Consider the following 144,179-nt stretch of genomic DNA (forward strand, 5'->3'; position numbering starts at 1 on the left):
CTTGCTTGCTTTGCACAATTCCCTATTGGTCTATACTCATACAGATAGTTTTAATGTTACACCTATTACAGTCAATAGGTTGGCTGTGGCCAGAATCTATATAGTGAATAGAAAGTGGCAGCACAGGGAGAGTTAGTAGAAGTGGTCACAGACAGTTAATCTTCTAAGCAGCAAATTGACTAAACTAAGCTCTGAAGTTCCATAGAACTGGAATCTGTACTTCAAGTGTTGATATAAAAATAATTGAGGAGATTTGTGGCGTGCACCAGATTTTATTATGTGCTTTAGATAGTTTTATAATACCCTCAACAGTTCTGAGAAGTGTCTAGCAAAAAGGAACTTGGCAAAGCAGAGTTTTAAAATGTGTAAATATGTGTCATCAGTTTTATTTAAAATACTTATGTAATGAGGTGGCATAATTTGGGGAATAGTGTCAAATATGCCTTGCAACTTGCTCCAACTTCATCATGACACGTGCGCCATTTTAATGCATTTGATGCAATTTACAAACCAGTGATAACTCTATAGTCTAATAATTTAGATTTTTAGTTCTGGTGAGCAAAACAACTGTAAAAAGTGTTCTTGTTGTTATGATGCATAGAATGTTTGTAGTACAAGGAATGTTTTACCTAGGAAAGAATAATATCCCCCCATTGTCCCCACAGCCAATATAGAAACTGCAGGGTCAACATTGCAGGAGTTTAGAAATGGCATGCCAAACCTTCCAACTTGCTCCTCATCAGAGGCGTAACTTGAAGCTCCCAGGCCCCGATGCAAAACTTGTAACAGGGCCCCCAATTATAATGCTTTACTCATAGTACTGGGTTCCCTATATAGAGAAGAGAGGCCTTATGCGCCCCCTAAGGCTCCTAGGCCCCATTGCAACCGCTTCCCCTGCATCCTCTATAGTTATGCCCCTGCTCCTCATCCATTAATTAGCATACTGTAATGAAGTTTGCCTTATACAAGGAGAAAATTGAAGCCTGGTTAGATCTGTGTAAGCATTTAACTCATATTCGTACAATGACATATGAAAAGCTTTACAACCTGACCCCTTTATACTCACATGTACTTTAATTTCCTCTCTTCATAAAGCCTTCTTTTCTCTTCTCCACTTGTCTGCTCTTTACATTCTTGCCACCAAGACTCTTCATTTGGATAATCCTTTCTGTAGAATTCAATAGTTCAAGATATTAGATTTTTTCCTACTCTGTAGACCTTTCAGAAACTGCCTAAAACAGAACTCTTAATATGGGATACACCATACGTTTCCCTGTCTAACTCCTCGTTAGATAAATTGGTCCTTCCTTCTGTATTAGCTGCCCAAATCCACAACAACCATCTCCACAAATTCTATCTGTCACGGCAGGCTGGCCGCAAATAAGGATCAAGATCGGGTTGACATGACATCGTCAGATCTGGCCTACTTGATCCTCAGATGGCACATACTCACTGTAATTTTGGCAATTGGCGCTTGATGGCGACACTTCTCTGATAGTATAAGGATAGATTGGTTGACTGGGAAGTGGGCATTCTAGCCAGAACATCAGCTTTAGTTTCTGTATATTTATTCCTGCTCCTCCACACATAGGACGCTGTTATACTCTCATTCTGAAGATGTTACTGGTCCTGTTGGTGGTTTCCTGTCCTGACCTGTGTCCCTGCTAATACAATTGGAGTGTTTGTGCATCTAAATCTATGTACTCTTTTGTTTTAATATTAGTTGACTGCCATCTAACCTGTCACAAACTAGGAAAAGATATTATCGGCCCAGGTTCATGACGTGGGGTTGCCCTCATCAAAGCGAGTGCTCTGCTAGTAGGTAAGGTCTTTCCATATTTTAGGGCTTAGGGTTAGATTCCCCATCTTCCCCCTTTTATATTTTTGTGTTATCTGCATTTATACTGTGAGTGTATACTCATCCTTTTTAGGACGCAACAAATACGTCCAGGTTGGACACAACATTATCTATTGCTACCTCAAGTGGTATGGCACTAATAAAGCCATAGCTTGGATGTCAAATTGTAGTCAAAGAATGAGCACATAAAGCACTTCAGACAAGCTAATAGACCAAAGCTCCTGTTTGTAGGATGTTACCGTATATTTACAAGTTAAATAAATGTTTAAAGACATCAAAAGAATAATACAGTACACCCCAAAACATTAGTGGACAATACAAGGATCTCTCCCTTGATCTGTTAATACCCAGGACTGCGACGGTAACAAGAGGGCATCCTCTATGTCTAGAGGAAAGAAGGTTTAATCACCTACATAGAAGGGGGTTCTTGACTGTAAGAGCAGTGAAACTATGGAGCTCTTTGCCTTAAGATGTGGTGATGGCAAAATCAATGGAGGGGTTTAAAGGTGGACTAGACATCATTTTGGAGTGCTACAACATTGTAGGATATAGACATTAAATAACCAGAGGGGTTGTTGATCCGAGTCTTGGAGTCAAGTAGGAACTTTTAAGTGTTGATCCAGTGATTATTCTGACTGCCATTACGGTGTCAGGAAAAAAATTTTCCTCCAAAATAGGGTAAATTGGCTTGTGACTCATTGGGAGTTTTTTGCCTTCCTCAGGATCAACCGGGGGTGGGGGGTGGAAACAGGCTGACCTTTGTCTTTTTTCAGCCTTGCATACTATGTTACTACCCTGTTTTCCTGAAAATAAGACATAGCATGATTTTCCAGAATTTTTGAGGATGCAAAATGATTTTTCAGGCTTTTTGAGGATGCTTGAAATATAAGCCCTACTCCAAAATTAAGCCCTGCTAACAGTTAATTTAAAAAGTCAATTTAAATAGTGTCCAGGCAGCTATACATGTAAAAAAGTTAAACCTTTTTGAACAGAAATTAATATAAGACACTGCCTTATTTTCGGGGAAACATGGTATGTAAAACATGGAGGATTAAATGGGCTCATTTGAGTAGTATTATAAGTGAGATTGATACCTCCATGTTTTTTTAATGTTATTGAAATTCACTTGTAACTAAACACGTTCTAAACAAGCACCATTGGGACTTGTTTCGAAACTGCTTACATTTGATAATCAAGTAGCATACTATTAAATTGCATTTTTATTAGGTAAAAATCTGTACATAAAGCATAAATGACTAAAGTTCAACTCACCAGTTTTCCAGTAACTACTGGCTTTGCTCCTAAATGGGATATTTATGATACTCCATGAAAATTCTCCCTAGACATTCTATAACATTTGGCCAAATGATGACTTTATGTGTTAGGCATTTCTCTTGGCCCTCTTCAGTCTTTAGATTACACGCAAGTTCCAAAATGCTCTCTCTGATCCCATGACCATTTCATACAGAAGGAAATCTACCGTTCCTTCCAACTAACTGTGCAGTATCAGAATGTCATCAATATCTCAACTTGATGGTTGATGTAAAGCAAAATGGTTATGGACCAAAATGTGATAATGCTGTGAGACGTTATAACTGTAGCGTTTCCATAAATATGTGGCTCATTGCTAAATGCAAATAATATAAACATGTGGAAATATGTTTGCAATTGAAATTACTGTAATAGTGGGTTGGCAATCACTGAAAGGTACTGAGAGTCATACTGGAAAGTTAAATAAGGTCATCTTTACCTTTTCATCAAATTCATCTAACTTTATGAATCATTTTTGGCTGCTATGCAATGTGGGAAATAATTCACTTTGGTGGGCATGTTTCATTGTTACATTTTACAAAATGTCTTATATATTGTGTATATTGTTTTATGTGGTAATCAATTAGAAGAGCCCTGATGAGGAGACTCCGTGATGGAGATGAAGAAATCCTCTGCCACAGCTGCGACGGGGGATCGCTGTCTTCTCTGTATGTTGTCAATGGGGCCACCGCCGTTGCTGCTGCTGGCCCCTTTGACCACAAGGTGAAACCCCTGGATGTGAGAGCATCCAGGAGTTTAACATTCAAGGAATCCCATGCTGCAGCTGTCACAGCCGCAGCAGGGGATAGCGATGGCACCGCACTTTATGTGCGAATTTTGAATGCACCCAAGTGCGATTTTTAGAAGATACCGCCCGCTTTGGTCATGCAAATTTTTGACAGATGTATTTTGCATTTGTTTCATGCAAAAAAATGCACCAAAAAAACCCAAAAAACGCCCATCTGACTTAGCCCTAAGTGTTTAGTGATAAAGCTGCCTTCCACCTTTCCAGCACAGTTAATGTAACATCAAAATATGGGGAGGGGAAACCTCACATGCCTACGTGGAGCGTAGTAGCGACTTCCCCAAGGTGAATGTTTAGTGCTATAACGTGTACAGCCCCAGGAAATAATTGTACCTGGAGATGCTACAGATATGGCTTCTGATGCAGATGGAACATGAAATCCCAGGTTTCATCTTTCAACAAGTCGAGGCACCCATACCCCCCCACACACCTTTCATTTCACAATGAAGTTAGAATTGGGCTCAATAGGCTATTACCAAACAGATGGATTGGCCATGCAGGTCATGTGAACTTCTTTCTTGGCTTCCACGTTCCTTGGACCTCGCGCCTTGTGATTTCTTTTTTCTGGTGGAGCATTAAGATAGTCTACAGTCACCCTTACCACCCACCATACATGATCTGCATGAGTAGGAATCATAGAAGCCATTGTATCAGTCAATCATGATACACTACAATGTGACAGGAACTTGACTATAGGCTTGATATCTCTCGAAAGACAAAGGGGGCTCACATTGATCGCCTCTGATGTGGAAAACATTTTTGATGTGTGCACAAAACTTTTGAGTTTCTGTTTCCATTGATATCAAACTTATGTATCTGAGTGTCATTAAACGTGAGTTATTTGTGTTTCAAATCATGATAATCATTTGTAATAACCCCATAGAGTGCCTGAGACATTGGCATTGGTCTGAGCTTTCCAGAGCAAAGAATCTGTGATACTGGTTTTGCAGTGAGCGGTGAAATTCAGAAACTGTTTACAAAAATAGTAACCAGAAATGTAAAAATCCATTGTAAATACATTAAATAGATTATTTGTAGTAAATAGTCAGTTGGTTACAGCATGTGTAAATGTGTTACAAACTAAAAGTAAAAAGACTACAAAACATAATCTGATTGTATTAGTATAGTTCATGTATACAAATAGTGTGGAGTGGAAGGACAACACACTTCTTGATGCTGCATTTATAACCATTGATTTCTATGAAGAAAAATCTTTAAAAGTCACACAGCTGTTTGAAAAATGAGCAATTACTAATGAGGCAATTACTACTAGTGGTACATGAAAATGACATTACTGCTTAAAGGTTAAGTATCATTCTAAGTGTCATAGAAATGTTGCACTACACTTCTTCAACCTACATTACAACATCTTATAACTTCCTGAGCAACGAGGTACAATTTGTTCTTCCAGAAGTCAAATAGTGCCCACTTCAATAGGCGATGAGAAGAATCATTGTGGTTGGCCATGGCTCTTTTTCTGCATGAGTTCCCATAGAATGTCAAAAATGTGTGATCAAAAGGCACAAAAACCTGCCACACAAAGTGTGTTAAGGAAGCCTAATATCGCCTTTCATCTGCTTTTTGTTTAACTTCAGTTATTTAATTTTTAACCTTAATTACATTTCTGGAAAAACCAAGTTAAAGTTCAATTTGTGTGGCTATTGTAAAGAAACTCATTGGGACATCAGTCACCATTTTCCCCATGTACTTAGTCATCAGTCACTAGCACAACAGTATTTTTCCAAGTCAGTCTTTAGCCTTTTAGTCTTTTCCGGTATCCCACACTTGAATGTTGGAGTTTTCACCATTCAGGCTTTGCTTTTCCAACTGAGTAAATGGTGTATGAAGCCATCACTATGTACTGTATATCAGGCAGGGATACCTACGTTGACTAGTTTGCTACTAGAACATCCATGCATAGCTTATGTTCTCTCCTTTTCCAGTAATTTAACAAGTGGAGGACGCGTTAATTAAAATATAAGCAAATGTGACTATAAAGGAAGTATTTCCTGGAATGTGAAGTAAACAACACTGAGGAAATACCTGACCCAGAAGTGAATGCTGCTAACTGAAGTAAGCATTTCCTGATTCCTGACTATGAATGGGCACACTCGGTGATCACAATTCCCATGATGTTAGACTGTAATAAATGACCAACACATGGAACTAAATTCTTAAGAGCTTATTAGTATAGAAGCTGTTGTAAAATTTCCATAAACAATTACAAAGCCTCCAAATATAATTCCACTCTCAGCCATTTTCAATATGTATTAGTAATGTGTAAATAAGTTCTATAATGGACATACAATAGAAATACTGTATCAATTAAGCTATAGAAGGCACATTTTGTTCTACATGTTTCACATTACCACCTTATTGTAAGACTGGTTTACACCAGAACTTGGAGTTTCTCTTCTCTTGTTCCATCATGGGAGTAGGAAAATGGAATCCCTGCCTGAATAGATCCATCTTATGAATAAATTGAACAGCGCCGAATGGATTCCATTGACTATAATGGGGTCTGTCCCTTTTCCGTCATTCCCTCTGGCATTTTCACAGTTGAAATAGTGCATGATTCTGTGCTATTTTTACCAAGATTTTATGCTGAATCTGTGCATATGTGAACATAGCCTAACATGAATAGGATTATATATACACACCAACAAACTTAAAAGGGAAAGTCATCCCCAGCAACTTTTGGCGAGCAGACCCTCCCTACAAGCAAGGCAATCGTCCTTACAAGAATGGCCGTACTTCTCATACGCAAGGGCCTAGTCTGTTCCTAGATGGAAAGAAGAACAGAACAAGACAGATATAAGATAATCCACATAAGTACTCAACACACATGGGCATGCAACACAACAAACAAGACCTGGACTCAGGCACCTATACACTAACAGACAGACCAGACCAGGCATCTGATGACCTGCAGACAGAGGCAAGTGCAATAACTCCAAGAGTTAGTACATATCAAGAGATGAAGAAGGATACATTCAGACCAGACCAAGCATCTGATGACCTACAGACAGAGGCACTTCAGACTTCCACACACCTATGGATGGAAAAACTACACCAAACAAAATATGGATTCCAATCTGCATCCAAGCAAACACCAACAGAACACAGAGTCTAGCCACAATACCAAGCAACAGACTACACACATCTAACACAACATGTAGCTAGACTAACACACCAAACTGGATCCAGATCCAGGATCGGTGTTACTAGGTTATACTCACACCATGGCTGATTGGACAACCATGGGACACACCTCTTTGTCGACCAATCAGTCCATACTCCATAGGAATTACAGCAGAGTGGAGAGGAAGATCTTGCCGAGGTATTCCAAACAGTTAAACTCTAAAGGCCTTTTTGCAGTGACAGGTAAGAGGCAAACAGCTCAAGGTATAGGTACATGCACTAGGCTGATGTAAGAATGCCACTCCGGTTCCACTACTTGTTACAGATAGGATACTGTAACAAAGGGCATATATACATACCATAAAAGTAGCCCATGCAGCCCATCTGAGGTCCATATCACTGTGAGCTTTTTGAACCTACATAGGACCCATCTTTCAACAGGTTATCCAAATCAAGGGCATAGCTATAGACTATGCAGGACAGTAGTTGCATTTGGGTGCCTGTGGGGAGGCCAAAGGCACCAGTAATATAATAAGGTACCAGTAATATTTTTAGTTCTCAGTAGTTCACCCTACCATACACATCTGATAGCTGTCAGCCAAGTGAGCATTCAGTGGACAACTATATATGAACCACCCTTTTGACACACATGCTAGCTCACAGCTTCACAGAGTGGGTATATGTTTTGTATGTACCGATGGAAGAAAGCTGCTGCCTGACATCTGCTGTCATGAGGCGACTAAGTTGGGCCAACCTATATTTAAAGGGGCTTTCTGGGATTAGGATATTAATGACCCATATAAGGATAGGTCATCAATATCTGATTAGTGAGGGGTGTGCCACACAGATAAGCTGGCAATCGAGTGAGCACTGTCGCTTCTTCTCATGGTAGTGCGATCATGTTAATTCGTCCTGTGGTATTTCAACAGTTCAGTCCCATTCAAGTATATGGGATTGAGCTGCTATATGAGGCACAGCTGCTATGAAATGTATAGCACTATGCCTGGTATGCAGTAAAGAGTCTGCAATGCTTCAAATAGCTGATTTGCAGGGGTCATAGGCAGGGGGTTTCCACTGATCGGATATTGATTACCTATCCTGAGGATATCAGATGTGATCAAGACCGCTTGTCGCTGGAAACGCGTATTCTGTGCTATGTGATGTCCTGTCTATAAAGGAAATAAAGCATATTTTGTACATAGAGCTGACACTTTCTCGTGTTTGATGTCTACAATTGCCGCTCAGAACTTACGGCTGAGTCTAATGCTCTATACATATATGCACGTGTGACCCTGGATTTTCCCGTTAGAGGAGGTGAGCAGACTACTTTTTTTCTTTTTACGCTATTCTGAAGATAGGTCATCCATCCAGCTGGTGATGGTATTATATGAACCAGATATAGTACGGCCCTTCTCTGCTATATGTCTTCATGTTTCTAGCATCTACTAACCAACTTAAACTTGACATTTCCATTTCAGTTTGTGGTCATATCAGTATGCTCGCTGCCTTGGGGTTTTATTTTACTCCAGTATTTCCTTCACTCCCTATATTCAAGCACTTTCCCGCTCATGTCACCTGCACCTCAGAACATACCATATCGGAATCTGCGCTCTCCGGACTGTGGAAGCATCAAAAACTCTTATTGCTGCCCTGATCCACCCTTGGCTTGATTACTACAACTAGCTACTGACTGGGCCTCCACCCTGTGCCACTCACTGCACTGCTGACTCCACCTTGTGCCAGTCACTACACTGATGTCTCGACCTTGTGCCAGTCACTACACTGATGCTTCCATGCTATGCCAGTCCCTACATTGATGCCTTCACCTTGTGCCAGTCGCTACACTGATGCCTCCACCCTGTGCCAGTCACCACACTAATGCCTCCACCTTGTGCCAGTCACTACACTGATGCCTCCACCCTGTGCCAGTCACCACACTGATGCCTCCACCCTGTGCCAGTCGCTACACTGATGCCTCCATGCTATGCCAGTCACTACACTGATGCCTTCACCCTGTGTCAGTCACTACACTGGTTGCCAATTAAATATAGAATACAATTTAAACTCAGCTCTGCCTACCACTCTATCCTTAGTTCTCTACTTTGTTAATGAGCTCACAAAAGTTCACCTTTATTCTGAAACTCCCACTTCATTTGCAAGACTTTTCCAGAGCAGCACCAGTTCTCTGGAATGCACTACACCAGACAGTCAGATTCATTTCCAATGCCCACAGTTTTAAGCATTCTGTAAAAACACATCTCTTTAGGTATAGAAAGAGTAAATTCAGTCGATAATCATCCCGTTGACACAAGACCACTAACAGCACACTGAGCAAAATATCGCTCACCTGCCGGAGCCCCTTGGTTTTTAGCAGAACTAAAAACCCAGCGACTATCAGCTTGTGTAAACAGGAGCCACTCAATTTTTGAGCAATTACTGTTTACTGTGAATGAAGACGCCTGCAAGTCATCCCATGTAAAGGTATCCTAAGTCTTTGCCATTTATCCTGCTTCTACACTCCTCCTTGGAAACCTGACCCCCTTCTTCCCACTGTAGCCCCTGCACCCTAATACACTTTATATCAGCTGTTGTCCGTCTCATACAGCTTTATGTACATATGTATAGTACCATATTCTTTATAGAAAAATGTCTGGACCATTGCATGGAGCAAACACTTGTACCTCTTGCGCCCTCCCTACTTCCTTATAGTCTGCAAGCTCTTGTGAGCAGGACCCTTGATCCTATTGTTAGACTGACAATGTAATACTGTATGCTATGTCTATTTTGTACATGTTCCTTCTGACTTGTAAGGTGCTGCGGACTATGTTGGTGCTATATAAATTATTATTTCCATGTACACCACCGGTCTGATCACTTACATCATGGCAGATCCTGTAGATCTACCAAAGTTATAAACTGTAACATATTTGGGATTTTTTTCCAGGCAAGAACAGGCATGGCAACACAAAAATCCTACTTTATCTGCACTTCTTTTGAAGTATCATATTTTTCTAAAGATCCTTTTCCAAAGACGTTTAAAATTCCATTTAGAGGCTTATTATGCCATAATTTAGTCACATTGCATAATTTGATATGTTGTAAATTGAAATCATTCTTGTTTGCAGCTCGAAATTGCCAATTTCTCTTGATAGTCAACTCAAATGTGAATTTTATCTAGCAATAATATTAGCTGTAAACTATACGGTTATTTGTGAGGCGTCGTTTTCACCATGTTGAAGTTATTATGCCATCTAGTGGTGATTATCTTGCATTACACACGAGTAATATCTACAATATTTCATTGGAACAAATAGAATGTAGCCCTTATATTCACAACTAGCGGAATTACCCGGCTTGGCACAGGTCTGGTTCATGTAACTGCTTGTTGTTTGTGTGTGTGTGGTTAAAAACTTTGCTTGCTACTGATATGAAGCCAACATAATAAAGATAATAAAGTACACTGCATTCACAGTGAGTAAAGGAAAATGGCTAGATTAGTGTGTGCAGAAATTTGACGTCTCAGCAGTGACTTCCCAAAGAGATTTTAATTTAAAGGGTTGTCCAGTTACTGAACAGACCCACTTCAATAGGACTGCCTGTAGTTAAATAAAAAAAAGTGAACTATACTTACTCCAACATGGCCGCTTGGCATCCAGTGCTACAGTCCCGCTGTGGCCCCAGTGATAGCTACAACAGATGATGTCACAGGAAATCAGGGGGCTGCAGTGTCGCCACTCACTCTTGTGTCATTGCTACTCACATCCAGAGTGCCAGGAGTTCAGGAATGTGATGCTGCAGCCTCTCATTGGCTGCAGTGGTCACATGATTTCCTGTGACATCATCTGCTGCAGCAATCACAGGGACCACAGTGGGTCTGCAGTGCTGGATCCAGGCAACCATAGAGGGGTAAGTGTAGTTCATTTTATTATTTTAATACAGGGGGTCCTATTGAAGCACGGTTGTCCAAGAACTGGACAAACCCTTTTAATATTTGCATTTGTATTCTGATTTATTGCAAATATGTAGAGAATGATAGGTCTGAGAGAACTGACACCCGGTCTAAAACCTTCCAAAGTACCTGATTCACCTATGTGGACAATTTGTTACTGATTGGTCCAGTGGTTTTGCCTTGTATAAAGAACAGACAACAGTAAGATAATGTAATATATGACTTCTGTGGTCATAAATTGGAGTGGAAGAATGTACTGAAAATAAGGTCTGAATGGAGCCCTAGAGACTATCAGCTATTATGCAGTTATGCAGAAATAAGACCAACATTTTAGCTCACTTGTAGCTAATAAGAGACATAACACTTACAAGGTTCTGATATAACTGTGGGTGTTGATGTAATATGAAAGCTGATAGAACCTCATAATATGTATTGCCCAAATTACATGGCCTATACAAGTAGAGCTTTGTTCACACTGCCAGAAGAGCCCATTACATCAGGTTTCCGTTACTCTCTAAAAGAAAAAATAGTTTAGTCAGCTGCACAATTTTTTCCTATAAAAAGGTAAAAAACCTCATTGAGCTTTTATAAGTAAGTGGGATCCAACCAAATCTCCATTCTGTTGTTAAACCATATGCTGTTGCCTTACGGACAACTTTGGAAGCTCCAGCGACAAATTTGTATTACTTTTGTAAAGATATCAGGTCTCTCATTCAGAGAATTACATTTTAGTAGATCACAATAGAGATATTCTTTACAGTTGTCTGGTTTGGCAACTCTTTACCACATAACAAGTCTTAAAAAATCATAGTTGACCCGCACTGCATGGGCGCCTCCTGACCAGCCAGGACATTCACGTTACATTATGTCTATTTAATGTACATGTAGGGGGGGGTACCCCTTTTGCGTTGTCTGTACCATCGTGTTTTAAGTACAGGTGCTCCCCGACTTGCGAACAGGTTCCGTTCCGGGAGCCCGTTCGCAAGTCCGTTTTGTTCGCAAGTCGAACAAATGGTAGTATGGAGGGGATCGCGGGTGGATCCCGCTCCATACAACGTCGGGAGCAGGCTGTTCTTACAGCGGGCACCCGGCGGCAGCAGTTCCGACGTGCCACGCCGCTTGTCAGAACTGTTAACACTTTAAATACCGCTCTGACAGCGGTATTTAAAGTGTTAACAGTTCTGACGAGCGGCGCAGCTCGTCAGAACTGCTGCCGCCGGGTGCCCCCGCTGTAAGAAACAGCCTGCACCCGACGTTCAGGGGGCCCGTACAGCGTCCCACGATGAGATCGTGGGACGCTGTGTGGTTGCTAGGCAGCCGGGGACTCCTGAAAGGCCCCAGGGCTGCCTATGCAGAGTGCCTATCAAGCGCACGGCTTGCTAGGCGCTCTGCATAGACAGCCCTGGGGCCTTTCAGAAGGCCCCCGGCTGCCCAGCAACCGCGATCTGACCGGACAGGCTTCTATCAGGCTTGATAGAAGCTTGTCCGGTCCCTGCACAGCATGATGTAATGCCATAGCATTACATCATACTGTGCTGTACAGATAGTTCGTATCTAGCGAAATTCGTAACTCGAATGTTCGCAAGTCGGGGACTATCTGTAATGTGTTGAAACTAAAAAAAAAATCTTGATATTTGCTTAGCGCCAACATATTCCGCAGCGCTTTCAGGCAATTTTGTATTACTTTCCACCAACCTGGGTACTCATTTTATCAACCTCGGAAGGATGGAAGGCTGAGTCAACCTTGAGCCAGCTACCTGAACCATGCGGGGATTGAATTCACAACCTTCAGGTCGTGAGCAAGGGCTTAGGACTGCGTTTCTGCACCACATGAGTTTATATTCTGTGCCTATACCATTAAGGGGGGTCGAATGGGATGAAAGGTAGTTTACCCAGAAGTTCTCTTCTGGCGCCAGTGCGGCACTGTAGTCTATCATGCTTGTAAACTGGTCTCCAAACCCACCAAGGGTTCAGTGGCAAACTGCTAAATGCCACTGCTGAGAATTTCATTCTCCATTCATTTTCAAGATAGGAGACCCAAGAATCAAGTTTAAGAGGTACTCTGTGCCAAGTTTGCTTTCTTCAGAACCGCTTACCCGAGCCTGGGAGAATGCAGTACTCCTCTTTTGATCTCCTAGCAAACTGTATGAACTCTTGCACCGACCAAGAGTTATTAAAGTTCAGTTATAAGCAGCATAATGTGGCGTGGCACTGATAATTATTCAACCTCATGGAGGCTTAGGGACGCTTTGCCTAACAGCATTATCCCAAACTGAGGGTTGATGGATGCCTTATGCATTCCGACTCAATGGCAATGGCATGTCAAGAACTGAAGGCCAGTAATGGGACATTCCCAGATGTATGGCTGATGGCAGGTAAGATTTCTACTAAAGCTCCCCCTGATGCATGCCAGACTACTGTAGTAGCCTTCCTTTCAAACCAGTAACCACATACAGATAAGCCATAACTTTAGCTCTTGTTGATAGGTAGAGCCTGAAAAGAAGAGAACTCTAATCTAACATTCATAAACCCTAAGAAAGGGTATGGATAATGATTGTCTAGGGCATTGCAAAGATTAAAGTACCTGTGTCATGTGTTCCTGGAAAAAGTAACCGCAAATAAATTACAGGTTTGATAGATCACCATGAGCAGGGGTGTAGCTAGGGGTAGGAAAGAAGAGGGGGTGGTGGGGGTACCAGCCTAGCAGTTTAACCCCCTACAGTTTACCCAGAACTGAGCTGATTCTGCAGAAAAGGGACATTACAGTTTAGCATAAACTGTGCTTGTTTTAATTTAAATAGCTGTACCGTGTTTCCCCAAAAATAAGACATGGTCTTATATTTATTTTTGCCTCAATAGAAGCACAGTGTCTTATTTTTGGGGGGTGACTTATAATACTTACCTAGCAGCTGGCGTTCGGGTCACTGTCGCTGGTTTCTGTCGCTGCTGCAGGCTTCTGTGTCCTCCGGCACGCTGACAGGGCAGTTCTTCCTGGTAGTGGGGCTTTAATACGCCGCATCCAGCAAGCTAATGCTCTAAATTGGTTAATCGAGTGCCATGTCAGCTAATAAGAGCCGGTGCTCAAATAACCAATTACAGCCATTCATTGAATGACATCAATGGACCCGAACGCTGGCTGCTAGGTGAGTATTTGAGTATTGCTTTTTTTTCTTTACATATAGTGTAGCTAGGGCTTATTTTCAGGGGAGGGCTTATATTTAACCCCCCACCCCTTCAAAAAATCAGTGTAGACCTTATTATCGGGAAAACACGGCAACTCCAATTCTATTAGTGCTTGCTGACACAAAAAGCATGTCTGTAGCACTTTTAGAATAGGAGGTACAGCTATTTGAAGTAGAGTTGGGAATACTGAATGTATTGCTGACATGTCTGTGTGCAGAGCTGAGAGGGGTTAGTGCTGGATGATCGGAGGTGCCCCCGGGAAGGAGTGACAGGAACATTTCTTAATATCATAACCTCCTTCCTTATCAATCAGAGAACATATTTGCTCTCTGTCACAGATAGTGGTGTTTTTTTTCACAGAAAAGAGGTGAAAATATGTGCATTTGCTCACCTAACCACTTTTCTATGCCGTTTAACCCCTCAGATGTCACATTTACTGCTGACATCGGCAACTAAACATTTTTACAGAAAAAAAAAATTACAACTTTTTCCCCCTTACATGATGATTTACATATTGAAAGATAAAAAAGAACAAAACAAACTACCCATAATTGCTATTGCCACATATGTAACAACACATTTTATAAAATATAACACTTATCCGACATGGTTAATTCTGTTTAAAAAGAAAACTAAAAAAAAACAATTTGAAAGTTTTCTGTTCATCTCACTTCCCCTGAACAAGAATGAAAAGTAATGAAAAAATCATTTACACCTGAAATGACTCAGATTAAAAACTACAAGTCATCCTGCCAAAAACAAGCCCACATACAGCTCTACAAGCCACAGATGGCTGCTCACTGAGGGAAGATCCAGGAGCATTTGTTTTTAAAAGGATGTTCAGTCTATTGTATCAAAATAAAAAGATATACTAACTTTCCCCGGTCTTCCTCCGGTGCTGTTCACTGGCGCACGGTCTCTTTTGGCCATCATTTCTTGGTGAAGAGTGCTGATGGCACCGACAGCAAGTTATGTGACTGTTGTAGCTAAAAGCCGAAAGAAGAGAACTAGTGACTGACTGCAGTAATCACATGGCCCTGGTGATGGTTGCATCCAGAAGTATAGACTTAAGTTTCATGGGGGGCCAAACTGCTTCTTTGCCCTAGGTCAGTGATGGCGAACCTTTTACAGACCGAGTGCCCAAACTGCAACCCAAAACCCACTTATTTATTGCAAAGTGCCAACCCATCAGGGGGCAGGGCTTATCACGACATATGATTTTACCCTGTCATTCTAAAAAGGACAGGGCCACTTCAAAATAGACAGCGAGCAGATTTTAACTGCTTTTTGGAGAATGTCTCCAGCGGAAAATACTGTGGAATGTCTCCAGCGGAAAATACTGTGGAAAATTCTGCAGCATTTCCACATCCAAAAAGCAGTCAAAATCTGCATGCTGTCTGTTTTGAAACAGCCCTGCTCATTTCCGCCACATGTAAACATACCCCAGTGGTAATAGTGCCTCCCCCCCAGCGGTAATAGTGACATCCCACAGCGGCCCCCCAGCAGAAATAATAGAGACACCCCCCTAGCAGTAATAATAGTGACATACCCCAGCGGACCCCCAGCAGTAATAAGAGTGACATACCCCAGCGGACCCCCAGCAGTAATAATCCCCCCCAGCGGTCCCCCAACAGTACTAATGCCCCCCCCTAGTGGTCCCCCAGCAGTAATAATGCCCCCCCAGCGGTTCCCCGAGCAGTCATAATACCCCCCCAGCAGTCACAATGCCACCCCCAGCAGTCCCCAGCAATAACAATGCCCCCCTTCCCCCAAGCGGTTCTCCCAGTAGTAAAAATGCCCCCCAGTCGTTCCCCCAGCAGTCATAATGCCCCTTCAGCAGTTCTACCGGCAGTCATAATGCCTCCCCTTCCCCCCCCCCCCAGCGATTCTCCCAGCAGTCATCATGCCTCCCCTCCCCCCCAGCGATTTTCCCAGCAGTCATCATGCCTCAACTCCCCCCCAGCGATTCTCCCAGCAGTCATCATGCCTCCCCTCCCCAGCGATTCTCCCAGCAGTCATAATGCCCGCCCCCAGCCCCACATACCTACCCCTCCTCCTCGTGAGAGTGCCGTTCCTCCCTGCCTGATCCCAGTGTGCTGTTAGATGCCTCCTCCCCCTGCTCTTGCGGAACCAAGTAGGAGACGTCGGGGGGACAGGGGAGGAGGATCCTGGCTGCACACTGACTCACAGTGTGCGCCGGGATCAGCACAGATAGCAGCGCTGAGTGAATGTCGGCAGGGAAGCCGCGGCCCCTGCAGGCATTCACGAATGTGGTGAGCGGCCGATGGTGACGCGTGCCAGCAGGGAGGGCACTGCGTGCCGCCTCTGGCACGCGTGCCATAGGTTCGCCACCACTGCCCTAGGTGAAGGAATGTTTCGCTACACCTCTACCATAAGTAAAGGTCCATTTACAAATCATGACTTTTCAAGAATCTAATTGATATTTCTATTAGTACAATCTTTGCTACTCAGCAGGGAGTAAAATGTCATCATGTCTGAGCCGTGCATTAGGAGACAAGGCCCCATAATAAAATAACATTGATGTGCATTTATGTGGCTAGAAAGGCCGTTCACATTTCATTGTATCATATTTTTCATTTTAGCATTTATTACACCTAAGCAGCTAGATTCTTTTCAGCGAACTCCTAATGAGAATGAAAATAATGTTGGACAAATTAGTGTAAGGACACAGAATATCCTTCTGCGTAAATCTGGAGCTTCATTGCTACTTCATTGAGGATAATGACCTTGGCTTCCCCTTCCTTTCCATCTCAAAACAAGTCAATATCTGGTTTTGTTATATGAGCAGTTAATGGGTTTCAGAAGTCAATACATTGCTTGTTTGAAAGTGACTGATGCTGCAAACCTTGTAATTAAAATGGTAACAAGGAATCTAACCCCGAGAATAAAGAAAAAGAGCCGGAGTCGAGTGTTTCATACAGTGATTACTCCTACTCTATAGTTGGCCTTAACCGCTAAGTATTGCCCTTCCACTAAGCCTATTAACCAACGTCCAGTCACATGTAATAACGTAGAGACATAATTATTGGGGGTTTAGGATTTATGACCAAATAAACATGATTTCCTTTTGCAATACTGTGAACACCCAGCAATACCCAACCAACTCAATTGTTAAAAGCGACCGAATAAAAGGGTTCTCCACATGTAAGGGTGCGGGCAGACGAGCGTAGGCGTATTTACGTTCGCACGAGCGCAACGTATAATCGCCCGAGCGATCGTTTTTCACCGATCACGACCAGAGCTAGAAAGCGTATTTTCGTTTGTTCCTACTTTGCAAACGGTCTTTTCGGCGATCGAATATGCGTTGGCGCGTATTTCGGTCGCATATGTTCCGTTTTTTTTCGAATTGCCGTTTTTACGCGCCGTAAAATCGCCCATGTGAACGAATACATTCGAAACCATTGCCTCAGATGGTCACGTATATACGTTTGGTCGCAAAAACGCGCCGTTTATGCGCTCGTCTGCCCGCACCCTAAAGATCACGCATCAGCCCTAATCATATGCCCATGTTAACAAATACTAGCATTTCCCATGAAATAATGATAGTGCTTCATCATCTTTTCTTAGACCTGAGCATTATGCCATCCCTCTGTCAATCCTCCTGGAAAATAGGAATACATTGACAACTGGGTGTTAACATTCTCCTTCTGAAAAGGACATGTTACACTTGACAAATTCCAATGAAGTCTTTGCCTAGACGAAGCAGGGCAAAATGTGTGTTGGGGCGTTGGGTTTAGGTCTCTTTCACACGGGTGACAGCGATATCGCCACAAGAAAATCGCAGCAATATCGCATTGGTGTTCTGTGCGATATCGCTGCTTTTTCTTGCGGCGATATCGCGATTTTTTTGTCGCTACAAACCAGAAGATGCTTTATATTTTAGATTCTTCCAAGTTTCCCCTTTTGCTTTGATGACAGATTTGCACATTCTTGGCATACTCTCAATCCGTTTCATGAGGTAGTTACCTAAAATGGTTTTCAATTAACAGATATGCCTTGTGGAATTTTTTTGCCTTCTTAACCCTTTCCAATCTAGTGTTGACCCTTGTCCGATATTAAGATTTCCGTGCATAGCTCTGATGGTAGACAAGGGCCAACGTGTTTCTAACAGTATACAGGACAGTGCTGTTAGAAACAGGAGGCTGTTCTGCATATGTATGTTACAGTATGAAGGACAGAGCTCCGATGTTGGAGGGTGTTCTGCATATGTATGTTACAGTATGCAGGACAGCTCTCCATTGGAGTGTAACATACATATGTAGAGCACCCTCCGACATTGGAGCTCTGTCCTTCATACTGTAGCATCCATATACAGAACAGCCTCTGACATGGAAGTGCTGTCCTGCATACTGTTAGAGACGTGTCGACTCTCAACCCCACCAATGGAGTTATGTAGGGAAACCTTCATTTCAGATGAGGACCAACACTGTATCAGAAAGGTTTAATTTTCAAAATTTGCTAATAAAATCATCATCGTAGTTCATTTCTATGTTTTTCTATTGAGTAATTCCAAGGAATCCATGATTCGCTTTCCCATCCAAAATGAATAAGAGCTGGGCAGTTGGAAATGCGATTGGAAAGGGTTAATATGTTTGAGACCATCAGTTATATTATGCAAAGGTCGGGTTGCCGATCAAGTGCAGTCATGAAAACCATCAAAATTGGTTCTCATGAGGATCACCCCAGGAAAGGAAGACCCAAAGTTACCTCTGTGCAGAGGATAAGTTCCCAGCCTCCACTTTTCCTTCCATACATCTGATGTTGTATGTCAGCTGAATTTTCACTCAATCCTAGGTTTAAAAGTTTAATTGGTCCTTTTTTTCTATTGGCAAGCAGCTCGGTAGAATTAAGACATTCCGCAGTTCACAATTCATTCTAGTGCACAGAGACCTAGGCAGAGCCTTAGAGGTATGAGCTCTGTAAAGTACTTGGAAACGTTGGCAAGTAATGCATGTAACAGTTAGTTACTTTTTATTAAAAACGGCAAAGAAACATTTGTAATCATTTTGTGCACAACCAGCAGGCCTAATGATTTACTGGATTAAATGCTCAGAAGTAAAAGCAGCACTGAATAGTACCATCATTGTGACACACTGAAGCTGTTTGGCAGGCAGCAGGGTTCTGTGATTTTCAGCAAAGTATTTGCAAGGAAGCTAGATTAATTCGCATTAAGGAAACTCTCTGCCCGGCCAGTTATAGAATTCTTGCATGATATTTATTTAATGAATGTAACAGGCATAGAGCCTATAAATGAATGTAGGAAGTTTCATATAGCACAGATATCCACTGTCTACATACCCGGGTGCAGAGCCCATTTGTTATGTACTATATGCCCACAGGAGTAGGAGGGGCAAACAGTGACCGTATGCCCATGAAGAACTAGATAGAGCACCAAGTGGTTAAGTAACCAAAACTCACTCTTAATAAAACCCAAGTCACATAGGCTGCTTTCAGATGAGCATATTTTTCTACATATTTGGTCTAATGTAAATCCATATATCTATTCACAGGGTCTTTTTTTCCGCAGCTATGTTTTAAAAACATATCATGCTCTACTTTTTTCCCTCTGTATTTACACTCATTGGTATTTTTTTTTTAATTTTCTTTATTTATATATTTTCAGAGTCAAATACAGTTTCACATTGTCAGAAACAGCATGTGGATCCTGTTACAATTGTCTTAACTCTTATCAACTGACATGGCTGTAGCAGGTTTTTTGCTTAATCAATGTGGAAATTACCCAAATAAGAAAACTTAAATTGAATTACCTATTTAACCTAACTGTCCAAATCACTTGGAAATTGTCCACTGGCTCCCATAAACCTCAGAGGGGGGGGGGGGGAGAGTGCAAATGGGGGGAAGAGGGGGGCAAGGGTAGGGCAGGAGACACATAGGGAGCAACACAGGCAAAAAAAAAAGCAAAAAAACAGGAAAAAAAAAACACATTCCCTGACAGATGAGGTAAGAAAGACCTAAGAATGATGGGATGAGGGCTCAGAATTGTGCATTGGGTGCAGGGTCCAACAAGCTCATGAGGCACATAGGTTCTTGTACTCCTCTGAATTTTGAAACTCAGTCCAATGATACCATCTTTTTGAGAACTTGTCCTGTGTGTGTTTGATGGAAGCTGTAAGGTCCTCCATCTCCATGATCTCACGAAACCACATTGAAATAGAGGGAGGTGATGATTGTCGCCACAGATTTGGGATACATGTCCTTGCTGCGTCAACCAGATGTCTCACCACAGAACGCTTATAGGAGTACAAGGGAATCTCGCTAAGATGTAGGAGAAAAAATGCAGGTAAATTTGGAAGTGCATATTCCGTAGATTTGGAGGAGATACGCCATACCTCGGACCAGCGGTTATCATTTTATGCAATTGGGAGGGAATCGTGTACAAACGTGAGAGGATCTTGAAACCTGTTTCCTGGGTCTTACTTGAAATGGAGGATTTATGTGTGAAGGTGTAGATTTTATTTAGTTTTTCTGGTGTAAACGATGTTGCCAAGTCCCTTTCCCATGCGAGAACATATGATGGTGGTGAAGTCTCAGTGTCCAAAAATAGAATCTTATACATGTGAGAGAGGGTGTGTCGAGAGGGGCCCGTCCCACTACAGAGTTGTTCAAATGGAGTTTTTGCTCTAGAGAATCCCAGGCCAGTGGGTAGAGAGAGGAGAAAGTGTTTGATTTGGAGGATTTGCCAGTATGTCAGTGGTGTGGGTTCTGTGATATTTGCTAGTGGGTCTACCGATAGCCAATGTCCCTCTGATATAAAATGGGTTGCTCTGCATCTCCCACTCCGGATCCAAAGGCTTGGCCCACCTACCTCTAAGCTAGTCGGAAAAGCTGGATTCCCCAAAATGGGAAATAGTGCTGAAGGCCTGGGTGAAATGCCCTTGTTTGGAAAGACTCGTGTGAGGACCTTAAGCGTAGGACCAATTGTAGGGTGCGAAGTGGCCTCTGGAGGGATGTCCCCCTGTATCCAGGGTAGGGCTGTCAGGGGTACGGAGGAGAATATCTGTTCCAAAGAAACCCATTGCTTAAACTCTGTGTGTCTATACCAGTCAACCACACGCAGTAAATGAGAGGCTTGATGATAGGCCACCATGTCTGGTAGGCTTAGGCCCCCCTCTTTGGTTCTCGACAAGGCAGAATGAGCTATACGGAGAGGCTTGTCTGTCCAGACAAATCTTGAGAGTAGTGAATATAAATGTCGGAAAAATAACATGGGGATGTGAATCGGCAAGGCTTGGAGAATGTACAAAATTCTGGACAAGATATTCATCTTTATTATTGAGCATCTACCAAACCAGGAGAAAAGGCCTTTAGTCCAAATTGTCAGATACTTTTTGATGTTATTTAATAGGCTTGGGTAGTTGGCTGCGTAGAGGTTGGAGATGTCTGCAGTAAGGTAGATCCCCAAATACTTGATGTTGTCACTGGCCCACCGAAAGGAGAAACAGTCTTTTAGTTCAGAAAATAGGGAGTGTGATAAGGATATGTTGAGTGCAGCAGACTTTTGATAATTAATCTTGAAATTTGATAGCGTGCCATATATGCGGAGTTCATTTAAAAGGTTTGGGAGGAAAATGCAGGGGGTTGAAAGGAAGAACAGTAGGTCGTCTGCATATGTGGCTACCTTGTGCGTAGAGCCCCCTAACTGAACGCCTCTAATGTTCGTATTGGCAAGAATATAGACGAGGAGAGGCTCCAGACACAAGACAAAAAGAAGAGGGGAGAGGGGGCACCCCTGTCGTGTACCATTGGAGTGGAAAACTGCCCGTTTGCTTTGACCGCCGCTGAAGGGGAGGAGTATAGACTAGAGATCCAGCACATCATGTTCTGGCCCAGTCCCAAATGCCCGAGGGTTTCTTGCAGAAAATCCCAGTTAATCCTGTCAAAGGCTTTGTCTGCATCTGTGGACAGGAGGCATATTCGAATGGAAGGAAAGGAAGGAAAGAAGAAGGAAAGAAAGAAGGAAAGAGAAAAGAAAAAAAAAAGGAAGGGGGGGGGGAACAAATAACAAGTAACTCAAGCACTAATATACAGCTCTCTCAGAACTATAGTGTTGGCAGTCCCTTTAGTGGGACAAGTTCTGCCGAACAGTTGGAGCGCACCCACCACTCCCCCTCAAGTGGGGAAGACGCCTGCGCCCCTAAAAAATAAGAGACAGCGGGGGAGGAAAAAAAAACTAGTAACTGCCCGCGAGACGACCAATCTGGGATGCGCTTTCCATCAGCAGCTAGACCACCCCGAAAGGCACCCCCAGCCCACCGCGCAGCGACAATGGTCATTATGTAACTTTATGGGAAACCATTAACTAAGTATCAGCAGGAACAGAATGCTAGCAGCCTATAAAACCTGTAAAGCAGGGACATGAGCAGAGTCCCTTTAGTCTGGATCAGCCACGTGGGGGGTCGGGTAGTGGGCGTGCTCCATCTCGTCCCTCTCGGCGTTTTCTCCTCCTTCTAGGTCCCCTGTATGGCTGTTGAGGATGCTCATTCCCAGGCAGAGAGGGTAGGGTTAGCCAGCCTAGAATGTCAGGGATCGGGCGGTTGAGCATCTCGCAGAAAGCCGGTATCTCTTCGGGTGTCTGAGCTCTCTCAAGTTTCCTCTGTGCCGGACTTGAAGGCGAAATGGGAACCCCCAGCTGTATGCGATCTCTCAGCAATGGAGCTCTTCCATCAGTGGGGTGGAGGGCCCGTCGTTTTGCCAGTGTGATTCTGGATAAGTCCGGCAATATTTGAAGCCGTGCCCCCTCATATTGTATGTCTCGTCGCTCATGGTCTCCTCTCATTATGGCTTCCTTCAGTTGGAATTTGTGAATTCTGCACACTATAACGCGCGGTCTGTTAGGGTCCCTAGACCGTGGTCCAAGGGCCATGTGACATCTGTCCATCTCAAGTGGGGTGTCTGGTGGGGCCTCTCGTAGGTCATTGAAGATGTTCCATACAGTCATCTCTATTCTAGAGGGCTCAATATCCTCAGAGATACCCCTAACTTGGACATTGTTCCTGCGACCCCTGTTCTCAATGTCGTCTAGAGAATCCATTAGAAAGTGTAAATACAGTGGCTAGGGTATTTTCATGGCACTCCACTCTATCAGCAAGAGAAGCCACATCGCCCTGATCGTCGATACCCTCTCTCCCAGATGGTGTACATCTTGGCGGACGGAGCAGATCTCGGGCCTTGTATGCTGACTCTAGCCGCGAGACGTACGCCTCCATATCTTCCCTAGTAGGAATAGATTGTAGCTGAGCACGTAGCTCACGTAGTTCAATCATCGTATAGTCATGACTCCCTTGGTGGGGGGGAGATATGTTGGAGACACATGAACTGCCTGCTGTATTCTCCACTTTCTGTAGCATCTCCGTGCTTCTGCCCCTCATTGTGGCCGTGTTTAGAGGTGACTTGTTTGCGTCTAGTGCCTCTGCCTCCTGTGCGAGGCTGTGATCACCTCCAGATGGGGGAAGCAGGGCATGACTGTGTTCTAGACCCGTGTTCATGTTTTAGGCCGATACCCCTGCGCTGGGGGTCAAGACAGGCCCACAGCTCCAGCTCCTGTAACTTGGTGGCCTAATGGGGACAGTCCTCTTGTGCCCTCAGTGGCTTGCACTTCCACCATGAGCTGGGGACCTATCTCCAAATGTCCACCGCCTGCTTGTGTTCCCCTTGTGTCGCTCTTCAATCCTCCAACTGAGGTGGGGGGTGCCTCTTTAATTGCTGGATCAGGGCTGTAGGGCTGGGAATTGGCTAACTGGGTGGAGAGCAGTGGGGAGCGGGAGCCGCCATCTTGTGCAATGATATGTGCCGGTGGGGGCAGTTCTTGCATAATGGTGGAGGCCTGCATCTCCACCTGGTGGTGGGTAACATAGTGGGGGTACTGAGGAGACTTGGTGTCTGCTCCAACCTGTTATCTCCTGTCTATGAGTCTCCTGTCTGGAGGGTGGGCTCCTTTGTGCAGGGAGAGCTGCTGCTGGGACTATTAGTGCCCTTACGTCTGATGCCCTGGAGGTCCCCTTGTGTGGTGGTGTGGTGTTGGTGGAGCTCTGCTGTGCGGGCGGGGATGCCTCTTGGCGGGAACCCCATGAAAAAACAAAGAACGTGGTCCCCTTCCGCCACATTAGGCGATGGACATGAGGTGGGAAGGTGGTGAGGCAGGGGGCTGCTTGGACTGTTCATGGGGACATATTTCCTGCCTGATCAGGAGACTCCATGATTGGAGGATGAGGTTGCTAGGACCTGTTGTGCATCAGCCTCTGTAGCACACTGTTCCATGTTGTGCAATGGAGGGGGTTTGCTCTTACTCTGCTGAGGTGGTGATGCAGCTTGCAGTGTGTCCTCTGTGAGAGTGAGTATGTGGTCACCGGGCGCCATTTTGAGGAGGCTGCAGTGTACGGGGGTTTCCCCATTAGCAGGCATATATGGAGACTGTGGTCCTGCTCTGTGTGTGTCTCTCTGCCTTCCTTTGTTAACACTGAGTGCCTCCGGGGTGCTTTTCACTGTGATTGGCAAGGACCCAGCGGCACTGCCTTGTCCTGTCTGTGCAGGAGTTTTACTCAAGTCCTGAGCGGGGGAGAGTGCCAGACTCTGCAGCTGCTCGTATGCCGGTTCCTGGAGGGGATTCCCTGCACCTGCTGTAAATCCCGATCTCTCCCCTTGGTGGTGAGCGGTGTCTGCTTCTCCCCACAGAGAGCGCTGAAGGGGAGGTTGCGGAGCCCTCTCTACAGTTGTTGCCACATGTTCCTCCGGCGCCATGTTTGAGGTGCGATGGGGAGAAGAAGCCGCTGTGCTGCATAAATAGTTGCTCATCAGGGTGATGGTGGCTGGCGGAGCGCTCCCTTTCTTTCTGCCCCCTCTTGCCATACCTCTCCGTTTTGAAATTTTGCTGATAATCTGGGTGTCCAGCCTGTTTTAATGTAGTATGGGCCCGGAGCTCTCCTTCCTTGCTTCCTCACTTGGTCATGCCGAAGCCACGCCCCTCATTGGTATTTTCTAATGTCAAAATATAGATCTATATATCAGGACTGTACCTGGTTGGCTAAAGCCGCCACAGCCTCCATAGTGGGCTTCAAGGTTGCTGGTCGGATGTAGGGATCCGACTTCCGTTCGGCCAGTGTTACTATCAGGACTCGGGGTCCGGGAAACTGGAGATCCCTGAAAATACCCGCCACCCCTGTCCCTTCCTACTTGCCCCCCTGGGCTAAGCCCCAGGGCGACAACTGGGCGACGGTCCCTACACTCACTAAGGAAGGGGGATACGGGGACTAACGAACAGACAGACACTGGAACAAACAACAGCAAGGAGAGTCAGACGATCCGGGTCAGCAACAAGAGGGTACGCGGTACAAGAGGGTCAGGCAAAGGCAACGTCAGGTCCAAAGGCAGAGGGTCAGTAACAGGAGTCAGGAGTCAGAACTATGCAGTACGCTGGTGTAGCAGGAAATCCAAAACTAACACTGGCACTGGATTGCAGACACCAGCAGGTTTAAATGCTGTCAGAGCTCCCGCCCAAGCAGCTGATTGGGGCGGGGAGCCTGACAGCAGCTGAGTGCACCCAGCAGCACTGGGGGACCCGCCCCCAGCCCTGCAGGAGGCAGGACAGGAGACGCATGTTTGGTTGCCAAGGTACCTAGGAAGCAACGCGGGGCAACACCCACCGCGTCCCTGGCAACCCGGCGGCCAGGGGAGGTGACGAGGACCGGGCCCCCCTGCGCCGCACAGCAGCCGCACGTGTGACAGGACCGGCAGTGCGGGCATGACGGACCCGCGAACCGCCAGTCCTTACAGTACCCCCCCTTCTACGGGGGGCCACTGGACCCCCATGGCCTGGAGCAGGCTTGAGGGGAAAGGCGCTGTGGAACCGTCGAACCAACAGTGGTGCATGTACGTCCCGGGCAGGAATCCATGTACGGTCCTCAGGGCCAAAACCCTTCCAATGTACCAGATACTGTAAAGTACCTCTCACACGCCGAGCATCAATCAAACGCTCTACCTCATACTCCAGTTCCCCCTGTACAAGAGTAGGAGAGGGCGGGCTCTGGGCGGGCAGAACTGGGGTTACATATTTCTTCAGCAGCCCCTTGTGGAAGACGTCATGAATCTTCCACGACTGCGGAAGAGATAGTTTGTATGCAACAGGATTGACCACATGGGAGATGGTGAACGGACCAACGAAGCGGGGAGCCAGCTTTAAGGATGGAACCTTGAGTCTCAAATTTTTTGAGGCCAGTAATACCTGCTCCCCAACCACGAATGGTGCAGAGATCGTGCGTCTTTTATTAGCTTGACCAAGAAGTTTATCCTGGGAACCCTGAAGGTTCTTACGAACCTGGGCCCAAACTGTGCACAGTTCATTAATGGCAGAGTCCGCAGACGGCATGTCAGTAACTGAGGGAGAAAAAGAAAATCGAGGATGGAAACCATAATTACAAAAGAACGGCGACACATGAGAAGACGAATTTACATGGTTGTTAATGGCAAACTCGGCGAGAGGTAGGAAGTTAACCCACAGATGTTGATTGTCAGACGCGAACAGTCGCAAGTATTGGATTAATTCTTGATTCATCCTCTCAGTTTGCCCATTCGACTCGGGATGAAAGGCAGACGAAAAGGACAAACCAATATTCAATTTCCTGCAGAAAGCTCGCCAGAAGCGAGCGACAAACTGTACACCTCTATCTGAGACCACGTCCTCAGGAATCCCATGCAACCGCACCACCTCCTTAATAAACATGTCAGATAACAGTTTGGCATTTGGTAACTTGCTCAGAGGAACGAAATGTGCCATTTTGGAGAACCGATCTACAATCACCCAAATGAACGTATTCCCCTGTGACGGCGGCAAATCTGTGATGAAGTCCATGGACAGATGTGTCCAGGGCCTGGACGGAATGGGCAAGGGAAGAAGAGGCCCCTCAGGACGTCTCCTGACACTCTTCCCCCTGGCGCACACCGGACAAGCAGTGACAAAAGCCCGAACATCCCTACTCATATGAGGCCACCAATAAGTTCTGGAAAGTAATTCCTGAGTTCCCCGGATACCGGGGTGACCAGCAAGGACTGAGGCATGCGTCTCTTCTAACACCTTCAACCTTAATGGTAAAGGAACAAAGAGTTTGCCTTCTGGAAGTGCTTCAGGGGCTGATTGCTGTGCATCCTGAATTAGCGGTGAGAGGTCAGAGGAGACAGCTGCGAGAACCACCCCAGGGAAAAGGATAGTCTCAGGTTCCGACTCAGGAGGTTCCGGAATACCAAAACTCCTAGATAGGGCATCTGCCTTCACATTCTTGGAACCGGGTCGGTAAGTAACCAGGAAATTAAAACGGGAAAAGAAAAGAGCCCAACGAGCTTGTCGAGCATTCAACCTTCTAGCAGAATCTAAATATACAAGGTTCTTATGGTCTGTGAGTACCATGATCTGATGGCGTGCTCCCTCCAAAAAATGCCTCCACTCCTCGAACGCCCATTTTATAGCAAGTAACTCACGATTGCCTATATCATAATTCTGTTCGGTTGGGGGAAATTTTCTAGAAAAGTAAGCGCACGGTCTAAGATTTGTGAGTGTAGACGGCCCCTGAGAAAGTACCGCCCCTACTCCAAACTCAGAGGCATCCACCTCCACCACAAACGGGCACGACAGGTCTGGTTGGACAAGAACGGGTGCAGAGGAAAAGGCAGCTTTCAAGGTAGCGAAGGCCGCCAGCGCATCTGGAGACCAGGTACTCACATCTGTCCCTTTCCGGGTGAGATCCGTTAAGGGTTTAGCCACTACAGAAAAGTTCTTGATGAACTTCCGATAATAATTAGCGAAGCCCAAGAAGCGCTGGAGGGCCTTTAGAGTGATGGGTTGGGCCCACTCAGTGATGGCTTTCACCTTCCCCGGATCCATCTGGATATCCCATGGAGTAATGATATACCCTAAAAAGGATATCTTCTGCACCCCAAAAACACATTTTTCAAGCTTAGCAAACAGCTGGTTAGCCCTGAGTTGAGTCAGGGCCGTTTGAACATGTACCTGGTGTGTCTCCCAGTCGGGGGAAAAAATCTGAATATCATCTAGATACACTACGACGAACACCCCCATGATGTCCTGAAAAACTGTGTTCATGAAACCTTGAAATACAGCAGGGGCGTTACACAACCCAAAAGGCATGACCAGGTACTCAAAGTGACCGAGGGGCGTATTGAATGCCGTCTTCCACTCATCCCCCTCCTGAATACGAATAAGGTTGTAAGCTCCCCTTAGGTCGAGTTTAGAGAACCACTGGGCACCGGTGACCTGGTTGAGGAGGTCTGGGATGAGCGGAAGGGCGTACTGGTTCCTGACAGTGATTTTGTTTAGCTCCCTGTAATCAATACAGGGTCTAAGACCCCCATCCTTTTTCTCCACAAAGAAGAAACCAGCCCCTACTGGAGACTCGGAGGGCTGGATGTGCCCCCGGGACAAACTATCCTGGATATAGTCCTTCATAGATTCCCTCTCCGGAACCGTAACATTATAGATGCGACCTTTAGGAAGTTTGGCCCCCGGAATCAACTCTATCTTACAATCCCATTCTCTATGGGGAGGCAAGGCTTCTGATAGCTGTTTGGAAAAGACGTCCGAAAACTCGGAGAGGTAGTCAGGTAGTTCAACTCCTTCACAGGTGGAGACATCCACCCCCACTGGGCGCACGTGGCTGTCACAGCGAGAACCCCACTTGACCAGTTCCAACGTATTCCAGTTAATTACTGGGTTGTGTTCCCTTAGCCAGGGTAGCCCCAGCACAACATCCACAGACAGGTTCTTCATAACCAAAAATGTACAGGACTCCGTATGTAAGGCCCCAATAGTGAACTGTAACTCCGGGGTAACCAGATTTACAAGACCAGCCTGCAAGGGAGTAGAGTCGACACCAGAGACCAGAATAGGGGGGTCTACACGGAAAAAATACTCAGACAGTTTAGCAACAAATTCAAAATTAACAAAATTAGCAGCAGCTCCAGAATCCAGAAACGCTTGCCCAGCACGGTAGAAAGACCGGAATTCTAAGGTGCAGGGCAACAACATTTTAGACTTTACAGGGAGTACCTTAGCTCCTAGGCAGTCCTCCCGACAACTGCCTAGGAGCGGAAGTTTTCCTGCCGCGGCTTTTTCTCACAGGTCACAATGAGATGACCCGGCTCCCCACAGTAGAGACAGAGGTTCATTCTGAGACGATATTCCCGACGTTGCTTCGGGGTCATGGTTCCCAGCTCCATGGGTTCTGTGGAGGGAGGGGTTAAGGTCGGAACCACCGAAGGAGTAGACGTACGGACAGGGCTGGTCCGAGTCGAGCGTCTGGCCCTCAAGCGTCGGTCAGCCCAGATGGCCAGAGACATGGCTTGCTCCAAAGTTCTGGGCTCCGGGTGTGCCACCAAGAGGTCCTTGAGGCCCTCCGACAGACCGGTCAAAAACAGATCCTTTAAGGCCGCGTCATTCCACCCAGACTCCGTGCAGTGTTGGCGAAATTGTGAACAATAGTCCTCAGCCACCTTCCGCCCCTGTCGCAAGGCCAGGAGTTTAGAGACTGCGAAGGCCACACGGTCAGGCTCGTCATACAGCTGGCCCAAAGCAGTAAAAAAGGCGTCTAGTGACTGTCGGGTGGGGTAGTCAGCTGGTAAGGAGAAGGCCCAATTTTGGGGTTCTCCCCTCAGGCGAGTTATCACGAAACCCACTTTCTGGTATTCTGTGCCAGAGGTGTGGGGTCTGAGGTCAAAATAAAGCTTGCAGCCTTCTCTGAACACAAAAAACTGACTTCTCTCCCCGGAAAAGAAGTCAGGAGGTGTAGCTCGGAGTTCAGAAACCGTACCAGGAGTGGCAGGGAGCTGCATCATATTAGAAGCCCCTCGCTGCTCCTGATGCTGCAGGCGAGCAGTCAGGTCCTGGACCTGGTCCGTTAGAATCTGTACCTGGTTGGCTAAAGCCGCCACAGCCTCCATAGTGGGCTTCAAGGTTGCTGGTCGGATGTAGGGATCCGACTTCCGTTCGGCCAGTGTTACTATCAGGACTCGGGGTCCGGGAAACTGGAGATCCCTGAAAATACCCGCCACCCCTGTCCCTTCCTACTTGTCCCCCTGGGCTAAGCCCCAGGGCGACAACTGGGCGACGGTCCCTACACTCACTAAGGAAGGGGGACACGGGGACTAACGAACAGACAGACACTGGAACAAACAACAGCAAGGAGAGTCAGACGATCCGGGTCAGCAACAAGAGGGTGCGCGGTACAAGAGGGTCAGGCAAAGGCAACGTCAGGTCCAAAGGCAGAGGGTCAGTAACAGGAGTCAGGAGTCAGAACTATGCAGTACGCTGGTGTAGCAGGAAATCCAAAACTAACACTGGCACTGGATTGCAGACACCAGCAGGTTTAAATGCTGTCAGAGCTCCCGCCCAAGCAGCTGATTGGGGCGGGGAGCCTGACAGCAGCTGAGTGCACCCAGCAGCACTGGGGGACCCGCCCCCAGCCCTGCAGGAGGCAGGACAGGAGACGCATGTTTGGTTGCCAAGGTACCTAGGACGCGACGCGGGGCAACACCCACCTCGTCCGTGGCAACCCGGCGGCGAGGCGGAGCTCGGCGGCCAGGGGAGGTGACGAGGACCGGGGCCCCCCTGCGCCGCACAGCAGCCGCACGTGTGACAGGACCGGCAGTGCGGGCATGATGGACCCGCGAACCGTCAGTCTATACACTATATTTACCCAGTATTAAATAAAACCAATGACAGCAAATACAGATCATACAATTGTTTATTTTACAACATTTATGTAGCGCTTACTTATTCTGCAGTGCTGTATACCACTTGATCTCCCCATTGGGGCTCACAGTCTTAGCTCACCAATTAGTATGTTTTTTGGAGTGCGGGAGGATATCCACTCAAACATGGGGAGAACATACAAACTCCATGCAGATGTTGTCCTTGGTGAGATTTGAGCCCAGAACCCCAGTTCTGTAAGGCAACAGTACTAACCAGTGAGTAACCGTGCTGCTCCGATGATGAAAAACTGCTGGCATACAGTTGCAATGTCATTTGTAACACATCCGTATTATGGATTTATGATAGGGACACGTTACGATACGTTCATGTGAAACTAGCCTTAGCAAGAATGAAAAAAAGACAAGTCTATATAGTTGAATCTATCATTCAGTGTCATTACACACAAAGTGATTTAATCATTGGTGATCTCATTTAACCACTAATTAGTGTTATTGTTCCTATATTACTGTGCATTGACCTGCAAACGTCTACTTAAGTGTACCTTCAGTGACAAATTAAACTTTCATAGTGCTCTTAGAAATGCAATATCCTTTCTTGTTTCCTAATTAACTAAGGCCCAATTCATATCCGTGCCCTAAAGTTCTGGTGTATTTGCATCGTTCGGCTCCATCCTTTACACATAACAACAAAAATACGGGAACCGCTGAATCTGGCACATGCCGGACCCAAAAGATCCTGAACTGGCCCAATTGACTACAATGGGATCCATCTGGCTTCTGATATTCTGATCAGCATTTTACAGGGATTTTGTCATGGAGATTGTCTTCTTGAATCAATGCCAATGCTGCTGTGATCAAAGGACTTTATTAACTAACAAGTCTACTTTACAGAAGCACAGTCTGTTTGTTTGTAATTCTCCAGTTTTGTTGAACATGAGTTGCATACTAATTTTTCGCTGTGCTAGGAAGATATATCGTGAAAACCAGTCACCAATAGTTTAGATGTATGAATTTTAAAAAATGAAAGAAAGATTTTGTATATAATTTTTGGGAAGTACTGCAATTAATGAGACTGCAATAATACCATATATCTATCTAAGGCCTCTTTCCCGTGGCAGTATTTTTCTAAGTGGCTGAGGCCTTAGTCACACGGGCCCTGCGATGAGCCAATCAGAGGCAGCACTCACTCACCCATTCATGAATTCATGAATGGGTGTGAGTGAGAGCTGCCTCTGATTAATCAGGCTGTGACCAATCAGAGGCAGCTCATTCAGCAGGCGGGGATTTTAAATCCCCAGCTGCTGAATACTACAGAGAGTAGTTCGGGAGAACTGCCGCCAGCCGCGGCTGAACTCCGTCTGCCGGGACAAGGTGAGTATATATATTTTTTTATTTTTATACATTTCTGGATGAATTGCAGGGAAGGGCTTATATATTTAAGCCCTTCCCGACAATTCATCCCGCGCTCGCTGGCAGCCCATTGCTTTCAATGGACAAACATCGTTCTTCTCTGCCACAGCTGTTACAGCTGTGGCAGAGAAGAATGATTTGTTTACTATATGTTCCCAATGGGGTCGGCGCTGCTGCCGCCGGCCCCATTGAGCGCATATAGAGAAGAGAGCAGGAATCGCAGAACGCAGATAGGTGCGATCTGCGATTTCTGTTCTATAATTTATCAAAGGAGCACATAAAAAGCGCTCATGTGTCTGATACCATTGCAAAGCAATGGTTTTATAAAATCGGCCAACGCATGCGCAAATCGCGGCAAAAAACGCCCGTGTGACTAAGGCCTAAGTGTGCTTTTAGACATTCAAAAAATCATCTAAAAAGCGAAAGTAAACAATAATTTTTGGCCTAAACAAAAGCCAATGACTGAACGACAAACGAGAATCATTTGCTTTTCACTTGTTGTTTATTTTATGCAGGCATAAAAATCATCATTGGCTTGTTCAATAATCGTTTAGTTTAAGCTGTACTTGTTCAGTCTTTCGCATTTGCTTATACAGCGAATGTGAAAGACTGAACGATTTAGGTTTGAACAAGCCAACAATGTGTCTGCCTGCCTAAATAGGCTGAATGAGAGTGAATGAGCTAGTGGTAACGTCACTTGCTCATTCAAATGAGAATTGCTTCATTTAAAAGTAGCCTAAGTCCTGCCGTGAATGCCGGAGTGGAGTAAAAGTGCACCAAAATGTCATTAGTTGTGTCCAACTTTGCTATGAAAACACTGGCTGGACACAACTGATAGAAGAAAACCTAGATTTTAGTGGCTTGTGGCTAGCGTAAAAAGTACAATATTTCAAGATTGGTTAAAGCGATCATCTAGTCCTGGATAAAAAAGATGTCCGTACCACTTTTTAGACTATGTGTTGCATAGTGTGCATTAGTATACATTGGTAATCTAAGGGCTCACTCACACAAGTGTATGTGTATTTGTTGCACAAACTATGCAGCATTTTTACTGCATGTGGATAAGCGTTTTCACTGTGTATTATATGCAGGTAATAGGAAGCCTGAGGGCGGCTTCAGACGAGCGTATTCCAAAATACGCTTAGTGCAGTGCAAGTTTATTGCACAGAGAACAAGTGTAGTTTGTGCGTGTGCCTGCACAGATACTGTGCGTATTTGCGCAGGCAACACTAGTTCACATGGGCGAGGGAATAATCTTGGTCTGATTTAAATGGCTATTAAGCAAAACAAAGTCCCGACATGCACGGGCTTATGCAGCAGTTTGCACATACCCGTACATACATATGTGCGCATTTGTGCACCTCCCGTAGATCTCTTTGGTGTGAAAATGTGCACAAAACAGAGAAGGTCCTATATTTTATGAAAAATTACTGTATCTTAAACCTTTTCTCAAAATGTGACATTCATGTCCTTCATACGTTGCAGGGGAGTGTATGGAGTGGGCTCAGGATTGGGTAGAGCTGGCACCCACCTGCAATGGCCAGAATCAGAGCTAGATCTGTTCCCGGCCATTTTACTCCTTGCCTTCAACGCTTAGACAAAGGAACAGGGTTATTGCAGCTGGGGCCTAAAAATACTTCTATTACACCCTGCCAGGCACAGGGAGTAATAGAATAACACTGACAGTACAATACATAGCAATACAGAAGTATTGCAGTGTATTACTTACAAGCAATCCAATGGTAAAGTCTCCAAGTGGGACTAAAAACAAGTTGTAAAAAAATTACCATTTTCAAAACTATTTAACAAAAATATATTACAAGTTTAAAATCCCCTCTTTCCACAAAAAACAAGCCCTTATACAGCTATGATTATCATGGCCGCATAACAGGTCCAAACAAAGCCATTGCATCCAATTGTTTCAATTTCACTAGAAGTATTCTTGCCCATTAATAGTACGGGCAACAAAAGATAGGTCCTACCCTATCGTCACCACACACAGTGTGCACTACGTGCGGCAAGTCCTATCTACCCGCTGTTTGTTTTTTTAACTCTTGAGCTATGGCATGGAGTTTGAACGTCCCGAGAAGGAATAAAAAAAACTGTTCATGTGCAGCTATGCTTCGTATCAGTGAGCGTAGATGCGCATATGGCCATTTGAAGCTGCCATAAGGTCGTCTGCACACGACTGGGTCGAATTCCGCATTCGAAAGCCCATAGCGGAATTCACCGCTGTGCCTGGCCGCCATCCATGTGGAAAATCGCAATTGATTTCTGCTCATGTGCAGGAAAAAGCATTTTTCCATAGCATGTTATGGGCAGTATTGCTGTGGAATTCGGAGGCGGATGCCCACTTCCGATTCCGCAATGCAAATATGCTTTTGTGCGGCCGGCCTAAAGCCATGTATTTTGCTAGAATTGGAATAGCTTGTAGTAACACTTTTATGCCAAGAGAAATTCTGAGGTATTGTGCAAAGTGGTTATAAGCGAGGATCAGTTTTATGACTATCATTCTAGCGCCACAGATGGGCCGTTTCCTTTAGTGGCATACTTACCATAGTGGCTGCTTTCTCTGACACTGTAGCGATTACCTGCAGTTGCCTCTAGGTGGAGATCACTGCATACGGATTGGTATAGCTCCCACCAAGTTGAAGACTCACTCTATAAAGCTATATGCAGGTAGCCTCCCCTTATGATGGCATTATAGAGTTGTTCAGGAGAACTTTGCACATAAAAGCAAACTGATGAAAATGAAATAATATTTGATAAAGTGAGCAGAACATTTTGAGCTGTTCTCAGTATGGGTGAGGCACATTCTCCCTAGGGAAAATATACGATCAGCTCTTCTTCCCTTTCTGCAGCAGTTCCTAAACTTTTCTGACTTTCTTGCTCAGCAGCTACAATTCACTTAAAGTGACCCCCTGGCCCCGTGCAAACCAAGATGGCCGCACCACTTCTCTGACTACCTGATGCCCGCTGTAAACAACACAAACTCCTAAATCTGTGCTTAAAGTAACTTGTGGTGCTGATTTTTAGTCCACTGCATGCCTACTTTTCATGTGGATTTCACCCTGTGCAATTCAAAGGGCGACCTGTGGCGGATCTGCAGCATTTCTGCACTAAAACTTGCTGTGGAATTGCTGCTGTGGATTCTCTGTGGCTTTGGGTCGGCAGCGTTGGAACGTAGATTTAGGGACTTTTCCCACGAGAAGAATTACGACACAGGTGGCGGCACCATCCGCAGCTGCGGAACTCCACACCAAAATCTGTAGATCTAACTGGTTTTGATGCTGGCAGGATTTGTCATTTTCAATTCCGCATCAAAATTCAAAGATAGTCTGCAGATTTTGGTGGGGAATTTACGGCAGCTTGCAATGCGTCGCACAGCCTATTGCATCCGATGTGAATTGTCCGCAGGACACAGCCAAGATGTGGATTTTGTCAATTACTGTGGATTTGGTTGTGTTCTTAACTGCGAAATGCATTCTGAGGGACATCTTGCGGGTTTTCTTTTTTGTGTACTTTAATTTCTGAATTACATGTCCTGTATGTTAGAAATCCCCAACAATTCCCCAAGACGTCCTCAATTCTGCAGTAGAAAGCTTTTCTGTTGCAAAATTTAATCTCACGGTTTGGAAGTAAAGACGTACGGCTTTTAATAGGTGCGAAATTCAGGCCCCATAGGGATAACATTATGATGCAGAAATGTCTGCCCAAACTAATTCTATGTGAAAGGTCCCGACTAGAGATGAGCGAGCATACTCGCTAAGGACAATTACTCGAGCGAACATTGTTCTTAGCGAGTACCTGCCCGCTCGGAAGAAAAAATTTGGGTGCCGGCGGGGAGCTGCTGGGGAGAGCGTGGAGGAACGGAGGGGAGATCTCTCTCTCCCTCTCCCCCCCCCCCCCCCCGCTCACTCCCGCAACTCACCGCTCACCCACGCCAGCAGCCGAATCTTTTTTTCCGAGCGAGCAGGTACTCGCTAAGGGCAATGCTCGCTTGAGTAATTGCCCTTAGCGAGTATGCTCACTCATCTCTAGTCCCGACTGATACTCACAGAAATTGCCTTTTTGCTTGTGTTTTTGGGTGCAAAACGGATAGAAAAAATCTAGTCTTTTTTTTTTACCTGTTTTTTTTCTTTTTTGGGTGGCGTTGTTTTGGTGATGTTTTCTTTTCACGTGTTTTGTCTTTGGCCACAATCACGACTTGTAAACTGTCAGATCCAGGTTGGTTTTTCTAATGTGGATCTGGAATTTTAATTTGTGGCAGAACTCCGAGCTCCTGTTACTTCACCACCTGAATAAGGCTTATGGGGTAGAGCTGTTAATTCCTTGGAGCATTGAGTAATATGTCCCTGCCTTCCTGCAAGCTACGGTGAGTCAGCAATGCATCAAGCTCAGGGATAGAATTACCTTTTCTAGGCTTTACCACTGTGGCTTCCATTATTTATTTCATTTGTGCTGCAATCTGTCATACAATCAAGTGTGGATATTTCACCCATGAAATTCCATAAGGATTATCAGCAACACTAATATGTAAAATAGCTGTCAACTACATTATAGAATACAAACTTAAAGGGGTTGTCTCTCAAAAGCAAGTGGGGTTAAGTACTTCTGTATGGCCATATTAATGCACTTTGTAATATACATTGTGCATTAAATATGAGCCATACAGAAGTTATTCACTTACCTGCTCCGTTGCTGGCGTCCCCGTCTCCATGGCTCCGTCTAATTTCGGTGCCTTCTTGCTTTTTTAGACGCGCTTGCGCAGATGGGTCTTCTCCCTTTGGCTCGGAAGCAGCGGCGTTTTGGCTCCGCCCCCTTGTACGCGTCATCGCGTAGCCCCGCCCCGTCACATGTGCCGATTCCAGCCTCCTGATTGGCTGTAATCGGCACATGTGACGGGGGCGGAGCTACACGATGATGCGTAAAAGGGGCGGAGCCAAAACGCCGCTGCTGCCGAGCCAAGCCGAAGGGAAAAGACCCATCTGCGCAAGCGCGTCTAAAAAAGCAAGAAGACACCGAAATTAGACGGAGCCATGGAGACGGGGACGCCAGCAACGGAGCAGGTAAGTGAATAACTTCTGTATGGCTCATATTTAATGCACAATGTATATTACAAAGTGCATTATTATGGCCATACAGAAGTACTTAACCCCACTTGGTTTCGCGAGACAACCCCTTTAAGTGTCAACATGGGCATCTAAAGTGATATCTGTAGTAACATCCAAAGTATGTGCCCTATTTCAGATTTCCTATAAAATGTTTTTTTTTCCAAATACACTTATCACCAGAGGCGTAACTCGAAGCTCCTCGGCCGCAATACAAAACCTGTAACAGGGCCCCCAACTATAAAGCTTTATTCATAGTACTGGGCACCCGGGCCCGGGTGCATCCCCTATAGTTACGCCAGTGCTCATCACCCATCTGTAAAAGTCCCCTAGGCTATTAAATTGGTTACATTTAAAGTTTTAACTCATTAACCCTTTAAGGATGTAGTTCAGGTTTTCAAATCTGAGCTATGTCACTTTCCATGGTCATAATTTTGGAATGCTTTTACATGTGCAAGAGATTCTGAAATAGTTTTCTGTGACACGTTGTACTTTATGTTAGTGGTACACTTTGGACAATATATTTTGCATTTATTTAAAAAAAATAATTAGAAAAATTAGCAGGTTTCAAATTTTTTTATTTTTTGCTTCTAAAACAGAAAAGCTAGTTTCACACTTGTGCCCAGTGGAACGCCTGCGGCTGAACGGCTAAGGGCTCATGTCCACGGGGAAAATAGGATTTAGGATCCGCAGCGGATTTCCTGCATGCGGATCCGCATCCCATAGGGATGCATTGACCACCCGCGGGTACATAAATACCCGCGGATTGTCAATAAAAGTGATTTTAAAAAAAATGGAGCATGAAAAAATCTGGACCATGCTCCATTTTCATGCGGGTCTCCCGCGGGGACGGCTCCCGCGGGCTTCTATTGAAGCCTATGGAAGCCGTCCGGATCCGCGGGAGACCTAAAATAGGAATTTAAAGCATTTACTCACCCGCAGCGGGCCGGGAAGCTCTTCTCTTCCTCACGGCCGCATCTCCCTTGGTTCGGAATTCATCCGCCGGCCGAAAATGAAGATCCGGCCGTGAGGAAGAGCAGAGCTTCGTCGCCCGCGCCGGAAAGGTAAATGCTTTAAATTGCTATTTTCGGCGCTCATGTCCGCGGGGCAGGAGGGACCCGCTGCAGATTCTCCATCGAGAATCTGCAGCGGATCTGATTTTCCCCGTGGACATGAGGCCTAAGAGTGCCAAACAGACCCCATTGACTATAATGCAAGGCTTTTGGACTGCAGAAAAAGCGCTCACTGTATGCAGTGCTTTTTCTTCCAGTATTTTGAGCCGGATCTGCGACAGAACCTCCAGGCGGAAACCAGCTAAAGTCATATCTCACAGAGTAGTTAATAAATAACCCTTCCCATATGTCTGCTTTATGTTGGCATCAGTTTTTAATTCTCTAATCTTTTCAGGACGTTGGATGACGTGTAAGTTTAGAAGCTTTTTTTCAAATTCTAAGAAGCATATCCAAAACTAATTTTTTTAGGGACTAATTCAGTTTTGAAGTGGCCTTGAGGTAACTATTTATTAGAAATCCCCCATAAATTACACCATTTTTATAACTGCACCCCTCAAAGTATTCAAAATGGCATCTAGAAAGGTTTTTTTAACTGGTTTTGCCTTTTTACAGAAATGAAAGCAATATGAAATTTAAGCATATGTATGCAGCTTTTTGAGTCCTGAAGCCTGTGGTTGGCTGAGCAGTCACGTGCATAATGAATGTGACCGCAGCTGGCTTCTATCAGGCTCTGAGCAATGAGGACTTGAGCTCCAGCCTGGATGGGAAGCTGCTGGAATAGGTGTGCATGTCTTTATTCTTTCTTTTACACAATTCTAAACATGTCAATTTTTTTAGTCCCGGAAAACACCTTAAAGTCAACTTTTCCTTAATACAGCAGAAGTTATCAGAGAAACAAAACTCAATATTTAATACCCTTAGGCCGGCTGCACACGAGCGTGACGGGCTCCGCCGCGGAATATTCCGCGGCGAAGCCCGTCACGGCGCCCCCCAGAGACCCCATACTTACCAGCATATCCGGCGTCTTCGCTCCCGCATAACGCTTCCCTGCCCACCGCCACCGCGTCACATGACACGCCCACCGCGTCACATGACGCGGCCGGCCATGTTATGTGACGCGCCGGCCGCGTCATATGACGTGGCAGCGGTGCGCGGGAAAGCGTTTTCACGCTATCTTCCGCTGTGTTACAGCGGGAGATAGCGTGAACGGGCGGCTTCCATTGACTGCAATGGAAGCCGTCAGCGCGTACACCCGCGGCAAATAGAGCATGCCGCGGGTGAGGACGGGAGATTTCACGGTGCGGAATTCCGCGGTGGAATTCCGCACCGTGTGCCCTGAGCTATTAGATTCAATAGAACCTAATAGCTGCGGGCAACGCAGCGGATTTTCGCCGCGAATTACGCGGCGGAAATCCGTTCGTGGGAAGGAGGCCTTAATCTGCATTTTTTAAGAAAAATCTCACGTGTGCACTAAAACACAGGCCTCAGAAATGAAGACACACCTTGTGGATTTTGGAGCCTACCTTTTATTATGGCTCTTTGCAGGCAACATTTCAAGTTTGAAGATGCCTTGAGGTGCAGTGCTACCCTCAAAAGAACCATTCTTGAAAGAACACTAGAGATGAGCGAGTATACTCGATAAGGCAAACTACTCGAGCGAGTAGTGCCTTAGTCGAGTATCTGCCCACTCGTCTCTAAAGATTCGGCTGCCGGGGAGCGGCGCGGAAGAGAGGGGAGGAACAGAGGGGAGATCCCTCTCTCCCTCCCTGCTCACTCCCGCAACTGACCTGTCAACCGCGCCGGCAGCCAAATCTTTAGAGACGAGCAGGCAGACACTTGACTAAGGCACTACTCGCTCGAGTAGTTAGCCTTAGCGAGTACGCTCGCTCATCTCTAAAGTACACCCCTCTTTGTGTGCAGTGAGCATTTTGACCTCACAGTTTTTTGTTGGCAGTTGTTAATGTTGGGCCATGAAAGTGAAAAATTACGTGTTTTCCAATAATACATGGCTTTAGCCTTAATGTTCTTCATTTTCAAGGGCAAGAAGAGAAAAAGCATCCCATACTTTGCTAACCCATTCCACCTTAGCATGGAAAATGTGCAGATAAGCTGCTGCCTGGGTGCAGGACAGGCTCAGAAGGGAAGGAGTTGTGTAACAGATTTTGCTGGAACAAATTGCAGACAGCATGTAGCATTTGCAGAGTCCCTGAGACACCCAACTCAGTGAACCCCCTAAAAGTGGAAACTAGACCCTTTAAGGAATGCATGAAGGGCTGTAGTGAGTGTTTTTACCCTAGAGTTGTGAAGAGAATGTTGTAAACATTGGGCCATGAAAATGGGAAATATGCAGGTTTACCATCAAATTTTTCATTTTTACAAGGAGCAATAGGAGAAATTGCAGTGTCCCATAGGGTGACTCCAGATACAGGGCATACGTTGAGGATCTGGGAAAGTAAAGTGGACACTTGTCATTGTGGCACTTACCAGGCTCCCTCCTGGAGGGACACACATAGCCTCGGCCAGAGCAGCACTGGGCCTCTTCCAGACACCCCAAGGAGAGGGATGGCCAGCAAACAAAAGAACAGGAGAAATGGTTGTCACGGACGGCACCACTGTTTTGTTACCCACTGGAATGACCCTCGGCAGTAAATAAATGAGCCACATCCTGTGTAACATATCTCAGGCCCCTGGGAACGGTCAGGGCCTGGCAAAACTTTACTTGGAAACTTTATCAGGATACTTAGGAATACACTAGTAGAGGTAAACAGAAAATTAGGGGTCAGGGAGGAAACACAGGATGACACTGGTCCTGCAGTCGCAGTTATCTGCTAGGAATGGCTCCTGGCAGGGGAACTCTCCAAAGGAGGATAGGGTCACTCCACAGATACTCTCACACAACAGTACCTCTGCACGGTGGTTTGGCTGTGTCTTCTCGCTCACTCTCAATCTCTCTTACTTGTCCTTACTCACTGTTGGCTCCTAGCATTTGGGTACTCAGGAAACCTCTCTTTTTCTTGCATTCTTCACCACATGAGGGTTGAAAGTACCCCCATGTGGCTGACACTCTCCCTCAGGAACCCAGAAGAACAGAACTGACTACCACACCTAAAACACTCATACTTATAGACAACATAGATCACATGACTAGACAAATATCGATACAGTTACAGGCATCTCCCAGTCTCATGCAAACATTAACCTCTCACTTGCTGCAGCTGTGCAATACACATAACAAGATGACTAGACAACTTTGCACAGCGTATCTACAAAAGATATTACATGTATGACATTTATGGAGGGGCCAGGAATATATACTCTGGGCCACTACACAAGGACCCCACAATTTACTACACAATTTCTCCCAAGTATGGAAATGCCCCATATGTGGATGTAAATTTTTGCTTCGACGCCTGGTAAAGCTCAATAGGAAAGGACGCTATTTGGCTTTCAGATTTTGCAGTAATAGTTTTTGGATGTCATGTTGCAATTGCAAAACCCCTGAGGTACTCAGTATAGAGAAAACCCTGCAAAAGTCACTCCATTTTGGAAACTACACCCTTCATGGAATTCAACAAGGGGGTAGTGCGCGTTTCACCCAATGCAATGCAAATACGCATCCAAGCACACATCAAAATCTGCATGCAAGATGTAAGGCCGCCTGCAGACGAGCGGAAATCCCGCGGGATTTCCGCCGCTCAAAGCCTGCATAGGATTGCGTTAACAAACGCAATCCTATGCAGACGGCCGCGGTTTGGCCGCGCGAAATGTCCCGCGGCATGTCCTATTTTTGTGCGGGGCTCGCAGAGCCTCGCACAGAAACGTCACTTACGCAGCCGGCGGCTCCGGTCTGCGCATGCGCCGGCTGCCCGGCAGCCGGCACATGAAAGAGCCGGGGCCGCCGGGCGCGGGTGAGTACGTGCTCATCCCTGCAGGCGCTCCGGTCGGGTCCGACCCGCTCGTCTGCAGGCGGCCTTAGTAGATCTTGTGGCAGATTTGCCTGTGGCATCGAATTACTCCATGTGTGAATCCACTCTTACAAACTCCGTGGAACCGGAGGTACTTGCACACATGCAGGTTTGGTGTGTCTAGGTTGTGTTCACATTGTGTGGTAATGTGCTGCACATATAATTACCTCATGTCGAATCACAATTTGTTTCTGCAAAATGCACGGTTTCAGCCTGCAGCTATTAATCACGTGGGTTTTATAGGTAAGACATGCTGAGAAAACGGCTAATAAATGCATCACAAAACCATAGCAATTCGCTATAAAGTCTTCTTCACAAGACTGTGTTTGCGCGGTTATTTGCACACGCAAAATCTGTGCTCGCTGAACACAGGAAATAGAGCCCATTGATTTCTCTGGGTTCGTTCTCATGAGCGCACACGGTGAAGAGGAGAACCTGCTCTATTTTCCTGCGTTTTGCATAGCAAAGGTCCTATTGAAGTCTATGGGAGATGCGGAAAAACGCAAAGGAAAGTGGAAAACACTGCGCCAATGTGGGGAAAAGAACAGATCTGCACCTCATTAGGCTTAAATTAATCCACTGAAAGGGTGTGCCACGTGCGTGTGAACTGGCCCTGCTTGCTCAAAACGTACAGTACTGTGTGCAAACACATGCGCAAATATGCTGCGCCGAGAGTTTTTGCCCATAGGCTGTTGTAAAGCCACCCTAACCACATGTTGTACTGCCATGCAGACATTGGCCACATTTATACACAGTATTGAAAATTCACAGTTTGTTGGTGCCTTTACTGAACTGATGCTTCATTTTAGTTATTGGGTTTTATGCGATGCTCCGTGTCTCAATGAGGGCGCTTTCACAAGTGCTGTGTTGATGCAGGTTATTTATGCAGTCCTTAAAGTCAAAGTAAGGGGAGGGGAATTATATAGGAAATATTCTATACTTTTTTTTTTAATCGACTCATAGGGTATTTACACGTGTAATAAATGGCAATAGTTTTGTGCATCGGCATTTACCACACCGCATTAACGTGCATGTTTTTACAGCAAATTGCTGCAGTTCTGCCATACAATTGCTGGCCGCACCGCTTCCACGAACTTTTTTCCGTAAGCGGCTTGCCAAACCTGAAAGTATCAGAGAATAAGATAACATCTGCATGTTCTGTAAGGGGTAGTGCCAGAAATGTAAGTGAAGAAATGCGGTGAAGAAACGGCAATGTTGTATAATCTGCTAAGATTGTCTGTGTTGGAGGACCTCTAGTGGAGATTTTCTGGTAATGTCATTGGTTTTCTCCTCATGTTGGTGATGCTGTAAATGTTGCTATTGGCTGCGGTGGGTCACGCCGACGCGGACTTGCGTACTGTATAAAAACATGTGCACATAACATGAGGTGTAATCCTCTCCAGCTGAGGTGTGAAGATGAAGTTTGGCTGCCAGCTGGGTGCTGTACCAGGCCCTCTGGCATGGCCTGTCTTGCAGGAGCCGGAATCCGTGTTGAATAAATCTAGGTGGGCGAGCAGTTGTAAGTAAACGGGGAATCCCCTTCAGGGCAACTCCTGAAGATAACTCCTTGTCTGCCATAAACCTGTGCCCCACTGCTTCCTCACCCTCATCTAGGAGGACAAACCCAACAGTACTCTGTGGCACAAGGTAGAGAGGGACTGATTCAATCCCCATCCTTCTAAACTCTGAGGTCTCCAGTGAGCTATTACCGCTGAACCCCTCATGAATTGACGTTACCCGTTTTACTGATTTAGTAAAGTTATAGTAGCAAGATGATGGCAACACAATCTATTGTCTGCTGCAAACCTATGTCCTCTCTGACCCATGCCTACTTCTACGGACACGTGACTAAGTCCTGCATCGTAGTTCCTGAACCCTGGGAAGAGACGAGCCCGTCTCCCCTCCTGCTAGCGACTAGGAAGGGTTGCGGGCCGAAGGTCGCCCCCTATAACTGAACCTGCCTAAGGGCGCAGATTCTATAACTGGTTTCCTCCTTTCTGTTCCACAAGTCATTTGTATGGTTATGCGAGTCAAAAGTTGGACATGCCTACCAATAGTTAAATGAGGGTTAATGTAGCACTGTGAGTATGTTTGCTATAGAAGAACAGCACTAAGTTACTGTACATTTGAATTGGCCATGTCAAATTCTTATGTTTCTCTCTATACCTTTTACTGCTCATTCTTTTTACCCACTGGAAATGCCAACTATTGAGAGGTCATGATGAATTCTGCTCCGATCACTTTAAAATAGCCATCTCAGAAAAAGTTAGATTCCAGGCGTGATTCATTATTGGAATGGTGGGAGTGAATACAGCTGACAATCACCAAACATTGGTTGGAAATAAAGCAATATTTTATAAATACAGTAATGAAGGAAAATACGCCAAAAGCATTTAACAAAGAGCTACACAAATAGGACAACGTGCAGACGATGAGCCGTGAAAGCAGACAGTCATTTGTTATACACAAGAATATCTGGCAGTTGACACTTGGGAATGGGACATTTTATTCATTAACGAGTCCAATATTTCTGGTCATGTAGAGGAGTATTGATCATTTAACACGCTGATATTCAATACTGTTCCACTGTGCTTTGATAAAGGCAATGACTGTAATGACCTGTACTTTGTAGTAAAATATTACTATTATACATTTGCCATAAATATTCATTTAATAAATGAAAGAAACATACAAGTATATATTACACAGAACATCAACTAATGTCACTGATGATTGTTTAATGACTGAAGTCATTGAGCCAACAAAAAAAAAGTCTGCAATGATTCCCAATGATGCTGGACTAAGGCCTCGTTCACATGTGGTGGTGGTGGTACCGAACCCCTACTGCATTGGAACAAGCTTCTAGAAACTGCACCATGCATTGCAAAGTCTGAACAGGACTTTATAAAATCCAGATTACCTGGTTCTTCCAGGTTAGAAAAATTGATGTCTTAGACTAAAATTCATGAAAATAGAGAATTTCTATCAAAACAATTCTTTGTAGGGTAAAATTTAATAAATTATTATTTTCGGTACTGATGACACATTGTCATCGTCTGGAAAGAAGTTTGACACATTTAAAAGCCCTTTCGTCCACAAATAAATTTTTGGTGAAAAAATGCTCTCAGGAAGATCATTTGTACTTTACCGAGTGCCATTGACCATGTATGGCCAGCCGGTCCAACTTTATCACCAATATGGACTAAAATGTGTATGGCTACGTTGGTTGAACAATCGATTGCTAGACGACGGTTTGTTCAACCATCAACCTACTTCCATGTAATAACTTTATGGGTCACCATTGACTTTAGATCACTTAAATATACAGATAGGGTTAGGCAGGCCTCCAGTGAGCTCAAGATCCAATGCAATAAGACTTGCCACAACAGGACCATAAACTTTAGCTTAGACATCCCTTTTTGCAGATCACTTTCTGCTGAGGCTAGCACATTTTTGCAACATTTTTGACCTGTTTGTATAATAACCACAGCGCAGTTTACGATGTAATTCGGTCCAGTTTCACACCAGGATAATACAAGCACATTAGTGAGAGGCCACAAGTTCTACCGGTCCATGGATCTCATGCTCCAAAATGACAACATCATAGGGATCTATGATAACACCATTTTATGTCATTAGGTCCACAGTCAGGCCAGGACTTGCTGCTGTTATACGGGCACACAAGTGAAGCTGACCTGAATATGAACATGCACATGTTGTATCCGATTTGTGCCTCAAATCTAGCCCACTTCAACAATGCATGAGCAGCGGCGTTAAAGGGAACCCATCAGCAACTATAAGCAACATCTCTATGGGAGTGCGTGTATAGATCCTTATGAAAAGAGTCACACTGACTGCGTTCCTTGACTTTGCTGGAACCGGGTAAGTATGAGAAACGGCTCGCCGTCACCTAAACTATAAAAGTTCCATAACTTAGTTTATGATCCTTATAGATGATGACAGACTCCATTTAAAGTAAATTTCTGTAGCATGCTTTATCTACTTACCGTTGTTGTCTTGCTTCACACTCAACTGAAATTGTCGGGTTACTGAAATCCGTTTCTTAGTTTAGGCAGAACCCCTGCAATTCTGTGCAGTGGTCTGTTCCATTAGTGTACAGTCAGTTATGCTTATTGAGGAACAGACCACTGCACACACATAATAGGGGTGCTCTAATTACAGTAAGAAACAGTTAAATCAATTACCTGAGGATTTTTTTGTGTGTGTTTTATGCTATTGGGTATAAAACATGGCAACATTGATAAATATAGTATACCATGAAAACCTCTTTCACATTGCCTTGCATAAAACGATCCACAAAAGTTGAACCTATTATTTAGTCCAGCAGCATGGGATGACTAAAAGAAGCAATCAATGATCGTAACATGTGCTTATTCTTTAACTTGTGTAGTGCTAATTAACAATGTAGTCTAGAATGATTATGATCATTTTTGGAGGCAGCGTCAAAAGATGCAAATCACAGTTGTCCAAGGAAGAAATTACATTATCAGCTTAAGGAAAAGAAATAATGCCAATATTATATTTCTTCTTCCAGGACCCACACTAAGATACGTACTGCCAAGATACTTTTGGCAACAGCTGTGCTATATACTACTTTGTAAACTAATATGTACTCTACAACACATGGCTTGAACATAGAATATTGCATTTCACTACTTCATTCTCGACTCTTGACGTTAGGTAGAAAACTCTAAAGTGTTGCTCAAACACTGCCATATAGTCAGATTCTTTTTTGCCAAGTTCCACAGTAATCCTAGCTGAAAGCCTATCAATTATAAAGAGTGCAGATCCCTATCCGGAGTATCACAGAAACAAAGTAAATAAAGGTTGAAAGTTCAAAATTACACGTTATTCAATATCTATAGGAATGTGGATCTAGAACATGCATGTAAGGCCATACAGCACATGCCTTGTTGTACACACCCATTCCTACAAATATAAAGTCCACATTACTGCATACCAAGTCAACATATAACTAATTTAATATCAGCGCGAAGTCTTTTGCTTCAAAAATTTAAAGTTTGGGACATCATCTTCCACCATTCCATCAGCTCTTCTTTTTCTTCCTCCTTCCTCTCTGATAAGGATTCCAGATCAAAATCAATCTGTTTAAAAGGAAAATGAATGCATGTAAATACAGAATGTCTACAAAATGTGATGGTAGCCGATCTACTACAACTGTTAATCAATCATTCAATCAGGACAAAAAGATAGATAAACTAAAAAAGTGAATAAATGAGTGGGTGCAGAGGAGCGTTGAGAACCGAGCATCCCATCATTCCTGTTAAGCAAGATTTGCAAGGTGAGAAATTGCCCATAACCTCGGCCAAAACAACATTCTGAGTCTCTGCCCTTTTACTCGCAACGATCATCGCTCACAATTCGTCCAAACTACTGGAAATGAGCAATAATTGTTACATGTAAACGCGGGCACCGTGCACTTTTCATTTGAACGATAGATTTTAGATAAACTTAAAATCCATCGTTCAGCTGCTGAAAGACTGAGCAAATACATTCCATTTGAATGCAATTAGTTATATGTTCTCCTTGTAGCATGTTTACACTAGCTGGGAGGATAACAATGGAATGTGTCAGCAGCTGTTTGAACAGCTGGGCATGTGTTTACACACACCCTGGGCTCTGCAAACAACTGGCCATTACAGCAATTAACACTTCATGCAAATCCATTGCTAAAGGTTTCAATCTTTAGGTCGTTTGAAAGATTATAATTTTTGCATGTAAAAGGACCTTAAGTAGAGATGAGCGAACGTACTCGATAAGGCAAACTACTAGAGCGAGTAGTGCCTTATTCGAGTACCTGCCCGCTCGTCTCTAAAGATTCGGCTCCCGGCGCGTGTGACACGTGAGTTGCGGCGGTGAGCAGGGAAGGAAGAGAGGGAGAAGAGATCTCCCCTCCGTTCCTCCCTGCTCTCCCCCGCCGCCCCCCGAATCTTTAGAAACGAGCGGGCAGGTACTCGAATAAGGCACTACTCGCTCGAGTAGTTTGCCTTATCGAGTATGCTCGCTCATCTCTAACCTTAAGGCTTTCATTCCAATTGGTGTTCAATTGTTTTACAGATCAAACTAACAGCAGTAAACGTTATACAATAATCAAAACAAAGGATACTCACCTGTTAAAGGGGTATTCTGGGCATTTCCAACTGCTGAACTATCCACTTAAATGGTTATCAATAGTTGATTGAGGGGGACCCACCGCTCAGAATCCCCGGTGATCAGCAGATCATCTATCTAACTGTCACAACAGCAGGCCGGATGTCATCATCAGTGGTCATGGCAGGGTGCTTCTATTACATCTCCTGCTCCTTTTATGGCCAGGACCAGACATCCTGTCCTGACCATAAAGAAGAGCAAGAAGTGCAATAGAAGTGAGGCACTCCCATTGATTTCAATGGGAGTGAAGCCGACATGTCCGTTTCCTGCCCTGACCAATGATGATGATGTCCGGCCAAGTGCACTGACAGCTGGCCAGACGATCAGCTGATCAGGAGGGACACCAAGCAGAGGGCCTGTCAATCAACTACTGATAAGTTGAAAATGCCCAGCGTACCCCTTTAAATTTATCACGTGTTACTGTGTGGCGGTTGCTGGCCCTCCTGGGGCGGCGGTCTGCGGGGTCCCGCAGTCGGGGCGCGTCCCCCCAGCTTGTTGCTGCCGTGCGCAAGCTCCCTTTTATTGATTTCTGTTGGGAGTTGGCTGTCTCCCATTCTCCGCCCCAGGGCGGAGGATTTTGTTTAAAGGTCAGGCACAGACTTGCAATCACTGCCAGTTATTGGTTTCCCTCAGTGTGCTAGCTAGTCTGCCTCTGTTGGTCTCCTGCTTCTGTCATCTTGTCTGCTATACCTTGCTATTATCCGCCACGTTTTTCCATCTGCCTCAGTTCTGCTTAGTATTGTTCGTGTTGGTTATTTACATCTGCCTTTTCTGTCGGTATTCTACCCTTTCCATCCAGGTACGCCAGTGTCCCTTTTGAGTCCCTAGTTAGAGTAGGGACCGCCGCCCAGTTGCGCGCCTGGGGTTAGCCAGGAGTGGAGGCAAGTAGGCAGGGACAGGGGTTGTGGGTGAGATCTAGGGCACCCGGGCTGGCGTATCACGGGTAGTAGACCGTAACATCACTGCTCCAACGCCAATGCTTTTGTGGTCCCCCCTGGTTTACTTGAACAACAATGACATCCCCTACATCTACATGACCCATGCAGCCAATCATAGGCTTCAGTAGTCATATGCCATATGTGCTAATATCTCTGCTGAAGTCAGTGATTAGCTGCAGCAGTCACGTGAATGTACGGTGCGACATCACTGCGGGAAAAGTAAACCTCATGTTAGGTCGGCAAGGGGGGGGTGACGACTGTTTTTTAATTTATAACTTTTTCTACAGTTTAGTTTTTAAAACAATCGGACGATCCCTATAAATGTTGAATAAAATGGTGTAATGAACAAAACTGCTCTCTGTATAAATAAATGTTCCTAGGATCCAGAAGAGAGAGGATCTAATTTGCCATCTTGTTGGTTTCCACAGTACATTTTCACAATGCAATATTATGGTCTTAATGTTTTAGACATTATTTGAGCTACAAATATACATTATTTAGTTCCTGACCCTTTAAGTAGTAGTAGTAGTAAATGAGACTTTACTAGCAAACATATTTAGGATTTGATATGCCAACAATTTTTGAATGAGGGTCCACCCTTCACTGGTCTCAGTAATGGGGGTACACAGTCCTCTGTACCCTGCAAAGAGCTGGCTGTGCATGCATAGTGACTGTTAGTTATCGGTTACGAGCGATAAAAAATAGCATGTTATAAGAGCTCCTTCACAATCTCTTTTTCTAGCATTTTACGCTGCTTGAAAAAAAGGCATTTTAAAGCGCTAGCAATGTTTAAAATATAACATTCATTTTTAATAGCGTTTTAGTGGTGCTTTTGGTGATTTGTTTATTTAGTGTAATTTCATTTACAACCCTAAATCCAAAAAAGTTGGGACACTATGTAAAATGTAAATAAATGTAAATAAAAAAAATTCAATTTGTTGGAAATCTTATATGACCATATATTTTATTCACAATAGAACATAGAACGCATATCAGACGGCGAAAGGGAGATATTTTTCCATTTCATTTAAAAAGTAACTTATTTAGAAATTGATGGCAGCAACACATCTCACAAAAGACTGGAAAAGTAAGTGGTAATAATGAAAAAAAAAGCTGGAGGGTTAATTTTCTACTAAGTCATATGACTGTATAAATAGAGCATGGTAGAGATTCGGATTTCCCAGAAGCAAAGATGGTCAGAGGTTCACCAATATGTGAAAAACTGTGCCTAAAAGTAGAACTACTTCAGAAAAATGTTCAACGAAAAATTGTGAAAACTTTGAACTTTCCACCATCTATAGTACATAATATCATCAATAGATTCAGAGAAACTGGAGACATGTATGCGCACAAGGGATAAGGCTGATGGTCAATATTGGACGCTTGAGATCTACAGGCCCTCAGGCAGCACTGAAATAAAAACAGGGCTGATTCTGTAATGCGAATCACTGCACGGGCTCAGGAATACTTCCAGAAATCATTGTCTGTGAACATTGTTTGCAGTGCAATCCACAAATGCAAGTTAAAGCTGTATCATGCAAAGATACAGAAACGCCAACATCTTCTCTGGGCCAAAGTTCATTTAAAACGGACTAAGGCTAAACAGTTTCCAAAAATAATTTTATATTTTGATTCATCTGATCACAGAACAGTGTCCTGCAGACTCAAGAGGAGACGGACCATCCAGCTTGTTATCAGCATACAGTCCAGAAGCCCGCATCTCTGATCCTATGGGGTTGTATTAGTGCTTATGGTATGGGCAGCTTACACATCATGTAAGGTATTATCAATGCTGAGCAGTATATAGAGGTTTTATAACACCATATACTCCATCCAGACAACATCTCTCAGGGAAGGCCTTGCATATATCAGCAAGACAATGCTAAACCACATACTGCGTCCATCACAACAGCACGGCTTCATAGAAGAGTCCGGGTGCTGAACCGGCCGCCTGCAGTCCAGACCTTTCACCAATAGAAAGAATTTGGTGCAGTATGAACCAAAAATCCGGTAAAGACGACCCGGATTGTTGAGCAGCTACAATCCTACATCAGACAATAATGGGACAACATTCCTCTCCCAAAACTCCAGCAATTGGCCTCCTCACTTCCCAGATGTTTACAGACTGTTGTAAAAGGAAGAGGGGGTGCTACACAATAGTAGTCAATAAACTTTTGTGAGATGTGTTGCTGCCATCATTTTCTAAATGAGTTATTTTATTAATGAAATGGAAAAATGTCTCCCTCTCACCTTCTGATATATGTTCTATTGTGAATAACATACGGTTAGATGAGATTTCCAAATCTTTGCATTCTTTTTTCTTTACATCCTCTTACTTTATACAACGTCCCAAGTTTTTTGGATTTGCCGTTGTATTACGTTTTCAAAAAGGGAACACAAATAGAACACAGTAACTTGACATTTTGGACCGTCAAGATTAAGGTAAGTACAGTGACTGTATAGTAGGCAGATTAACGGGAAAAGGGCAAATAACGCAGAGGTCTAGAAATGGAAGTCCCCTACAGTGGGAAGGAACAATTATAAATGATGAATTCAGCTTCAGTCACGGTGGCAATCAGAATAATCCCTGGATCACCGAGCTTTCTGTAATTAGTAACTATAGCATGTAATATTGTAACGCTCAAGAAAGGCATCGAAGTAATAAAAAAATAAATTTCTAATAAAGGAAGGAGGTATCTTTATATTTAGTTAATATGTTATAGGTACAACGCATGTGTCAGTACAAAAATATATGTATACTTAATTGTATTTTATCAGATATGTGACATTGTAGTTGTATTGTAAATCCTCTAACTTTACTTTCAATAAAAAAATATAAAACAAAAATCAATTAATTAAAAAAAAAAAGTCATCCAGATCCCTTTAAAACTATTTTATCGAGTTTGCCATCACAATGTCCTCAGGTAGAGAGATCCATAGTCTGCCTACTCTTACAGTAAAGAATCCCCTTTTATGTTGATGTAGAAACCTTTTCTCCTCTATACAAAGAGGGCGCCCCCTTGTTACAGTCACAAGCTTTGTACCAGTACATCATGGGAGAGATCTCTGTATTGTCCCAATATATTTATACATAGTTATTAGGCCAGCCGTCTTTTTTCTAAAGAAAATAAATAACCGTAATTTTGATAACCTCTCTGGGTATTGTAGTCCATCCATTCTATTTAGTACTTTAGTTGCCTGCCTTTGAACCCGCTCAAGTTCTGATATGTCCTTCTTGAGTACTGAGGCCCCAAACTGTACACAATATTCCCTGTGTGGTCTGATCAGTGACTTGTAAAGAGGAAGAACAATGTTATCATCATGCGCCCCTAGACCCTTTTCAGATGCACCCCATGATAAAGAAAAAGAAAGACCAGAGTATGGAAGTAGGGGAAAAGATAGGAGAAAAATGCCAAAAAGGAACAAAGATGTGTTAGAAAGGGGATAGAGTGGACCTGGGCTGGCCTACCAATTGTATCACATAATGGTTATTGACTAATGATGGAGCATTATGTCAGGGCTAAGGAAAGGAAGGAGAGATGGGGGAAGGGCACAGTCAATCCAGGGTTGCCAAATCTTACAAAACTTTTTCTTTATCTAGAAGTATACTGGGTAGCTGCCTATTTATAAAGAATCCATCCAAGATCTAACCTCCTGCAAAGGAATATTCATTTTCTTTCAGGAGTTTGCTCAGTTCCCAAAAGGAGGAACGTAAAGAGGTTAAATAGATTGCAAGCTAGGGCTCATATATCATGGATACAAAGGAAGGATTACATTAAGCAAGCTATGAGCTAAATCGTAGATTCTAACCAGAAGCAGACTACCCAAGGACAAGACCACCAAATGTGCAATATAGTGCCTGGGCTAGCGCAACCTCTGAAACACATGGAGGGGTAATTTTATATACAGTATGCGATTCGTGTGGGCACCAAGTACCACCTCAGGAGTACCTTGTATATGGGTTTCAATGAAACGGTGTTACTGGAGCATTTTGAAATTGTGAACCACATTTTATGCCAAACGGCAGAATCACTGCTTTGGCAAATATCCTGCTTCCATGCTCGGATATAAGAGTTTTAGGAGGGGAGACATACCTTGGTAAGAGAGGAATAGGGAAATGAGATCAGGCCTACAAAATGAGGGGAGTAAACACTGATAGGCTCAAAGGGGGAAAACTTGTGAAAGCCCTCCATTCCTCGCAAGAAGGTGGATGCCCAATGTCTTAGCTGAAGGTAGTGAAAAAGCCCTGAAGCAGCCATATCACGTGAAGATTGTAGGAAAGGAAAAGAGCTCATTCGCCTGTTAGTTAGTAAATGAGGTAACTTAGTAAATCATTCACTGGTGTGCCGCCACTCAAACAAGGAAGGGGAAGCTATTCCTGGGGGAAAACTAGGGTTTCCTGACATTTTTAAAGTACTATAGATAAGCTTATTGAAAAAAACTTCAGAAAATATGCCATACCCAAAGCAGGATGTGTTTTGAATAAAACACAACTGACCCAAAAATACCACAAGCCAAACCACACTGGGGAAAATTTAGTAAGATGGGCATTTCCAACTCCGGTCTTCGTATAATTTTACACCAGGCCTGACCTGGAGTAAATTTCTGGCATAATTTACATTGGTTTCTTGCGATAGTATTCTGATGTAAAGCCATCGTAAATGTCAATAATTGTATGTAGTGTTTTTAGATTTCACTACAGACTTACAGTACACCTGGCTGCAGCATTTTTGACCAAGAAAAAGTGACATAAAAAAACACCACGAAAAACATGCGTTTTTTCACAAAAATGCTGTGTGTTCAACTAGCCTATATGTTATTTGAGTAAAAACCTCACTAAAATAGGGTGTGATAAAAGTAAACCACATCTCTAAGGAGAGATTTGGTATTAGTGCATAATATCTACAAGATTTGTACCAACTACTTACCTTAGTAGCAGGGCTATAAGCAACAGCTACTTTTTTAGTGACTGCGAGGTACCCTGGAGCGGAGGCTGTGACTTTGTAGTTCCCAGGAGAAAGGAGCCTCCAGTAATCACCATCCTTAGCTTGGGTTGAAAGAAAAAACGTTATGTAATCAATGAATATAGCCCTTAAAATACATTCATGCACTGAAATTAAGTCCATCAGTTTTAGGGATTTATCTGTGCACATATATATTTGAACACTAGTTTTTATATGTAAACTCTTGTGAGACTTGTTAAACATTTTAGTAAAGGAGTTCTCCAAGACTTTTACTATTGGTGACCTATCCTCAGAAGAGATCATCAATAGTTGATGGGCAGGGGTCCGACGCTTGGGACTCCTCTAAATAAGAGCACATTGGTCATCAGTATTACGAGTGTGTAAGCTGAAAGCCTCTGTCATTAAAGGGGTTTTATGAGTTATTTATTTTATATAGTTTTGGTTCCCTCTTGCCCAAAACAACCCAAGTGACCACTGCAGCGCTTGTCAACAGAAGACCGACAGAGCGTGGCGAGGGAGCATCACGGCAGCGGGAGGTTGGTATTGGGTTTACTTTTATTCTGTACTCTACATCCCCCCACTGTCACCAATTACCCCAGAAAACACCTTTGATGGGGTTGTGGGGTTGTCCTACCAAATAAACCCATGTGACCGCTGCAGCGCTTGTCAACAGAAGACCGAAGGACCGGGAGAGCACAACGAGGGAGCATCGCTACAGGTTGGTATGGGGTTTAATTTTTTTCTGCAATCTGTATCCCCCCAGTGCCAGCAACTATGTCGGAAAACCCTTATAGGGGCTGTCCCACCAAAAAAGCCTATCATCTATCCATAGGATAGATGATAAATTTCTGAGTATTCCAGCTCTCGGACCCCACCAATCATGAGAATGGAGGTCTAGAGTCCCCAAATATAAATATGGTAAAGAGTATGCACTACCACTCCATTCATCTCTATGGAACTGCCAGAGATACCGAAGTACAGCACTCATATAAGGGCTAGTTATTGGTTGCTTCGTATGGCCTTTGAAGTTGCTCCTTTAATTCCTGATCTTACTGATGAGTTTCACACGTCAGTATTTGGCAACAGTATTTATAAGAGGTGGTTTCACGCCTGCGTTAGGCCTCAGTTCAGGGTATCTGCTACTCTGCTCACCTGCGTGGTTTCACATCTGTGGTAGGGTTCTCCGTTCAGGGAGCAGGAAAGAGAAATCCACATGTTCAAACAGTTTCGTCTCTGGATGGAACTGAACAGTGCCGGACAGACCTCATTGACTATAATGGGGTCCGCCCACTTAGCTCCCAGCTGCCTGGCATTTGGACGAAAGAAAAAGCGCTGCAGCTCTTTTTCTTCCACTTTTTTCAGCCGGATCTGCAATGGGACCTTTGGCTGGAGGTCCTCACACAGATGTGAAACTGGCCTTTGGATACTTTCACACCTGTGCTGGTAATTCTGCTTTCCTGCTCCGTTCGGGGACCAGGAAAGTGGAATCCCCGTGGCCTAACAGTTCCGACTCTGGACGGAACCGAATAGTGCTGGGCAGACCCCAATGACTATAATGGGGTCCGCTTGCTTTGTGCCCAGCTGGCCAGCTTTTGGATGGAGGAATACTTTGTATGCAGCGCTTTTTCTTCCGGTATTTTCAGCCGCATTTGTGACAGAACTTCCAGCAGGAGGTTCCGATGAAAATGTGAAACCCCCCCCTAGGGTTCAGTTCAGGGTGAAACCACCCCTAGGGCTCAGTTCAGGGTTACCGTCTCTCTGCTCAGTTTTTGGAGGATGCAAAACTGAAATAAACTGTTCATTTTTCCCCCATTGATTTCAATGGGTTTTCAAAAAAATAAAGGCTTTCAGTTTGCTTTTAGTCTCTTCAGTTCCGTGTCTTTTTACCAGTCAAAAAAACTGAAGCGAAATGGAACTAAGGCAGACTGAAAGCAAAAAGGATTCCAGTTTTTTTTTGTTTTTTGTTTTTTTTTTGAAAAGCCATTAAAATCAATGGGGAAAAAAACTGATCAGCTCATTTCAGTTTTACATCTTTCAAAAACTGAGCAGAGAGACAGAAACACTGAACTGAGCCCTAGGGGTGGTTTCACACTTGCATCAGAACCTCTGAGCCCTAATGCAGGTGTGTAACCACCCTAAGCCAAAATCAGGAGTGGAATCTATAGAGAGAAAGCATAAGGATCTGCATAAAGATGGAAAGATCTGCCCCTTTTACGTGTACCGGCTTTGGCTTACAAATAGTGATGCAAATTACTGAAATATTGCCGTGTGTAAAAAGACTTAGGGTGCTTTCACACCTGCGCTCAGGATTCTGCTTTCCTGCTTCATTCGGGGGAATCCCTGCGGCCGAACAGTTCTACCTGTGGACGGAACCGAACACTGCTGGGTGGACCACATTGACTATAATAGTGTCCACTCACTTTTCGCCCAGCTGCTCGGTTTTGGGACAGAAGAAAAAGGGCTGCAAGCAGCCCTTTTTCTTCTAGTATTTGCAGCCGGATCTAGGACAGAACCCACCGGAGGTTCCGACGCGGGTGTGGAGCCGCTCTTAGGCCTCATTCTAAGAGCAGTATTTGGTGAGTATTTTGCATCAGTACTTCTAATCCAAAACCGGGAAAGGAACCTACGGAAAAAAGTATAATGCAACAGTTTGCACCTTATCCATATTTTGGGCCCACATCTGGTTTTGACTTACAGACGCTGATACAAAATACTGACCAGGATAGTGCAGGGTAAAGAGGCCCTTACTTTAGTTTTCAAGTCCCTTTAGACATGTTTATGTATTCCCGTTATATCTAGCTCCGTACCTTGTATGAAAGATTGTTGAGTAGGGCTCACCTGAGGTAACATCATGGTTGATTCCATCTATAGAAATTGTTGCATTAGCAAGTGGATTTCCCTGATGATCTTTGACAAATCCTTTTACCCCACGATGCACCTAAAAAACAACCAGAAATGTTTCCTTCCATTGGATTAGAGAAATAATAGAACTGTAGAAATACATTAGCTCTGTGTAATGCAAGACAGTTTGAAAAGACCCTGTCAGCATCTTCTTACACCCCTCTCTGAGGGCAGCACAATGCAGTGACAGTCACACTGATTACAGTGATATGTCTGCTGGATCTGTGCAGTAGTTTTGGAGAAACTTGCCTTTTACCAGTAGCAGCACACACATAGAGGGCTACTCAAAGTAGTCCTGGATATTCATGAGCTGTAGACTAGTTACACCCACTCCGCCTCCTAGTAAATGGTTGACAGCTCTCTGCTTATCACTGTGCATCAAGAGACAGCTGACAATCATTGGCTGGAGGGTGGGGTGAGTGTGGCTAGCTGCAGCTCTTCAATATGCAGGACTAGTTCTGTCTTTGGCTGCTACTAATTAAATGCAAGTTTCTTTCAAACTCCTGCACAGATACACACAGCAGACATATCAGTGCAATCCGTGTGGCAGGCATTACCTTATGGTGCTCTCAGTGAGCGCTGCAAAAAGATGGTGACAGATGCTCTTTAAGTGGTGGTACAGAAAATGGAACATCTATAGAAGTGTCCGTGATTCCATGTAAAAATTAATCTATGTTGGTCTGATCTGCCTTTTCTGCTTTTGATGTAACTACAATTAAGGGCATTTTAGTTTAGCTGCTTCTGCGCACACACCATAGATCAGCATGTTATCAGACAGAAGGAAGTCTCCAGAGAACACCGTCTTTCTGCATCAGTAAGTCCCAGCAGCCAAACATTTTCAGGCCAAAGAATTTTAGCCGTGTTGGATTCCTTCGGTTAAATCATTTATGTTTTATTCGGGTTTCACAAAGAATATTTTAATTGGCACATTTAAATGTGTTTTTGGGGCTCTTTTTGAAATGCTGTGATTAGATGTTACTTTGTAGGGTTTTCCCCATCTGATAAAGTAACGGTACAACTCTAGAATATGCCATCAGGTTATGATTAGTTGGGGTCCAATGTCTTCTGAAAAAGGCGTTTTTAGAGTCTGTGACATTTTTTCCAACCGCTGCATGCTCTAAGGGCTTATTCACATGGACAAGCCTGTGCGCTGTCCACAAAATCAGAAGTAAAAAGCATCAGAAAGCACACGGAGTCCAATGTTGACACATGGCGTAATGCTTCACTGGTGAAAGCAGACCAGAAAATGACAAGCTGCAATGGTTTGTGTGAAAAGTGGAATGTTAGAGTAGCTTAATTGTCTGTATACTGTCCGCATGAAGCCCACTACACACAAGGACTGCGCATAGTAGAGAATTACAGCCTTGGTGTGTTCTCTATAGATGCCTCTATTGAAAATGTCAAAAACAATATTTGGAAAAAAATGTTAAATAATGAAAACTGTCACCAAAAACACTTTTACATGTGTTTTAAAGCACAGAAAATAGTGTGAGAGTCCTTGTACTACAGATGTACAGGGCTGGAAGTGTCTAGCAGCTACTTCCCCTTATAACATGCATATTCAGCTAAGCTAAACTTGCATATGTTAAAGGGGTTGTCCCGAGGCAGCAAGTGGGTCTATACACTTCTGTATGGCCATAATAATGCACTTTGTAATATACATTGTGCATTAATTATGAGCCATACAGAAGTTATAAAAAGTTTTTTACTTACCTGCTCCGTTGCTAGCGTCCTCGTCTCCATGGTGCCGACTAATTTTTGGCCTCCGATGGCCAAATTAGCCGCGCTTGCGCAGTCCGGGTCTTCAGCAGTCTTCTATGGAGCCGCTCGTGCCAGAGAGCGGCTCCGTCTAGCTCCGCCCCGTCACGTGCCGATTCCAGCCAATCAGGAGGCTGGAATCGGCAGTGGACCGCACAGAAGAGCTGCGGTCCACGAAGACAGAGGATCCCGGCGGCCATCTTCAGCGGTAAGTATTGAAGTCACCGGAGCGCGGGGATTAAGGTAAGCGCTCCGGTAAACTTTCTTTACTTCCCTGCATCGGGGTTGTCTCGCGCCGAACGGGGGGGGGGGTTGAAAAAAAAAAAAAAACGTTTCGGCGCGGGACAACCCCTTTAAGTCCAAACAAGACATAAAACACCTCACCCAGATCATACGTAATTTATTGTCCTGAAAGGAAGAATATACACAGCTTATAGTAACGCAGAGAACACTATATATTAATAACAAAATCAAAAAGTGGGCAAATGAGAAATCTGACGCTAACCTACTGATGCAAAAGGACCCTACCTAAGGGTGAGCACACACCGTGATGAAGGGACCTGTGGAGACCCTAAGGTCTCATGTCCACGGACAGGTCGGATTCCATGTGCAGAATCCTGCACGGAATGCCACCCTGCCTGCGGCCAGTGACCCATGGTTACCTGTATTTCCCTGGCAGTGGCGTCCACGTGGATCTCTCCATTTCCGGGTTCGCTGTACTGCGCATGGTCCTCACAGCTCGTCGCCGGAAATACGCAAAACAGTTTTTTTTCAATCTCCTGCTTTCCCACAGGATCCACGGCACATCAGTAGTGTTAGCTGCAGACGAGCTGCGAATCAGTCGGCTTCCATTGACTTTAATGGCAGCCGTCAGTGCGGGATACGCACAAAAATGGAGCATGCTGAGATTTGTTTTCCGGACCTAAAGGTCCGCAAAAAAAAATCCACATGCTTAAATTAATTTGCGGATGCTCATGCTTCCCTATAGGCAGCTTGATTTGTGGATGTCCCGCGTGGGTTCCGCAAATCCAACCCGCCTGTGGACATGAGGCCTAACTCTCCCTAGTTGGAAATAAAGATATTGGTAGCTACAACAAACAACAATAGGTGCGAAGTTGATGTTACACAAGTTTACTATGAATCAAGTGTATGTTCAATGCAAAACATAGCAAGATAGATGTTGCAACACCCCAGAAACAAAAACTCCCAAACAGACTTATCTGAACTGTGAGACAGGATAGGAACCACTGACTTGACCAAAAACCTTCAAATTAGAAGTATAACCAGCATCCTCAGTAAGGAGGAGCCAGAATAAATGTGTGCAGGCAAGAGCTGATTGGCTGGCTGGGACACACACCTCCCAGCTGACCAATCCATCCACACACCAACAGAGAAGTACTTATATTGGCATTCAATGCTAGAATGACACTGAGCATCATGCGCTGCCATGCGGATCACGTGGGCCTGGGCTGACGCTGTGACATGCCCCCGGTCCTGATCAGTGAGCCATGACAGCATGTTAATGGCGGATCAGCTGACTGTTATCTAATGTGGATGGTCAGTTTCATTGGGTATTTTTCAGGACATGGACAGACAGACATATTATAGTGTAAAACTCTACCTGACTATCTCTAGAACAACCACTATAAATTAAGTTATAAAGATCAGAGTTGAATAATTTATGTAGATCATACTTCCAATTTTTGGATGGCTTTAACGAACTGATTTGTTTGAAACTCTGAAACCATGGTGTGTGATGTTGATTGGTCAGTCCAGGTTTTGGACTACTGGTTACCTACTGAATATAAGAAAAGAAGAAACTTTGGGCGCTAATCCCAACCAAGAAAATGGAAAGGAAAAAATGTTTACTGTTTTGGAAGTCCAATAAATGTAGTATTCAATTACTGGGCTTATGAATCTAAGGGTGCTAGTCAGTGTTCTGTATTTTTAGAGGTCACAAAGCCCTAGACCACCATATTTTTACCTTTATGGAACCCTCCAGCCTTGGACAAACCAAATGGCCAAACTGCTGCTCTGTCTACTGGAAGCACACTGTGCATTAGTATGCATCATTAGTCTAAGACACTAGATGCTACTTTGATTGGCCAGTCAGGGCTGCATGCTGTTTTTCCAAGGGGCATTTAGACACAAAGATGATCGCTCAAAAGATGCCTTTTGAGCAATCATTTTGCATAAAACTACTACTTGGTACTAATGCCTATTAGTACCAATTAGTAGCATGTGAGCTGCTGGGATCTGTATTTAGGGAACAGACCACCCGCTGTTCTCTGAATAAATTCCCTTTGTTCTGCCAGCCGGGCTGTCAATGTAATCAGCTGTTATCAGCTCTTCCTGGGGCATAACACAGCGTGCGGTCCATCTCATCAGCTGCTCTACCAAACAATGGATTTAATGCAGAACTGAAATCCATCGGTCGGCAGAAAAATGAAAGATGGGCACATTTACACGCAACGAATATCACTCAAAAGACGGCTTTTGAACAAATTTTGAGCGATAATCGTTGTCTCTAAATGAGCCTTTAGACAACTGATGCATACTAATGCACAGTGCGCATCAGGTAGTCAGAAAAGCGGTGCAGCCATGTTTGTTTGTTCACGACCAGAGGGTCGCTTTAAAGCTATGCTGCAGTGAAATATGAAAACCTTCTATTATACCTGCTTGATGTAATTCACCAGCGAATCTTTGTTTTCTTCCCAGTAGTTCTTCAGCAATTCTTCGGGTGGAAATTTGTCACAGCTCAGCTCCACGGTTATCTCAAAGCAATTACTGCTCAGGTAATTGAAGTCCTGCATACCTAAAATCAGAACAGAAAGGTTAACAGCAGGCGAGGAAACGAGCAAAGGCATATCACATACAATGTATGGGAAGGTTTACCCAGCTTTTCATTTTATTAAAAAAAAGGCATAGTAGAGCTGTCATATTAAAGAGACCCGCCGTGTCTGGTACTCATAGTGCTGCAGCAGTGTGAGAAGAAAATTGGATCTAGCTAATCGGCACTTCTCCTATCCATAACAGTCAACAAGGGAGGCTTTCTGATTATGGTTATCCTTATTGCAGTATTCACAGAGAGATCTGTGTGCACACCGCACCCTTCATGAGTTTCAATGTAAAACAGTAATGATTACAAGCAATGAGTGATTCAAAAAGAAACGCCAACCCTATATATTTGGGAAGTAAAGAGTATCCAGTGTAAATTCATGCACTTTTACTTAATAAAGAAATGCATAAAACAAATAGTCATCATTCTTAAAGGCTATGGACACCTCTGCACTCCTTTTTTTTCTTTAATCAATGTGTTTTTGGATAGGAAGACATTTTGTAATTGGTTTTCATTAAAACTTTTTGATTGTTTGGTTTTTATGCTTGTAGTGGACTGGAGGACTGAAACCTTAGCAAATTTCATCAGTCCCAGTAAACTGATGGGTTGCATTTCACCTCCCCTAGCCTGCTACCTTGTCTTGAACATGCTGTAGGAGGGAAGGCACATTACACACTGAGGAATTTCTGAAAGACGGCCACTCTAAGGCTTTTCACAGTGACAGGAAGAAGGCAGCAAATTGCCTGCGCAGAGATGGGGTGACAATACTGATGAATTTCTGAGAGATGACCACTTAGGGGTTTTCAGAATTGACACAAATGAGGCAACACATTGTCATTTGAAAGTTCATGTGAGCCTTCTACACAAGGAAATGAAGTATATGGAAAACAGCGTGTCACTGTTTATTACATTCAATCCAAGTCATAAGCCATAAAAGAGGATAAACACACCTACAATACAATTGAAGCAAGAAAACTACTATTATAGAGGGCTGTATGACAATGTCAGAAAATGTGAGGAGATGCAGGACATCGCACCAGACCCCATGCCATAGCATGCTGCACCTGCTAGTACTACTGTTTTGTTATGCATACTCTGCTCTCCACCTAGATCCGCCCCACACCCACCAGGCCATAATACAACTAGACTTTGTCTTTAGTCCAGCTTATCTTCCACCACTTTCTCATTTGATCTAGAGATAGCACTGTTCTGTAATCAACTGCTTTTCTGTTGCACCTCCTCCACCAATCTACCCCTCACTAGTAAATGAGACAGGCAGAGAGAAAACATTGTGTAGCACTGAGTAGACATGGTTACTAGAGATGAGCGAACGTACTCGGATAGGCACTACTCGTCCGAGTAATGTGCCTTATCCGAGTACCGCTGTGTTCGTGCTGAAAGATTCGGGGCGCTCCGCTGCTGACAGGTGAGTCGCAGCGGGGAGCGGGGCAGAGCGGCCGGGAGAGAAGGAGAGAAACATCTCCCCTCCGTTCCTCCCCGCTCTCCCCTGCAGCTCCCCGCTCCGCAGCGCGTGCCGAATCTTTCAGCACGAGTACAGCGGTACTCGGATAAGGCACATTACTCGGACGAGTAGTGCCTATCCGAGTACGTTCGCTCATCTCTAATGGTTACACAACCTCTGAAAGAGGAAAAAGTAGAGGGAGGTGAGCTTGTGCACCTTCATGAGAGGGACCAGCTAATCAGTGCTGGGAAGCCAGAAAATTTAATTTAGAAGAGCGCGCATATTAAGTATGAGGCTTTCTAAATGCATGAGAAGGAAAACGCAATGCCAGAAACAAATAAGTGCATCATTTTTTTCTGTAGGGACTTTGTGTGTTTATCGATTTTTCATGCACAAAAGCTTCCCGTAGCCTTAAAAAGTTGTATGTTATAAGCTGCTGATACAGCTTTGTTCTTTCACTGTGCAAATATTAAAAAAACATGAAAATAAATAAGTAGGTAAAGCTGAAGAAAAAAGAAAACAAATGAAAGCAACATGAATATAAAGTTGAAGAAAAAAGGTGACGAATAAATGTTATTTATGTGTTATTTATGTTAAGCAGCTGGAATTGGAGTTCTATCCAATTTTGGCCTTTGCAGGTGGGTGTCTGCTGTATAACACACATTAGTGGGCTCAGCTCCTGAGCCTGTTACATACACTCTCTGTGAGATCTGACATACAGAACTCTGCAGAAGTTTGGAACATGTTTTAAACAGCAAATCTCCAGTCTAAAACATCTCTAAGAGGTTCTCCACCAAGAGAAGAAACATATCCCCACTGTAAAAGTTGATTCACTCCCTGCCGATAGTTGGAAGGCTGTAATAGAATGAGTTCACACACAACGGAATTGCTGTAGAATGTGAGCCAAAATTGCATAGTAATGTACAGTTCAATGTAAGTGGCTGGGGTTTTAACAAATCCCATTGTTGTAGCACGCCACCCACAATCAGGAAGTGGGGCTGGGGTGACGTCATGATGTCAGCCCTGGCCCACAATCCCGCACCTTTGGCGCATACACCCTGTCATTCGGCGCTAGGCGCCGATGACTGTCTTCTTCCTGTCATTGCATTGCCCTTGAGGTGTCGTCTGTCAGAAATCCCTAAATGGATAATGTCCCCTTCTTCACAACCCCGCTACAGTATCTCCTGTAGTGTACAGTATTGACTGATTGGCTAACAGAAGTGTGTCCCATAGTCGACCAATCAGCCATAATGGATGTGTATTTATTCTGGGCCCGCCTCTACACTGGGGCTAGTTATTGTTCTGTCTGAGGTGTTTGTGAAGCAGTGGGCGCCTGTCAGTTAAGTTCTTGTGACCAATTATATTGTGTTATATACATTGCTCTTTCCTCCTACATAAAACCTTTTCCCTATCCCCGATCTAAGGAAAAACTAGGGCCCCTAGGTTCCTGATGTTGGCCATCCTTATTGGGGCAAGTGCCCTGCTTGAGTCTGTAAAACCAAAGTTGGTTAGGAATAGCATTCCCATATTTCAGTTACTTGCCCTATTTTGATCTCCCCGCGTTCTAGTGATGTAATACATTTCTGTACTGGGCCTTTGTGGAAATGTATTACATCTTAATCTGACGTGTCGGTGACATTCGTGAGGGGCACCGTACCTGTGTCCTACACAAACATAACATCTGTTCATTTATAACGGGAAACAATCAGCGGCAGATGAAATACAATTATTGAATTCTGCCGTGAAAATTCACACTATAATCTACACCGTGTGGATTTACTCTGCGATGTGTGATTATACCCATAGTGGCAAAGGGTGGATACTGGAGGAGTTCAAGAGTTGAACTTATTTCCAGATTCCAGGAATCAGTGGGAAGGATGAGCGGTTTTGTTTTGTAGTTCAATAAATACATACATCCCAAAGAATCCAGATTTTTGACAATTTATTTGCAATTTCACATTTTAAGGTTTTTTTCTAAACCTCTGGGGGGTGCTGTACGTGTATGTCAGAGGTCAAGAAGGGGTTAACATTAAAATAAATGAGCTGAAAAAGACAACCTGAAAAGCAGAAGATATACATTAGATACATGACATAATGGCAACAGTAATCCTATGCTTGTACATTAGGGAATGGAACTTATAGCACTGTTGGAATTACTTACCTTATGATAATAAGGCCACAAGCATATTATGGGCGCATTTCTGTGCCCGTACAACAGACGAATGCCCTTGTCTGACCACGGGTCTACTGTCCTAAACACAGAGCATCATAGATCCCCATACTGCCTTGAGTCTGGGCTAGTAGACCCACAGTCATCGGGTTGGGACACTCATCCATATTATGGGTAAATAAATGCCCCTGTAATATGCTGGTGTCAAACTGGCCTAAAGTAGAGCCGCAGTGGGCAGTTCAGATTTACCATCAAGAGAATACAAGCAGCCTTAAAGGGGTTTTCCAGGACTCAAAAATACAAGCTGAAAATGGTGTAAAATACTGAAAAATGTATACTCACCTACTCCAGCGGCTCACCGTCCAGCGCTGGAGCCACAGTCCCTACCACCCAGAACCGGAAAGAGGCTGGTGGGTGGTCATGTGCCATACACTGTGCACATGAGCGCTCAACCAATCACAGGCTTTGGCAGCCATGGAAGAATCACGCTGGTGTAGGCAAGTATACATTTTTTTTTTATTTTACACCATTTTAGGCATATAAAAAATGTTTAAGTTCTGGAAACCCCTATATTGCTTTGTTGGCTGCAGCAAATCTACCAGAGATTATCATTTTGCCGTATATTTTCTTCTATGTTCTTGGATTCTTTAAACTAATAAAGGAAGCGATGTCAATGGCTGCAGTATGTGAGATTCCCTAATATACAAGCACAAGTTTAGCTAAGCTTTGAATAAGTCACAATATTTTAGTGGCATCATTTAGCTTCATGATCTTTTGACCGCCATGGCTAAAGCTTACCGCCAGGAACGCTATACCAAGCTGCACCATTAGTGGTTCCATCAACAAAACTGCTTTCATCATCGTTCTTGCGGCATGGCGCCCTGTTTGGGTCAGCTATGGCTGGGTTGAGTGAGGAATAGGAACGGGCCAAACTCTGAAAAATGCTGTCATCGGGGCAAGCACTGTATTCATGAGCGCTGCCTGGAAAATGAAAGAAGGCAATAAATTATTCTGAAAAATGAAATGGTTTCTAAATGTGCAAACCACTGATACGACAGGCAATGTGATAAATAGCAAACGTGCAAATCACATTATTTACCGAAAATGGCATTTTCATGCTAAACATTCCCTCTAATGTGCTGGCCACTTATGGTATCCCTTCCTTAATTTACTGTCCACTACTTGTTGTTAAAAGATAGGGAGGGGAGCTGCTGGAGGAACGGAGACTCAAGGTACCTTTTCATGGGCCAATTATCGCCCAAATTCTTGCTGGAAATGGCGATAATCGTCCCACATACACGTGGCCGCGGACGGGGCACTGAGTGAGAAATCACTCAATGTTTGAGCGATGACTACCACAGCGTATTAGTGCATGAGTTAGGTTTGGGGGGGGCTACAATTGTGGTGTTACGCACATATCCACAAGAGTTTGAAAAAAAAGGGGGGGGTGGAGAGAGATGCCCTATCTTTCCTGAATATAGTATAAACTACATGCGAGAAAGATGGGGCAAGTCCTATCTTTTCTTGGGCATAGTATTAACAACACAGAATCCCGATGGTGGTAACGAAACTATTGAAATCATTGGTTTTGTTTCATCCCGTTATGCGGCCGTGAAAAATCAAGCCTAGGGGACAAAAATCACACCAATCTGTTTAAGCCCTTGAAAAGAGGGGTATGATTTTGTCCCGTTATCCGGTCGTGAAAATCACGGCCGCTCTACGGGATGAAACGAAACCAGTAGAGATGAGCGAGCATACTCGCTAAGTACAATTGCTCGAGCGAGCATTGCCCTTAGTGAGTACCTGCCCGCTCGAGAGAAAAGGTTCAGCTGCCGGCGCAGGTGACAGGTGAGTTGCGGCAGTGAGCAGGGGGAGTGGGGGGGAGGGAGAGAGAGATCTCCCCTCCGTTCCTCCCCGCTCTCCCCCGCAGCTCCCTGCCCGCCGCCGGCACCCGAACCTTTTCTCTCGAGCGGGCAGGTACTCACTAAAGGCAGTGCTCACTCGAGCGATTCCCCTTAGCGAGTATGCTCGCTCATCACTACAAACCAGTGATTTCAATGGTTTCCTTTTCACTAGCGGTATTCTCGGGCGTTAATACTACGCCTGAGAAAGGACAGAACTTTCCCTATCTTTCTTGCATGTAGTTAATACTATATGCAGGATAGATAGGGCAGGACCTATCTTCACGCTCCCCCCCCCCCCCCCAAATACACATGCAATAGCGTGGAGTTTAAATAGTCCGGAAAAAAACAAAACCTCTTCATGCACAACTGCCCTTTGTAGCGGCGAACATATTTGCACATATGCTCATCTATATAAGACCTTAGGGCTTAAACACATGTGCGTATGTGCAAATACACTCACCGCATTTCCATGGGTTGGTTCTCATGAGCGTATTTCTTGTGAGTAATTCATGTGTGCAAGAAAACATAGGACTTTTCCTATCTTCTTGCGTGTTATGCAGAAAGCTGCCATAGAAGCCTATGGCAGGTTAAAAAAAAACAAGTAAAAGTGTGCGGACAACCTGTGTCCATGCATAAATAGGCTCTGTTGCGGCAAGCGTATTTGCGCATATGTTCATCTGTTGAAGCCCTCATGGTGAAAAATTTCTACACCATGTGAAGGAGACTTTTTAAATCCCCTACCTAAGGCTTGAATTATAAAAGGCGGTTTCAGACGGGCGTAGGCACAACTATGTTAGCGTGCATTGAATGCAGTTGTACCTAAACGAGGGGAATTTCTTCCTCTGCGCCGGCTTTTAAAAACTCTGCGCCAGAGTGCAGGAGCTTGAAAAAAGCCGCCGGAAGACAGGTGCCGCCCGATGTTTCCTGACCATATTAAGAGCTAGTGAAAACAAACCACTGAAATCCTATTGAAATCAGTGGTTTGGTTTTGTCCCACTGTGCGGCCTTGATTATCACGGTCGCATAAGGGGAGAAAACCACGTTCATCTGAATCCGCCCAAATGCTGTTTAAGTTCCGCTGCGATTCTGCTGGAGGAAATTCAACTGCATTTCCGCAAGTGTGAAGAAGGCCTATGAATCCTGGCAGCTCCGTGGACTCCAGACCAATACATTGTGGCAACTTACCAGCATGCAGCTCACCAAACATCCTGTACACTATTGTACCTACTTCCCAGCGTTATTGGTTTTCGGTCTGAGAATGTAAATCAAAGTGTTCTCATTCACTGACAGGAAGCTAATATTTTGTGACGGCAGTAGTTCTCCTTTTATAGTGAGTGTTTATAACCTAAAAAGTGCAAATTCTCTTTCTATGAGCCAATGAAAAAAAGTTATTTCAGACTGTAAATAAGTCTGACTTGATTGTAAGCAGATGATGTTTTCCCTGCACTTCTGTATGACAGCGTCTCTTCTGCATTCCTAAGGCCCTACGTAAGACCTCCACACCAATCTGGTCATCTGTCCTGTCTCACGCCGCTACACAGAGACTCTTAGCACATGTGTTATTCTATTCCAACACAGTTACAGATGTTCATTGTTTTATTGTTAGCTCTTGTGGTATATTTCCCCATAATATTGTTTACAGGCAGTCAAGGAACACAAGAGTATGCAGCAGCCATTCAGTCTCTGCTGGACATGTGTTGTAGGATTACTGAGCGCATGTTTTACAATCCAGCCAATTACTGAGGGATTGTGCCAAGGTCCAGAGGAGTTTAACAGGTCATAATGTTAATAAAGTACTGGACTACAATCTAAAATAAATGTACTGGAGAAAAACCAAGAGAGCAGGGATGGTAAATGTGTTCAGAACAGTCCTCGTCCATAGGGAACTGTACCATTCTTCAGGGTTGATGGTGACTGAAGGGGACATTGTAATGTAGAAATCTTTAATGATCTAATATACAATATTAATATTTATTTTACTTCTGGATTTTATATATATATAAAAATTAGTGTGCAGATGTTTTAAGCGGGTATGGAATAGTGGAGCAACTGTTGCAAAGTAAGAATGCTTTCAGAAATGGAAGGGTTAATGTTTTTTTCTTTTCTTTTTGTCAGCTAACAAATTGCAAAGTGAATGAACAAAAGGAGAAATGTAAATGAAGTCAATATTTGGTGTGACCTCCCTTTGCCTCCAAAACAATGTAATTTCTTCTACATGCTTTTGCACATTGTTTGAAGTAACTTGGCAAGATATATTTTTTCGGCATGGAGATTGATCAACACATCTTGGAGAACTAATCACAGATCTTCTGTGGCTGTAGCTCGCTTAAATCCTTCTGTCTCTTCATGTAATCCCAGGATTATGTTGAGATCACACCTATGGGTGGGCCATATCATCACTTCCAGGACTCCTTGTTCTTCTTTTTGCTGAACATAGTTCTTAATGACATTGGTTGTATGTTTGGGGTTGTTGTCCTTCTGCAGAATAGGAGCCAATCAGACACCTCCCTGATGGTATTGCACATTGAGAACAACAATAATCCTGACCAAATCCACAAATCCATTTGCTGAAATGCAGCCCCATACGTGCAAGGAATCTCCACCATGCTTCTCCGTTACCTGCAGACACTCATTATTGTACCGCTCTCCAGCCCTTCGGAGAACAAATGGCCTTCTGTTACAGCCAAATATTTCAAATTGTGACTCCTCCGTCCAGAACACCTTCTGCCATTTTTCTGCCAGTTCCTGTGTGTTTGTGCATAGTTAAGTTGCTGGGCCTTGTTTCCATGATGGCCATGTCTGGCAGACTTCTCCAAATATTGTACCCAGGTCCCACTGGTTTCTGCCAGTTAGGAGCGGATGGTACTGCTCGACATACATGATGTATCTTTTACCTGCTGCACCAAGTTTCCTTGGCCGACCACTGTGTCTATGATCTTCAGCATTGCCTGTATCTTTATACTTCTTGAACAGGACATCTTGAAACCGCAATTTCCTTTGATATTTTTGCCTGGGAGAGACCTCAATGATGCAGTATAACTGCCTTGTGCCTTGTTGCTGAGCTCAGTCTTGCCATGGTGTATAAAATGTGACATGAAACTGTCTTCCACAACCTCACTTTTGTAGCAGAGTTTGGTTGTTCCTCACCCAGTTTTAACCTTCTTTGCAGCGGATTCTGTTTCAGATAATGACAGTGTTTCAACTGACATATGAAAATGCTGATCATTGTAACTTGTCTGATATAATTGGTAAATCATACATCTGACTATAATCCTACAAAATCCCTGACTTTGTGCAAGTGTACCTAGAAGAATTGATGCTGTTCTGGAGGGATAAGGTGGTCACTCCAAATATTGATGTGATTTAGATTTCTCTTCTGTTCTTTCATTTTGTATTTTGTTAATTGAGAACAATAAACTATTAACACTTTAATTTCGGAGCATATAACTACATTGCAGCATTTTTCCTCACTTGACTAAAACCTTTGCACAGCACTGTATATACAGTATATACATCGTTTCTTTAAATATCCTTGCAACCTAATTGAGCCCAAAGTGCTTTGCAAGCTGAGTTGGCTTCATTGGGAATCTTCATTTAGCCTACTAATTTGTCTCTAGACCATCTTCCTAAGCAAAGAAGCCCCACAGGAGATTAGATTCACGCAGTAGTTTTTCTTTTGAACCCACAAGACTACATAAAACAACCTACTAAAGCACTTGCTGTTTTTTAAAGTTGTAAGCGTTTTTATGAAGTTGTGGCATTTTTTTATACAATGTCTTTCTGTACAGATGGACTTTATGGTATATTTAAAAGCTATGCAGACAGACTAACAGCAAACATTTGGCTGAAGAGGACCTGTTCTATAAAGGCAGTGGGGCTGGCTGCATAGCTCTGCCACCCTGCTGATCCATCACAGGCTTTCTTTTAGATATACTCCCCTGTGGTCATCCGTATAGGCTTTTTTAGATCCAGCTCCATGCACTGTAAACCTGTCTAGTGCGTAGTCCTCATCACTCACTGTCAATGGATGACATCAGACTTCCAGGTCTAGTGAGCAGTGGAAACAGAGCAAATTGAAGAAGTGCTCTTCCAGGCGAACGGAGGGGGGTATGAGAAAGAGAAAAGCAGTGAAAGAGGCAACAGAGAAGCGGCTACAGAAGTATGCAACCAATCCCGTTGTCTTTACACCAAGACAAGTCCCGTCAATGTCAAACAATAATGTCAACCTTTTTGCTTTCCTATCTGCAAAACCCCTTTCCATATATCTTATTAAGGTATATGGACATCAAAGAGGGGGTTTTCACTTGGCTTCTGCTCCGGCAGACTCAAAATAACCATGAATGACATGGTCGTCAAATAACAAGAAAGCAGATGTCTACAGCACTTTAGAAGGTGCCATTGTTGGGCGTCTCATGGGTTTTCTTCTATTTAATTTAATGATGTTGAGCAGCAAGATAAGATACAGACTACAGACAGGAGTATGGTATTATAAACTTACCACTGCGAGTCTTATCATATGGATAATTGGCAACAAGATCACCTCCATGTAGATTGGCAGAAAGTACAAATGGAATATCCATGATCCAATGGACTATTGCTTTGGTTTCAGGGGCAAGCTGCAAAATACAAGTCTAAATTCATTATCCAATAGATTAACAGAGCACGAACTGTCGTGTCTTCTACTAGTTAAATTATAGTATTAGTACAATTACTACGTTTTTGCAAAATATTGAATTCAATCAGTAGGTCTTATTACAATCCATAGAGGTCAGCAGATTTCACCCTGGAGCTAACTGGGGGCAGATATAAAAAGTGGCACATTAACATCAGATTTAGAAAAGTGGCAGGGATTTGTCTGTCATGTGAAGTATACAGAATAGGAGGAATGTGTCGCCCCAAGCATTACTCATACAACATATTTACTGTACTTTCTGTGTAATTGTTGGAAAGAACCAACCATGCTGTTGACCCATGTGTAGATAAAACTGGGATCAGCTGCTGAACCTGGCTTCAGGAAGAAGTTTTGCACCAACACTTTTTCATCTAAGATTTGCAAAACTAAGTTCAAGTGATCTGCGATCAAAGATTCAACCTAGAAGAAATGTATCACGCTGGGTGATTGATTACTGTAGTCAGGGGATCTTCCCAGCATTCATAGGGATTTTCCTGGCAATCATGGCCGCTACCATCAGCAAATGTGGGTGTAACTTCACCACCCAAGAAAAAGATTTCTTGGATTTCGCCAGGTGAACTTAGGGAGGCTGGAGGTTCCGTCACAGATGCGGCTGAAATAGCGGAAGGAAAAGTGCTGCATGCAGCGCTTTTTTTGTCCAAAAGCCGGGCAGCTTGGCCAAGAGCGAGCAAACCACGTTATAGTTAATGGGGTCCACCCGCGCTGTTCGTTCTGTCTTGAGATGGAACTGTTTGGCAGCGGGGATTTCGCTTTCCTGTTTCAGTGCAGATGTGAGCGCACCCTTATATCGACAAGTCTGATCCCCCAAAATCAGGGGAACAAATTGATCTGAGATTTGCATCCCGATCACAGGCTAAACCGTATCGGTGTAGTGTCTTACTACTTGATTGGAGATCAACTCTTGTTGATCGCAGATCAAAAGGTTGGTGCAACCAGCCCTTAATGTACTTTATGCCACTAACACGTTTTGTTTCTACCCCCTGAGTAATGTATTTTGTGCAATCTGGGGAGGTGGATGGAGAAAGAGAAGAGATAGCCAATTGTTGGTAGTTTTCGACCGTTACCATCCCAGAAGCAATGGCTACAACCCTGTGTATTTGTAGATAGACCTGGAATTGATATCCTGTGTCTGACATGTGCAAAAATCATTTGAAGACACAGGCACTGAGTGCAGGAGATGTCAGAGTAATCACTAAAACCCCTTCCCCTATATTACTGATTCCATGGTTAGCAACAATAAACTCCAGCATTCGTAACAAATATTCATTATGTTTTTGCTATTATTTCAGATCGCTTTTCTTCTGTGTGATCTAGTAAGATATTTTGGGTAACACAGACCAATAATGAACGTTTGTCTAAAGATTCTGTCACATTTTTAATTAAAAAATGGTGTTGCATGCTGTGCTATTTCTTCAATCATGGGGATGAACAGCTACGTGGAACCCAACTACAAGTCAAAGCAGTCCGTCAGGTGCTGCCGGTATACACTGTAAGGCAGATCTAGCGTAATGCGTAGGCTTTCATTATAAACGGAGCCCAACCCTACCATAACAATAATATAATAGTCTTTATTTATATAGCGCCAACATATTCCATAGCTCTTTACACATTGGGGAAATAACATATAGATACCTTAGTGTTTTGGTCAACTGACTTCTTCAGATTCTGCAGCAAATGGTTGTTGTCTCCACCTTCTCGCTCATTAATGTAGACTATACGGTCCAGATCAGGGAAATTTCGGTTCAGGTCTATACCTTGTGCGTTGCTCCGGCCAACAAACCAATCCTTTATATCTCCAGGCTTGTACAAGAGAGAGAAAAAAAAACAGCAGTAAGCCATAATGCACCGCCTTTAGGCGCTTCACTACATATTCCAAGAAATGTTGGTATTTTGGTAAAATATTTGCAATCAATACTTCTTCTATAATTGGTGAGGGCATTTCCTATGACAACGATATTACAGGACACGAGTTTATTGTTTATGATCAGGTGAACATCCGACAACCACTAGGGGGTGCAAGTAGACCTCAAATCACAAACTACTTTGAAAAAAAATGCTATTTTCTAACATGCATATGCTGAAAAGAAGGCGGCTTCGATTTGATTGGTAAGATTATATAACCAAAGTCCGAGGTAAACCCAGTAGAATACCTTTCTGTAGAGTATATTTTATTTCTTTCCACGTCATCTCCTAGGTTGGTGTATGCTAGGAATAAATCACAATCTGCTCCATATTTCTGGGTTTATGGAAATAAACTTCATTACTGTATGAAAAGTCAATCAGCTTTCTAGTATACTTTGTTCTTCAGTCCCTCGCCATCCTGTTTATATTGACAGGCAGCAAACCTGTATGTAACTAGTCCTGCTCAGCTGAGAAGTGGATACATTGTATCAATCTGGGTGACACATTGTGAGCCAGATCCATCAGTAGGTACAAAGCTCATGGATAACCGTTTTCAGCTTCTGTAGTGGAGACATGATTAATCTTACAGGAGTTTTGGATACTGAACACAAAAATGACATTGGAAAGGCGAGATTGTTTGGAAATGAGAGGAAGAATAAAGAACACTGAGTTTAATGAGATTTGCTTCAAATACGACATCTGTTAGTGTCTTGTATTCTGTTTGTGTCATCAGATCACGCTGCCATAACACCACTGACAGAGCTGCATAGAGCATTGTTAGGGCAGCGAAAGTAAAGGTCCTTTACATGGGACAACTGGGGACGCATAAGCCATCCCTATATCACAAGGCCAGCCAGTCATCTGAATAGACATTTTGTAATACTAGATTTGGCTTCCTGCAATCCTCTGTTTGCCGGGGTGCTGGGGGCAATCAGTCTGAATGGGACATCTTCAAACGCAACGACTGCTAAGCTGTCATGAGCCTCTTCTGAGCGGCAACCATTCAGCTGCTACTTCAGAATTGCAGCCTTTTCTCTGGGTTTGCCCTGAGGCACTTTGTCTGTTTGCTCTCAACATATGACATCTTCTGTATGTACTCATACAATGCTGATGACAAACTATGCAGCCACCTGAAACTTCACATGTTATCAGTTAACTTGCAATGGTACATTGGGTTATAAATGTGATACTCCACACGGACAGTATGCATTTTTCTGTTACATTGAAATAAATGAGAGAAAGCCTGCAATACCATTCCGGGCCACTAAAGGATGTATGGCGCTACACTAATTGCGGCAATTTGTGGCTCCTGGAGACATCTGCTTGGCAGAGGTGCCGGATGTCGGACCTTTAGTGATCTTATATTGATGAGCTATCCTGAGGGAACGTCATCAGAAGAGATGAGCGAGTATACTCGCTAAGGCACATTACTCGAGCGAGTAGTGCCTTAGCCGAGTATCTCCCCGCTCGTCTCTAAAGATTCGGGGGCCGGCTGGGGGCGGGGAGGAACGGAGGGGAGATCCCTCTCTCCCCCCCGCAACTCACCTGTCACCCGCGCCGGCCCCCGAATCTTTAGAGACGAGCGGGGAGATACTCGGCTAAGGCACTACTCACTCGAGTGATGTGCCTTAGCGAGTATACTTGCTAATGTCTAGTTATCAGTAAAAAAATAAAAGTCTAAAAAACCCCTTTAACCACACAATCATCATTCAGACAAAACTACTAAGCATAGAAAAAAGGACCTTCCAGTTTAGCCACAGCACCGTTTGGTGGAAAGAGAGAGGTATCCCAACAGCTCTATCTCCAACTACAAAGGAACTGGAGCAGCAATATTGAGCTTGTTTTAAAGTCAAGATCGTAATCCCATTCTAAAGGGAGATAGAGTAAGTCTCAGTGGAGCTGCATGTACTTCAGCCCCTGCAGAAGAGAGAGTGGGACGAGCAGGGTGAGACAGACAATCTGTCATTTTCATGCCTGTGTCTCTAGGGCTTCAGATCATCCAAGGGAAAGGGGTAACATGGACTTTTGACCATGTTATCACCCCACATCCTTATCAATCAGAGAGCATACTTGTTCTTTGTTTGTTGCATAGGGGGGGTTTTGTCTCTAGAAAAGGAGTGATTAGATGAGCACTTGCTAATCTAATCACTCCTCTGCGCCTAAGCTGCTTATTGAGTCTATGACCTAGTTGTTGCTGCTGACCACGGCACCTCAGTGGTTTAAGGTGAAATAAACGCGGTTACACAAGCTTTTATTAATAAAAAAAATGACAGAAAATTGTTATTCCTGCATCCTGCAAAATCGTGGCATGTCTTATCTTTCTGCATTTTGTGCTTTTTTTTAAATTTCCTATCTTTTCCTATGGTGCCTCCTTTTTATTGCAATGAACAAACTTGCGTTTTTTGTCCGACACGTTTCTAACATCAGAAAGTCCTATTGACTTTCACGTTAAACAAACGTGGTAAAATTGCTTGAAAAAAGCGCTGGAGAAAAACGAAAGTAAGGGTGCATTCACATGACCGTATATCGCCTGGGTTTTCACGCCCAGCCGATATACGGCGTCTCTCTCTGCAGGGGGAGGAGGCTGGAAGAGCACTGAGCTCCCGCCCCCTCTCCACCCTCCTGCACTATTTTCAGTGAGGAGAGGCGTCCCGGGGGCAGAGCTGATTCTCGAAATTTAGCCCCGCCCCATTCCGCCTCCTCTCATTGCAAATAGTGCAGAGGGGCGGAGAGGGGGTGCAGAGGAGGCAGAGTGGGGGCGGGAGCTCAGAGCACTGCTCCCGCCTCTTCCAGCCTCCTCCCCCTGCAGAGAGAGACGCCGTATATCGGCTGGGCGTGAAAATCCAACCTATATACAGTCGTGTCAATGCACCCTAACCGTGAAATTTTCAAGAGAAAAAACAGTTTTAACACTCAAGAATCACAGGAAAAAAGTTGCAATTTTCACGTGGCGATATGGCGATCGCCAGTGTGCAGCAGCCTTGGTATACAACAATATTAACACAACTTTATGTTTTTTACCCTTGTACTTACTTGCTGAGCAGCTTTTTCAAACCCATCGGGGTTCATGGAAGGCATGATGTGTATCCGGGTGTTGTGGATCAGGTTGATAATCGTTTCATTGCCTTTCTGGTATTCATTGCAGAGATATTGGGCCAAGTAGATGAGAAGTTCTCTGCCCACAGCTTCATTCCCATGCATGTTCCCCACATACTTAAATTCAGGCTCACCTGTAAGACATCAGATCGCCGATGTTAGTACATTTTTCTCTATTCAGTAGCACATTCCATCTTATCACGTTGAACACATTGTATGATATTTGTTTTTCTGATTGCCGCTTGGATAAATATTACATTTTGTAGAATAGATGTTTTGACAGTAGTAGATTTAGTTTAGCATTCTCTAAGGGGGAATGTTTTATAAAACTGCAACGCTGTATAAAGTATTAGTATGGCCTTTGTATGCCTTGGGAAAACATGCCTATAAGTACGGATAGAAAGAGTGGGGCAGGTTCATTGGTCAACATGCAACAGTTTAAGGCGCAAATGGTTGCAGAAACCAGTCTGTGCGACATTTGCTAGAGAACTGAGAAGATCTTCCTGCACTCAAAAACTAAATCGCAAAATTATCTTTTAATCCATGGAATTAAAAAATCAATGAAAGAGCAAGAAATAAAAGACAGGGAATGCTTCTTAAAGGAGATGTCCCGCGCCGAAACGGGTTTTTTTTTTTTTTAAACCCCCCCCCCGTTCGGCGCGAGACAACCCCGATGCAGGGGTTAAAAAAACCACCCGCACAGCGCTTACCTGAATCCCGGCGGTCCGGTGACTTCAATACTTACCGCTGAAGATGGCCGCCGGGATCTTCTACCTTCGTGGACCGCAGCTCTTCTGTGCGGTCCACTGCCGATTCCAGCCTCCTGATTGGCTGGAATCGGCACGTGACGGGGCGGAGCTACACGGAGCCGCTCTCTGGCACGAGCGGCTCCATAGAAGACTACAGAAGACCCGGACTGCGCAAGCGCGGCTAATTTGGCCATCGGAGGCCGAAAATTAGTCGGCACCATGGAGACGAGGACGCCAGCAACGGAGCAGGTAAGTATAAAACTTTTTATAACTTCTGTATGGCTCATAATTAATGCACAATGTATATTACAAAGTGCATTATTATGGCCATACAGAAGTGTATAACCCCACTTGCTGCCTCGGGACATCTCCTTTAAGTGTTTCGAGTCTGAACACCTCAGCTCTTACCCATGGCTATGAGGATAATGCTGGATGCACACGTATATCGGTTGGGTTTTCACGCCCGGCCAATGTACGCTGCCCCTCTGATGCATTGGTTTACAATGCATCAGTGCACATGGGCGTATTTCTGCGGCGTAAAAGCGCCCGCCCAGCCTGTCATGGGAGCCAATGACAGCTGCTGTAGAAGGAAGGTGGGAGGGAGTTTAGCAGCGTGACTGCTAAGCTCCCACCCCCTTCCCTGCTCCTCTCCGCCCCTTGCCGGCTGTTTGCAATGGTAGGGGGGCAGAGTGGAGCTAAGCTCCGAAACTCCCATTGCTGGCTGCGACAAGGGGCGGGAGCTTAGCATACAAGCTTCCGCCCCATCCCGCCTCCTCCCTTGAAGAAAGCCGGTGAGGGTGAGGAAAAGGTTGAGAACAGTTTAGCAGATGTTTTCTTTACCCTGCATTTTGCGCAGTCACATCCTTCCCCTTGTCTATTTTCGCACCACCTATTGACTTCTATGGAATTTTTGCTGCGCAAAATGCAGGAAAATACAGCAATTCCTACTCTTTCTCGTGCTCATGAAATCTGCCTGCAAAACATGCTTATGAGAGCAAACCCATTGAAATGAATGGGTTCTATTCTGGTATATCTTATTCTTGTTTGACTTTTGGAGGAGGACAGCACACATCCATGTACAGTGTCCAGCACATCGGATAGCACATGGTTTGGGTGCCCAAGTGTTGTCCAATGCTTGGGGGCATGTAACCTTTGGCCACTTTCACACGGCCGAGAAAATCGCACAAGATTTGTGTGTTGCAAGTCGTACAAATCTTGCACGGATATGAACCCCATTCTGCATGTCCTATCTTTGGGCGTTCCCTCTGAACGCATCATCCATTGTTTTCAGTGGGGCAGCAAAGCATCACACGGTGTGAGAGGTGCACAGGAGTGCGATGTAGGGTTTCCCTGAAGTGATGCGAGGCATTACTAACACAAAAAGGACTCGCTGGGTACTGCACAATGTACAGAATGGTCTGCTTCCACCGATCAGCCATTGATGACTTTGCCTGAGTATTTATCATCAATCTTACAGGGAGGCAACTTCTATAAATCAATGCAAGAGCATCAAATAATAAACAGTTTGAGAGTGACTTAAAGGGATTGTCCAGTTATCAGACAGCATTACTTCAAAACAGCCGATTGAAGTAAAATAACAAACTGAGCTATACTTACCCCTCCGCCGATCCAGTACTGCAGCCCTGCTACAGTCCAAATGTTTATTATGACAGCTGATAAAAGTCAGGTGACCACTGCAGCCAATAAGACGCTGCAGCATCACGTTCCTGGGCTCTTAGCATCATGGCGCTCAGGAGGTTAGTGCTGATGCCAGGAGAACGAGCGGTGACGCTGATGCCAATGTTAATCCAATATCACATCAGCCATTGACACTGGGCGGTGAAGACTGCTCACTTAACAGTGGACCAGCATGGGGCTATGAAAGTAACCAGAACCAAAGTGGGCAAACAGACTAGAGCAAAAACGTTGGGGAATCAGTGGCTGTGAAGGTATGCAGCACCTGCTGCTTGTCAAAGGATGTAGCAAGTCTTCTTTAACCCCTTAGTGACGGCCCAATAGTGTTTTTACGTCCTACTATAGAAGGACGTGTATAGAGGGAGATAGCGCCCTATCTCCCTCCATACAGCGCGGGTGTCAGCTGTTTATTACAGCTGACACCCGCGGGCAATAGGCGCGATCGGCCGTACGGCTGATCGCGGCTATTAACCCTTTAAATCTCCTGGGGGATCCGTGCAGGTGTCATGGCAGCTGGGGGCCTTCTAAAAGGCCCCAGGGCTGCCTCAGCAGACTGCCTATCAAGCCATCCCTGTGGGGTGGCTTGATAGACTGCCTGTCAAAAAGCAGGAACGATCAAAGCATCGCTGGTTGTAGTCCTCTAGGAGGGTTAAAAGAAAGTATAAAAATAAGAACAAAAAAAAATTTTACTAATTATTAAAAAAAAAAAAAAAAGTAAGAATAGTTTAAAAAAAAACCCTTTTGCCATATTTGCAATTAAAAAATCTAAATATTAAACCAAAAATATGTATTTGGTATCGCTGCGTCCGTAAAAGTCTGATCTATCAAATTAATGCATTATTTACCACGCACGATGAACGTGGTCTGAAAAAAAAAATAAAGAACGCCAGAAATGCACTTTTTTGGTCACCCTATCTCCGAGAAAAAATGTAATAAAAAGCGATTAAAAGGTCAACTCTACGCAACAATGGTACCAACGGAAATGACAGGACGTACCACACAAAATAAGCCCTCACTCAACTATGTCGATGGAAAAATAAAAAAGTTATTGTGTGCAGAAAATGGACACAAAAAATAATTTTAAAAAATTAAATATCTTAAAAAAAAATACAAGTACTACAGCTATAAAAAAACTATACAAGTCTGGTACCGTAGTAATCGTACTGACCCATAGAATAAAGATATCCGGTCATTTGTGTTGCCGTAGAAACAGGACGCACCGAAAGATGGTGGAATGTCGGGTTTTTTTCATCTCTCTCCACTTAGAATTTTTTTAAAGTTTTTCAGTACATTATATGGTATAATAAATAGTACCATTGAAAACTACAACTCGTCCCGCAAAAAACAAGCCCTCATACAGCGACATCGATGGATAAATAAAGGAGCTACGATTTTTTAAAAAGGAGGAGGAAATAACGAAAATAGAAAAAAGCAAAAAAGCTCTGTCACTAAGGAGTTAAATGATAGATTGCCCATCTGACAGCTATGATGGTGAACTCCAGGCACCGAGGGGGTGGGGACATTCATAAAGCAATAGTTTGAACGCCAATAGCACTTGTCCCGTTCCAGATCACATGCACCTTTACTATGAACCACATTTGGACGGGCGGCCCTGGCTGTGGTCTACTCTGTGCTTACTGGGAGATAATAGCCCATGGGCAGCCCATACAGGATTTTTATAGTTGTATGCCATCTACAGAGACGATACAACATTGCTGAAGATGTGAGAGAATGTAACAGGTGACAGCGGTATTGGAGATGTTGTAACAAAGCTTTCTGATGCTTAGGTACACGTCCCCAGCCGCAGGATACAGCTCTCCTGATGCTTTTACTGGAGTGAAACATTTCATTAAATGTAATTGTAACATCCTTCCAATGCCTGAGATTATAATAAGATCCAGTGGTAAAGTAACTTATTAAATGTATATCAAGGAATAGTCTAGATCTGCCAATAAACCCGTACATAAAAACCGCTGTTTAAAAGAAAGTTAAAGGAAGGGGTATTCTGAGACTTTTAAAGTTATTTTCTTTTGCTGATCGACAGGGCATCGATGGGTGATTGTTATGAACCCCACTGTCCGTGTGGGCAGTGCAGGAAGCAGAATGCACTGACCATAGCACAGTGGCCTGGGTTGGTACTGCAGTGTAGCTCTTACTGAATCCAATGAAAGCTATGCCTACAGTACCAATTCAGACCACTGTGCTATAGTCAGTGCATTCTGTGTCCTGCGCTGACTGCAGTGACAAGAGTCCCAGGAATCAGCTGATTGATGGGGATCTGAGCAGCAACTCCCCAACAATCATCTATTGATGATCTATCAGTCATCAATAGAAAAATGTTAAAATGTCCTAGAATACCACTTTAACACTGGATTTGAACAAGTGAGCTACATTTTCTTTATATTCTACTTATGTAAAGTATACCTAGGCTTGTAGCTCTTATTGTGTAACTAGTAATTATTGGGAAATTATAGTACCAGTGTTTCTACATGGTACATCCATTATGATGCCCACACATCACACACACAGCTCTACTACATCCATACAGATCCAACACATCACACCGCTGTACTACATCCATCCTGATTAACACACATTGCACACACAGCTGTACTACATCAATGTTGATGTGTAGACATTACACACATAGCTGTACTACATCCATGCTGACCACCACGGCTCTACTACATCCATTCTGATTCCCACACCTAACACAAACAGCTATACTACATCCATGCTGATTCCCACACATCACACGCAGCTTTATTACATGCATCCTGATTCCCACACATCACACACACAGCTCTCCTACATCCATGCTGATGGCCAGACATTAAAACCATCCTGATTCTCACACACAGCTCTGCTACATCCATCCTGATTCCCACACATCACACACAGTTGTACTACATCAATGTTGATGCATAGACATTACACACACAGCTGTACTACATCCATGCTGAACCCCACACATGACACACAGCTCTACTACATCCATGCTGAGTCCCACACATCACACACAGCTTTACTACATACATCCTGATTCCCCCCCCCCACACACACACACACACAGCTGTACTACATCCATGCTGATGGCCAGACATTACGCCCATCCTGATTCTCCCACATTACACACACAGCTCTACTACATACATCCTGATTACCACACATTACACACACAGCTCTATTACATCAATGTTGATGCATAGACATTACACATACAGGTGTACTACATCCATGCTAACCCCCACACATGACACACACGGCTCTACTACATCCATTCTGATTCCCACACCTTACACACACAGCACATTACACACACAGCTCTACTATATCCACCCTGATTCCCACACATCACATTATACACAGCTCTACTACATAAATGCTGATTCATACACATCACATTACACATACACCACTGCTACATGCATCGTGATTCACACACATAGCACATTACACACACAGCTCTGCTACATCCATCCTGATTTACACAAATGACACACACAGCTCCAGGATACAGTGATGAGCCCCTGGTTATGTGATCCCTGACTTCACCCACACAGGTAGTCACATGACGGTGACATCATCACAGGTCCTGGTAGTTTCTGTCGGCTTATACAGTACTTTCTACCAAACTACAGAATGGCTCTTCCCATAGCAGTGACATAACCACAGGTCCTTCAGCCCACCAGATCTCTGTGCTGGAGGTAGGTCAGTGTCTCCTGTCTGGACCGCTGAGTTGTGTCTGACATAATAACGACTTAGTTGTATTCTCATTGTGTTATTTTTGTCCTCCCCTTCTAAGATCCCTAACTTTGTTCTTTCTTCTGTCGGTCAGGCTCTGTGTTTTATATATACTATAGGACCTGCGATGACGTCACCAGTGGGCGGAGCAATGATGTCACCCAGGGCGGAGCATTAGAAGCACACACACAAAACAGACAAGTGGTTCTTAGCAGTTTGATACTGTGATTAGGGGCATAGCTGCTGTCCAGTTATAATCCATCTACTTATTTTCAGTGGGCAGTAAAGGTCCTTTCACACGGGCAGATAATCGGACCGTACAAACAACCGCGTACTAACAACAATAAGCATGCTTGTCAGCACTCCTCACCTCCATGTACAAAGAGCTGATAATCATCTTCCCATGCGCACGACCAATGATAAACATGATTGTTCGCCCCCATAGAGCTGTCACTGATCGGCTGCATGCTGATACGAAGACGTGCAGCCGAGCAGCAAACATTTTTATGCTCATTTAAATGAGCCAATCAGCTGACCAACGAATGTTTGCTCACCCGCCAGCTGATCTTTGCTTCCTCTACAAGGCCTGATCGTCGGGCGAACGAGCATTCAGTGGAATGCTCTGGCCTGATAATCGTCCCATGTAAAAGGAACATAACCCTGTGGGAGATGTCTGATTGTACCGTACATGCTGGCACTTCCTTAGTTGCCTCCTGCGATGGAAGTATTGCCCTGATCTGAGACACTGAATGAAGAGAAGAAGCACAAAACATGGAGGAGGGAGCGACTGTCCCAGTCACCAGTAGCTGTCAGATCATCCTGCCAGCACCGCTGGACTCCTGCGTCTACTAACAGATCTCATGGTGCTCTTGCTGATGACACAGCTCTGCACTGCTCAAACCCATCGGTAGAAGTTGTTGACAGTCACTAACTAGTATCATTATGATGCAATGACACTTTGCAGTGAAATCATGGTTTTACAGCAATAATTGTGGCAAAATACACAATTTTACCTGTAATTGCTCAATAAAGTAATGATACTTGTTTGTGGCTGTCAGCAACTACTACTAATCAATCCGAGCAATCCAGAGCGGTGTTATCAGCTACAATGAGATCTGTTAGTAGATGCAGGAGATCCTCAGTGTTAACAGGCAGATCTGCGAGTATTGGCATAACACACTTGTCTGACAGTCATAGCTGAGCTGACTAGTAGAGGGGCAGGACAGGGGGTGATACATTGTAATACATTGAGCTCTCTTAAGCTAGTTCAACTCCGCTCCACTTCCAGCAATCCATCTGTTACTAGAGACAGGAAGCACCTGACAACAAGCAGTGGACTGCAAGTTAGAAGGAAGGAATACCACTAGTAGAGCATTTTTTTTCAAACAGAAAAATGTTATTTTTGGTAAATAACGTGTATTGCAACTTTACTTTTTCATCACATTGGCTATCAGATTAACATACGTTTGTTGAAACGACAGTGACCACTTAAATGTGACACTTGTGCATTGCAGCCCCCGATGCATACAGGTCACGGAGTCGCCACATCTTTTCACCTATAAAACCCATTGTGATGTTTCATCTTCCTCAGTCCATATTATTTAACTCAATAGGTCACTTCATGCCCGGTGACTCTTCAGCTGCCCTAATGCCTAGAGAGCCAGATAATGTGGGCCTAGGCATCAGTGAATACATGAATATTGTATTATCCTGTATATTAAACTTCAAAGACAGGAGACAGGGAGAATCACATTACCAATCTGTAACTTGGCAGTGACAAGATAAATAATGTGACGAATGGAAGAATGGGCCATTAAATGTCATCGGGATGAAGCAGACGCCCTTCTACAATGACACTGTTCACTGGGAGCGGGCAGGAACCCGAGAATAATGCTTAGTTTATACAGAGAATACTAAAGTGCATAAACAGGGTCATCTGATAGGTAGGAGAACGCCGCCGCGCCCGATGTGTGCAAGGACGGTTGTAAGAGTTGTCTCGTTTGGCTGCCAAAAGACAAGTCGATCCCAGTGTAAGAACGCTGAACACAGAACTCACAATGCAAAGGTCTCATCTTTAGGCCTAGTTCACACAGGCGACAAAGTCACGCGATTTTGTTGCGTTGCGACAATGCGATAAATTGTTCGTTCAGCTCATGCTTGCCAGTGGGTTAATTCACACGTTCAATGTTTTGGGGTATGCGACATACTGACACAAAAACCTCATGGGCCCGCGATATGCCCGCGACTCGTGAGGTTTTGTAGCCCACGTTTCCCTATGGAGCCTTCCTCTCTGTTGCATCGCATCGCACGAAAACATGATTTTCATGCGGTACGATGCAACTTTGACAGTTGGGAATCCTACTGTCATAGCCATAACCTAAGTCCTGGCTGCAGGGAAAAATTAAAAAGTATACATCCCCTTAGAAGTATTGTCAACCCGGCCGCTTCTTCTCCCCGGGTCCCCGACACTATTCTTCTTCATCTCTTCTGGATGGGAAATGAAAAATCCCCGCCTCCTGGAAGTGCTGCCTCTGATTGGCTGACACTTAGCCAATCACAGCCAGCGCTTGATGAACTAGTCATCAGGCAATCACAGCTAGCGCTTCCAGGAGACAGGGAGTTCTAATCCAAGACCAGAAGAGATGAAGAACAGTGCCGGGGATGGGGAAGAAGCTGCAGCGGTGCCCTGGACAGCGATTCTAAGGTGACGTATACATTTTTTAAAAATTTCTGCCGCTAGAGTTTATTTTTGTGCTTATATTTCAAGCCCCGCCCCCACCCCCGAAAATCCGTGCATGTGGTGCTACAAAGTCATGCAACCGCAGGAGCGCATGGTCCAGCAATACGATATCGCTGTAATTTTCTGGCAGTGATGCCGTGTCGCGCATGTGAACGAGGCCTTAGTACTACAATAACGCATAGATAATACAGATTTGGGTATCTGTTAGGCGACTTCCTACGAATGTATCTGGGTATCTGTCTGGGTGGCAAAATTTGCGCGCAAAGAATTTATTTCACTGGGTACATTCACATTTTCGGGTTTGCACTCAAAAAGTAAACGCAGAATACTTTTCGTGCACATTTGCGCACCAAAGGCTCCATAAGGAACTAATTAGGCTTAATTTCCCATTTAACTTGGTGCACAGCTGTGTCCCACGCCCAACTGAAATGGCCCAGCCAGCGCCAAAGTACAGTAATCTGTGCTAAAGCTTGCACAAATGTGCGATGCTCATGGCACAAATATGTCACACGTGTTTTTGCACACACTCCCTAAGTCTGGTTCTTCGCACTCACAGTCAAACATCCCTTAGAGCTTGTGCACATGGGCATGGAATTAACATAGCTGATAGCTGCGCAAAAAAACCCCGTAACTTTAGCTGCTGAAAAACTGTCTGAACGGACAACTTTTCCACGCTGGAGTCGCTAGCTGTATCAGCGTTGAAACAATGCCGATGAGCGACTGAAAAAATGCACTGCTGTTCGGGAATTCGGGGGCGAAACTGAGATCTTGGCAGCAGTCCGATGTCCCGCGGTCACTTTATAGATGTCCCGCTGTAAGCTCCTGTCAGGCCACTCTCACATCTCCATGTTTCCCCGCAATTAGCATGGTATAACACTCCCATTGATTTCAATGGGGCCTCGCAGACATGCGCTCGATCGTGGCGCTTTCCAGCACGCCTAAAATTCCTTTATCGGAATATTTTCATAGGAAACCATTGGTTCTAATAGCCACGATTCCCTGGTATGGGCAGTTGTAAGATGGAAGGAGAAGAGATGAAGAGCTTGCTGGTGGTTGCAGCCAATCCCTGGCCTCAGCGGTGTACAGCCTGAGGGCTCATTCACACGGGCATATGTCGCCCCACTGATGCATTGGCTTACAATGCCACATATATCCCAAAAGTTGAACCAGTGGAAGGAATGTATCTGCGATCTGCTGTCAGCGCACTTCTGGGCGGTTTTGGTCGTCTCGTGTTTTGCTAGGATATAAAGGTTTGTGGGCTGTATACACGTGAGCCGCCATATACAGCTGTGCAGGAGAAAAACATGTGTAAGGCCAAAAAACGGAAAGGAAATACCATTATCAAAAGGAAACCATTTCTTACACAACTGAGGTAAAATGAAAGCTGCGCTGTGATTGGCTGCTGTTTGTTATACTGCTGAGGTAACATGAAAGCTGCGCTGTGATTGGCTGCTGTTTGTTATACTGCTGAGGTAAAATGATAGCTGCGCTGTGATTGGCTGCTGTTTGTTATACTGCTGAGGCAAAATGAAAGCTGCGCTGTGATTGGCTGCTGTTTGTTATACTGCTGAGGTAAAATGAAAGCAGCGCTGTGATTGGTTGCCATTTCTTATACTGCTGAGGTAAAATGAAAGCTGCGCTGTGATTGGTTACTATTTCATATACTGCTGAGGTAAAATAAAAGCAGAGCTGTGATTAGTTGCTATGGGCAACACAGATTTTTATTTTTATTTTTTTTAAATCTCAATTCATGTTAATGTGTCTTTCGTTCAAGTTTTAATCACAGCTAGCTTAACCCATTAAGGGCCAAGCACATTAAATTTACGGCACCTGGTCCTGGGCTTAAAGCACCATCGATAGTAAAATTACAGCGGTGCTTTAAGCCTCCTGCTCTGCAATCAATCAGAGGCAGGAATGGGTTATCATCTGTTAGTGACAGCTGATAACCTGGAGCAGAAGGCAGGAGGGGTATTTAACTCTTCCTGCCTTCTGCTTCCCTGAGTACACAGTGCTCAATGTGCACTGTGTACTAAAAGTGAAAGCAGAAGTGTAACTTTCACATCCAGAGTCTGGGGGGTCATGTGACCACCGAGGTTCCCTGCTGCAGCAGGGCTGGAGGGTCACACTAGACCCTGGATAGCTCTGCCAGTGACTAATGTCACTACATGGGTTGTTTCTCCCGGCAACTGGGGCTACTATGGATGCCCCCAGCTACAGTGGGAAAGTGTAAAAAAAAAAAATGAATGACCCCCAGAGGTCTTGTATGTCGTCATGGGGGACATAGATAGTAAAAAACATAATTATATACATCAGTAAAACAAAACTCCAGAATAAAACAATACATACATAAGAAAGAGAATAACACAAAGCCGACGCTAACAAAAACTGTCACCGTATGCGCCCTGTAAACCAAAGCCATACATACTATATATCAAAATGTCCAAAACAAATAGAGGAACCCATTCCTGTACTTTATTTTAGCATAAATATACTAAATAACAAAAAAAACTATAAATGTTAAAAAAACATCATTTTTTTTTAGCATTTTACCCCCAATAAAACTATAAAACGGAAAAAAAAAGGTCAGTGAAAAAGATATTTAAAGAATCGCCCTATATGTCACGGAAAAAAAACGCAGTAAAAATAATGTTGATAGCTAAAGGAAACAAAATAGGGCAATAAAACCGCCACATGGGTTAAATCCCTAAAAAGTGTCTGATCCTTAAGCTACAAAACAGCCTGGTCCTTAAGGGGTTAACAATGGCATACGTATGGCAACGACGTTTGCCCATTTGTGTAGGCATAGCTTATGAGGTCACCCCTTGCCCTCCACCTCGCTGCATGGCGCTTCCCCAAATGTCATCACAGCGGCTTCAGCGGTCCGACCGCTCACAGACAGAGTTACTTCCGCATTTCTAATATTTAGTATGGATCACATTTAAAAAATTGTTGAAAGCCGGTCCTGTGGCACTAGACGGTCGGCCTCAGCTACATGCACGTTTGGGCCACAGATTTGCGCATCAGGCGTTGTGTTTTTGTATGCGCCTCTGTGTTTTTTACTGTATTTTTTGCGTGTGCAGAAAAACACGCAATGACAGACCCAGCCAGGGAGATGGCGAATTAGTGTAATTAGTTCCGTATGTCCTTTTTCCCTACACAAATGCGCAGGAAAATAGAACAATCTGGGTTTTTTTCATTACCAGAAATGCGCACACAAAATCCGCACTGGTCCACGAACCCACACAAGCCAATGTGCGCCATCCAAGTGGTGTGCAGCACAAACACGGGCGTGTGATTCTGGTCTATCCGCAGCAAGTTAGTTTTCTGTAACTTGTCCCGAATCCTAGAAAGTAATTCTTATTATTCTGCCATTAGTGCACAGATAAAGGTTAGGCAGGGCAATAAACACGCCACATATGTGAGCAGGACATATGTGAGCAGGACATATAGGGGCATGTGTATCTGCGCCATCCCAGTGTAACAGCAATAAATCCCAGTAATGCGGCTTCAGTGGTTTCCGGCCGTCAGCAGGACTAGATGGATATGATTTAGAGACGTTATAACGCAGGAGACGGCGCTGATGACGCATCTCGGGGACGTGTAGGTGGATAATAGGAACAGACTCTGGCAAACAAAGGTGCCTCGTCTTCCGTCTGCCCCATTAGGCACACAACAGCTGGCCTGTTAGTGCAGGAAAATGTACCGTACTGAGGTCTAACACCAATGGATGTCCGGCCGTGACGCGTGATACATGACAATTACCGCACTTTCCATTTCATCAGAGGAAAAGATAATTAGGAGGGAAAATCCCCAAATCTATTTATTTTATTGATAAACACTGTAGGAAATAATGACCTACAGATTATATTACACTGATGACACTATACACAAGTAGAGCAGCAATGGTCAGACGGGTAAATGTTCCTGCAGCGGGCGCACTCGTCCCGGCCTCCTCTTTGTAGGGACAGTCTATATGTGTCGGTTGTACGGGGTCACCCATGTAAGGCCGCTCTCACAGAGGTGTTAGCAGAATGCTGCGCTCTAAAACGCACTCCAGCATTGCAATGGGTGATAAGTTGTGTTAAAAAGTGTTTAAATGCCCAAAAATAGAGCAGACAGTTCGAAAATCGCGGCATTTCAAACGCCAGCCTGCAAAGACCCATTGAAATGAATGGAGGCGTTTACAGTGTTAAGCACAGCATTTGAAACACGGCGCCAAATGCTGTAAAAAGCGGTGTGAGAGTGGCCTAAAAAGGTACCTACATAAGGGAATAGACAAATAGTCCTTGCATGTAAAGTCAACTTTTGGGGACTGTATGTAAACGCGGTGGACGCTCATCATACAATATTAGTCGGTTCCGGTATGACCATTGTATGGGGAAAATATAATATGCTGAAACCATAACTCTGGAAAACTTTAATTGGCTCTGAAGCCCCTAAAATGTCAACCAATGAATATCGCTCCTGTGTAAGACAACCAGGCAGCAGTCCGTGAGACTACTGTCAGCGCTGATGTCACCTTTATACTAGTCTGATACTGCTTGATCTGCGGAGAAAGCTTTGCAGCAGTCATCCCACTAACATCACAGGCAGGATTACACTGAGAGGTAACACCTATATGTAGATATCACAGGATTAGGCCTCCTTCCCACGAACGGATTTACGCCGCGTAAATCCGCGGCAAGAATCTGCTGCGTTGCCCCCTGCTATTAGGTTCTATTGAACCTAATAGCACAATGCTCACGATGCGGAATTTCACCGCGGAATTTCGCACCATGAAATCTCCCGTCCTCACCCGCAGCATGCTCTATTTGCCACGGGTGTACGCGCTGACGGCTTCCATTGCAGTCAATGGAAGCCGTCCGTTCACGCTATCTCCCGCTGCAACCAGCAGAAGATAGCGTGAAAAAACGCTTCCCCGCCTACCGCCGCGCGTCATATGACGCGGCCGGCGCATCACGTGACACGGCCGGCCGCGTCATGTGACGCGGTGGGCGTGTCACATGACGCGACGGCGGTGGGCGGCGAAGCGTCTTCACGCTATCTTCCGCTGGTAAGTATGGGGTCTCTGGGGGGCGCCGTGACGGGTTTCACTGCGGAATATTACGCAGCGGAGCCCGTCACGCTCGTGTGAAGCCGGCCTTAGGGATGAGCGAGTATACTCACTAAAGCACTACTCGCTCGAGTAATGTGCTTTAGACGAGTATCTCCCTGCTCGTCCCTGAAGATTCGTAACTCACCTGTCAGCTGCGGCGGGGAGCAGGGGAGAGCGGGCGGGAGAGAGGGAGAGATCTCCCCTCCGTTTCTCCCCGCTCTCCGCCACCGCTCCACGGCGGCCCCCGAATCTTCAGGGACGAGCAGGGAGATACTCGTCTAAAGCACATTACTCGAGCGAGTAGTGCCTTAGCGAGTATACTCGCTCATCCTTACACAGGATCCAACATTCACTATAAGTGATCAGCTGAGACTACACCTCTGCACAGGGCATGTCTAGAACAGTTTCCCATACAAGTCAATGGGCCACTTGCTGTCCATTGTGTGGATGGCCCATGAAGCTGCTGTAAAGCATATCTTCTGAATGCTTACATGCTGTTCAATGTAGCTCAGTAGACATGGCCGCCCCCATATCATGTACAGACAACAGAATAAAAAATTCTACAAGCAGAAAATAAAAAACGATTAGAAAACTGGAAAATGTTTCTATTTCTGGTTTAATTTTAAAAAAAATAGTGATATATTCCCTTTAAAGGGAGCCTCTCTGTGTTTTCTACCCTAGTAAACAAACTACAGTAGGAGACCAGGAAATTACAGCAATTTCCATATATAACTGTGTTATGTGTTCAAAAGTAAACATGTTTTCAAATCTCCCACGCTGCATGCCAATTACCCGTGGTCCAGTCCAGTGGGCGGGCCTAGTTGGCCCTCCTGGACAGAGTTTTTTGAATATGCCTACCCACCTTGGCTGCTGAGTACCCAGGTCACCCGCAGGGCACTGTGATTTCTCATACTTTGCCAGAAGGTTGCGGACCAGCACATGCACAGATAGCAACAATGAATCTGCCCACAAAAAGGGTCCATCATCTGTGCACACGCCCATGTGTGATGACGTGGGTACTCAGCAGCAAAAGTGGGCTGATATATTTAAAAACCTCCAGCCAGAAGAGAGTGGTTTTAGTAATAACGGCCCAACGGGAATGAGCAAAACATTCAATCATGTAGAATAAAATCACTGGGATTGATTTCTCATACATGAGGGCCCATTTACATTGAGCGATGATCGCTTTAAAAAAAAAATGCTAAAAGACAATGGTTTTAGCGATAATCGTTGCGTGTAAATGTGCGTCCATCATGCACTCTTGGCTGATCGTTAAATTCAGCCCAACCTAAAAATCGTCGTTCAGCCTTATGTCTCTTTCACACGAGCGCATATTGGCCAACGTTTTCACGGCCGGCCAATATACACTTCCATCTGGGGTGTAGAAGCTCATGAACAGGTGCACAAATCTAACATTTGTGCACCCAATCACACGGCATGGGGTCCGGTGTATATGCGCTGAGCTCACTATGCCATCACCCATTTCCCCTCCCTTGCCATCGCAGGCTCGTTCCTTGCAATGGGAGGTGCGGGGGCAGAGCTAAGTGGCGCCCCACCCCTCCCATTGATGGCTATGGACAAAGGGCAGGGAGAGGGCTTTAGCTTATATCCGCCCACATCCTGCCCCTTGTCCATAGCCATTAATGGGAAGAGGCGGGGGTGGGCCGGCGCTTAGCTCCGCCCCTGCCCCCCTCCATTCTACAGAACGAGCGGGGAGGAGATGAGAGATGAGCCTGCATGGGGAGGGAGGAGAGCAGCTACGCTGCCAAACTCCCTCCCACCTTCGGCCACTGTTATGGGCACCCATAGGAACCCATGCAGCGGCAGACGTATTCTGACCCAAAAGATAGTGCCAGGACTATCTTTTGGGCCAGACGTAAAAATGCCCAGTGCTATATTGGCCTTGCCGGGCGCTTTTACGTCTCAGTAATACGCCCATGTGATCTGATGCATTGGAATTCAATGCATCAGATCACAGCGCATATTGGCTGACAGTGAAAAAGGTCCGCCGATATGCGCTGGTGTGAGAGAAGCCTCATCAGCAGTTCTCCCCAAAGTGTTGATAGCATTGTTCCGCACTAGAGAACAAAGGATCTGAATGCAGATAGGAGCCCCCGGGCTATTAAAGGGGTTGTCCCGCGCCGAAACGTTTTTTTGTTTGTTTTTCAATAGGCCCCCCGTTTGGCGCGAGACAAACACAAGGGATGGGTTAAAAAAAAAACAGTTTAGTACTTACCCGAATCCCCGCTCTGCGGCGACTTCTTTCTTACCTTAGCAAGATGGCCGCCGGGATCTTCACCCACGATGCACAGCGGGTCTTCTCCCATGGTGCACCGTTGGCTCTGTGCGGTCCATTGCCGATTCCAGCCTCCTGATTGGCTGGAATCGGCACACGTGACGGGGCGGAGCTACGAGGACCAGCTCTCTGGCACGAGCGGGCCCATTCACCAGGGAGAAGACCGGACTGCGCAAGCGCATCTAATCGGACGATTAGACGCTGAAATTAGACGGCACCATGGAGACGAGGACGCTAGCAACGGAACAGGTAAGTGAATAACTTCTGTATGGCTCATAATTAATGCACAATGTACATTACAAAGTGCATTAATATGGCCATACAGAAGTGCTGAACCCCACTTTCTTTCGCGGGACAACCCCTTTAACTGCTTTCAGCTAAGACTTAGTTTGCACACTTAATTGCTCTTAAGTAGCTGAGTAGCTACTTAATAGTTTATGTAAAATGATCGCTCCAAGCTGTCACTCAAACTGTCGTTTGAGCAATCTTTGAGCGATCATCGCTCTGTGTAAATGGGCATTAAAAGTTAGAACAATGTCCAATTATGCATGGAAGTTTACCATACCACTGATAAAGGATGGCTAGCCCTTCAGTGAATGGAAGCAGATCATGCCGGACATCGCTTCTGGCCGCCTCCATTCATTGAAAATAGCCAGTTGCTCAAAGATGAATGACTGAAATGGAACGACTTGTCAATCACTAAAACAGGCAGTAAGCTGAAACAGAAAGACCAGTGACTACTGAGCGACTTCTCAGAGTCTACAACATCTACCGGCCCGCTAATATAAAATATCTACAACATCGCTACCGGGCTACCGCTGGCCGTTGTATGATAGCTGCACAGAAATTGATTCCGTCTGATAAGGTTGACAATTTCCTGGTTGCAAACAATACTAAATGGACATTTCCCATACTGCAATGCCAACTACAAAAGATACCATTTCTTTTCATCGAGGCCCCAGATCTCCTGACGATAAACTTCTCTATGGCAACTATCTTCAGCTTCAAGATTTCTCCCACAGCGGGAGTTTTATCATTGTGCAAACACCAACACCAAATACTGTGCTTGTATCCTCCCAGCGCTATATCCTCCAACCACGCAGAATATCAGGGCAGAGAAAACAGGAACAAAAGGTTTAGACAAAGGCCATATATGAAGACAGCAGTCATGACGGCGCAGCAGATATAGATGAAGGGTTGGGTATACATGACAGGACTTCATTAGTCTTCCATCCTTGTATGCAGTTATGATAAATATCGTTGCTTGCAGGGAATATGTAAGAAACACTAAAACAACAGTCTACTAGACATACATTTCATGTCTCTCAAGACTATAATAGGAAATATTGGAGATATCAGCAGTGCCAGATCATCACTTCCATGGATTGATGTAATTCTACCATAAGGGTCCTCTTACACAGGCTAATCTCATCCCATGTGAGTGCCGATCGACAACAACAACTCAATCAGTACAGTTTTAGACAAGCTCTGTTTGTTCCGCAGGTTGTAGCTATCAACATGCTTTTGGTGTCATTTCAAGGCCAAAGTTCTTAGTCACTACAGTAGGGAGATTGTTTAGATGGGAAACATTTCTCTCTGGAAAAAAGAGCGAATAATGATGGAAAAGTAAAGAGACAAAGATGTCTGTGTGTCAAATTTTGTAGACACAAGTTCTGACCAGGAGAAGTCAATATGGTAGTCTGAGCCCGATAGAGAAGAAAAGGGGGGGGGGAAGAGAATGACACCAGAGAAGATATCACCTGTGACCACTGGAGGCAAATGCACTGTAATCACTTTCATTGATCTAAAGGTCGTGACTTAGCATGAAAGGACCATGGCCTAAAAACCCTGGGCGCACTTAGCATGACGCAAGCTCTTTCCCCTTTTTCGCTGTTTAACAGTTCGTAGGTATGGTTTAGCTGTAGTTTCCTTTGCCAGAAAAGAAGGCATGGCAAAATAAGCCTGTGGAAAGGCTGCAACAAAAGTCTGTTTTGGAGCATAGCTTATAATAGGTTGTACCTTTCAAGTACATAGAGGTTGTGTTGCAATGGAGAGGGGGGGGGTGCATCAAAATTGAGCTGCTCTATACCATAGGCAGCTTAAGGTCGGCTGTCCACGGGCGATGCGGTATCCTTCGTCGCGAGAGCCGCCGCCCGGGAGCAGGAGCCGCCGCCGAATATCCGCCGGTCAGCCCTGTCTAATAGATAGGCTGACCGCGGAGAATCGGGGCAATTTGCAGCATGCTGCAAATTGCCTGCCGCGAGCAGAGAATCACAATGATTCTCTGCTCGTGGACAGGGGCCGGCGCTTTCCATAGCAATGCTATGGGAAGCGTCAGCTGGCGTAATAAACCGCCGGCGAATACATTGCCGTGGACAGGGGGGCCTTAATCTGGCCCTGTGTGTGTACATGAGGCATAACAGTGTTTCTGGCCATTATAGGACTTGTATCCTGTATTTTGTACTAGTTTTGCCATCGGCAGGCTATCTCTTTAATTTTCAGTTCTCCCTGAGCTGGTGATTAGAGACTAGCTGCTACAATGTGCCCCATACATTACACATGGAAAAGAGGAAACCCTGCTCTGCTATCTCATTGCAGCGCATCATGGAGGACACTGTACAGCAGTACTGAGCAGTGTAGCTGTGAATCCAGCATTGATGTGTGGTAAAACACTTATCAGTGTCTCTGTATCTTTCTGCTTCTGTCTCCTTCCTCCTCTTCTCTCCACAGACTTCTATGGGCTGCATGAGACAGCAGGAAGCAAGCGTCCTATCATCGCACTTTCTGTTATCCATCTTAGTGCCTGAGATGGATTTCAAATGACAACAGGCGGTGTTATGACATGTTAGAAAGAAGGGAGCCCCCTAGTGGCTAGCATGTTAGAGTCATTGTTAGCACAGAAATGTCATTTTTTTAAAATAAAGCTATTTGCACTTTTGCAAGCTATTATATTGGCTATTGCATATGCATACGTTAATTAAAAGTGCAGTGCCGACTTAAGGCCTCCCCAAAAAACGTTTTCTAAACACATGTAAAAAATGCCTTTTTTTTAACTTTAATTCTTTGGGGCATCTTTTATTTTGTATAAGAGTTTTTCCTGACATTTGTAAAGTTCTATAGAGAGGCCTATGGAGGAAAATGCCACAGATAGAGGGTAAACGTTTTAATGAAAAACAGCACTGAAAAGGCAAAAAGAGCTCCAAAACTGAAAATAGCTTTTAGAATGGGGGAGGGGTTCCAGTTTTTTCCTTAGAAGAGGCCAACAATGTTTGATCATGGGGGTCCCTACCCCCAGTGATCACCAGAACAGAGGGGCCATATGGGTGCAAGAATTTCAGCTACAGCTACTAGGGAAAGGAGAATGTTGGCCAGGAAACACTAGTTGTTTTTACATTTAGGGCTCCTGCAGACACACGTAGACGTAGATAGAGGTAATAGCGCTGTGACGAGAGCGCTATCGAAGGCTGTCGCTCGCGTATCCACGCATTTCACTGTACATTTTTATGCTACCGGGCCTGTTTACATGCACCGCGCCGTGATTGAACAGGCTGTGCCGCCTAATCAGTCCCTGATGTTATCGATTACCACTGTGATATCGGACGGGGTGCCTACGGTATGCTGCCTTGGGTACACGAATGCACACAAAAGTAGAGCATGTTGCGTGTATTTTAATGCATGTGAAAATTGAGCCCCAAAACGTAGAATGTGAGGGAACCTATATAAATCAATGGGTTCTATTCTCTGCATTTTCGACAAGCGGTTTTGCACGGGGTGCAAAATTGCCCATTTGCATAAGGCCTTGCAGGTGAATATATACGGCATATATCTCTTCCAGGATGCAGGTAAGAATGGGGCGTACAGCTTTCTGCTGCAGTAACTACTTTACCAATAAATATTCATTGGATTGTCCAGTAAATATGCTATAAACATCTAATGTCAGCCGCACCGAGGAGTCATCACTCCTAGGAACCCTGAATAATGCATTTCCCGGCAATGCCCTATGCCAGCCTGCAGCCGGGTGCCAGCAGATGGTCAGCACACAGCAGCAGGAGGGAACATACTAATGCCGCTAAGAACAGTAAGCAGAGCCAGCCCAAGGACCAATGAAATCATCTCCGGCTGCTAATCCTCTCCGTCACCATAGTAACCTCTCCTAGACAAATCATTCATGTCACAATTACATGGCCAAGAAGAACTTTCCAAGTGCTTCTATACCCATTACACCGAAAGAGCAGAGTCCGCAGAAAACCTGCACGGATGGCTAGAACCCACACCCCTAGCCCACATGGGCACATATCGGATTACATGTGGGTCATCTGATAGTAAGATTATAGCGCAGAGTAAACCCCTTGTCTTGGAGATCTGTGAGACGACGTATAACCGGCATATAACCTCTAAGATGCTGCTAGATGAGGTCTGAGTTATATCATAGCAAACCTTTCATTTTCCTGGTTTCCTCTTATGGGATCTGTTCCCATTTCTGTCAAAAATAAATAAAAAATGAAATCGTCAAGTCACCATATCATCCACATATGCTATACAAGCCACTAGCGTGACTCTGTCCTGTAGAGGGGGCGCCATTTATGATGGTGGGTTAGATCTACTAAACAGGTTATCAGATATTTAAAGGGTTTTCTGGGGCTCCAATATTCATGGCCCATCCTTAAGATTAGTGATGAGCCAACATTTCAAAAGTTTGCTTCAGCCGGTTCGTTGAATTTGGGCAAAAAGTTTAGTTCAGTACTAATTAGTTTCAAATTGGAACTTCACCAATTCCCGTAAAACTGCATAACACAGTCTAAGGGCTTATTTACACGAGCGTATATCAGCCGGCCGATATACGCTCCCATCTAAGCAGTTCCCCCCTTCCCTCCCCCTCACCGGCTCTCTGCCTCTCCCCTCCACTCCGGCATTTGTAATGGTAGGGGGCTGGAGCTTAGTTCCGCCACCGTCCCACCCACTCCCATTGCAAACCGCTTGGAGGGGAGGAGAGAAGCAGCGAGCCAGTGAGGGAAGAGGGAAACTGCTCAGATGGAAGCGTATATCGACCGGCCGTGAAAACCTTACCGACATATGCTCGTGGGAATAAGCCCTAAGGGCTTAAACAGATAAACCAGTTTGCCGGAGGTTTTGAATGCATGAAAATCACGCCTGCAAAATGTGATGAAGTGAAGCCATTGATTTCAATGGTTTTGTTTTCACGAGCGTATTTCTCACGCACAATTCCTACGTGCAAGAAAAGATAGGTCTTTCAGCGTTTTTTTTTGGGGGGCACTATAGCGCGGAGTGTGAACTGTAAAAAATGACGTTTTTTGACGTGTTCATGCAGTTGTTTGCTTAAACCCTAAAAGCCATAAATGTCCTGTATAACACTCTCACTTAGGAGTGTTATCTACGTACCTGCAAACTGTGTTAGGGCAAAGTTAATGCAGAAAAAGAAAAAATTACAACAAAGGGGAAAGGAAGAAAAAGAAGGAAGGAGAACAAAAAAAAAGAAAAAGGCGGCAATAAAAAGAATATTTTTCCTACTTTATCCTTCTTATTTCCTTGTTTTTCCTCCTCTTCAAACAAACCACCCAAAATTCAAGTTTGCACAAAGCAGAACTTCTAGCAGAGTTCGACCCAGAACAGGGTTCTACAGTTTTGGTTGACTCAACACTACTTAGGGTCATCAGTAGAGATGAGTGAGCGTACTTGTGAAGACAAATTACTCGAACGAGTATGGCCATTTTCGAGTACATGCCTGCTCGTCCGAAAAAATTCGGGGGCAGGCAGGGGTGATCGGTGAGTTGCAGGAGTGAGCAGGGGGAGTGGGGGGGGGGGGGGGGGAGAGATCTCCCCCCCCCCCCGCCGGCCCCCGAATCTTTTTGGGCAAGCAGGCATGTACTCGAAAATGGCGATACTCGCTCGAGTAATTGCCCTTAACAAGTACGCTCGCTCATCTCTAGTCATCAGTATGTGATCAGTGGCGTCCGCTGCTTGGAGCCCCTGCTGAAGAGTCTGAGCGCCGCGGCCTCTTCACTTCACACCATACACTTATCGGTGGTGATGCCCGCCATAGCAGCTCAATCTCATTCACTTGAATGGGACTGAGCTGTTCTCAAGCAGCATGAGGCTGCGGTGCTCACCTGAGTGCCATGGTCCCTTCAAACAGCTGGTCAGCAAAGATCACCAGTGGCGAACCCCAACCAATTGGGCATTGATTCCTACCCTAAACATAGCTCCTCAATATTAAAGCCCTAGAAAACCTCTTTAATACATTTTAACAACTTTTTGTAAAAATTAGGGCAAATTTATCAATATTTTTCTTTCCAGATTGAAAAATATGACATTTGAGATGAATGTCATATTTATGATGCTTCTCCACAACTGCGTCAGTCATTTATCAAGTCTCTCTACTCTTCTGACTAAAAAGGTCTTGGAAAGCAGCACGGGGTCCAATGTTTAATGTTTGGTCATAAACCAGATCATTCAGTAGAGTAGAGAGAGGGGCTGGAGGCCGAGCTGTGAGACTCAATCTGCTAGTGAATGGCATTCTGCAGATTGCTGTATCCTTTGATACAAAGAAGCTGCAGAAGCCAAACAAAGCAACATTTTTAATAAAACTCTATGGCAAAAATGCTTTCCAGCTAAAAATACATGCATTTAAGTAGAAAAATGTCCCCAAAGTTGGCCATAGAGTTTTGTGTTATATCTACTGGGTATGTGCCCTGTCAATGGATTTGGTGCGAGCTGCAGTGAGCCAGAGACTGGAATGCCGTTCATTCCTAGAGTTTCCCAGTATTAATACATTTTCCCCATTGTCTTTGTAATATCAGCATCTTCTCATTCATTAAACAGCTGCTGCACTACTATGCCTAGAATTCATTAACTGCATTAAGCTATCTTTATTGAGGCAAAATCCATTTCTGAAAGGTCAAACACGTCATTTTCTAATGACTGAAACAATTAATTAAAATGTATGAGCAGCTTTATGTATTTCTGCTGCTGAAGTCTTTGGGAACATGTAGTTCTTTGCAAAAATATACTTTGCATATCGTTTTATGCACAATATGTCCATTTTCTGAAAAGTTGACAGAACAAGGGCGAGCCGGGGAGCGCAGAATACATTAAACGTCAAAGAAAAAATAGTTTTGACTTTTGATTTAGAGTAATTAGATTCGGGGGATTTACATGTTGGTTACAACAGAATTTCCATAGCTGGCAATATGTTGCCATGTAGATTCTGATAGTCTGCAGTGCATAAAGGTAGAATTCTGTAAGAGACATAACCAGGGCACAGTATACTGATAAAAGGGTTATGCAGGGGAAAAATTATATTGAAAGAAAAAAAAAAAAATCGCATTGCACTGGCATGCACTGCAGCAGCGTGTAAGCGGTTGCAGCAGCGTGTGAGCGGAGGCAGCAGCGTGTGAGCGGAGCAGCAGCGTGTGAGCGGTTGCGGCAGCGTTTGAGCAGAGGCACCAGCGTGTGAGCGGTTGCGGCAGCGTGTGAGCGGAGGCAGCAGCGTGTGAGCGGAGGCAGCAGCGTTTGAGCGGAGGCAGCAGCGTTTGAGCAGAGGCAGCAGCGTTTGAGCAGAGGCAGCAGCGTTTGAGCAGAGGCAGCAGCGTTTCAGCGGTTGCGGCAGCGTTTCAGCGGTTGCGGCAGCGTGTGAGCGGTTGCAGCGGAGGCAGCAGCGTGTGAGCGGTTGCGGCAGCGTTTGAGCGGAGGCAGCAGCGTGTGAGCGGTTGCGGCAGCGTGTGAGCGGAGGCAGCAGCGTTTGAGCGGAGGCAGCAGCGGTTGAGCAGTTGCGGCAGCGTGTGAGCGGTTGCGGCAGCGTGTGAGCGGAGTGTGAGCAAGTCTATCTTCACTACTTCCACAAGTAAATTGTAGATCCCCATTAGGATGAGCTCCATGCCTGGCAATGCCATCCAGTGTGCTACTTGTGCAATGTATGCGGTCCTTGATCAGCCGATCGAGGGTGCATACTGTTGCGCAAGATGCGTGCACGTCGCACATTTAGAAGCCCAAATTCTGGATCTAAATGAGCAACTGGCAACACTGAGAGCCATTGACAACATGGAAAGGAGTTTGCGGCTCACTAAGCAGACACTCGCTGGGGTAGAGGCGGGGGCGGATGGTAGTACGGAAGAGCGGGGGGAGCAGGCAGTAAGCTGGGTGACAGATAGAAGGAGGCGTAGAGGGAATAGATCCAGGGAGGCTCGTCCTGATCTGGCACAGCCCAACAAGGCTGCAACGTTGGCAGATGAGGGCGATGCCATTACAGAGCCAGCACCGCTGCTGCACGACATGCCCTCTGAACGCCAGGGGGATGACTGCTCCGGTGAGACGGGGACGGGGAGTGCAGGGCAGGCTAGACAAGTTCTAGTGGTGGAGGACTCAATTATTAGGGGGACAGAGAGGGCAATCTGCCATAAAGACCGGGATCGTCGAACGGTGTGTTGTCTTCCTGGCGCTCGAGTTTGACACATCGCGGATCGGATTGACAGATTACTGGGAGGGGCTGGTGAGGATCCAGCAGTCATGGTGCACGTTGGCACCAATGAACAAGTTAGAGGTCGATGGAGGGCCCTCAAAAATGATTTCAGGGACCTAGGGTCCGAGCTCAGGGCGAGGACCTCCAGGGTAGTTTTCTCGGAAATACTACCTGTACCTAAAGCCACACTAGAAAGGCAGCAGGATCTTAGGGAGGTAAACAAGTGGCTCCGGAGTTGCTGTAAGAAGGAGAGATTTGGGTTTCTGGAGAACTGGGCTGACTTTGCTGTCGGCTACAGGCTCTATCGTAGGGACAGGCTGCATCTCAATGGGGAGGGTGCAGCTGTGCTGGGGGATAAGATGGCTAGAAGGCTGGAGGAGTGTTTAAACTAGGGACTGGGGGGGAGGGTAAAATGAGAAATAGTGGGGTAGCCAGTGTAACTAGCGATCCGGGTCCAAGCAAAGGGAATGGGGGTCGAGCAGGGGGTGGGGTTAGTACAGTTAGAACTGATAGATTAGCCATAAGTACGAATAGCAACAAAACAAATTTAAAAAACAAAAAAATGATATAAATTATATGACCACGAATGCAAGAAGTCTGATTGGTAAGGTGGGTGAGCTTGAAACGAGAATGACTGATGAAAATTATGACATAGTCGGAATTACGGAAACATGGCTTGATGATAAGTGCGATTGGGCGGTGAATTTGCAGGGGTACAATCTCTTCAGAAGGGACCGAAGGAACCAGAAAGGGGGAGCGGTATGTCTGTACGTCAAATCGAACTTGAAGCCGAGGTTACGGGAGGATATAGGGGTAGGAGACGAACAGGTAGAATCTCTGTGGGTAGAAATGCAGGGAGGAAAAAATAACAAAATCCTGATAGGGGTCTTCTATAGACCACCAAAAGCAACAGAAGAAACTGAAAACTTACTACTAAGGCAGATAGAAGAGGTGTCAAAGCGCAACAAAGTAATTATCATGGGGGACTTTAATTATCCAGATATAACATGGGAGAAGGAAACCTGCAAATCTCACAGGGGTGATAAGTTCTTGAGAGTAATTAAAGACAATTACCTGAACCAACTTGTGCAGGAACCAAGAAGAGGGAGGGCCATTCTGGACCTAGTACTAACCAACAAACCGGAACGTATAAAGGGGGTGCAGGTTGAGTGGCACTTGGGGAACAGTGACCACAATATAATCAACTTCCAGCTGTCAATCAATAGGAAGCCTTATCAGGGAGCGACAAAGAAACTAAACTTTAGTAAAGCAAAATTTGATGAGCTTAGAACTACTATCGGTAACATTAATTGGGACAACACCCTCAAAAATATCAGTACGGAGGACAAATGGGAAAAGTTTAAAAGGATCCTAATCGCCTCATGTGAGCAGTTCATTCCCTTTAAAAATAAAAGAAACTCAGCTATAAGGAAACCAATGTGGCTCGACAAGACGGTACGAGGGGCAATAAACGAAAAGAAGAAAGCGTTCAAACTACTAAAGCAACAAGGCAGCGAAGAAGCGCTAAAATCGTACAGGGAAAAAAACAAAATATGCAAAGATACGATCAAAACTGCCAAGGAGGAAGCAGAAAGACGGATCGCAAAAGAGAGCAGAAACAACCCGAAGCTATTTTTCAACTATATTAACAGCAAAAGGATTTGCAGGGAGAGCGCTGGCCCTTTAAAAAATAATGCAGGAGAGATCATTGATGATGACGAAGGGAAAGCAAATCTAATAAACAGTTTCTTTTCAAGTGTATTCACAAAGGAAAAGGAAATGCCACACGAGATGCAGGGGAATAAAATGAACCCATCACAAAATATCTCATACCTAACGCAGGAGGAGGTGCGGAAGCGACTAAAGAAGACTAAAATTGATAAATCGCCGGGCCCAGATGGATTACATCCAAGGATACTAAGGGAACTAAGTGACGAGATAGCTAGGCCGCTATATCTAATATTTCTAGACACTATCAAGACCGGTGTAGTACCACTGGATTGGCGCATTGCCAACGTGGTTCCAATTTACAAAAAAGGGAGCAAAAGTGAGCCTGGTAACTACAGGCCAGTAAGTCTCACTTCAGTAACGGGAAAAATTTTCGAGGGGATTCTGAGAGACGCCATCGATGAGTACCTCAAGGAGAACAAGGGAATAACTCCTCACCAGCATGGATTCATGAAGGGTCGCTCATGTCAGACAAATCTGATCAGTTTCTACGATGAAGTAAGCTCTAAGCTGGACCAGGGAGAATCTATTGATCTCATATATCTGGACTTCTCTAAAGCCTTTGACACCGTGCCACATAATAGGCTAATATACAAAATGAGGCAGCTCGGATTGGGTGAAAACGTGTGTAAGTAAAAAATTGGCTCAGAGATAGAAAGCAGAGGGTGGTAATAAATGGTTCGTACTCTGATTGGACCACAGTCGCTAGCGGGGTGCCACAGAGTTCCGTATTAGGCCCCATTCTGTTCAACATATTTATCAATGACCTGATAGAGGGGCTGCACAGCTAAATATCAATATTTGCAGATGACACAAAATTATACAATATAATTAATGCAACGGAGGACAATGTGCGGCTACAAACGGACCTAGATAAGCTGGGGGCTTGGGCAGAAAAATGGCAAATGAAGTTCAATGTTGAAAAATGTAAGGTTATGCACATGGGCAGGAGAAACGGATGTCACCAATATACACCTAATGGAGTACCGCTAGGGAAGAGTGATATGGAAAAGGATCTGGGGGTACTAGTGGATTATAGACTGAACTGGAGTAACCAATGCCAGTCAGCTGCTGAAAAGGCAAATAAAGTCTTGGGGTGCATTAAAAGAAGTATAGGGGTGAGGGACGAGAACATTATCCTCCCACTGTATAAGGCACTAGTCAGGTCTCACATGGAATACTGCGTACAGTTCTGGTCACCGGTGCTCAGGAAAGATGTCACAGTGCTTGAGGGGATTCAAAGAAGGGCAACTAAACTAATGCATGGAACGACGGGACTGGAATACCCAGAGAGGCTATCCAAATTAGGATTATTCACCCTGGAAAAAAGACGGCTAAGGGGTGATCAAATAACCATGTATAAGTACATGAGGGGACAATACAAGGATCTCTCCCATAATCTGTTTACACCCAGGACCACAAAGGTAACAAGAGGACATCCGCTACGATTAGAGGAAAGTAGGTTTCATCACCAACATAGAAGGGGATTCTTTACTGTAAGAGCAGTTAGACTGTGGAACTCTCTGCCGGAGGAAGTGGTGATGGCAAAATCCATAGAGGAGTTTAAAAGGGGACTTGATGTCTTTCTGGAGAGGAAGGACATTATAGGATACAAGTCTTAGGTTAATTGTCAATCCGGGTATACAGGCAGGTAGGAACTATTAGGGGTTGATCCAGGGAACAGTCTGATTGCCATTAAGGAGTCGGGAAGGAATTTTTTCCCCAAAAGGGCTAAATTGGTTTCTGCCCTTGGGGTTTTTTGCCTTCCTCTGGATCAACACAGGAGGATAGACAGGCTGGACTAGATGGACAATGTCTTCATTCAGCCTTACATACTATGTTACTATGTTACTATGACATGCAATCTGCAAGCAGTGCGATTCTTATCACTGAGACAATTGGAATTGTGATTCTTTCAAGTGTTCATGCCAGAATTATAGCATAAAAAGTTGCAGAGTTTTGTGCAAGTTCTACTGGCAACGTTTTGGCAATTTCCGCCTACCGTTCTAAAAGTGGGCAGGGCTTGGCAAGAGGGGTCACCTGAGCCTATTGAATTCACTATCATTTACAGCAGATATGGGCAGAAGTTATAGTAGGAATCAGCGCCAGCTTTTAGTCAGTGCAGATTTCAGCAGGCGGCCCTGGATGCGACAAGTATCAGCAGGTGCATCTTACTCCAGTGGCACTTATCTGAAGCCGCTATGTAAAACGCCACTCTCAGGTAAATGTGCCCCTATGTTTTCAAACATGGTCTGCATGAATCAATGGACGGTATATGAAGGAGATGACCTCAGTATTTAAGCCAGGGCAATCCGAAGTTTGTACAGGTTGAGTAACTGTTGGCCTATGGACTACAGAAGAAAGACAGCTGAGGTTACCTCATATTGGGCAACAATAATAAGTATTATTACATACTTGTAAATATTAGAGATGAGCGAGCGTACTCGCTAAGGCAAATTACTAGAGCGAGTGTTGCCATTTTCGAGTACATGCCCGCTCGTGCCAAAAGATTCGGGGGGCGGCGGGGGAGAGCAGGGAGGAACAGGGGGGGAGATCTCTCTCCCCTTCGCTCCCCCATGCTCACTCCCGCAACTCACCGCTCACCCCCACCGGCCCCCGAATCTTTTGGGAGGAGCGGGCATGTACTCGAAAATGGCAATACTCACTCTAGTAATTTGCCTTAGCGAGTACGCTCGCTCATCTCTAGTGAATATCACTCATAAAGCTTCTGTGAATCATTCTTGACTGTTATATATTCAGCTCTCACTTTTTATTACCTACTGTAGTAGCTAAAGGAGGTTACATGCAAAGCAAACTGATCCTGCCACATCAGAGATACAGAAGACATTTACATGTGCTATGATGTGGATATGATACAAAGATATCCGACACACAATAACCGGGCCTGTGTATATCACATATTGTTAATATATTGCTTGTTGGAAGTTTTATATTACAGTAATGAATACTTCAGTTTACATCTAGATTGGGAGGTTTCTGTCTTTGGAGCATATAAGCTTATGCAATCACATTGAATCTCAGCAGTATGGAGATGTGATCGATCAGCTATTTTCTATAGTCCTATACATTTCTTATTAAATATGTACTATACAAATATATATGTGCACATGCCAAACTGCATGCAGCAAGCTCCAGAGTTGTAGAGTTGGAGATGTGCTCAAAAAGTTTTACAAATTGCTAAGTGGGGTGAAATGAAAAAAAAAACAAACAACTGCACCAGTTTTTGGGTTTCACGTTTTCCGGTGCACATGGTGCAGCAAGAATGACATGTTAATCTTCAGTACGATTACATTATCAGAGTCATACAGTTTGTTTTTTTTGATTGGTGGGGTTGTTTTTTGCAGGACGACCTGAAGCTTCTTTTGGTACCATTTTGCCTACCAAAAGAAACTTTTTGATCTTTTTTTTTATAAAACTTTTTCTTGGCGCTATGCAAGCGCAGTGCTGGTGTTGTGTAATTTTTTTTTGGCGTTCACTGTGCAGCGTGAATAATCTATTATTTTAAGATACTGGACCTTTACTGATGCAGCGATCTCAAATTTTTTTGTTTTGATTTGTATATTAAAAATAGGAAAATGTTTCTTTTCAAAACTATATTTTTTGTAATAATTATAGTATCTTTATTATATATTTATATTTGTATATTATATATTTATTATTTTTTATATATATATATATATTTTTTTTTTAGACCTGTAGGGGACTTGAACTTTTGATCACTTGATGGCTTTACAATGTACTGCAACACTTCAATATTACAGTATATTGTATTACAGTACAATGTACAATCACGTGCCTTCTCTTAAGCTATGCCACAGGTAGTGTTTAATAGGCAAAGGGTTACAAGACTCCAGGCTGCCATGATGAACAAACGACTTTGCGCTCGCCAACATGCGATTACACCATGGATGCGAGGTGTTTTTGTTACACTTCGGGGAAGAAGCTATGAAAACTCCTTTAATTTATGTCTCTGCAGACATAAATCTGTAGCATGTGTTTCTCTGGTTCTGGCACTTTGTAAACATCAGATGAATGTCTGAGTGTGATGTGAACTTTTACACGGATTATGGCCCTCTGCACACGAGTGGAAAATCTGCGGCGGGATTTCACGCAGAATTTCCGCCTGTGCAATCCTATGCACACAGCTGCGATTTGTCCGCGTGAAAACACGCACGGAAAACAAATCGCGGCATGTTCTATTTCTGTGCGGGTCTCACAGAGGCGCTCACAGAAGTGTCACTGGTGACGCGCCGGCTCTGATCTGCGCATGCACCGGCTGGATGGCAGCCGGCACATCACAGAGCAGAGGAGACGTCGGGCGCTGGTGAGCTGAAGGGCTGTGCGGGGACACGGGTCCGCATCCCGCCGGGATCCGACCCGGCCGTCTGCAGGCGGCCTATCACTCAATAAATTGTTCAAACAAGGAAGGCTAATCGCGCAGTGTAATCGAACCAACGATCAAATGACGAACGAGAAATCATTTGCTGTTCGTTCATTTTCTGCAATCATCGCTGGCTCATTTACTAATCCTTCAGTTTAAATCCCGACCGTTCCGTCCCTCTCAGTCACTGATACAGTAAATATGAACGACTGAAGGATTTCACGAGGCAGCGATGTATCTGCCGTATAATCAGGCTGCCAGAGCGAACTCTGACATCGCTCAAACGAGAAACTGGCAGATCTAAACGGACCTTTAGAGCTTCTGCAGAAAAGACGCAGAGAATAGAACACATTCGTTCCCACGGGTTCTCTCACATTCTGCGCTTTCGCACTCAATTTTCACACTCACAAAAATATACACGACATCATCTATTTTGGTGCCCATTTGCTCACCGCCTCCTCCACAGTGGTAACATGCATATAGTCCTGTGCGCCCCCCCTTAATTGGGGTGTATACTATTTGTTTATATGTGTGCACATACATGAAGGTCTGTGTATACCCTTGCACACGGTTTATTAATGGTATATGTATCTCTGTGTTTTATGTGTTGGTTAACCGATGCACTGATGTCCCAAAAGTGGGGGTCAAGTCCAAATGTCACCGAGAGACTCCAAGACCCCGCCTGCACATTAACTGTATTCTTGCTTGCAATCAGCCACCGTTGTATGGCAGTGATTGCTATATTCCTATATGGTCAGTAATGGTCTCTGCAGCTCAGCGTCTACTAAGAACGTCCCACATGAGAGAACTGCTGATGTGCCGGTGAAACTTGTTGTATTCTTACGTGCACCATGAAAGCCTCTTTGCCCTAATTGGGGTAATCTTCTAGTGCTAAACGCTTTATACAGTCAGTTACTGCCTGGACGCTACTAATTAGTTGTATTCCACTTGTGCGGATATGTTGTACTGCATCATCAACGCACCTTGCAACATTATACTACATAAGGGCTAAAACAGACGAATGTGTTTGCGCACGTGAAACTCGCGCCTACAAAACGTGCTGAAGTGAACCCATTTATTTCACCCAGAACCTCATGCATGCAACTTACACCAAGGCAGAACATGCATGCCTCCAAGAGTTCTGAAAGGGAACGAATAAATGACCAGCAACCTCTAGTAAGAGGAGCTGGCGTTTATATGCAGCAGACAGGTGATGATTGGCCGGCTGGAGAGCTCCACGATATCAGCCAGCCAAATCAACCTCACCTGCAGCACTGTGCTCTTGGAAACCCATAGAACCACAAGTCCCAGGAGCACAACATGATAGTGGCTTTATACCGGACAACTAAGGCCACATGCACACAGGTGGGTCAGATTCTGCATGCGGAATCCCGCTGCGGAATCTGGCCCTGGCAGCAGTGGCGTCCATGCATACCTGCCTTTCTTTTCTTCACCTGTACTATGGGATGGCCCGCACGGCTCGCCGTCGACATGCACAGTGCAGGTTATTTTTTTTAAACTCCTACTTTTCCCACGTCATCGCCTAACGATGACGCAGAATCTGCAACCTTTCCACAATGTCAATCGGACATTGACTTCAATGGAAGCTGTCCGCGCCTAATCCGCGCACAAATAGAGCATGTTGTGCCTTTTCCTCCATAAGCGGAAACCGCAACTGGTTATCGCCGGTGTGCAGGAAGAATCGCTTTTCCATAGCATGCTATGGCTGATATTTGCTGCAGAATCTGGAGGCGGACGCCCGCTCCGCATTCCACAAAGCAAATCTATCCGTGTGCAGGCCTAAGGCCAAATAAGGCTGGGTTCACACAGGGCGGATTTACCGCAGGATTTTGCTGTAGCATATCTGGCTGCGGCCTCTAATGACGGGGATGGCCAGCCCTGTGGATGAGATCTGTCAAACATCTCGTCCACACAGGGCAGACAATCCGTTGCAGCAAAGCCGGCGCTGCAGCGCAGATTCCCGGGACGCAGCATGTCAAGTCTTTTTTTTTCAGTTGCGGCCCCGCTCCTCTCTATGGGAGAGCCGGACGCAACGGAATAACATGCGGCAAATCCCCCGCTTATCCCACGGAAATCTCGCGGTTTTTCGCTGCGGCAAAACCACAAGATTTCGGCGGTGAATCCATCCCGTGGTAACCCAGCATAAATGCTTGGAAGAGCGAATGAAACAACAGCTGTTTCCTGTAAACATGGCCGCCACCAGGGAGACGAGCGACAATACACTCACTGGCCGCTAGTTGTTTTTGTTTCACCTTACCTAAAAAATAGTCGCTGGTTGATCCAAAATCCCAGCGGTCCGTATTCTCTCTACTGAAGTGGAACAACTACGGGACAGTCACTTGATTCAGCAACTGTTTCTGATGACTACTCAGACGGTCGCTGTCCAGTGTTTCAGCAGGTGTTTACAAGCGCTGTACTACGCCTCCATTGACCTCAGGGGGGCGTCTCACACCAGTATTTAGCGCGGTGTTTCTAACAAACACCATCTGTTCTATTTTAACGTTTCAGTGCTTTTTAGCGCACATGCTCACAAACGTATGGGTAAAACGCGGTGGGTCTCCCCGTAGCGGTCTACTGATATTTGTAAACCCCAGCTCTGGTGGCTGCGAGTGTATCACATGCCCATGTATCGCATGCCCATGTATCACATGACACAGTCATGCGCAGTGAGGCTTTTTTTTTGTAAATTCCCACTCTTTTATAGCGGGGTTGTGTCTGAAAATGCTGCCCATGCTCAAAGTATTGCATATGGACAACGTATTATACGCAGCCTATACGAACCTATAGGGCTCATGCTACGTGGTATGCAGAGAAATGGAGCATGCTGCAAACTATTACTCATGCGTACCAATATGCAGTGTCTACACGCGTTCTATTGACTGATTCGTGTATCACACATCAGTACAACGCACGTGTAATACATGATTAAAGCACAGTCGTGGACATGAGCCCTAAGGCCTCATGTCCACGGGGAACTTTGGGCCCGCACGGATTCTTCATGCAGAATCCCGCAGCGGGTCCCTCCTGCACCGCAGACATCAGGCTAAGAAATCGATTATACTTACCTGTCTGGGCGCTGCGGATCTCCCCTTCATCACAGCCGGATCTTCTTTCTTCGGCCCGGCAGATGTGCCTGGCACATTTTTTTTTAAACTCCTGCTGTCCTATGGTCCCGTGGCACAGCACAAAGACAGCTGCGGGTGTGCTGCGGGACCGGACGTCTCTGATAGGCTTCAATAGAAGCTGCGGGAGCCCCACAGAAAATGGAGCATGCTGCGGGGGGGGGGGGGGGGGGTTCCGCACGTGCGAGACACCCACGCGGATTTGCTAAATTTATTTTGTCCGTGGACATTGGGCCTAAGGGTTCACTTACTATTTCTTGCACCTGTAGTGTATATTCATTATGTCTTGTATATACATTTAACCTCCGGGTTGTCATACATCTTCTAGTGTATTCCTCACTCCCGGGTGGGCAGTCGATGACAGGAGGATGGATATAATAACTGCCTGACCAAGCGGTGACCCAGGACAGGAAGTCCTCCAAGGAAGCAGATATGGTGAACGTAGGCAGAAGTTTCCTTATAAGCCCCAGAAGAGGAAGCAAGGCGAACAATATGCTCCCGTCTGTAGACAGGGGATTTATAGGAAGCCCGTATAATACATAATAATGCCGGGCTCACATGAGCATATCTCGCAGCGTGCTGGCTATGAGGTCCACACATGCGGCCATTACGTAATTGTGTACTGGCTGCGTGCCGCCCATTGCCATGCACTATCTCGGCGTGTATCTGTGTGTAATACGTGCCAAGTTAGAACATGCAGCGATATTTCTTGCACGCGTATTTTGCATAATTCATGTTAGCAATAACATGGCTACCTATGGAAGATTGGTACAGTATATTCCACGCGAGCGAAATACGCAATACCGCCACACTCGTGTGAGACAGCCCTAACCGTAAGGGCTCATTCACGCGACTGTATCGGTAAACACTGTGGGTCTTCATGAGGCCTTCTATTTGTAAATATCGGCTCTACCAGCTGAGACCGCATTTGGCAGCGAGTGCGCCCAGCATGACCCCGTATCTCACGGCTGTACTACGTGCCGAAATCACGGTGGGGTGAATGAGCCTTATACTGATGTGCGGGCGCTGCCCTCTCAGCAAGGGAGATATGATGTTATTGCCTGCAGCATATTTACATTTCTTCATAGATCTGTTTAGTTTCTTAGTCCATAAATATTATACGTTTGTGTGATATTTACACAGGATGGTAATCTGATACAAAGTAACATTTCTAAGCCCTATTGCAGACAGCGATACATTTGGGACATTTCACACCTTTGGTTTTCCTGCCCATAAACACTGAAAGTGAAGACTTCATCCTCCGTCCGTTCCCGAACATTCCATCTCTGTTCCGTTTTTTACACTGGAACAAAAGTGCGGACTGCTGTGCTTTTGCTTCCAGTTCAAAAAACGGAAAAAAAAACATTTTTTTTATATATTGCAGTACGGAAAATAATCCATTTCCATCCATTTTTCCTTTCTGCTTTTATATCAGGCATGCGCAGAGGGACGGAGACGACGAAGACCCAGACCAAAATGGATCCATTTAAAATTCTGCAAAAACGCACTGAGCCGCGGGTTTTGAAGCGGCTTGGCCGCACGCTCCCATAGAAGAGAGCGCAGCCGAACGGAAAAGGAAAAAGAATGGGCATACTGCGGCCGGGGAATCCGTGCCGCAATGCCAGCTTTGCCGCGATGGATTCGCTGTCCCGTTTGGATGAGATTTCTGAAGAATCTCGTCTACATGGCTGACCTACCACGGGATAAGCGGCCGCAGGCGGATTTGTCGCAGTCAGATTCCGGACAGGGCAAATCCGGCCCGTGTGAACCCAGCCTTAAAGTGTCTGCATTTCAATTTCCAGTTTATGTCTGGACAGACCAGGTTCCCCCCATACTCTAGATCTAAGCTTAGTTCCCTTGGACTGATTCTTGGCCCAATGCAGTGAGCGGAGCTTATTTACTAGTCTTCATCATGGGCCCAGAATCACTTATGGGAGTAACGATCCCTACTACAATCAGTTTCATGTATGCTGAAAAACAACAATCAGCCCCCAAAAAATGTGGTAGGCTGATCGCTGTGACTTTTAAAAGGCCCGATAATCAGGTGAACATTCGTGCTGCGTAAAAACCGGGCCATAATGAAGGGCCTTATGGGTGGCTTTATGCGGAAAACTAATATGGCGGTGACAGCGAGCGCTGACTGACGAGGAGTATACCGCTCACTGCCTATTGTGTGAACAGGCAGATTATGTTAAGTATCCTTCCGCGATTGTTTGCCCCCATACAGAATGCATCCATTGCAGAATATCTCCGTTTATAGGGGAAGCTTAATGTGTACGCCCGCATCAGGGCCCCTGCGGACGACCGTAGGCATACATACGCTGGCGATAGTGTGACATAACAGCACTGTGAAGGAAGCGTTATCGTGGGCTAGCACGCACGTAGTCACGCACTTACTTGTGCTTTTCTGTGCAGCCTAATTAATCCCCGATGTTAACGATTAACACCATGCAATCGCAAAGTTCAGAGCGCAATTTCATGCAGATGGGATGCGCATTTTCGCACCCTTATAGACTCCTATGGTGTCTTGGCCGTGCATTGTGCGAAAATTGAGCACAAAAATGCAAAATGTGAGGGAACCCTTCGAAATCATTGGGTTCCATTCTCTGTGTTTTGCTTTATTCCTGTGCTCTAAAATAATATATTTCCTATAAAAGTGTAAATATTCTGTATGGACGGGTGGGGTGGGGGGGGTGAAGAAGCAATTCTGCAATTCAGTTGGTTACTTTTGTAGCACAGAAAACATTCAGCTATTTTCTGGAAACCATCAACAAGCAGGCCGGCTGCTAGCAGATCTTGTCATAGGCCTTCCATGCCTACCCGTCATCCTGCCTCGTGGACACACAAACACGTCCCGCTCACTAATAGAGGACTGGACATCAGCGATGTACCAAAATGTACAACCCCGGGGATGTGGGAGGCCAGCGGTAGATACCTAGGGGGGACGTCTCATCCTGGTATATGACTGCGGGATCACCCCACCGCCTGATACACCCGGCCTACGGCAAATCATATACCGCTCCGGTGTAGATTATATTATATACCGGTCATTATAAGTACAGGGATATAATCGTATAACGCTCCAGTGTAGTGTAGATTGTATTATATACCGGCCATTATACATACAGGTATATATAATTATATAACGCTCCGGTGTAGATTATATTATATACCGGCCATTATACGTACAGGGATATAATCGTATAACGCTCCAGTGTAGATTATATTATATACCGGCCATTGTACATACAGGTATATATACTCATATACTGCTCCGGTGTAGATTATATTATATACCGGCCATTATACGTACCGGGATATAATCGTATAACGCTCCAGTGTAGATTATATTATATACCGGCCATTGTACATACAGGTATATATACTCATATACTGCTCCGGTGTAGATTATATTATATACCGGCCATTATACGTACAGGGATATAATCGTATAACGCTCCGGTGTAGATTGTATTATATACTGGCCATTATACGTACAGGGATATAATCGTATAACGCTCCAGTGTAGATTGTATTATATACCAGCCATTATACGTACAGGGATATAATCCTATAACGCTCCAGTGCAGATTGTATTATATACCGGCCATTATACATACAGGTGTATATATAATCATATAGCGCTTCAGTGTAGATTATATTATATACCGATCATTATACATACAGGTATATATAATCATATAGTGCTCCGGTGTAGATTATATTATATACCGGCCATTATACGTACAGGTGTATATATAATCATATAGCGCTCCAGTGTAGATTATATTATATACCGATCATTATACATACAGGTATATATAATCATATAACGCTCCAGTGTAGATTATATTATATACCGGCCATTATACATACAGGGATATAATTATATAACGCTCCGGTGTAGATTATATTATATACCAGCCATTATACGTGCAGGTGTATATATAATCATATAACGCTCCAGTGTAGATTATATTATATACCGGCCATTATACATACAGGGATATAATCCTATTACGCTCCGGTGTAGATTGTATTATAAACCGCCAATTATACATACAGGGATATAATATCATATAACATTCCGGTGTAGATTATATTCTGTACCTGCTATTATACATACAGGGATATAAACATATAATGCTCCAGTGTAGATTGTATTGTATATACCGGCCATTATACATACAGGGATATAACATCATATAGCGCTCTGGTGTTAATTATATTATATACCGGCCATTATACATACAGGGATATAATCATATAACGCTCCGGTATAGATTATATACTGGCCATTATACATACAGGAATATAATCATATAACGCTTCGGTGTAGGATATATTATATACCGGTCATTATACAGACAGAGATATAATCATATAAAGCTCTGGTAAATAATATTATATACCGGCCATTATACATACAGGTATATATAATCATATAACGTTCCGGTGTAGATTATATTATTTACCGGCCATTACACATACAGGAATATATAATCAATCATATAACGCTCCGGTGTAGGGTATATTATATACCGGCCATTACACATACAGGTATATATAATCATATAACGCTCCGGTGTAGGGTATATTCTGTATACCGGCCATTACACATACAGGTATATATAATCATATAACGCTCCGGTGTAGGGTATATTCTGTATACCGGCCATTACACATACAGGTATATATAATCATATAACGCTCCGGTGTAGGGTATATTCTGTATACCGGCCATTACACATACAGGTATATATAATCATATAACGCTCCGGTGTAGATTATATTATATACCAGCCATTACACATACAGGGATATAACATCATATAACGCTCCGGTGTAGATTATATTATATACCGGCCATCATACATACAGGGATATAATCATATAACGCTCCGGTGTAGGGTATATTCTGTATACCGGCCATTACACATACAGCTATATATAATCATATAACACTCCGGTGTAGGGTATATTCTGTATACCTGCCATTATACATGCAGGCATCTCCCCATCAATCACAGTCTGCATCCCCCACTCTCTATATACAAGTCATGTGTGGATGTAGCAGAGCTGACCTGGTTGCCCCCTGACCCCACCTGTAGGATGAGACAGCCGTGCCCCCCAGCTCCTCGTACCCCCCTGTACCGCAGTCCCCCATCACACCGCCCGCCGCCCCCCGGCTCTGCTACCCCCCTACATGACAGCCGGCCGGCACTCACCGGGCTCGTGTTCTCCGGGCTTATCCGACATCTCCATGACCAGCAGCTCGCGGCCCTCCGAGCTCCGTCCCACCGTGTAGATCCTGCTGATGGACGGACATTGCAGCCACACGGCCACCAGCGCCTCCCGCAGCTCCGGGTACCGATGATACTCGAAGGAGATGCCGCCCGGCTCTCTGCTCAGCCTCCGCCGCCGGCCCTGAGCCTCGGAGGACGAGGAGGGAGAGCAGCCGAGCAGCAGCAGCAGACACAGGCAGCCCCGCAGCATCTTCTCACCTGGGTGATGGCGGGCTGAGGAGGAGGTGTCAGTGCGGTGGCGTTACCACATGTGATGCCTGCCGTGTACCGCTGTGTGTACGCCGTGTGTACACTGCTGTGTGTACCGCCGTGTCCTGCCGCCGCCTTTGTCTGTAGCTGTCAGTGCTGTCAGCCTCCTCCTCCTCCTCCTCCTCTCACCTTGCCGTCATGGCTGAGGGGACAGCTCCCTGCTGTGGTGATGCTCGGCTGTCCTCCGCACGGCCGGGCATTGTCAGGGGGACATGTTACCTCAGGGATTCCCTCCCTGCTCAGAGCCGTCCATATAATAATAATACTCTTTATGTATATAGCGCCAACATATTCCGCAGCGCTTACATTACAGGGGGATAACACAAGACCACGGTTACATAGTAATCAGTTGATGGAGACAGTAGGGGTGAGGGTCCTGCTCCAACCAGCTTACATACTACAAGTAATGGGGGGATACAGAAGGTGAAGGGGCTGGAGGTGTGCACGGTATGGCGAGGTGGAGAGTGAGGGATGCTATACACACAGACAATGGTCGGCCCGTATAGTGGTGGAATCAGTATGACTGCAGGGGGCTGTTGATGGCGGCTGGCAGGAATTCCAGTCATCAGGACAGGGGATATGGTATATGGTTTAGGGGATATGGTATGCCTCCCTGAAGAGGTGCGTTTTTAGAGCATGACTAAAATTTTGCGAGTCCTGGATTGCCCTAATAGCCTTTGGTAGCGCGTTCCAGAGGACCGGTGCAGCTCTGGAGAAGTCTTGGATGCGGGAATGGGAGGTTCGAATTAAAGGGGCGCTCAGTCTGATTTCATTAGCGGAGTGGGGGGCCCGGGCTGGGTGATGGATTGAGATGAGCGAGGCAATATAGGGCGGCACTGCGCTCTGGAGGGCTTTATGGATGAAGGTAACGAGTTTAAATTGTATTCTGTATTTGACGGGCAGCCAGTGCAGTGACTGGCACAGGGCAGAGGTGTCCGAGTAGTGGCTGGACAGGAAGATGAGCCTGGCTGCTGCATTCAGGATGGATTGGAGAGGAGGGGGGATCAGCAGCGAGCTGCCATAATCAAACTGAGAGCAGATGAGAGCAACAGTGAGTGTGTCCACGGTGAGAAAAGGGCGTATTCTTGCAATGTTCTTGAGGTGCAGGTGCCATGTTCGGGCCACAGATTGGATGTAGGGGGTGAAGAACAGATCGGAGTCAAATATACCCCCAAGACAGCGGGCGTGCTGCCTGGGAGTTATGGTGGTGCCACACACTGAGATGGAGATGTCAGGAGGAGGTCGGTTAGTGGAGGGTGGAAACAGGAGAAGGTCAGTTTTTGAGAGGTTCAATTTCAGGAAGAAAGAGGACATGGTGGCATTCTGGAGGAATGGTGATGTGATGTCCCGGGAAGACGTGTATAACTGGGTATCGTCAGCATAGAGATGGTACTGAAAACCAAATCTCCTGATGGTCTGTCCAATGGGGGCTGTGTAGATGGAGAAGAGGAGAGGGCCAAGGACTGAGTCCTGCGGCATCCAACAGCAAGGGGAAGAGGAGGGGAGGTAGAGCCAGCAAAGCGGACACTGAAGGAGCGGTCGGATAGGTAGGAGAAGAACCAGGAGAGAGCAGTGTCCTTTAGTCCAATAGAGCGAAGCATACTGAGGAGGAGTTTGTGGTCAACAGTGTCAAATGCAGCAGAGAGGTCGAGGAGGATCAGTAGGGAATAGTCGCCCCTCGATTTGGCCGTCAGGAGGTCGTTTGACACCTTTGTAAGGGCGGTTTCTGACGAGTGTTGGGGGCAGAAGCCAGACTGTAGGGGGTTGAGAAGAGAGTTTTCTGAGAGATAGCTTATAAGGCGGGAGTAAATCAGTTCTAGTAGTTTGGAGATGAAGGGGAGGTTGGAGATGGGTCGGTAGTTGGCAATATCAGTCGAGTCAAGAGTCGGTTTCTTTAGCAGCGGGGATATGATAGCGTGTTTGAATGAGGAGGGGAAAATTCCAGAGGTCAGAGAGAGGTTGAATATAGTGGTGAGGTGGGAGATGACCACCGGGGAGAGGGAGCGGAGGAGGCGTGAGGGAAGAGGGTCGCTAGCGCAGGTGTTGGAGCGGGCGGAGGAGAGCAGTCTGTAGACTTCTTCCTTTGTCGTTGGTCTAAGTTCAGAGAGTGAACAGGAGCTAGATGTAGTATTGACGAGACTAGGGTCTGGGCTAGTCTGGGATTGGGGGGTTATTTCCTGCCGGATGTCGTCAAATTTCTTTTTGAAGTAAGCAGCCAGCTCTTCAGCACTGAGATCCGTCACTGGGGGGCTGCAATTTTGGTCTGAGAAGGGAGTGGAAAGTGTCAAAGAGTCTTTTAGGGTTATGGGATAGTGAGGAGACGAGAGAGGTGAAGTAGACTTGTTTGGCATGGTGGAGGGCGAGGTTGTAGGTTCTGAGCATGAATTTAAAGTGGAGAAAGTCTGCAGACTTTTTAGACTTCCTCCACAGCCGTTCAGCTGCTGCCGCCATAACATGCCCCATACTGTATGTCTGGGAGCAATAGCAGTACAGTACACGGGTAAGGTTATTATCGTAAAATTCTCGCATCGCGTGAAATCGCAGACATATGAAGTCGATGTTTCATACCCCTTGTGGCCCTAATCTTCTATCCATATGCACAATGGGGCCCAAACTGAAGGGAGCAGCTGGTGGCTTTCAGAACAGAGATTTTGCTTGAAGGTGTTTTAGACCCCATTGCCCTCTTGTAGAGCCCTTGAGCGGCCAAAACCAAAGAGCACCCCCACAAATGACCCCATTTTGAAAACTAGACCCCTTAACGAGTTCATCTAGGGGTATATGACACATTTTGACTGCACAGCTTTTGAATCAATCAAACCAAAGCAGAAGGAAAAAAATATGATTTTCATTCTTTTGGCAATTATGTCATTTTTTTTGTACAGCACACCTAAGAATGAAGACTTGCACCCCAAAATAGATACCCCTGTTTGTCCCATGTTCAGAAATATACCTGTTGTGGCCCTAATCTCATGTCTGTATGCACTTAAGGGCCCACTTTTTTTTTACATGATCGCTGTTATCCATTGGATTCCCGGTGACAGCTCCCTGCTCTGAGCTACTCATACTAGCTGGGAGCAAAGGGTTTTTAAATTTCCCGATCTGATCCATGAGGGGAGCTGAAACTTTAACTTTTTTTAACTTTGTATTCACTTTAATGAGATTGCTGGTATCCGGCGGATACCTGTGATTGTGTGACCTGGGGGATTCCCACGGCCCCCCATGACAGCTCCAGACAGAGCTGCCACGTCCGCAGAGGAAGCATGTTTTTACGGCCCTGGGGATTAAAGCCCAGCAAACCAGGACGTAAAAACACTATTGGGTGGTCACTAAGTTATAGGCCACTACAATTTGGCAGCAGCTTGGTAGATTGGCCCATGAACAGATGCATGACAACATTATAATTTCTGCACCATTACCTGCATCATGCCTTCCAGCCCTCATTGTAACACCTCCTGGAAGCAGTGGGTTCCTGCAGCATCCGGACACATCTGAGCATGTCAGGAACTGGATGTCAGCAGTTGCTAGGCCTATATAATGCCAGATGGGCGAAGCGCAAACTTACCGTTGACGATACTGTTTTCTTATATAGTTAGTATGTCTGATGAGCAGGTGGAGCTGTGTAACCATCCAGACAATTTTTTCTACATTTGTGGTAAATACACCAAATGCGTTCAGCACAAAACCTGACAAAGAGAGTGAAGATGCCTTACAAGTATTATTTTGGGTGTAAAGTTAGAGATCAAGACAACAGATGGGCACCTGACCTCTGCTGCACTGTGCACTACTCTGGCCTCAGACAGTGGCTCCATGGCAAAAGGAAGGCAATGCCATTTGCTGCGCCTATGATTTGGCACGAACCGAAAGATCATCACTCGGTCGTGACCATCGATCATAATGGAAATGGTTTCCAGTATGTGAAGGACAAGTTTGGAAAAACAAAAATGGAAGCCAAACTAAAAGCAGGAATTTTTGTTGGTCCTGAAATCGGCAAATTAATGCGTGATGATGATGACACCTTCAGATCCAAATTGAACTCGCCGCTTGGGATGCACTTATCCTCGTTGTGTAAAATTTTCTTGGCAACCATCGGGCTGACAACCACGTTGAACTTGTAAGCATGTGAGCAGCAACAGAAACCTGGCTCTGAATGTCGCTCAAAATTCATTTTTTACATTCTCATCTAGATTTTTTAGGTGACGTGAGGGATGAACACGGGGCAGATTCCACCAGGATATTGGCACCATGGAAAAAAGATATCGAGGCCACTTCATCCCCAACGTGATGGCGACTACTCCTGGTTTATGCGGCAGTCAGCAACAGACACTCACAAGCGCAAAAGCACTTTTGAACAGAGTAAGGCCTTCTCCCCATGGCCATGTCCGACTCCGCCAGCAGAATATCGCAGCGGAGTCCAACACGGCGCCCCACAAAGACCCCATACTCACCTGTCCGGATCCGCCACGAGAGTTCCGTCTGGCGTGCATGCGCAGTGCATGTTGCACCGGCGGTGGGCGATAACGCGTAATCACATGATACTTCTGCTGTGGAAGCCAACCTGGCGTTTTTCTGCGGCAAATAGAACAGGCCACGATTTCTTTCACGCTGCGGAATTCCGTGGTACAATTCCGCAGCGTGAACCTTGCAAGACAAAAAGCTATTAGGTTCAATACAACCTAATAGCTGCGGAATACGGCAGTGGATTTCTGCCGCGTGAAACGGGACAGAAATCCATCTGTAGGCATCAGGCCTAAGTGCGTTGCGTAAAGACTCAAGTGAACTTTTTATTTACACGTTTGTTAACGTGAACAAGTTTTTGTAATCTCTCAGGCTTGAAGTATAATATAGTTATGTACAATGGCTGGATAATCAACATAAATCAGTTTCTCCAATCTGTATGAATAGCCAATGACACCATGTATAACTTTAGAGCCTGAAGTCCTAGGCAATATCCGACTACAGATTTGGACTCTACACATTCAGTTTAGTATAGCACACATGAAAAAACCCTAAGTAGCAGACAACATTATTTTTTCTGTGTGTGTGATGTGTGGGGATCATAATGGATGTACCATGTAGCAGAGGTGTGTGGCACATTGCGCCCCCAGAAACACTGGTACTATAATTTCCTACACAACTCAGCAGTCCTGACCAAACACACTGACCTACCACAGAGATCCGGTGGGCTGAAGGATCTGTGGTGATGTCACTGCTGTGGGAGGAGCCAAGCTGTGCTTGTCTTGTGTGGGGATCAAGCTACTATAAGGCCTCATGTCCACTAAAAAAAATACAGTCTGCGCAGATTTCTGCAGCAGATTCCGCGCGGATTTGCTTTAAATGTTTTTTTTTTAATACGGATATCCACACCTATTGATAGCAATGTGGCCGATCAGCGCGAAATCCGCACTAAAATGGAGCATGTTACGTTTTTTTTCCGCGCGTGAAAACCGCAAATCGACTAATATGCCATCCGCGGGTGCAAAATTCAATTTAATTGACCTGCAGGTGGCCAATGATTTCCTATGGGCAAAATTTCACCCGCGGAATCCGCAATTCAATTTTGCTAGTGGACATGAGGCCTAAGTGTGATGTGCCACCAGAAACACTGATAGTATAATGTCCTAATAACTACTAGTACTAATATATTACACAGACGACCTCTTCCTCCTCATATACTAATATATTAAATCAGTACACTCATATATATATAGCAGAGTATGTATGAGAGCAGCACTCTGGGTGTTAAATAAAAGATCAAATCTTTATTGTGCCCACACAACGTTTCAACCCTCCATCCGAGGGTCTTTATCAAGTTCTTCTTGAAAAAGACTTAGATTAAGTCGAAACGTCGCCATTTTGTGGAGCAATAAAACCTTTTTCTACAATTTCTACACCGTTGATGCTGCCGCCTCCTTGGACACCATTAAAAATAAAATGCACGGACAACGCCAGGGAATCATCTGTCCATGTCTGTCTGTTTGTTGGAGCATCACACACAAACTGTACGACCGATTGACAGGACATTTTGCACACAGTATATTCTCGACCCGGAGAAGGTTATAGGCTAAAAAAAAATTCTGAAATTTTGTTATCTCTGCAACCTTGTTTGCTTATTTTTGCCTTTCCTTGAATTTTAATGGAGAAAACTCCAAACGTGCTTTCACCAATGGATTCTACGGACTCAATTTAGTATTCCTGGTTACTTCCAACAAGTAATTCCCGCTAGAAGAGTCAGACTGAGCGCTGATAATGATATTTCCCCAGACAGAAATACATGGAGCAACCAAGGATTGAACACTGTTGCCCATAGCAACCAATCACAGCACAGTTTTTATTTTACCTTAGCAGTATAATATATGGCTAATACATTCATATAGCATTAATCAGCTTTGTATTTTGGACGACTTCCATAACAGTGCTGTGCTCGGCTCATTGTTGTGGCCCACTTTGTATATTTCAGGACTGCTATTCATAAAGTGGCAGTGCAACACATGGGTATATCTTCTAGCATATTTATACGTAGTTATTAGCTCACACATCTTTTTCTAAACTGAATAACCCTAATTTTGATAACCTCTCTGGGTATTGTAGTCCACCCATTCCATTTATTACTTTAGTTGCCCGCCTTTGTACCCGCTCAAGTTTTGATATGTCCTTCTTAAGTCCTGGTACCCAAAACTGTACACAATGTTCCATGTGTGGTCTGACCAGTGACTTGTAAGAGGAAGAACAATGTTTTCCTCATGTGCCCCTAGACCTCTTTTGATGTACCCCATGATCCTATTTGCCTTGGCAGCAGCTGCCTGACACTGGTTGCTCAGTTAAGTTTACAGTTAGTTAAGATCCCCAAGCCCTTTTCTATGTCAGTGTTACTCAGTGGTTTCCCATTGAGTGTGTAATGGTGACATGTATTTTCTCTGCCCGTGTGCAGAACCGCACATTTATCAGTGTAAACCTTATTTGCCACTTTTCTGTCCAATCCCCCAACCTATCCAGATGCATTTGCAACCGCCTTGCGTTCTCTCTTGTGTTATTACTTTACATACTTTTGTATCATCTGCAGGTATTGATATTTTACTGAACAATCCTTCTACCAGATCACTAATATATAAATATATTAAAAATAATAAGGCCCAATACTGCCCCTGTGGTACCCCACTAGTAATCAGGGTATGTACCATTTACAACCACCCAAGCATTCTCATTTTATATACCAACCTTTTATGTGGCACAGTATCAAACACTCTGGAAAAGTCCAGATACACAAGATCCAATGACTCTTCCCGGTCCAGTCTAGAACTTACCTCCTCATAGAAGTTGATCAGATTGGTTTGACATGAGTGACCCCTCATAAAGTCATGCTGATACGAAGTTATACAGCCATTGTCCTTGAGGTACTTCATAATAGCAACTCTTAGAAATGGAAGCGTAGTCAAATGGAAGCCAGAGGTCAGCAGTAGGAAGTATCGGTATGTAGTACAATGGGATGAGATGAAAGCGTAGTCAAATGAAAGCCAGTGGTCAGCAGCAGGAGGTATTGGTACAATCACAGAGGAGCAGGAGAAAGAAGACCTTGATCAAGGTGGTGGAGCACAATAATCACTCGCTAGATCTGAGGCACGGTCAGGCTTTCATAGGAAGTCCTATTAGTAGCAGGTTGCAGCCAGAACAGGGAGACAGGAAGTGGATTTAGCAGGAGCAAGGGAACATAGAACAAGGCTGGCCTTCAGCAAGGAACTGTCCAAACCCTGGATAGCCTAGGGGAGAGAGAGCTGCTAACTGGATCCGGCTTTGAGTTCTGACAATTAAAATTTTTAGGGTTAATTTTACTCTCTTTGGCAATAAATCTCTCTCTGTCTTCATCTTTGCTGCTTTTATCTGCTTTTTACATAACATATTTTTTTCCTTATAGGTTTTTGTGCTTCTTCGATGCCTTCTTGTTTTAGTAGTTTAAACGCTTTCTTTTTGTTGTTTTTTGCCCCCTTTAAATCTTTATTGAGCCACATTGGTTTTCTCCTATTCCTAACCCTTTTATTCCTTTAATGTATGAACCTCTCACAGTGAGTAATTGGGCTATTTTTAAACATTTCCCATTTTTTGTCTGTAATCTAATTTTTAGGAAAATGCCCCAGTCAATAACGTTAAGGGCATCACTAAGCCGATTGAACTTTGCCTTCCTAAAGGTTAGTATTTTTGTAGTCCCCCAATAAAATTCCCTATTAAAAGACAAGTGGAAATGTATTATATTATGGTCACTATTTCCTAGGTGCCCCCCAGCCTGCACTCCTGTTAGTCTGTCATATCTATTGGTTAATATTAAGTCCAAAATGGCCATCCCTTTAGTTGGTTCCTGTACAAGTTGGGTAAAATAATTGTCTTTAGTTATTGACAGAAACTTGTGATCTTTATGAGATCCGCAGGTTCCAACTTTCTAGCTTATATCCAGAAAGTTAAAGTCCTTCTTAATACTGTAATTACCTCATTGTGATTTGCTGCTTCATCCATTTGCCTCAGTAATAGATTTTTAAAGAATTCTGTTATATTTGGTGATCTACAGAAAATCCATATGAGGATTAATGTTTTTCCCTCCATGTATCTCTACCATAGAGACTCCACATGTTCATCTCCCTCACATATGTCCTCCAGTAGTGTGGGCTTTAAACAGAATTTTACATAAAGATAAACCTTTTCCCCTTTCTGGTTTTTATGATCCCTTCTGAACAGACTGTCTACCTGCCCAGTCACAGCTTTCATCCAACCAGGTCTCCATTATTCATGCTATGCTGTAGTTTTCCTCAGACATTATTTCTTCCAGTTCCTCAACATTATTGGTCAGACTTCTAGCATTAGTCACAATACAGTTTAGAAAGTTTTGGTTATTTTTTATAGTAATTGTATTCTTCATAACTCTTTTGGCAGTTCTCGTAACTGTACTAACCACTCCATCCCCATTTTGATTACTTAGTCCCTGATCACTGTCTACATAATCTTCCCCTCTATTGCTCTGGTTTTCCTTCTCCCTAGTCTAAACACTCCTCCAACTCCTTAGCCATCTTCTCCCCCAGCACAGTTGACTCCTCCCCATTGAAATGCAGCCCATCCCTACAATAGAACCAGTAGCCAACAGCAAAGTCAGTCTAGTTGTCCAGGAACTCAAAACGTTCCTTCCTACATCAACTCTGGGGCCACTCATTTACCTCCCTAATCTCCCACTGCCTTTCTGGTGTGGCAAGTGGTACAGGTAGTATTTCAGAAACTACTGCTTTGGAGGTACTTGCCCTAAGTTTACTTCCCTGTTCCCTGAAATCCTTATTAAGGCCCTTCCACTAATCACTAACTTTGTTCTACGGTACACATTGGTGCCAATGTGTACCATGACTGCTGGATCCTCACAGCCCCTCCCAGGAATTTGTCAACCCGATCTGCAATGTGTTGAACTCCAGCGCCAGGAAGACAACACACTGTTTGCCAATCCTGGTCTTGTGGCAGGTTGCTCTGTCTGTCCCCCTAATAATTAAGTCTCCCAGTACCAGGAATTGTCTAGCCTGCCCTGCACTCCAATTCCCCTTCTTACTGGAGTAGACATCCCTCTAAGGGTCAGAGGCCATGTTGTGTTGCAGCAGTGCTAATCTTTTAATGGCAACCCCCTTATCTGCCAACTTTGCAAACTTGCTAAGGTGTTTCAGTTCAGGACTAGCCTCCCTCAATCTCTTCCCTCTATCTCTCATGTCACCCAGGTAGCTGCATGATCATCCTGCTCTCCCAAACTACCACCACCCCCCCCCCCCCCCACACACACACACACACACATCTTCCCTAGCGAATACCTGCTCAGTGAGCAGCAAACTCCTTTCCACCTTGTCAATGAATCTCAGTGTTGCAAGCCACACATTTAGATCCAGGATCTGCGCTTACAAATGCGCAACATGCTCATATCTCATACAGCAGTATGCACCTTCAAGCAGCTGTTCACGGACTGCATACACGGCACAAGATGTACACTGGATGGCATTGTCAATCATGGAGCACATTCTAAATGGGTATCGTACAGATAGATTAGATAAAAGTAATATATGCAAAAATTAAAATAGATAAGCAGTAAATAAATACAAGTGATTCATCCAAAGTCACGAATCTCAAGTCACACACTTACAATACAGCACACTCATTTATGTTTGCTTTATATGGCTCTTATCCGTAATACGCCTCCTCTCTTTGGAAAGGTTCCCTTTAAAGACTCACAATTAGAGAGTACTATGGTATGAGGTTATGGATGCCAGTAGGTGCACAAAAAGAGGATGCACCACGTCCACGGCGAATACAAATAGAAGGATGGTGTGACACGTATGGGATACGATTGAACTGTATGGTTGTGTCAAAGGCAGGGAAATTAAGGTAATCAAATAACTAGTTGCCGTATGAGTTAACCAGAACTTCAATGAACTAATGACCCGTCTGAATGTTCTGCTAACATTTGTTCAAAAGCAGAATATTTTGGACATATATGGTATGGTACAGCAAGAATGACTCATAATAGAATGCAGATGTCGATAACTTCATGGACAAAATATTTAATATATTTTGTTGCCAAGCGTCTATCAAGCATGCGTAGAACCTGATTAGCCATATTAGAATGACGTATATACCCATAACTGCGCAGAAGCAGATATGCCACGTAATGTAAGAACAGTATAAATAACAGTGATCTTCAGGGAGGAGTCGGGATTCGTTTCGTTGTGTGGCCGGCAGACGTGTCGGCGTATTCCCGGATTCCTCCTACCAATCGTACCTGGAGATCCCCCGATTGCGGAGTGATGCTACAATATCCGGTGACGTATTGATGCTTATCTTTGTTACCCATGTGATCTCAATGCCTATATGTTAATTAACTATTTCACTTACATATACTAAAGAGTAAATAAACTCGTGTTTTATATTTGTCTTGCCTTGAAAACTGTCTCAGACAGTATGCTTAGTTGGTATGCTAATGAGGTTAAAGAATAACCAAAACTTGAGCAGGTAAGACATAAATTGGCGTAGTCTGGCAGGATATTGTTGTCCTTGGTAAATATTACTGTATAATTTGGTATTGTGACGGTGCTTCTCAGTGCACAGGGGGGTTGCTGTCACCATATTAGATTTTTGCCCCATTGCCAAGGGGTTCAAATGGTTATAACTTTGCTTTGATAAGTGATAGAGTAATAATAGTAAATACACATTGATAGTCGCAGTAAGTAGTCCTTGTTGAACCCATTGGCATACTGCCAAAATTTTATACGTTCTGTAACTTTGAAGCAGGACTTGGGAAATTGGTGCCAATTTGCAGGGTGGTGTCTCGCAGTAGGGGGGACCTCTGTGCAAAATTTCACCAATTGGTACGTTGCCAAAATTTTGTGAGTTCTGTAAGGGGGAACTCTGCGCAAAAAATTTCACCAATTGGCATTTTGCCAATAAGACAACAATATGTTTAGAAAAAGAACCAAGAAAGATAAAACTAAAATCGTTCAGAAAGTAGACATCCCCGGCTGGTCCGAGGGTCCCTATGATATATTAGCTCAGGAGTTGATGCATAGTGGGCTTGCAGAATCATGGGATAGTAAGCTAAAAGATTCAGAGCCCCTCGATGTCGTTAAGGTACTCGAGGAGACCCCTGCCAAGGCAGGTGACGCAGTTCAGTTGGGTAGGAGGAATTGGGTATTGGCCTCAGCCTATAGGAATATCCATAAAAAGAAGTCCCAACTAATAAGAAAACTTAATCAGGCGGAACAAAAGTTAAAAGAATCTGAAGGAAAGAGAATGGTGTTGGAATGTTACCAAGGTCTGATAAAGGAAAAAATAGAACATTATCAGAATATTGCAGAGAAGGCTGTTGTAAAAGTTGCTCAGAATAAATATAAGGGACGTAAAGGTAAAGTTGATAAGCGAAAGGTATCGAAAGTTATAGCTTCTGCTTCTGTGAACTGGGACCCAGATAAGTGGGATGGAGACTTATGGGATTCCTCATCTTCTTCGGGGGAGGAGGACTGGCATAAGTGGGATTGGGAAGACCCACCCAATCCAATAATTGATCCACCTGCTTTAAAACGTGCCCAGCCCATTAGCAGAAGGAAGGAAATTACTGAATATGGACCCGATACCCAGCCTATCCTAGGTCATGATGGGCAAAGGTTGCCCAGGTATGACGATCAGGGAAACTATATGTACGATGCCGATGGGAGACTGTTGGTGCAAGAAGAATTGGTGCCACATAGGCGCACCAGGCTTACCCTAGAGGATTTTTCTCAGTCAGAAGTTGATGATATACTGAGTAGATTTAGGCAAAAGCCCGGGGAATCAGACATACCATGGTTGGTCCGTCTATTTGAGCACGGGGCGACTGGGGTAATGTTGGATCCAAAAGATGCAATGAGATTTGTTACTCTAACCAGAGATGCAGTAATCAGTAGAAATTTTAGAGAATATTTTCCTAATCATCAAGGAGAAAGTGCTATTTCCCTGTTTAATATAGTAACCAATGGGTTTCTTAATAAATTCCCAACAGAGGCAGACATTCCAATCAATGACAAACCTTGGTACACTATCAGGGATGGCATTGAAAGGTTGAAGGAGGAAGCTATGAGGGTCTCACTAATTATCATCGAGCATATGGAAGATTATTTGGAGACTCGGCTGACAGCAGGAATTAGAAATCGTTTAATTAAAACTGCACCTCCGGCTTATAAAGCCGTGATGATGACCCTACTTCTATCCATGACTAATGAGCCAATATCTGCGGTCGTGGCTAGAATGCGGGAATTGCAAGATATGGGAAGCTGGGATAGAGAGGAAAAGCGAACAGATCGTGATAGATCTAGGAATCCTAGTTCCCAGGGGACTGGTGATTCAGGAGTGCCAAGGGTATCTCGTAGAGGTATGTTTCAGGCTCTTCTGAAAGCTGGAGTCTCCAAGGACGCCATTGATGGAAAAGATACAGGTGATTTGTGGCGTCTTTATAAACAGAAGGTATTATCCAACAAAAAAGTGGATAAATGGGAAGATTCAGTGGCCCCAAAAACTTCTAAAAAGAAAGAGAAGCAGGTCACTAATTCAGAACCTAAGAAATTAGAATGGGAGGACTTTCAAAAGATCTATCCATGGAAGGAGATGGCTGCAATGGTAGCTAGCCAAGTGCAGGACCATATGAAGCCATCTGCTCCGCTCCTGGAGGAATCAGATTCTGATTCCGCATAGGTAGCAAGCCAAGCCCCTGTTTGGGTTAGGCGGGATGACAGACCCTACGTCCCGCTAGCCATACATTGGAAAGGGGGTAATGTCCAAAGGGTCCCAGCTTTAGTAGATACAGGGGCGGAGGCTACTCTGATTTATGGAAATCCCAAAAAGTTTAAAGGTCCAAAAGTTAATATTTCAGGATTGGGAGGAAAAGTTACCGAAGGAGTACACAGGTAACTTTGAAATTGGGCAATTTGCCCTTACGTAAATACACGGTCTTAGTAGTACCTATTCCGGAATATATCATTGGCATAGATATTCTGAAAGGATTGACACTACACCTTGAAGATGGTAAGTTTGCCTTTGGCGTAAGGAAAATAGGGATAAAAGCTTGTCCAGTTACGGTGGGAAAGGTCAAAATGCCACCCGTACATATCCCTCCTGCAGGAAAACTGGTTGCTATGAAGCAATACAGAATTCCTGGAGGTCACAAGGAAATAGGAGAAACCATTAAGGATTTGGTCGATGCTGGGGTTGTGAGGCCTGTAACCACAGCATGGAACAATCCGGTATGGCCTGTGAAGAAAAGTGATGGGTCTTGGAGGATGACTGTCGATTACAGGGAGTTGAATAAACAAACACCTCCCTTGACTGCAGCTGTCCCAGACACCATTACAATTGTGGAGCAGATCCAAAGTCACAGTGGACAATGGTACGCTGTGATTGATATCGCACAAGCGTTCTTCACAATTCCAATAGAAGAAAAGGCACAAGATCAGTTTGCCTTTACGTGGCAAGGACGTCAATATACGTTCACTCGATTGCCACAAGGTTGGATACATAGTCCAACCATCTGTCACCGGACGGTGGCAGAACATTTGGATGAGTTTGATTTACCATCAGAAATGCAGTTTTCACATTATATCGATGATATAATGATTCAGGGACCGGATGAACAATCTGTAAAGAAACAATTGGACAGATTGTTACATCATCTGCGAGAAAAAGGATGGGAAATAAATGATAGCAAGGTGCAGGGCCCCTCTCAGACGGTGAAATTCTTAGGAATTCAATGGAATAAGGGCCATAGGGAGATTCTCCCTAAGGCAAGGCAGAAAATCTTAAATTTTCCCACTCCAAAAGACAAGAAGGAAACACAATCCTACATAGGATTGTTTGGATTCTGGAGACAACACATTCCTCATCTGGGGCAGCTTCTTGCTCCTCTTTACAAGGTGACTCGCAAGAAGTACGAGTTCACGTGGGGAGAGGAGCAACAGGTTGCGTTTGAGGCAGTAAAAGAAGCCATACAACAGGCCGTAGATTTATGGCCTTTACAAGATGGTGAGATAGAACTTCATGTATCAGTTCAGCATATGTATGCAAACTGGTCGTTGTGGCAGAAGCAAGGGGGCAAAAGAGTGCCACTGGGCTTCTGGAATCGAAAATTACCAGATGCAGGAGAAAAATACACTCCACTGGAGCAACAGCTGTTGGCATGTTATTGGGCCCTGGTGGATACTGAACAATTGACAACAGGACACATAGTCCTTCTAAGGCCGCAAATACCCATCATGAGCTGGGTATTATCTAATCCAAAGTCCAATCGGATAGGACATGCCCAGGAGCAGAGTATCATTAAGTGGAAATGGTACATCTCAGAAAGAGCGAAAAAAGGTGAAGGGGGGATAGCTGCCCTGCATGAAAAGATAGCTGATATCCCTCCAGATGGTCAGGTTACACCAGTAGCGCAAATGGAGGAATCCCCAGTAAAGTGGGGAATACCTTACTCTGAGTTGACAGACTCCCAAAAAGAGCATGCTTGGTTCACGGATGGTTCGGCCAAGTATATCAGTGGAAGGCGTAGATGGAAAAGTGTAGCCTTTAATCCAAAATTAGACAAGACGTTGGTCATGGAAGGAGAAGGTAAGAGTAGTCAATATGCAGAACTTTGTGCAGTATTCTTAGCTCTGAAGCAGGAACAAGGGCAAGAATGTCATTTGTATACGGACTCATGGTCAGTTGCCAATGGTTTGGCCACTTGGATCATGGGATGGAAGAAGAACAATTGGAACATTCATGGTAAGGAATTGTGGGGGAAAGAGCTTTGGCAAGACATAGAGGAATTCATTAGGAGTACCAAAAGTACTGTGTTTCATGTTGATGCTCATGTCCCTCTTGACTCATTGGAACGTTTATTTAATTCTCAAGCAGATGCGGCAGCATCGATCTCTGTTGCCGTACAAGAACCTGACAAGGAAAAGGAATAATGGCTTCAAGGTACAGCTGTTTGGGCTCACCAAAAAAGTGGACACTTGGGAGAGAAGGCCACTTACAGGTGAGCACAAGAAAGAGGTATCCCATTGACGGTGGACATGATCAAACAAGTAATCGCGCAATGTCCAGTATGTCAACATGTGCAAAAATGAGAAGTGCCTCATACAGTAATAGGACACATAGGGAGAGGCCAGTTGCCAGCGCAGATTTGGCAGATGGATTTTGTAGGGCCCCTCCCTGAGAGCAGAGGATGTAAGTATATTTGTACAGCAGTAGATACATTCTCAGGTCTGATGGTGGGATTCCCGTGTAAAACAGCAACACAATGGAGTACTTTACGTACTCTGGAAATTATTACCCAGTATTATGGGACTCCCCTGCAGATCCAGACAGACAACGGTTCACATTTTACCGGTAATCAGGTAAAAGAGTATGCCAGTAAAAACAACATAGAGTGGGTATATCATATGCCCTACTATCCACAGGCCGCGGGCCTGGTGGAACGAATGAATGGGTTGTTAAAATCTACCCTGAAGAAGCTTACCGAGACTGACAAATATGGTCAATGGAGAGATAATCTCACTGGTGCTTTACAGATTATCAACAACAGGCCCATCACTGATTCCATGACACCCTTAATGCGCATGCTAACACCCAATCTCAGTATAGATGTAGCTAAATTAGAGACAATCTTATACTGGAAAATAAATCCAGATGCGCAGGCACCTTATAGAGCCACTCCTGCCGCTGCAGGGTTGGATCTATACGCTCTTGATACGGTGGTGATAGCCCCGGGAAAGGTGAGTACTATTCCCACAGGGATAGGATGCAAGATCCCGGAGAATCACTTCGGGCAGATAGCTACTAGATCAAGTTTTGCTTTGAGAGGTGCAGTGGTCCTAGGGGGAGTCATAGATGCGGATTATCAGGGGGAAATTCAAGTAATCATGATAAATTTAGGAACAGATCCTCTGATAATAGGAAAAAAGGAGCGCATGGCACAGCTGCTATTAATACCAGTGTATCTGACACAAGTGGAAGAAGGGGCGGCTCCCACTGAACTTACTGTTAGAGGAGATAAAGGCTTTGGCTCAACTGATGTTACTAATGTAGGGGCCAAAATATGGGTTCAGAATCACCAAGGACCGCCCTCCCCGGCAGAGGTTATTGCTGTGGGGAAAGATCGAACTTTGCTCATTATGCGACCCGGAATAGAGAAATGGGAATATGTCCCACAAGAAAAGTGCTATTTGCGGGAATAATGCTTGTTTCCTTGCCTTCTCTAGAATCACATAATCATTTTTGGAATCCTTGGCGTCATGTGTTCGGTGTTCGCAGTAGGTGATGCGTGGACGCCAGGGATCCGTGTCAATGACACCGGAAGGAATGACTATTCGTGGGGCTGGAGGAGTTCAACCCGAACCAGGAAGCAAGACAACTTCACTTGTGAAGCCAACCAGAAATGTCATATCGTGAATATTACATTTGATGGGACTATCTGGAGTGGAAATCCATTATCGCATATAAGTTCGACCTACCGTCCTTCATATGCACTGCATAAGGCAACGGGACAAATAAACATTACGTCACTTGTGAAAGTGTCTTGCTGTCAGAGACCAAAAGAGTTGCCATATCTCAATTACTCCCAGGTGATACAATATGTTCAGAATTGTACAAATACGGGAGTGCAGTTTTCATTTCCTTTAAATGAGACAGAAGTAATTACATGTGGGAATGCAACGGAGATCGAGAATCGGGCCATGTGGGGCCAGTTCCTGGTATTCGTGAACATTAATGCTTCTAAAATAGATCCTGGACATATAAAAAGGGTTCCATCCACCTGTCGCCAGGTGGGACAAGATGCTCAAAAGACTGTTATACAAGTCTCTGTGCAGTTTCCACCCTCAAGGACTTGTCCTACCAAGCGTTCCCGTCGAGCTTGGTATGATACCTTACTCGGAGGCTACGGAGCGCTTTCTGGGACTATTAATGGTTTTGATATAGAGACTTTAGCTAATCGAATGCATAACGCGGGAAGTGGTATTAAAGATGTGCTCACATTGCAGGCTAACTGGATGCCCACTATATGGCAGCCCTTTAGTATGCAAACGGATGTGGACACAATAATGCTTGATTTGCAAGATGCATCTAATAGGTTTTCATATGAAATAAATTCTAACATATCTAACTATGTTAATTGGTCAATATGTACCTTGCAGACCATTTATCAGCAACAACAAAAGAACACACTTCAAACTATGCTCATGACTGGCAATGAGCAGGTGTGGAGGACCGTGTTCAATCAGACTATAACTGAGACTGATTGGATACAGTTGGAGGCGCAGAAAATGGTTTGCAATGATATATTATGTAAAGGGACCATATTTATATACAATGTTACTAAAAAGAGTGTGATGTGTAAGTTTGTAGTTCTCCCCTTACTTATAGGTGTTCCAGAAGATATGCATTTCTGGGTACCTAGATTTAACGGGATTTACATTGATGACCAAAATAGAAATCATGATTTATCATTGTGTGATGATACATTAGAAGGGACCATATGCAAGGTCCAATCGGCTGTTTATGAACCATGCTTATTACAAAATACAATCAATGTATGTGAATGGACTGTGCTGCCACTCACTTTTAAGATGATGGTTGAAATAGCCCCACAGGAGGTATGTTTGGCAAGTAATTATCCTGTTGTACCTGGGATGGTTGTCCCATTTTCAGGATGCTTGCGAAACGTATCTGCACTTGTTTGGGAAAATGAGACCTTTGTGTTATTACCCGAACAAGACAAGACAGTGGCTGTCAATTGGCAACCACTGCCTTTAAATGTGTCAAATTGGGATCTAAATTTGACCAAATTCAAAAAGTTGTTAGAAGACACAGAAGAAGTACAGCAACATATTAAATTGCTTAATAGATCTTTGGCAACGCATATTGTAAGTACAACTGTAATAGCTGGCAAAATTGTAAAGATGGGCTCGGCTATTGCTGATGCCACGTCACACCATTGGTATGACATCTTTATGGGTTATTCATCATCTGCACAAACCACTCTTAATTGACTAATACATCCTGTTTTGGTATTGGCCATAGTTGTAATACTTTTATCGCTATGGAATTGTTTCATGGCATATAAGGTATTCTGTAGAAAACCAAAAGTTTTAATGGTATCATACGGCAAATAGTGAATGATTAAGGACCGATTGTGACACGTATGGGATACGATTGAACTGTATGGTTGTGTCAAAGGCAGAGAAATTAAGGTAATCAAATAACTAGTTGCCGTATGAGTTAACCAGAACTTCAATGAACTAATGACCCGTCTGAATGTTCTGCTAACATTTGTTCAAAAGCAGAATATTTTGGACATATATGGTATGGTACAGCAAGAATGACTCATAATAGAATGCAGATGTCGATAACTTCATGGACAAAATATTTATTATATTTTGTTGCCAAGCGTCTATCAAGCATGCGTAGAACCTGATTAGCCATATTAGAATGACGTATATACCCATAACTGCGCAGAAGCAGATATGCCACGTAATGTAAGAACAGTATAAATAACAGTGATCTTCAGGGAGGAGTCGGGACTCGTTTCGTTGTGTGGCCGGCAGACGTGTCGGCGTATTCCCGGATTCCTCCTACCAATCGTACCTGGAGATTCCCCGATTGCAGAGTGATGCTACAATATCCGGTGACGTATTGATGCTTATCTTTGTTACCCATGTGATCTCAATGCCTATATGTTAATTAACTATTTCACTTACATATACTAAAGAGTAAATAAACTCGTGTTTTATATTTGTCTTGCCTTGAAAACTGTCTCAGACAGTATGTTTAGTTGGTATGCTAATGAGGTTAAAGAATAGCCAAAACTTGAGCAGGTAAGACAGATGGTCACTATGTTATGGCCGTGCAGGCTGTGAGAAACCTACACGGATGCAAACAAGGGCTGGAGAGAGGATAGGGACATTCATACACACAAGACACCAGTGACATAAACTGAACGTGCGAGCAAACAACCAACAACAAATGAACTGTAATGCTACAACAGATAAATGAATGTGTGAGCTGACATCCAACAACGACTGACAAATGCCAAAACACTTACCAAGAAAACTAGCACATAACAGCAGATAGAATAAAGTACTCAAGCTCACAAGCCCACGTCAAGGGTCCTTGTTTCCTTGTAAGACCCTACTCTAACAAGTCAACTAAAACACAAAGAGAGTCCTACCTACATGCGGGGCGATCGTCCCAATATGGACAGCCCCATGCTAGGACCTAGGGGTCTGGCTCGCCATAGATGATGGAAGGCAGGAAACACAAAACAAGGGAATTACAACATATCATGAAAACGTTGCTGTTCACACCAACAAACAGACAAGGGAATCCAACCCAGAACCTCATGCATGCAACTTACACCAAAGCAGAACATGCATGACTCCAAGCACTGAGTTCTGATGGGGAATAAGATAAATGGGAAATGAATAAATGAGCAGCACCCTTCAGCAAGAGGAGCTGGTATTTATATGCAGCAGACAGCTGGTGATTGGCTGGCTGGAGAACGCCACACCATCAGCCAACCAAATCATCCACACCTGCAGCAGTATGCTCCTGGAAAACTACAGAACCACAAGTTGAAGGAGCACACTTGTCTAAAACCAGACAGAGGGAGCATTGATATTCTCGCGCAGGTTTTATGCGATGCACAGATAAGAAATCGTTTCTTTTGAGTGGATTCATTCACACAAGCGATTTTTTTCGTCTTCACGGCAAGTTCTTTCCTGGGGCGTTCCTTTGGAACGCCTCATCCATTGCTTTCAATGAGACCTTGAAAGACATTGCATGGCATTCACATGTCGTGCAATGTGCATGGGATTGCGATGTTTTCCATTGAAGTCAATAAAGGAAACACTTGTGATCCTATCATGTGTATACCCATAATTCGAATCACCTGGAGGAGAGGTATGAAGCAGTATACAGAGGAAAACAATCAGCCAGTCCATAGTGACAATCAATGCATGCTCCATAAATATGGGATGCCTGTGCGAGGGGTAAACATAGCAGAAGAATGTGATTGCGCATAATCAAGGGAAAATGACATACATGCAATAAGTTGATGAGCGCTGATAACAGAAGACCAATGAGTTCATGGAAAGTGAAGAATATAACAGGAGGATGGCTGATGTACAGAACATTGCAACAATAAACAATACTAATATCACATAAACATGGCAAAAGAGATCAATAAGCCTTCAGTAGTTAAGAGGTGGACATCTCCTATAAATACTGTTGAAAGCGGTTTCAGTCCTGAATACCAAAACCAGCTTCAGCATTGTAACAATGGTATCAGTAAAAACAGCCTTTTTACCCCGGAGTGGTTTATCCAGGCTGAAATCAACAGTGAAGATCATTGATGCCAGATGACGCTTACTGTGGATTGTTAAATAAAGCACAACCCCTAAAAAACATATGGTTTATTCATCATCTGGTCACCGCTGTAAAACAACAGACCCTGAGGAATCAGAGGGAAACTGGAGCCAAGATGAGGATTTAAGCAGGGAAACGGATAGGAATCTGTCAAGCCGTACAAGGGACAGACGGGAGAGGCAGCTGCTTAGGTCTCCCCAGTGAGGGAGCACATCAGGATACGGCACCTCCAACAGGAGGAAGGTTAATAAGGGGACTGGGACTGATACCGTTATAAGGGGCCATATGCATAGGTGTAACTGGAGCCATAGCAGCTGCTGGAATGGGGTGGAGGGAGAACACCTGGGGCGGGGGGAACAGTGCTTTTTTTAGGGAAAAATTAGAGAAGTGATTTTCTGTGATCTTGTGCCACTAAATGAGATCTCCGTGCAGATGGGTGGTTAGCTGAAGTAAAAGTTGTTTGGCTGATGTTTGCATTATGACAATCAAAAAGTGCGGAACCCATTCCTGGCTTTGATATAGAATACCTATGATTGCTAACATGGGGAGGGACTGTATATAGTTGTAGGGTGGTAGACGGGATTGCATATAATTATACAGCAGGAGGACGAATGGATACAGTTTTACTGTTGGAGACTGAATGTGCCGCTAGCACACTTTTTTGATAGTTGCTGAACTGTACTTGAAAGTACAAAAATTACAGAAAAGGAAAATATAAGCAGACAAAAAAAAAAATCACAGAAAGCGTCCATAGGCCTCCTTCCCACGGACGGATTTCCGCCGCAAATCCGCCGCGTTGCCCACAGCTATTAGGTTCTATTGAACCTAATAGCTCAATGCTTACGGTGCGGAATTCCACACCGTAAAGTCTCCCGTCCTCACCCGCGGCATGTTCTATTTGCCACGGGTGTACGTGCGGACGGCTTCCATTGCAGTCAATGGAAGCCGTCTGTTCATGCTATCTTCCGCTGTAGCACAGCGGAAGATAGCATGAAATCGCCTCTCCGCCTACCGCAGCCGCGTCATGTAACGCGGTGGGCGTGTCATGTGACGTGGCCGGCGCGTCACGCCAAAGCGTCATGCGGGAGCGAGGACGCTGGATCCGCAGGTAAGTTTGGGGTCTCCGGGGGGCGCCCTGACGGACTCTGCCGCGTGAATTCCGTGTGCAGCCGGCCATATACTTACTGATATACTGATACAAGAGGGCAGATAGAAGCACCACAACCCTCCAACATGCAGACAGCAAGACTGCCAAATGCAGGCTCAGTTGCAGAGGTGCAAAGTCCTGATGAACAGCCACTCACACACCTTCCTTAGGGCTCCTGCACACTGACGAGAGTGCTATCGGGCTGCGATTCATCGCAAATGTGAATGAACCCATTCAAAATGGGTTTCATATTTGTGTGAGATTTGTGTGTCTGATCCCGCCATGAATCCCGCCCCCATATCGCGCTCCCCATCATGTGAACTCACCGTGGATGCAAAGTGTTTTTATGTCAAAACAGCCTCACATCACTTCGGGGATAAAGCTATCCTCCATCGCGGATCGCAGCCACAGCGGAGGATCGCAGAGTTTCTCCCATTGTTTTCAGTGGGAGACCTCACAATGCTGCCGCTGACCCCATTGCTGTGATGTGAGAACACGCAGAAAAATAGGACATGCTGCTATTAGTTTCCAGCATCGCATTGCGGTGCCATTGCAGGAAAACATCGCTCATGTGCATGACCCCATTTAAAAGAATGGGGTGCAAATTTGTGCGCGATTTGTTCGCCTGTGTGAAGCCGGCCCTAGTCAACCCTTCTGGCACTACTTTCTCTTCAGTAAATCGTTATGACGCCTGTTTGTACCCCATGATTTGCGGCAGACAAATGACTGTCGCTGATTGTTTGGACACTGAATGTGTTTACACGTAACAAATGATTGTGCATCAGTCTAATGACCAGTCGCACCATAATCATGCCGTGTATAAAAACACATGGGTTCGGTTCTAAATATAATACTGACAGGTGTGACAAACAAATGGGGATTGACTTCACTAATAAACTGTAAACACTGATGTCCATGGTATGGAGAGGGACCCAACTGATGAATGATCACCAGGGCACTGCGATAACCTACTGGAATTTACGGTCATTACTGAGTTAAAGAGTTAAAGAGATCCTGTCTATTCCTGTAGCAGAAGAGGCAGTTATATTTCCACAGGGCCTACCCTTCATTAATATTGATAGGGGATTGTTTTGTGCTGCACTCCAGGCTAGCGCTATAGTATTTATAGTACACTGTATATAACCAGGGGTGAAAGGTAGGACTGCATGAGACAGCCTGTAGGATGATGCTCTGTATACAGCCATTATAGTACTGTTATTTGCCGTTTGTTTCAACTTTTTGTTACAGTTTTATTCATTCGCATTATAGCAGTAATATTGTCACCGTATTGTAGAGCTATTATGATAGTATGATGTACGGTGATAATATTCATTTACTGTATGGTGGCATTAGTCAGTGACTGTGTGGTAGCATTACTCAGTGTCTATAAAGTACCATATTTCCCTGAAAATAAGGCACTGTCTTATATTAATTTTTGACCCAAGAGAGACACAGTGTCTTTTTCTTTCAGGGGGTGTCTTGTACTCACCTAGCCGACGGCGTCTCCGGCAGGCTGCCATGTCCTCCGCGCTGACAGCATTCTCTCCCTGGTAACTAATGGGGCTTTGAATACACCGCCTCCAGCAAGCGAGTGTTGTGATTGGATCACGAGCGCCGCTGTCTCAGCCAATCAGAGCCGGCGCTCGATGAACCAATCACAGCCATTCAGTGATGCCATTCACAGAATGGCTGTGAATGATTGAGCGCTGGCTCTGATTGGCTGAGACAGCGGCGCTCGTGATCCAATCACAACACTCGCTTGCTGAAGGTTGGGGTATTCGAAGCCTGAAAAGTGCAGGTATGCTTTAAAAGGGTTTTATCATAGATATAAAAAAAAAATTCCAGCAGCTAGGTCTATTATAAAATAAAAAAAATTGAAAACAGCTACCTCTCCTTGGATTCCTGAAGCAGAGTTAAACAGCTCAGCTTCTGAGTAGATGGCCACGCGGAAGCATGTGACTGTTGCGGCCAATCAGAGCCTGCAGCAGCAGTATCGGTGCCCCTGGCATCAGCGCTCATATCCTAGGTGCCATGATGCCAGGAGTTTAGTGACGTGACATTACAGCTTCTGATTGGTCACAGCAATCACATGCTTCCACCTGGCTGTCTACCTGGAAGCTGGCTCCGGGGCAGTCGAAGGAAAGGTATTTTCTAGTTTTTTATTTGCTAACAGGCCCAGCTGCTGGAAAGGTTTTTATATTCATGATAAAACCCTTTAATAGGGGTATTATGGAATAATCTCCTGGAACAGCACGAGGGATTATGGTGTAGTAAATAACACATGCTGGTGATGGTCTTCATGAGGAGGTCAGAAGGGAGCTACAATCTAGACTTCCACCAGTACTATTCTCTATACATTTTCTCTACTGATGTAACCCAGAGATTGTGTAAATCCCAGGATCCATAAGGTTAAACCCTTTAGTGACGACTGACGAAGCCTGTTTGCGCCTTAGTGACAGAGCCAAATTTTGGAAATCTGACATGTGTCACTTAACATATCATAACTCCGTAAAGGTTTTGGATATCCAAGTGATTCTGACATTGTTTTTTCACCACATATTGTACTTCAGTTAGGTGGTAAAATAGACTGATAGAACTTGTGTATATTTATTAAAAGTGCCCAAATTGGAAAATTTTGGAAAAATTTTTATTTTTTCACATTTTCAACTATAATATCTCAAATATGTGCAAACATACTGTACAAATTTTTGATAAGATGTATATTTCCATCTGTTTACTTTATTCTGGGCGCACATTTGAAAAACTTTTTTTATTTTTTTTTTAACCATTTAGGAGACGTACAAATTTAACATACTTATCAACATTTTGAGGAACCCTTTCTTTTCCTACACCAAGCCAAGATTGCAAAGGCTCATAGGTGTCAGAATGATTGATACCCCTACAAATGACCCCATTTTAAAAACTACACCCCTTAATGTATTCACTAAGGGGGGTCAGGAGTATTCTGAGCCCACAGTTTTTTTTCAGGAATGATTGCAATTTAGAGGAGAAAAAATAAAATGTCATATTTTTGCAAATATGTCATTTTAAAGTCATATTTCTTTTCTATAGTGCACATGAAAACGAGGATTTTCACCCCAAAATAGATACCCGTTTGTCCTGTGTCCAGAAACATACCCATTGTGGCCTTAATCGTAAGCACAACAGGCCCCAAACCAAATGAGGCAGTTGGTGGCTTTCAGAACAGGCATTTTGCTTGAAGGTGATTTACACCCCATTGCCCACTTGTAGAGCCCTTGAGCGGCCAAAATGACAGAGAAACCTCACAAATGACCCCATTTTGAAAACTAGACCCCTTAACGAATTCATCTATGGGTGTACTGCATATTTTGACACTACAGTTTTTGAATGAATCTCAGCAAAGCAGAAGGAAAAAATTACGATTTTCATTTTTTGGCAATTATGTCCTTTTAAAAACGGTATCCAAAATGAATAGCCCTATTTGTCCCGGGTTCAGAAATATACCCATTGTGGCTCTAATCTTATGTCTAGCTGCACAATAGGGCTCAAACCAAAAGGAGCATTGGAGTTCAACTGTTTTTAACTTTTACGTGATCGCCATTATCTATTGGATAACGGGGATCACGTGACAGGAGATTGCTCACTGTGGCTGTCGGGCACTTCTCCAGGCTCTCGGCTACCTTTAGTAGCCAGGAGCAAGGAGATTTTAAATTTCCCAGGCCCTCTGCAGCTTCTGCGCTTGTGTCAGAATTTTGCCGACGCTAACATGCAACGAAGTTGGGGAAAGGTCAGAGGATAAACATCCCATTGGGGGACATCACTGGAGGCCTTAGGTAAGTAATTTCACCTCCCTTCATGGATAAAATCCGTGATGGTAGGTGAAACTTTAACTTTCTTTTACTTTTACGTGATCGCCGTTATCCATTGGATAGCGGCGATCACAGGATTAGAAAAGCATACCGTGCCCCAGCACGTGAAATCTCCAGACTCTCTGCTACGTTTGGTAGCCAGGAGCAGGGAAATTTTAAATTACCCAGGCAATCTGCGGCTTTTGCACGTGTCCGCAACTTTGGCTACAAGCGCATGCACATAAGCCGTGGTAAGGTCTGCGGATAAATCCGGGGGCCTTAGGTCCATAATTTCATCCTCCCTCACGGATATGATCTGCGAGGGGAGATGAAACTTTAACTTTTTAAACTTTATACACTTTTTTAAACTTTCTTTTTACTTTACCTGATTACTGTTATTCTTTGGATAACAGTGATCATGTGACCGGGAACCACATACAGCGGTCCCCTGTGATATCTCTCTGCTCTCGACTACACATGCTGGCTGGGAGGAGAGGGATTTTAAATCCCCCGGGGGTGCGAGCCCTTCTGCGCACGTGCCAGACGGAAACTTCGGGCTCGCATCCACAGAAGGAGACGTAAAGTCCTGGAAGGACCATATTGCCACGGGACATCGCAGAGGATGGGGTGAGTACTTTCAGCCCCCCTCATGGAAGCGATTCATGAGGGGAGCTGAAACTAACTTTTTTGCACTTTTTATTTTCTTTATTGTAATCGGTTGGATAGTGTCGATCACATTACCATGACAGCTCCAGATTGTCAGCTACCTCCAGGAACCGACAGCTTGTTTCTGTCACGTCCTCGGCCCACAGGGCTTTAATCCTCAGATGAAGCATGTTTTTACATCCCTGAATATTAAAGCCCAAAAAGCCAGGACGTAAAAAGTCAATGGGGTCGTCACTAAGGGGTTAATATTATCACTGTATAACAACTTTTCTCTATTTTTAATCTTAAGATCGCACTTTCTCAGCAGAACACCTTAGTGATGATTATTTGCAGCTACAATATGCCTGCATTTGTGTGAGGTTTGTGAATAACAAGTCATCAGAGCACTCGCCCGCAGCCGCACATCTGTTCAGGGACACACTGGCATTCAGCATAATCGCACAATTAAGGGCTCACATAAACGTATTTGCCTTGCATATTACATGCGTATTTTTTATTTGCATAGTACGCAGTTCTAATGCATATTTTGGTAGCGTAAATGCACTGTGTATTAATGCGACCGAGCCATGCGTATTTTCACTCTACTAGTAATTAATAGGACATTACAGTCCCAGTGTTTCTGGTGGCACATCACACTCATAGTAGCTTGATTACCACAAAAG

At 44.6% G+C, this 144,179-nt stretch overlaps 1 protein-coding gene across 1 annotated transcript; it reads right to left on the minus strand.

The window, feature by feature from the left end:
* Nucleotides 1-44,836: 44,836 nt before the first annotated feature.
* Nucleotides 44,837-117,024, minus strand: CPE (carboxypeptidase E). Its single transcript, XM_066573568.1, has 9 exons — nt 116,617-117,024; nt 77,258-77,454; nt 73,955-74,122; nt 72,128-72,245; nt 66,524-66,706; nt 61,930-62,069; nt 57,434-57,533; nt 54,560-54,678; nt 44,837-47,627 (listed from the first exon to the last, which is right to left on the minus strand). The coding sequence occupies exons 1-9, from the start codon at nt 116,882-116,884 to the stop codon at nt 47,529-47,531; spliced, it is 1,392 nt and encodes a 463-aa protein (XP_066429665.1). The 5' UTR covers nt 116,885-117,024; the 3' UTR covers nt 44,837-47,528.
* Nucleotides 117,025-144,179: the final 27,155 nt, after the last annotated feature.

The sequence above is a fragment of the Eleutherodactylus coqui genome, chromosome 7, assembly GCF_035609145.1.
Source record: "Eleutherodactylus coqui strain aEleCoq1 chromosome 7, aEleCoq1.hap1, whole genome shotgun sequence".
Lineage (NCBI taxonomy): Eukaryota > Metazoa > Chordata > Amphibia > Anura > Eleutherodactylidae > Eleutherodactylus > Eleutherodactylus coqui.

What these genes read in the sequence shown, in the direction of transcription:
- CPE (XM_066573568.1), bottom strand. Translation starts at nt 116,884, where the DNA reads ATGCTGCGGGGCTGCCTGTGTCTGCTGCTGCTGCTCGGCTGCTCTCCC. An exon ending in CAGTTGACCAAAACACTAAG is followed by an intron (nt 72,246 to 73,954) that starts GTATCTATATGT and finishes TGTATTTTGCAG; the next exon opens with CTTGCCCCTGAAACCAAAGC. An exon ending in CTTATAGCCCTGCTACTAAG is followed by an intron (nt 47,628 to 54,559) that starts GTAAGTAGTTGG and finishes CCTTTTAAACAG; the next exon opens with ATTGATTTTGATCTGGAATC.